Source organism: Homalodisca vitripennis, chromosome 8 (genome assembly GCF_021130785.1).
Source record: "Homalodisca vitripennis isolate AUS2020 chromosome 8, UT_GWSS_2.1, whole genome shotgun sequence".
Classification (NCBI taxonomy): domain Eukaryota; kingdom Metazoa; phylum Arthropoda; class Insecta; order Hemiptera; family Cicadellidae; genus Homalodisca; species Homalodisca vitripennis.
Window position 1 is genome coordinate 68,112,457 of NC_060214.1, and position 106,296 is coordinate 68,218,752.

The 106,296-nt window shown below is 32.8% G+C and overlaps 1 protein-coding gene across 3 annotated transcripts; it reads left to right on the plus strand.

Annotated features, from left to right (window-relative positions):
• The first annotated feature begins 409 nt into the window (after nucleotides 1-409).
• LOC124367681 (NADPH--cytochrome P450 reductase) lies at nucleotides 410-95,474 on the plus strand. 3 transcript variants are annotated; one of them, XM_046824700.1, is made up of 16 exons: nucleotides 410-1,057; nucleotides 51,677-51,851; nucleotides 56,618-56,816; nucleotides 63,230-63,379; nucleotides 69,822-69,946; nucleotides 71,325-71,513; nucleotides 73,875-74,002; nucleotides 77,676-77,783; nucleotides 80,572-80,580; nucleotides 82,407-82,540; nucleotides 84,222-84,419; nucleotides 86,277-86,443; nucleotides 88,492-88,595; nucleotides 88,790-88,896; nucleotides 90,349-90,470; nucleotides 93,267-95,474. In XM_046824700.1, the coding sequence occupies exons 1-16, from the start codon at nucleotides 1,021-1,023 to the stop codon at nucleotides 93,409-93,411; spliced, it is 2,097 nt and encodes a 698-aa protein (XP_046680656.1). In that variant the 5' UTR covers nucleotides 410-1,020; the 3' UTR covers nucleotides 93,412-95,474. The 3 variants fall into 3 exon arrangements, with proteins under 3 accessions (XP_046680656.1, XP_046680657.1, XP_046680658.1); XM_046824702.1 differs by lacking the exon at nucleotides 410-1,057 and adding an exon at nucleotides 45,488-45,616; XM_046824701.1 differs by lacking the exon at nucleotides 80,572-80,580.
• The last annotated feature ends 10,822 nt before the right edge of the window (nucleotides 95,475-106,296 follow it).

Below are 106,296 nucleotides of genomic sequence, written 5' to 3' on the forward strand. Positions count from 1 at the left end.
CGGAGTTGACACATGGACATAGGAATTTTGGAAACGCACCGTCCCGTGTGCCTGGCCTGAAACGAGTACAGTGTTGGTAAGTTTGCATTATTCTTTATACAAACATTTTACCGCTATTGTTTACCTCCCCAAAAGATATCTGTTTCGATTTGTAATAATCGCACAACACTCTAATGACAATTTGTATTTCTATTTTATTACATATAACTCTCAAAACAAGAAGTAGTTAAACATTGATTCAGTTGTAGTTATGTATACCTATATTTTTACTCTTTGGTGTATAATGTGATTTCTAAGTATGGGAAAATGAACTTATGGACTGTACCAGTCACGGTGAAAATAAATACAAGAAACAGCTGCTTGATTTTTTTTCTCCCCCCCTCTCTCTACCTTACTTTCCACTCCATCTGCATTTGCAACGACTGACATTTGTACGTAGTCTTGAGTAAAATCCATTCATTATCTCATCTCTGTGATACGAAGGTCAGCTACGGGAGTGAATTCCAAATTTTACTTGCCTTTGGTTCGTGATCGGTTACGTGAATATCGGAGTGAAGACTCTGATATTATTAGTTTAGTTATTAACGCTAATGTTGATATTATTTGATTATATTTGTGTTCGGATATTCACTGGTCAAGTTTGCTCTTCCTAACCTTCTTTAAATTGTGTCGTCCTTGATTAATTTTCCCGTTGAAGCCTGTGCTCATGGTCAATTCACTTTTGTAGCATATAATTCTCTTCTTTGAGCATCCCTTTTTAATTGACTGATAAACAATTACCAGTGTTGCTGTTATTTCATGATTGAATGTGAATTTTTACACAGAACCTAGTAAAAACATTTTCAAGTAAATATTTAGAACTCAACTAATTTTGAGGTGAATATAATTGATTAATGATTACAAATATTACTATTTATAATTAGGCTACTGAAGACTTATTGTGAAACCATAGTTCTTCATGTTCTGAGGAAGAATTGAAGATAATACTACTTTTACTGCAGTACTCTCAAACATCTCATTATGGCTGTGGGATCTTGTTTCGTTTGGACTTTAATGGGTAAGTTAGTCTTTACTTGATCAAACATAAGTAGGCCTAGATATCGTATTTACATAGGTCAAGCTACTTAGCTGGGCTGTGGTATAATAATCGCCACCAACACAATTGGATGATAATTATCGAATGATTCGAATCATTGATATTCATGACTATCCAAACGACTGGAAGTAAACTGTAAAAGACTAAAAACAAACTGTCGGACCAAATAACGTAATAGATATTTCAAAGAACAATATGGTTTTGCTAGTTTTCAATCTTAGCAATTAACGTATAAATATTAATATAATTTAGAAATTAAAATATAGTATATAAATAATATAATTACAACAAAACAATAACATTATTGTCGCCATTAGTTAATAGCGAAACACATGATTTTAATTTTAAATATATTTCTAAACACGATTTTACTTTGAATTAATTTTGAGCGAACTGAATTAAGTTTTATACTTTAAAAATCATATTATGGTGAAGCTATACTTTTAAGTATATATGTAAAATAAATGTATTTGTTTCAGATTGCATAAAATAATCTATACTAGCTGTTTCCCGCGGCTTCGCACGCGTCTCTTAAGCTTTGCCCGTATATTTCTTTGCCTTCAAATAGTGTTTGGATATTTTAATATACGTAACTACTGTGTTGTAATTGCAGTTTATAATGTGCAGGCGCTTTGATAACTTTTATATCTTGCAGTACAGCCTGGTGGTTAGTTACATCAATGGGCATTGCGTATAAACCTTCTACATAGAAAAATACAAATTTTCATAGTGATCGGTCCAATAGTTTCTGAGTCTATAAAGGACAAACACACAAACATTCATTTTTATATATTATGATTGCAGAAACAGTTTAAACAAAATTTGTCGTTTCTCTTAAGCTTACTCTATGCTTTAAAACTATAAGTGTAAAGAAATTTATATATAAATATATTTTTTGTCGCATTATATATGTTTACAAAGAACAGCTGATTAAAAATTTGAAAAGACTCTTTCACTTAATAACATATGTTTGCTGCAATGCATTTCTTATGGGTATTTCTGTAACCAGTGGGGCGGAATCCTGAATCGGGAAAGGGATAAAAAGTATCCTATAACCTTCTACAGATCAAGACGAACAAATTAAAAAAAAAATTAGGCGAATCCGTCCAGCCGTTTGTGAGTGATGCTGTTACACACGAACAGTTTCATTTTTATATATATAGATTTAAATGACGTTTGAGCAGTGTAGTACAAATTTACCATTACTTTAGCCAATCTGAAATGGCATTTACATGGCAGGTACTGATGCCGTCAAAAGTACATTCATTAATAACTAAAAGTCATAGTTTGTTTGATTTCAACTAAAATAGTGCATAATTTTTCATTTTATTCTTAATACCACATTTAGAATGTTCAAAAAAGTCTTCTCAAGATCGTTTTAGATAAGTCATGTTTGTTCTTACTTTTCTTGTGATTTTCACCTTTAAATCTAGTTTTCATCTCGTCAATACAAACTGGACAATTCGGATTAAAAGGAGCTAGATCATAATCTTGTAACAATTTAAAACATTGCTCAGTGTTTATAAAATTGTTTTGAACCAATATCTGCATATTCATCATCATTGTGCCTGTCGTCACTAGCCTTCTCCTCTCCTACATAAACAAAATAACACTAGCTGGTAATGACATCACTAGCAACAGTTGGCAATGATGTCACTAGTCTAAATAAAAAAAGCTGGCAATGATTATTTATGAATATGTATACGTTAAATGTCGTATTCGATAGTATTGGATATTTAAAATCGATAACCATAATCCAATTGTGTTGGTGGCCGCTTATTATATTGTAGCCCTTGGCTGCATTATAGTAAGAAGCCGTTCCCACAATCAAAACTGGGTACCAAATTTTCGATTAGAAATAGGCCTACATAGACATAATTTGAATAGAAAAACATTTTAATTACAGTTATTTACATTTTTATAGTTATTTATATTATTGCCAGTTCTTTTTAAAATATTGAATAACAATATTGTTCCAAATTAATCATAAGCAAAATTGTTGGTACCAGTGGGGTTAATGGCAGCAAGTACAATGGCGATGTAGCCTACATGTGTTATTTGTGTTACAAGCTGTCACACACGTGTTTATCCTTCAAAATACTAAATAGTAACTAAACAATGCACAGTTTTGTTTATGAGATTTTATAAATACATACACTAGATAGGTTTTTATTCATCTTTAAATTATTACTTTTTGAGGTATGAAAATAGCTGAACTAGGTCTATATTGCAATTTAAAATACCTATAATGTAATTCGGTTTGACTTCTTGATTTTGGTAGTTTAGTTAGGGTAATCAGGAATATTGATGATTTTGATTGAGATGTTTCTCACTTATTATACTGCAGCTGCTTAATGTATTGTGCAATATTTTATATTCTATTGTAAGGAATTATGGTTTCTTTGTGAATAGCAACTATGGAGGTGTATATATATTTGTATTTGTATATGTATTTGTGTGTATATATATATATACACACAAATACATATACAAATACATATATATATATATATATATATATATATATATATATATATATATATATATATATATATAAAACACATGCAAAAAGGGCAGGGAGTTTGACTGGGGAGAATAGGGGTACCAACTGTTTTTGAGGGAAGTTAAGTTTTTATCTTTACTTTCACCTGTTTTTTAATCCATCTGACCATCTCTAGTGTTTGAAGTGGTGTTTATCAAACAGTTGGTATTTGTAAAAAAGTCACGTCTAATTATTTGTTGTTGTATCTAAAGGAATAATCTTGACAAAGAAATGAAAAAAGCCAAAAAATCAATTACAAAGCTGGAAATCTGTATTGCTTATTTACACCCATTGATATAATGAACTGATGCTGCACTGTCACAAGCAGTCACCACCACAATCAACTCAACATTTTTGATTATTTAAATTAGGTATCAAAACCAAAATGTTAAATCTAATAAAGTTACAGGTGTTTGAGATTACAGTATAGTCCTTGTTGAGATTTTTTTATATTTAAACAAGTAATGATAAAAATCTATCTAGGCTAGGCTACATGTATTTTATTAAATGTTACAAGCGAAGCAGTATAAGATTTAGTTACATACTTTTTGCTATTTTGAAGAATAAAAGATGTCTAACAGTTGTGACACAAATAACACTTGTTTATCACTGTTGTACTTGTGGCTTGTACTTCCATTACTCAAATAGAAATGATTTAATTTTGTTTGAATTAATTTTGTACAATACTGTGATTTAATTCATTGAAATAGTTGGGAATAATTAATTGTAAATAACTCAAATTAAAATGTTTTTGTGTTTGCTAGTTTAGATATTTAGGCTATAATCGTTAATTTGGTTCCCTGATTCGATTGTGGTTGTGCCCGCTTACTAAACTGCAGCCTCTACCAACACTGATTAATTGATTTAAAAAAATATATATTATTAAATATATATATTCTATGTGTATTAAGATAGAATGTAACATGATCTTACAAAGTGTAAACACATTTTCAAATTTGAATCATAATATTATCTAATTTAAAAATTATTGAATCTAAAAAAATTGTTTAGTGCAGAAAACTAAATAAAATAACATTGAAAGATGAAAACGTGTTAGTTTTTGTTTTGTTTTGTTTTTAATAATATCTTTGTGATGCAATAGTATTTTTCTTATCACGTTTCTTAACTGTGTTTTATGGTTAATGGTAACTTTATTATTTACGAGATTATTTGTATTGGATTTGTAATTAAGATATCTACCTAAAATGTAATGTTAATGTAAATGTAATGCACCTGTGGGTTTTTTTATTGTATGTGGTTATTAAGATATTTACACTTAAAGATTTTAAGAAGCCGCCATTTTGAAAATAAAGCTTTTAAAAATTGAAATTTTTGTTGTAATTTAAGCCTTTAGTTTATAAAGGTGCATTGGGAGTGCCGATGGCCGAGTGGTCTAAGACGCTGGACTTTGAGTCTGAGTTAGAGATAGCGCAGGTTCGAATCCTGTCTGTGACCGTTGCACTTTTTATCAGTACCATCCACCTTGTACTGTATCGACTCTCCCCCTTATTCTGTTTGATAAGATCCTCGCACAGGCCAGTGGCCCATGAGGACGGGCAGAATAAGGCAAAAGTAAGTTGACAAGTTGTTCTCAAATTAAAAATAGTTTTAAGGGAAAAAAAAACAAAATTGTGGCTACTCGGCTAATTATTGAGTTTTAAAAGTTTTAATATTATATTTAGGTTTGTCTTTGTCTAAGAATAATAATACCTGAATATATTAGTAGAAAGTTCTCGGACACCCTGTTTATATATGCATATACATATTGACTTGTATTTGGCCTTCTGATTATGTGTTAGTTTGCTTATTTAAACACATATGTAACAGAAACGGTTAAATCCTAAATAACTGAATCATAAAAAGTAAGGGTTCTGTGGTGTATAGTAGTGGTGACATGCTTGCCTGGCAAGTGAGAGATCTGGGTTCGAGTCCCAGTGGAACTTATAATTACTTTTTGTGATTCAATGTTTATTGAAAATTATGTATATAAAACAGAGTAGTATACAAATAAATGCAATAAGAGGTCTTTTGTGATTTTCAAAAAATAATTTTTTTGATTTCGGGAAAACAAAATAAGTTTATTGTCACTATTGTGTACCAGTATGTCAAATTACAGGACTTTTAAAGCTGAACGTTGACACTAATGTGAACTTTCTTGGTCAATTAGCGTCTATGAAATTGCCGTTAAAAAGTACCAAAATATTGTTGAAATTATGCATGTATCATATATTTTTGGACCTTTATGTATTTTCTTATGATCACCTAAACCCTTGGGATGAATGATACAGAATTTTGTAAATACTCCCGGGCTATTATATAATGTTACGGAAAAATCTAGAGCAGTTAGTAACTAGGTCACACCACTCAATAATTACAGTTATCTCTCTCTCTTATCTTTAATTTATCATACAATTTGTAATGTACATCTGTAAGGTAATTGATAAATATAACGAAAAACACAAAACACTGCAATTTATTAATATCGCCTTGTCAGGATGTAGTCCAAGGCCTTATCAGTTTATCTAATCAACTGGACCCAAGCCACACAGCTTGAGGTTGTCATTGCTCTATTATCAGATCATCCATCCAGCCATGTTGCAGTCAAATTTATCACCTTGCATGTTGTACTTTCAATGTATCTGTTAGTATTTTGGAAGTAGATAGGTTTTTAATATCTACAAAATAATTTATGTGTGTAAAATAATTATATAGATATTTTCATCTTAAATGTTCGAGTTGATAACACTTCGTATATATCGACCAGAATTCAGAAAAGTATTGCAAAAGTAGTTAAGAAAACAGTTAATTTGTACCAAAATATTACACAAACGTTCTCGTATGTGTTAAAATTTTATTTTGTTGCTTGCACACAATCATGAAAAATTTGATGTTTACACCTTCTTAACCAAAAATCCAAGTGACAGGAGGTCGATGTACAGCTTAATTCACGAAGGCATTAGTGGCACCATTATTGGTTTCAAGTGATGTGTTATGTAATTCCACTTGAAGTTCACTTTAAAGAGGCACCAGTCAGGGTTGTTGAATCTTATTTGTCTCTCTTTGTTGATAAACCCTTCCTTGCGCTCAGCTTCCCAGTTGATTGAGAATGAGTATCTTCCCGAATTCAGTTGGAAGACATCCTGAGAAGGGGTTGTAATAAATACTTAGTTTCATACCCAACAAGTGCATTAGATTCGTGAACCTTCCTTTGAAAGAGTGGATGTTACTGAATCGATTTCATACAGTGTTGGGTACATGTAACGTTTGGAAATATGTGGGGAATATTAGAGGACTTGACATGTGATGTGATAGTGCGAGTCAAACTATGGAACACTAGTAAGGCTCAGACTATGGAAAACTGATAAATGATTGTTCTTTGCGGCTTTATCCGCACGGTTTGGCTGGATTTCATAAATTGAGTGATGCAGGGCTGAGGGTATTGAAGTTAACCTTTGAAGGAGATCAGAATTTTTAATCTTTAGACACAATGCAGGTACTTTGTATATACTGAAGTAATTTTAATATTAGCGTTTATTTAATTTTTGTACTGGTTTATAGACAAGTATGGTACTTGTCATAAAGCGATAAGATGTATATAGGGACCGAAGCTTGATTGGGGAAAAAGTTGAATAAAATGAAAATCATCATTGTACAACAATCTCAATGCTTTAAAATATTACCAATGAGCTTAATGTTATCTGAGAAAAGTTTTATTTGCACCGACTGATGACTGTGAAGTTGATCACAATAGGCAGCTTAATTGGAACTTTGTTAAAATACTGGTAACAACATACCTTATTTATTGAATACACACTAAACTCATAGGAAAATATATGATTTAGTCCGTACTTTAGAATAAAATATTTGCACACACACTTGAAAATAAATCATAGTTTGATATTGTTTGTGTCCATTAGATTTCATGAATGTAGGGTTACATCACTTTTAATAAATATCTACTCAACATCAGTTCAATCTCTCTTTTTTGTATAAATGATGCTGCCACCATTTATCCCATCTGTGTGGCCCATTGTTTCTTTTTTTTTTACTTACTCTTGAACAGTGAGATTATTGTTTGTTACAGTCAGAAAAGTTTGCCTGTAAAAATTTTATTTTTTGTTGCAATTGTAAGATACGATATGTCCCGTCCATTTTACTGGACTTCATGAAGGATACCACAGAACTAGTATAGGAGAAATATCGGCAAGTACTATTTTTTTCTATTTAGATGTGATTAAAATCCTCGAGTGGCGACGTAACGGTTAAGCCAAAGGATGATTGGAACTTACTGTATTGAAAATATAATTAATTTGTGCCAGTGTTACACAAATTTTCTGCTTTTACAAGTTAGATAGTGTGTGGATTAATTTTATTATTTACACAGTATCAACATTTCTTAAAGATCTAGATACTGGAATGGTTAGGTCTTTTTAGATACTTTTTGGGTAACTAAAAATGACAAATGTATATCTTCTTTAAGTGATTCCTTATTTTAAAGAGTTTTATGAATACAGATTAACTGTGGAATTTAGAAATGACTCTTCCCTAACCAAAATGATGACAAATCAAAGTTTCAAGAAAACCTCATATTCCCATTCTGTGAACAAACCAGGTTATTTATTGGTAGTAGAGAGTTGATAAATAAGTTAAAGCAATGTAAAACATTTCTCTTATGTAGAACATTGATAAGAGGTTTGTATTTGTTGTAAGTTATATAGTACTATAGGTATTTTCAATGTTGACTGTAAAGTCTTGTTATTGATGTTGGTTTCTTTATTGATTCAGTCATATCAGAATGTTGTTCATGCTTTTATGTAATACAACAAAAATATTTCTCATTTAAACGTAAACATTTATAAATGGTTTTAGACGGTTTCCCCTGAAAAGGTTTAGTACAGTCAATTAAAATCAATAATTAGATTCTAGTCAACACTAGGGTTTTCTGCTGTTAATTACTGCACAATCAATTATAACTCTTTATCTCTATCACGTGTATGATAAATATTTTAATCCATTTATCATCTTCTAATACAAATAAACAAGGCAAGAATATGTTACATCACATTTCATGCAAAACAGGTTTTATTGTGGTTGAATGCAAAATTCCAAACCTATAGCTCCTTTCATTTTTGATATGTCCTGTGGTCAGGTAGACAGACAGGTATCATACAGAAAATAAATTTTTACAGCCCCTGGCAAAAAAATAAAAAAATTGTGTCAGCGTAGTACTTCACTGATGCTCAGCCAAATTCATTGATTGGACATGTTCCATCATAGAACCTATACTTGTCTATATAGAAATGAAGTTGTAAAATTTGAAGTCTGCAAGAATAACTTGGACCCTGTCACCAATTTGAACATAGACTCACTCTCATTATTATATTTTCCTTTTACTGTATGAATAATTTACAATGGCGGTTTCATAAGTCAGTGACTTTTTGAATAAAACAAATTTTTTATGGCAAATAAACATTTTATTTTCAAAATAATCACCTTTTAGCTTGATACATTTAGTCAATTTTTTTTTATTCTCTCCAAATAATAGGTTTTCCCAAGGCTCTCAAAATAGGAGTTGTTTCAGTAATGACTTCTTCATTCAACCCAAATTTCCTACCATCGAGCATTTCTTTAGGTTTCGAAACAGGAAATAGTCACAGGGAGCTAGATCTGGAGAATATGCTGGATGGAGTAGCAGTTTGTAGCCCAATTCATGGATTTTTGTCATTGTGACTAGACAAGTGTGTACAAGAGCATTGACTTGATGGAGCAGCACTTTCCTCTTTCGTTTTTGCTTCAAATCAACATCGAGTCTGTCCAAAAACTCTGAATAATATTCGCCGGTGATCATTTTACCCTTCTCAAGGTAATCGATTTGAATGACACCCCGTGCATCCCAAAAAACTGTGGCCATGACCTTGTTGGCTGACAGACTCACCTTGGCCTTCTTTGGTCCACGTTCAGACCGAACAACCCACTGTTTTGATTGTTTCTTGGTCTTTGGCATGTTGTGATGGATCCATGTTTCGTCCACAGTTACAAAACGGTGCCAAAACTCACTCACTTACATTCTCCGACTGTCCAATATCTTTCCATGGATTTTATCCACGATTTATGGCGTGATCATTTCTTTTGGGCGATCTAAATGTTTGGTATCACTAGTGCTGGTACGATCACAATGGAATTCTGTAAACCACTACCTAATCATTGAAATTTAAGTTGCAGAATCCATGTAGTATTTATCAAGTTTTTCCTTAGTCTCATTGAAGGATTTTTTACATAAAAAGTAATGCTTAATCAGCACACAAAATGAACTTTTTTTCCAATTTTATGAAAATTCACGAGGTTATCTGCTTTGAACGGCTATCAAACACCAGCTGCACGACGCATATTGCTCAAAGTTACAAAGTTGTCCACTGATAGATTACACGGCAGCACTGTTGCATTTAAATTTACTGTGCGGGAAATTAAAAAAGTTACTGCCTTATCAAACCGCTCTCATACATGTATTACAATCTCTCATATGACCTCTGTTTGTTTACAAATTTATTTATTCTTCTATTTTCTTGTTGTCATTATGGTTACGCATAAGACTAATGAAAAATATTTAGTAACGTTGAGAGAAAGCAATTTCAAGATTTCACCATTTAATCAGCTGTTTTAAGGTATTAACTTTTAAAAATTGTGAATTCTGTGTAAAATTCCCTATTGTTAAGGGAAACGTGATTTAAACATTTTAAAATAATACGTCTCCTTACTAATTAATAGCGATACACTACTGACGAGTATTAGTTTATTTTCACATAAGTGAAGGTTATCATTTGCAAACTACAGTATAGACAGTACAAAATTATATTATAGCATAAACTATGATGAATACTCTATATATGAAAAAGTTCAGTAATCATGAAATGCAAAATGCCTTTATTAAAGAGGCGGAGTTAGGGCTGTCAAGCCCTCTTTACCAATCAAACTCAAAATCATATAATCCATCATCTTATATTTAGGAGTTATAATTAGAGCTAGTTATTAAACAATACTATGTATTAAAAGAAAAAGGTAAAGGTGTAAATATTTTACAACCAAAGGCTAGGCTTCCAGTATTGTTTATTGTCATATTAAAGCAGTTTGTACAAACAGTTTTATTGTTTAAAACTATTGGTGGAAAATTTGATAGGTTGACAGGATTGTGGAAATTTTCCATTATTATTTGTTATAACAGAAATACAACGCTTTGAGAAGTTGTACCGACCCTATTCTACAGGTGTACAAACATTATAACATAAAGTTAAACTTGCATAAAGTGTAAACGATTCAAGATATGGTGATCACACCGCTCTAAACATCATCATGTGAAGTGAGATGAAGCCAAAATAACATATAATAAAAAAGTTTCAGTAGAAAGTATGCTTAAAGCAATTGGAGTGCTCGTTTTGGTAGGGGTGGGTAAGAACGGATGGACTGCACACTTAGGAGTCGGCTGAAGTGAAACAACCTTCAGTTTCAACCCATAAGAACAATATAAGAAAAAACCTCAGAGACTTTCAAGCCCTTATTGTTTTCATAGAATTAGATCCAAATCCAAATACTTTTAGTTTTTCATCTAATGTACGTGCTTTTTGAGTATTTGAACGATGAAGTACAAAAAAGGTTTTTTTTCTGAGTAACCAATACAGTGACAGAAATATCTATTGTATTGGGATGCGTATTAAGTATGTCTTTAAAATGAATATATTTCATTTCTTTATAATCTATATATATAAAAAATGAATGTTTGTATGTTTGTCCTTTATGGAATCGTGAACTATTGGACCGATCATGATGAAAATTTGTACGTATATGTATTTTTCCACGGAGAAGGTTTATAAGCTATGCCCATCCCTTTCCCGATTCAGGATTCCGCCCCACTGGTTACAGAAATACCCATAAGAAATGCATTGCAGCAAACATATGTTAACGTCTTTTCAAATTTTTAATCAGCTGTTCTTTGTAAACATATATTACACTTATAGTTTTAAAGCATAGAGTAAGCTTAAGAGAAACGACAAATTTTGTTTAAACTGTTTTTGCAATCACTGTTAAACATAGACTTTACTATCCAGATAATACAATTCAAATTTGACGTAAAAATTCACCTTTAACTGCAATATTTATTTAATATAAACCATGCTCATGCTTGATCAGAAGAGTAATGCAGATATCATAATTACTATCTTACGTTGGCTACAAATATAAAGAATGTTATAAAATCAACCTTAGTTGTTTTTTTTGACAGAAGTATGGTTCTCAAAACTCCGTGTGTACATATTCTCTCGATCGAGACAACAAAGCAAGCTCAATCGTGGCATCGGAGATATAACTAATTTAATCTAAAATTTATTATAGTAAAAAAAAAATTTACTAAGTAATATAAGGACTTCGGTTCTTAAGATTTGCGTGCGAAGCCGTGGGTAACAGCTAGATAGAGGCAGGAATATGGTACATACCTTCATAATACGCCCAAGAGGCTCACGATGGAACGACTATCAATTATCTCAGCAATGTTTAGAATGTGATAGAAAAAGAATAAGTGAATATAGTGTACTGTTTTCAACGGGAAATTGCGTGCGAAGCCGCGGGCAACTTTTGCAAAAAATTATTGAAATGCGCAGCAAAGCGCGCCGGGCCCGCTAGTCAAGTATAAAAGAGTAAAAATATTTGAGGTTTATCATTGTTCTTATGGAGCTAAAATCAAGATGGTCACAAGTGCGGTCAATTCTTAACATTACACCACTTTACTATATTGATCCACATGGTACGAATACATAACACTGTACTCTCGTTCGGCAACTTTACCAAGATACTAACCCATTTAGATGCTGTGGCATTAAGCATTACTGTGGTACTCTTTATGGATCAAATAAGTAATTGCATATGAAGTATTTGATATGTAAAATTAAGTTTTAGAATTAAAAACAGTAATTCAGTAATATTTTTCTTATTATTTGCTCTTCTTTAACTTTTTCTGTTTCCTCCGGTAACACTGGCCTTGGTTATCAAAGAAACATTTGTGACTAGCCTCTAGAAAGACCAACCGTTCATGCAAGTTTTTTTGCAATACTGCTATATCTCCCTTTTAGATTCTCGAGAAAGGTGATTGGTGTAGGTTTTAATGGAAAAGGTGAAATCTGAAAGTATTCTGTGGCAACATAAATTTCAAGAAAGCTTGCACAAAAAGTTAATACCATTTTCTTATGAAGGTTTCAATGGAACAGTTGAAATACATGTGGCAATACATATTTTGAGAAAAATTGCACTGAAAGTTAATACCATTTGTTTGATGTAGGTTTCAATTGAAAGGGTAAAATCTAGAAATACTCTGTCACAATATATATTTCGAGAAAGTTTATGCAGAACATTATTACCATTTGTTTTATGTTGGGGTTTAAAATGGAAAAGGTGAAATCTGAAAGTATTCTGTGGTAATACATATTTTGAGAAAGTGCTGCACCAAAAGTTAATACCATTTGTTTTATGTGATTGTTTAAGGGTATATTCTAGCCAGTTACTGTAGAAATCATATTACAAATTTTTAAAGTTTGAGCTTATTAAAACTTAAGCTTGACAAATGTCCACAACAGTCCTGTTTTCTTCTTACAAGCAATTTTGTTTGTAAATTGGTTTCACAAGAAGCGTTTCGCTATAGTGCGAATTAAAAATGCTAATTATAAATGACCTATTGTTTTTTTCTTCAGGCACTGTTTTAAATACAGTTAATCAATTTAAATTGCAAACCACCAACAGTTACGTTTTAATGATGTCTGTGGTCAACGGTAAATCGCACACTTGCTTAGTTTACAATTCTTATTTTTAAACAAGCTGTAGAACTTCTTTTACTTTGAGTAAATTTTATATCGTCTCCAATTCCATGTGCCGGATAAATATTTACAATACTTTTTTAAGGTTTGTAAATATGTAGGCTACTGTCCTTGAAGCAGAAGAATAAAATTTCAAGTGATCAAGATTGAAAATAACACAACTCAGCCTATTCCTCTAGAACTACTCTAGCTGGTAAATCTACTTCCCTATTGGCATCTGTTACATGACAAACGCAGCAAAATGAATGAAAAGTCTTATTTAATGTTTGTAGATATACAGTGTGAGTTAAAAGTATGGATATAGTCTGTTTAGTTTTTGATGGATTAAGATGGAGATCAACAGATTTAAAATTCAAGCTTGAGAGGGCAGACAAAACTGTCCAGATGAGGTATGCTGAGGTTTAGATTGCTTATCCACGGAAAAACAATTGGTCTGGTGAGATCCTCCCCGAGTAAGTTTTGTAACTTCAGTATAAAAAAATACAGGTTTTAGTTCATTCAAGAGACTAGAAATTTTGTGTTTCATATCCTAATTCGCTTACACTCATTCTAAAATACAATGTCTTGCATCCAATGTATGTTTAAATAATTTCTAAATTATTTTATCTTAAGAGTTTTGATGATTATTATACAGGGTGTTTCCAAACTCTTACCAACCATTCCGGAAATTGTTCATAAAACCGTAAGTCATCATATAACCATAGGTTTATATAAATTCATTAAACATATCTCTGGCTGTATGTGATCTTTACAGTAGAATTAATAGTTTTAAAATAGCTTTTATTGTTGAAAAGAATCCTTGATGAAATACTATCTTTGTGAAGATTTTTTTTCAAGCTGTAACTACTTCTATTTAAAATAGCACCATTCAAAGGTTGTAATATTAAAATTACAATTGTAAAAACATTTTTGTAGACAATTTTATTACAAATCCATCATTGCTTCAATTTTTGAAATAGGATAAAAATACTTTGGTTTTAACCTTTTATGTGCACAGATGTATGTACCTTTTTTCTGTCTATGTTGGAATTAAAAAGTAAAATATTTGTATATTTCAGGATTATAGGTAATTCTCGTTTTTATTTAATTTTCAAGTATTTTAAGTATTAAAAAACCCTCTTTATTGCTTGGTTAAATAGTAAATTTTATATATTTATATTATGGAAAAAAATCACATGAGATAACTACCATTTTCACTACAATTTTTAAAATAATGCAATTTGATTATGTTAATTTCGATTTTTTTGCAGAAACTTGGAGCTGTAATGTCTTATTGTTTTTATTTTGGTATGCTACTAAAAATACATATAAGATTAATTCCTATTCAATTGATACTATTAAACAAGGGAGAGTCCAAATGTCCTAAGTAAAATTACCCTGAGATTTCAATTTTATATGTGACTATCATGTATACTGGTAAAGTTACATTATTATGTGAAATTCTTGTGAGGTTATAATCTAGTAAAATTACTCTGTTATTGATTCTAGTAAACTAAATCCTTAAGATAGGTTTATAAAACGAAATTAGTAGCAGTTTTGGTCCAGTTTTAAATGTTACTTAAATCACTTATAGATCTGCTAGTTGTAAAGTCCATTTCGAATATAAAGATCCTTGGATAAAGCTAAAGCTACCACAGTTTTTGGTTGCTCACCCAGTAAACAGTAAGTTAAGTCATCTGTTCGTGGGGATTCGCCAGTCGCATGATGAGACGATATGATTAGAGAGTGAAGGATGGTCATGTAAGCAGACAGGTTAGATCAGTTGGGTTATATCACGGTCGCCGCCGGCCGGTTCCTTCCTTGTTGGGCAAGTCCGCGCGGGGCCTTGGCCTGGAGGCGAACTGGCCACAATAGTTTCGTCTATTCGGTTACTGGTGCAGACCGGCTGGTCGTGGTGTAGGGCCAACACGGCCTTGGTGGATCCTAAACTGAAGTCGGATTGTTTTACCAAATAATTGCTATTTGTAGCTATGAGGTTGGTACTGTTGGTATTTCTATGCAGACATATAGTGTCCAGCGAGCAATTCTGGTGGTTCAAAAAAGGATTTGGAACGGAAGTGATGATATTAAACTACTTGATTTGCCTCTTCCGTATATCCGGACACGTAATCAATACATATAAATAAATTAGATTTCCTGCTGACGTAGCCCAAATTATAGATAATTACACTACGCTAATTAATTAGGGATCTGCCCGGCGATGTCCACCTGGCCTGAATCCTGATTTCTCCATAAACGCGTAAACTCGTTTAAATAATTAAGAACAATCGTCCAGCGAATACATCCTTCCAACGCTTCTCCTGCTTTCCCTAGTAATTAATTCATGTTATCTGTTAGCCTCGAAGAACTTTCATTAATTCCTTGTCTGTCACGGCTCTTTTCTAGAAGAAGTCAGTGGTCTGCACACCACTAGCGACACAATGCTACGAGACCCAAAGGTCGTCTCGAGACCAAAGGGTCTCGTTGCAAGTTGTCTTCCAGCGTTTTTTTTTTAAATTTCTTTCTGCAAGACGACGATTTCTTGCTACAAGACAACGATTTTTTGCTGCAAGACTACGAGTTCTTTTTGCAAGACTACGAGTTTTAGATACGCATTCTCGCCGTGCTTAAATTGAGGTCACAATGATAAGACCTAAGGAGATTGTGATAAACCCTGAACTTCCGGGGACCGACTCAACTACAAGATGTAAAAATCCTGCATCCTGCACCTATTGTCCAGAACTTATGTTGGTCCACTTTGGTCTCCCAGGAATCGTGCTACCAAGTTTCTAACAATAGGAAATGAAATATTGAAGTATGCGATCAATATATTCGAAAAGCTTTTAAACGTATTATAATTTGCTGAATCAGTTTGAAATGAAGGGAACAGGATTTTTCCAGACATTTTTCCAGGAAAATATCCGGAAAAGCATCCTGATTACTTCACAATCCTTGCATCGTCAAAAACAAACTTCAAACAAAGAACAGTTTGAAATACCTTTCCTTGTATTTTAGACGGAAGAGTTTTGTAATTATGTTTGTTGTTTTGGCTGAAGACCCTCAAAACCAACTGTCTGTAGTTGAGTTAGGATTTTAGTTAGGAAAAATAAGTTGTACTTAATGATCAGAAAGGCAAGAAATATCTGATTTTTAGAAGTGTACTAGTAAGTTAGTTATGACATGGATACCTTCTTACACGTCTGAAGGGGAGCAGGTCACATTAGATCATAGGCAACCACATCGTGCTCGTGTGCTTGGCACATCAACCAATCAACTGCATCGCTTCGGACAGTTACTGTCGCGTCGGCCAAGTCACGGTAAACAACTACCGTTATAAAATCAATAAATTCCAAACCAAACAGGTAATTCACGTGTGTGTATTATTAAAGGACACACTTTTGATTCAACGAGATGTTTCATACTGACAGATGTGATTGTGACGAAAATTTGTGTTACTAATGACTATCCGTGGTTTTGAAAAGGAATCATTTGCTTGTACGTTTTGGAGGTCGAACTGGTTGTTGAACTGGATTAGGTAGTGAGTATTAGTATTGATTGTAAAGAACGGAACGTACTTTCGAGGAATTCAATTAAACATAGCCTATACATAATGTACCTTTTCTGTGCTTAAGCACTTTCTACGGATGCGGCCATTGCTGTTACACTCATACTTGGCTGGCTCGCTACAATGAATGGGATGGCGACTTAATGTTCACATGTAATTTGGTGTTATAACGCATATAGTTGGCGGACGGCCAGAGTCAACTATGACGCTGTTGTAGCATTAATAGTTGGCGGCCGACCAAGGCCCGCTATGACGTCAAGAGTGACAGTTTAATGTCCACAAGTCAATATTGTGAGTGGATGCGGTTTTGCTATTATAACATTCATAGTTTACGGACGGCTACGACGCTATTGTAGCATTCATAGTTGGCGGCCGACCAAGGCCCGCTATGACGTCAGGAGTGACAGTTGAATGTCCACAAGTCAATATTGTGAGTGGATGCGGTTTTGCTATTATTACATTCATAGTTTACGGACGGCTACGACGCTATTGTAGCATTCATAGTTGGCAGATGGCTAAGGCCTGCCACAGTGACCGGACTGACACCTGATGTTCACACGTAAATATTGGGTCCGGATGTGGTGTTGCTGTTGTAACACGGTAAAACGGACTGTAGGTCCACATCATAAAACTGCCGGAAGCATTTCTTACCTACTTCTTAAGGGGTGGACAGTGGGTCCGGCGGGTCCCGGCCACTGGGACCCACTGTCCGACTCACGGGATTCTTTTGACGAGGGGTTGACAAAAGATCGTCGTACTCACACTGCAGCACTTGAATGGATGTTTCGAGATCTAAAACTTTATATCTGCTAAATAGTTTTCAGTACACTACATAAGACAGCTGCAAAAAGAATGAAACAAAATGATATACATAAAATAAAGTCAGGGTTAGTTACGCCATTTCTAACTTAAGAATGTCTGTAACGATTATAGTGGTCTTTGGTTTATTGAATATGTTTTCGCTCCGACTAGGAGAACAACGATTAAAATATCGTAAGAATGCACAGAAAAATCAGGTAAAGAGAACAAGACATTTATATAATAGTATAAGAGCCTGTTAACTTTAGTCAATTGTCCTGTTGTAAACATTGTTTTATAGTAGCACAATCATAAATTACCTTACATTTAGTCGTGAAAGCATAGAGTAAGCTTGATAATAACAACACTTCTTATTTAAACATTTTTTTGCGACCACTGTTGAGCACAAGTAAGACAAATATTTAGATAAGAAAACTAAAAGTTTTATTACAAATCTACTTTTAACTGTACAACTTTAGTAAATATTGAGTATGCATGTTGAGTACTGTATGCAGACATCAAAGGAATGTACTATATAACTGTTATATAGTTATAAAACGCATAGTTTATTTGACTTTTGACAGAAGTAGGCTTCTCAGAAGTTTGTTTGTACCTTGTTCGAGAAAATAAAGCAACATTAACTAGGGCTTTTTTTATTAACTAAACCCCAAATTTTAAAACCTTTTAACGCTTAACGGTTTTATTTTAAAGGAGAATAAAACTAATAGGGTTTAAGAATTAAATTTAAGAATTTGGTGCGTTCGAAGTTTCTTATAACTGCTAGTAATTAAACATGTTATCTCCTGTCGTTCCGGGATCACTATTTGAAATAACGTTAAATTTTTTCGCAGCGGGATATAGAGATGAATAGCAATTGGAAGTTTGAATGAAACTAGACACATTTTTTAGCCGTTCATCGAATTCCTGTTTGAGTGATATTTACAACGAATCGTTAGCGACATCAGGTCACTATTATGTAAGTTAGTATGTCTGTGTAGGAAGATGTTTTGTTTACTGTTTGGATTATATGCCAAGAGCCACTATTTAAGGTAATAAAATATTTTGTCTTCGTATCTATTTAACTTAATTTGGTACAATTTTAAAAATGATATATTAGATATGAACTAAATTGTTATTTTAACTATTAACAATGTTAATAAAACAATAAAACCATCCATTTCAATTAACGTGTACTACGAGTAACGTGTCTACTGGTTATATACAGTATTATACAAACGATGGTCCAATATAAGGAATAACTAATACACAAACTTACTGTAGATGTTTATGATTCATTAGGACAATGCCAAATTAATCAGAGAGTAATATAATGGAAATATGGATATTCGTTAAGATATAATCCCGTTAAGATATGTGGTAGCTTGAGTAAACTGTTGTTAATATTTACTGCTTTAGCAGTACGCTGTGCGAATGTAGTGGAAGCATCACACTGACCAGAATAAAGAATAAGTGCAGGTAGAAAAACTAATGCACGGCCAGGTCAGTTTTGAAAAGAAGGACAGCTAGTCCACAGGTATCAGCGTGGACTAACTGTCCTACCCTGCAGAAAAGTGACGTCAGCCACCCTCGTCAAACTAGGCGTGGACGTACAGTCCTAAAATCTGAAAATAAGGCGACATGTATATTATCTTTTATATTACATATTTCCATTGTACTTTGCACCTGCAGCTCCGCTCTTCCCTCCACGTTTTACTACATTTCAAGAGCCCGACAACCCTAAATATAATCAAAAACACACAAAGAGTAGTGGTGTTCTTAATAGATGTTTCTCTACATCTATTTAGGTGAAATTTCACATATAATTTGAAAAAATACCATTTTTAGAGCAAAACTAGATGCTCAAAGATGAATTTTTATAGTAATTTGTTTAAACAATGAATGAAAAAACCTAGATAAAGAATTTGATAAACATTGCAATTTTATAGTCTGAAAAACAAAATACCACATCGACCATATAAATGCATTCACTGTAGTTGTAATCCGAAGTCAAAACCCCCAGGCGTTCAACTATAAAGTCTGTTTGTGGAATGAAAGATTGAGAAATCAAGTTTGAGACAAGTCAAGTGCCTATTTTCCATTGAATTTTTTGCTCCATGTTAAATATAGAGCCTCGGAAGAGCAGGCAGCATCCACTAGCGTGTCCTCTTACATACGGGATGCTCGCATAATCAAGCAACATTAGATACCGCTAATAAAAATTACACAGAGTCGATAAAAAACCCTCAAAAACTAGCCTAATGACTGATCAATCCTCCGACTTGAGTAAAAGTTTAGACAAGTAGTAGTAATGGGGTTATAGAAGCGATGCGACAATATGCTTTTCGAGGCCACATCACGCCCAACTCCGAACTCAACACTAAAACTGTTGCCGTCTTCAAATTTCACATTCAGAGGGTTAACTACAAAGGTTATATTGTACTATATTCAATTTACCTAAGGTTTACGCTGACACTTTTAAGTAATGTTTGATATGATAAAAGGTTGAATTTTAAAGTGACACAAGCCTGTTTTATGTATTTTTTGGCTCGGTTTCTGTAAAGTAATTTATACACATTCTTGTAATTGTTTTCTTTTAGCCACCCCTTAAAAGCTGTCGTCCTCGGTAGCCGCCTAGTTTGCCTAATGGCCACGATTGATTCTCCTTCTGTACAGGTCCACTGCTTCACTGTCTAAGTCATACTGGACAATGATATAGAGTAAATGTAAAATAATGTACACAAATTTGAAGGTTTTAAAAATTTCATGGAAGACTTCTCGATAGTTGTTAAATAACCTTAAATACTAAAACACGAGCTATATGATTTGATAATATTTGATGTGTTGTGCAGTTTACACCTCGTCGAAACGATACTTAAATTCTTACAAATGTATCGGTTTTTATGTGGGGAACTATCTTTAAACAACAGATCTTAAACCGGAAAAATATTGTGGTGGAAGGTGCTTTCCACGGTTAGACCAAAACAGTTGGTTATGACACCGGCCGTGTAAACCGAAGACCTAATCCGTTTACCATCTTTTATTATGTAAATTACTGTAAAAGTAAACCACAGGGCTCAATGAAAACTTAATAAAATCATGTAAATGACTGCGACTTCATGTCACGGTCGATAGTTATCACTATTTCTCCTCAGCCATCACAGCGTACAAAGCTACAATGAAGACGCCAAAGAAAAACGTTTACTTCACATTAAAAACTATTAATAATTATAACAAGGTTTGTCACGGATACATCAATTCAAGTTTGCATGTTTCAACTTGGAAATAAACTGAAGAAGACCCCATCAAAAGAATAATGTTGAACTTATAGGAAATTAAAGCTCTAGTAGTACTGTACTTTCACAGTTGCATGTGAAATTTGAATTCTTTTTGCGACATCACTAATAAAATTATATTTCTAATATATTACCACAAATTACACTATTCTACTTATAACTAAGAGTCTAACAGGTGCATTACGTTTATAGATTATCTCATATAGAATACCCGGTATAGGATAATGTAATGCCTTCTCTCACATCCCATTAACAATCAACATTACTTCTTCAGAGGCTTCTATTTTAAAGTTGGCAACATATTCTCAATTAAGCTTTTAATGATTGATAGTTACCTCTAATATGTACTGTAAATGTAGTTTTATATCCATCTGAAGAAATGTACCAGATACACGAAAATGTTTAAATGCTTCAGAACATTATACATTGGCTTTTTTAAGAGAATTGGCCGGTTCTTTTACTTGTACATGTATATGTATATGATAAAAAATCGATACTAATGTAGTTTAAATAAACATTAAATCACGATTTTGCCGTTTATACAAATTTTATATAAACATATATTTGTTTAGTCACGTCAATGATGTAGAAGAAATTATAACTAAAATATACGTTTATATTAACCAATGTAATTTTTTCTTTACCGACAAAAATATTAAAAATGTACAAGTTACCTCATACCTGCATTTAATTAATATATAATTTATAATAACATTTATAGTTATATATTTATATTTTCATCAAATGTATTCACGCTCATAATGAAGATAAAATTCCAACAGTGCAGGAAGAGCGGCTGCCGTACCGCCTGCCCTTGTCCATAGTGGACTAATCGGTCAGTGGAGTAATCGACCCTTTTCATTTGAAATGCAATGTTTTATTTGATCGGGTCGTTGGGCCAACGACCCAGTGGGACTAATAGAACCTCTATAAATTATAAAACGGGTCGTTGGCCCAACGAACAGTGGTGCAATCGAACCTGCATTCTACAATTTAACTTGTTACTGCAATAGGGTCTGTTGGCCCAACGAACCATATACGTTATTAGTATTTGTAAGTAAATTTTGGATCGTTGGACCAACGAACCTTGATTGTAAATTTACTGTTTAAATTGTAAATACGGTTCGTTGGGCCAACGACCCATTTTTAGTTATGTTTTACTTTATGAAACAAATCAGTCCGATTACACCACTGATCGTTGGGCCAACAACCCTCTTATTTTAAACTAAAGTAATGTTTTTGGGTCGTTGGGCCAACGATCGGTGGAGTAATCGAACCGGACCCTTTACGAGACCTGCGGCTATCCTTACCTTTCCGGAAGACCTTTTGGTGCTGCTGGCATGCGCAAATGTTCGCATCGAGATGCTAATAGAGCAAGCACTCTTGTCTAGATTGTGGGTTTTATAGTCCGTAGACTGAGTCACTGTCGAATGGCTGATGTATTGTATGAGTCGAATCGCATGAGATTTTTAGGTTTTGATTAAGACTGCCCTGTGCAGACTTTGCTCATTCATCCAAGCGTCCACTTTCCAGCCAGTATACATAAGGGAATAACTCTAGATTGACTGCGATATTTCAATCAGAGTCAGCGTAGGAACTGACAATCGGGTTTGTCTCTCGGCCAACACAATCAGACCAAAATTTTACCAATCCCTGGCTTGTTAGAAGTTCAATTCAAATTTATGGTCCTTAAATTCTCTGACTACAGGGCTATTAATTTAATGATCCTCTGTAAACCTTATAAAGTATCAAGACTACACAGGTCACCTACACTCATTCAGGATTGACAAAGAATAAACAAATAGATGGTGCGATTGGCCTCAAATTCAAATGAAGGCGTGACACATTAAAGAATTAATTATAATTCATCCAACATTTCATTCACTTATGAATTGAAATGATAATCTTGAAAACTACGGTAATCTTGAGCTTTAGGCCTGTGAACAATTGTTTTCGATGTATCACTCCAAATTTGTTATTCATAATTTTAGCTATAACTCAATATTATTTATAAAGTTAGAAAAGTAATTTCCTGATTTTAGATGTCTTTATTTTTAGCACGAAAATACAAGTGATTACAGTGATCTAACATCGGGCGAAAGACACAGTTATTACTAAGTGTATGCTTTTAAAAATGCTTGGGCCGAATACAGTATAAGTGGACATCGACTTGGATTTTGGAACCAAGTGACCAGCGTCAGCGTCCTCGGTAGAAACTTCCAAATGGGACGAGCACAGTGTGGATGTCCTTCGACGAATTTATGTACCAAGTGACCAGCGCCCTCGGTAGAACTTGCAAATGGACGAGCACAGTTTGGATGTCCTTCGACGAATTTATGTACCAAGTGACCAGCGCCCTCGGTAGAACTTGGAAATGGGACGAGCAGTGTGGATGTACTTCGACAAATTTTTGTACCAAGTGACCAGCGTCCTCGGTAGAACTTGCAAATGGGACGAGCACAGTGTGGATGTCCTTCGACGAATTTTGGTACCAAGTGACCAGCGCCCTCTGTAGAACTTGCAAATGGGGACGAGCACAGTGTGGATGTCCTTCGACGAATTTTGGTACCAAGTGACCAGCGCCCTCAGTAGAACTTGCAAATGGGACGAGGAGTGTGGATGTACTTCGACAAATTTTGGTACCAAGTGACCAGCGTCCCTCAGGTAGAACTTGCAAATGGGACGAGCACAGTGTGGATGTCCTTCGACGAATTTATGTACCCAAGTGACCAGCGCCCTCGGTAGAACTTGCAAATGGGACGAGCACAGTGTGGATGTCCTTCGAACGAATTTTTGGTACCAAGTGACCAGCGCCCCTCAGTAGAACTTGCAAATGGGACGAGGAGTGTGGATGTACTTCGACAAATTTTTGGTACCAAGTGACCAGCGTCTCGGTAGAACTTGCAAATGGGACGAGCACAGTGTGGAATGTCCTTCGACGAATTTATGTACCAAGTTGACCAGCGCCCTCGGTAGAACTTGCAAATGGGACGAGCACAGTGTGGATGTCCTTCGACGAATTTATGTACCAAGTGACCAGCGCCCTCGGTAGAACTTGCAAATGGGACGAGCACAGTGTGGATGTCCTTCGACGAATTTATGTACCAAGTGACCAGCGCCCCTCGGTAGAACTTGGAAATGGGACGAGCACAGTGTGGATGTCCTTCGACGAATTTATGTACCAAGTGACCAGCGCCCTCGGTAGAACTTGCAAATGGAACGAGCACAGTGTGGATGTCCCTTCGACGAATTTATGTACCAAGTGACCAGCGCCCTCGGTAGAACTTGCAAATGGGACGAGCACAGTGTGGATGTCCTTCGACGAATTTATGTACCAAGTGACCAGCGCCCTCGGTAGACCTTGGAAATGGGACAAGCAGTGTGGATGTACTTCGACAAATTTTTGTACCAAGTGACCAGCGCCCTCGGTAGAACTTGCAAATGGGACGAGCACAGTGTGGATGTCCTTCGACGAATTTTGGTACCAAGTGACCAGCGCCCTCGGTAGAACTTGCAAATGGGACGAGCACAGTGTGGATGTCCTTCGACGAATTTAGGTACCAAGTGTGACCAGCGCCCTCGGTAGAACTAGCAAATGGACGAGCACAGTGTGGATGTCCTTCGACGAATTTTTGGTACCAAGTGACCAGCGCCCTCGGTAGAACTTGGAAATGGGACGAGCAGTGTGGATGTACTTCGACAAATGTTGGTACCCAAGTGACCAGCGTCCTCGGTAGAAACTTAGTGTAAACGGCCATTAAATCTACGTGACATACCTCTGTGTCTTCCAGTCCACGAGTGTTGTGTTGATTTTCATGATCTCTGTATTGTGGTAATTTAGTCACTCTCTTAGTGTTCTTCAGCAGGTGTTGGTAAAGTTCTTACTAGTATTTTCTTAGTCACAGTTCACCCATTTTTTGTACATCGGAGTTGATTTGGGAAAGGTATATTTAAATAAATTTTATGACATTTATAAACGTGTTTAATTTTCTATAACTTATGAATACTTTATTCATTTATTTCCATGGTTACACTGCTGTCTGTTGGAAATTGTGGCCATATTGTTTTTATTAATGATTGTTGGTAGTTATAAAGCACTAAATACTTTTTAATCAATACGCGCTAGTGGATACAGACGACATTTCAGCAACATGTTAAATACAAAAACAACCAATGTGTTTCTTAAGTTAGAAAATAAGTAAATTAAATGTGTCTAGCCAAAGAGAGAAAATATCAAACCACGTTGTTAATTAATATTTCTGAGAAATTTTCAGAAAGCCGGTTAAAATAGTAGATATAAATTCACTAACGATTCGATTTTGTGCAGCTCTGTTTTGTTTCCTATAGTGCAATTAATTAGGAATCCTAAAAATCTTCAAATTGTTTTAAACCGAAATACTTTAAATCCCGTAACATATGGTTTGGTCTCCTTTGCAGGCTAGGCAGTCAAACTATGTATTAAAAAAGACACATCGAGTGTAATTTAAATTTATGTTCCTTTCCATTTGCATTACATAAAAGTGAACAGTTGAATATACAATTTAGCCTACGTGCAATCCGGTTGTATGCCAAAAACTCGTTTAGGTTATCAAATACTGACGATAAAAAGCTTTTTAGGCGAATGTCAAGTGACTTGTGGAATTTCTACCAATTTGGTAACCTGATAAAATGAACACCTGCCTGTGAGAGCAAGTGTTCATACACCTATACCTCCTATTCCGCACAGGAAGTTCTCTGCCTCCAGACGTATACCAATGTATATCTCGACCACTATTAGGAAGTTCAGACATTTGATGCAAAGTTGATCCCAAAATGTAAAGGCCTGGTAAAGTCCAGCAACTGTGGCTAACGACTTTAAATCATAAAAGCCAGAGGCTAAAAATAAGCAAACGTGATTCCATGCCAAACCTCGATCGAGGTGTATTCCAACGAATTTTGAATTATTGACTTCTTCCAGTATGGAGTCTGCTAACAATGCCATACTACGGTCTCTTCGACCCGAGAGGATTACTCATTAAAGCCTTAGTTACAATTGACCGTCGGCACAGACGTTCATCAATTTTTCAATTTATGGACAGTTAAAAAAAAAAACAATACAGTAAATGAATATTTGAATTATTATCAAATTTCTTTCTGGTTTCTAACAAAAAAAATGATATTATTCAGCATTTAGCAGATATTAAAAAAAAATATCCGTAAAATATACTGCGCAAAGACAAAAAACCATGGAATCATTCTGGGAGTTTCTTATTATCAGTTGGAGGGTTAAAGGGCCGGTAAAACGGACTGTAGGTCCACGTCATAACACTGCCGGAAGCATTTCATACCTACTTCTTAAGGGGGTGGACAGTAGGTCCACGGTACCGGCCTTGGGACTCACTGTCTCCGACTCACGGGTTTCTTTTGACGAGGGGTTGATAAGGGATCGTCGTACTCACACTGCAGCACTTGAATGGATGTTTCGAAATCTAAACTCTATATCTGCTAAATAATTTTCAGTACACTACATAAGACAGCAGCAAAAAAAATGAAACGAAATTATATACATAAAATTAAAGTCAGGTTAGTTACGCCATTTCTAACTTAAGAATGTCTAACCATTATAGTGTCTACTGGTAATAGACAGTATTATACAAACGATGGTCCAATATAAGGAATAACTAATACAAACTTACTGTAGATGTTTTATGATTCATTAGGACAATGCCAACCAAATTAATCAGATAGTAATATAATGCTACCGGTATATGGAATTCGTTAAGATATATTCCCTATTAGTAATCCCACTTCATATGTGATAGCTTGAGTTAAACTATTGTTAATATTTGCTGCTTTAGCAGTACGCTGTGCGAATGTAGTGGAAGCATCACTGACCAGAGTAAAGAATAAGTACAGGTAGAAAAACTAATGCACTGCCAGATCAGTTTTGAAAAGTAGGACAGTTAGTCCCAACGCCGACACCTGTGGACTAACTGTCCTACCCTGCAGAAAAGTGACGTCAGCCACCCTCGTCAAACTAGGGCGTGGACCTACAGTCCTACAATCTTGTAACACACTTAGTTGGCAGATGGCCAAGGCCTGCCACAGTAACCGGACTGACACCTGATGTTCACACGTAAATATTGGGTCCGGATGTGGTGTTGCTGTTGTAACACACTTAGTTGGCAGATGGCTAAGGCCTGCCACAGTAACCGGACTGACACCTGATGTTCACACGTAAATATTGGGTCCGGATGTGGTGTTGCTGTTGTAACACACTTAGTTGGCAGATGGCCAAGGCCTGCTACAGTAACCGGACTGACACCTCATGTTCACACGTAAATATTGGGTCCGGATGTGGTGTTGCTGTTGTAACACACTTAGTTGGCAGATGGCTAAGGCCTGCTACAGTAACCGGACTGACACCTCATGTTCACACGTAAATATTGGGTCCGGATGTGGTGTTGCTGTTGTAACACACTTAGTTGGCAGATGGCCAAGGCCTGCCACAGTAACCGGAGTGACACCTCATGTTCACACGTAAATATTGGGTCCGGATGTGGTGTTGCTGTTGTAACACACTTAGTTGGCAGATGGCTAAGGCCTGCTACAGTAACCGGAATGACACCTCATGTTCACACGTAAATATTGGATCCGGATGTGGTGTTGCTGTTGTAACACACTTAGTTGGCAGATGGCCAAGGCCTGCTACAGTAACCGGAATGACACCTCATGTTCACACGTAAATATTGGGTCCGGATGCTGTGTTGCTATTGTAACACACATAGTTGGCAGATGGCCAAGGCCCGCTACAAGTAACCGGAGTGACACCTCATGTTCACACGTAAATATTGGGTCCGGATGCGGTGTTGCTATTATAACACACATAGTTGTTGGCAGATGGCCAAGGCCCGCTACGACGCTATTTAACATTCATAGTTTGCGTGCTTCAGTGCCCGTAGTGCCGACCACACTTGTGTTTATGACAGCACATTCTTAGGGACCTGCACAGACTGGTTCTGTAAGGATTAATGTTCAGAAAATGTTAATTATGTATGAGTAAAGAATGTATATCAATAGAATGTTTGTAAACAAATATCACTGCAAACGTTTATTCAACCCCTCAACGGGGGCATAAAAATCCAATTTTGTTATGTCTGTCGGTGTCGACTATTTTTAAGATGGGTTTTGGTGAGATTTTTTATTTTAAGAGTACTTGCAACTCATTTCCCCTCAATTTTCCAAAATGCCCAAATATATTATTATGCATGTGTTTAATTCAACGTTTACTTTTGCGGCTAAAAATCAACAAAGTAAAAGACCCCAGTTTGCTCCTAGGGTAGTTATGGTTTTGGTTCCATTTCCAACGATGTATACAAGTTCGGTGTTTTTGGGGCTCCTTCGGTGAATTCTCTTAAAATTTTTAAATATCAAAAACATTTTTTTGCTGACGACTGTTTTTAAGTATTACTTTCCTCCATGCAGCTGTCAAAAATGTAGCACTTTTGCTGTAGACTGTTATCCCTTTAATAAGTATTGCATATGTATAAACAACCTGTATGACGTTAAATGCATTTTATACAGATTGTATTTCTGGCACCACGATTGCGATTGTGTCCAATCGTGTGAACTTTGCGCTCATAAAAAATGATTAAGGCATCAGGTGCATGTCCGTCATCTCTTGAAAATAATACGTTTTCCATAACACTACCAATTGCAAACTGATCTTATAAACAAGTTATTTTGGTTATGTTTACATTTATTACATGTTTAAAGTTCAATAGTCAGTTTAATTGTTGCATTTTAATTACAGTTACAGCTGATTACATTTATTACATGTTTAAAGTTCAATAGTCAGTTTAATTGTTGCATTTTAATTACAGTTACAGCTGATTTCAATGTTTAAATACTGTCAAATTATGGACCATTTAGTTTGTGTGTGTAATACGAATCCTTCGTTAAAATGGTCATTTATTAACATATTTTCATAAATGAGGTGTCTTTGTAAACAAAAAAATATTAAAACATGTTTTGCGTCTCATAAAATCTTAACCAAAACAGTGATTTATTATCTATTTCATAAAACAAAACTGAAATATTAAAACTTGTTTTAAAATATCTTTTTCTAAAATATTACCTTCTGACATGGACCTTTTTACCAAATTTTGTAAAAGTTGTAAAAATAAAAACTAACATAAAATTGTTTTACTAAAACAATTTTTTATATAATAATTAGTATAAATGCTTATATTTCGAATATATATTATTAATCACTGTTTAAACAGGCTTAAACATTTATATTTTGGGAGATTTATTATCCCTATCTTCAGGAAATTTTAAGTAAACAAATGGATGCATTATAATTTATAGAATAAATAATAAAGAAGGAAGCACTACATGTAAACACAATACATGACATTTTACAAAATCCAGGTGACATTGAATTTTTAAACAGAATCTTTGTGGAGTTGATTTTAAGTAAGTAAATAATTAACTTATAGGAATGAGAATTTTGAACGAAAGCAACACTTAAATATCGACTGAAAGTTGAATCGTTTGGTGAAAAATTGTGTAAAAACAGTGAAAACATTAATTCAATTTCCACTTTTTTACTAGGTTTGCATTACATCGTTTGCCTAGGAACGCTGTGAATGTTGGAAGTGAAAGTGGAGCATTCCTACCTATCACATTATAAGCTCTTTTCAGCAATCAACTTATATATCACTGACTCAGCTTTACTTGCAAAATGTGCATACCTACCAGTTGTTCTTCGAACTACCAAGAGAATGCGTTAACATAGTCAATAGTCAATCGTCAAGTATTTATTGCAGAAACAAAAAGTACATTTGTATATCAAACATTAAGTAGCCTATCTAATAATTTTGACACAAATGCCACATCTAACTCTCATTTATACATACATTTTGACACTCTACTCCATTCATCGCCAATTTTTTCCCCACCTCAATTCGAGAGTAAGTCTTCTGATTGTGCGGTCTCCCAGTCATACGCCATAAACTCGCTCACGCTATAAAACGCTTTCGACTCTTAAAAACGTTTCAAACGAGTTTTAAATGCTTTGTGTGTAGGCGAATTTTTAGCTTCATTTGGCAAGCTGTTGATGAGATGAACTCCTGCCTGTGAGGGCAAACGTTCATGAACTATCTTCCTGTGTCTCCTGGTTCGGTAGTTTTCTCTGTCTCTTGTCTCGTACGAGTGAACATCCCGTCCGTTGGTCAAGGTGCATTTAAGCATACAATATGACATTGTTTCTAAAATGTGGAGACCTAGCAGAGTGAACGGTTGTAGTCTAATGAAAACTGGCCTGCACGACTCTCTTAATTTTAATTTTGCAACGATGCGTATCGTTCGTTTTTGAAGTTTGAATGCTCTTAAAAATTGGTTACTTGCACATGCACCCCACAGCACTAGTCCATAGGTGAAATGTAGATAGATCAAGCCATAATAAGCCGTCACCATAACCTAAATAGGGCAGTATTTAGCTGGAGACCTCAACACATAAATGCCTGAGGCTAATTTGGAGCAAACGTAATCAATATGAACATTACATATCAAACACTGATCAAGGTAAATTCCAAGGAATTTCGAGGAACAAACCTCTTCTAATATAGCCTCATCCAACACGATGACCGGGCTTTATTCGCAGTCTGTTGAGCGCAAAGGAAAATTTGGAACATTGGATTTTGAAGAACTTGGTTTTAAATTGAGGCTTTGAAAATGTTGAACAGAACTTTTTACTGCAACAAAGGTTTTTTGTTCTAAAACTGATTTTGTCGTTTCATTAAAACAAAGAGTCGTATCATCCGCATACTGCACGATTCTTCCGTGTGTTAGTGATGATTGTATGTCATTGACATAGATCACGAAGAGAATAGGGCTGAGAATTGATCCTTGAGGGATTCATAAATAATTTTCATTGAATTAGAAACATGGTTTGAAACTTAAGACAACTTGAGATCTGTGACTTAAAAATGAGTTAAGCCACAAGAGAGGCACGCCTCGGATGCCATGGGACCCAAATTTGTCAAGCAGCGTAAAATGGTCAACACAATCGAATGCTTAGGATAAATCGAGAAACACACTTAATGTGTGATTTCGACTTTGTAGCTCCTCCACAATCATCTCATCAAGAATCACAACTGCGTCTATCGTAGATTTGCCATTTCTGAATCCAAATTGTTCGTTTGAGAGCTGATTGTATTTGTTAAGAAACTGAATCATTCGTAATAAAAAAAAGCTTTTCGAATATTTTGATTATTACTGGCAAAATTGAGAGAGATCGATAACTATTGATGAGTGTGGGGTCGTCTTTTTGAAAATTGGGATTATTTTTGAGATTAGGGATAGGAGCAAGGGGAAAGTATTTTAAGTTAAAATACTATATTTTCAAAAATCTTTAACGTACTTTTCTGTTTGAGATATGGTCTAACAACCAATAAGTTTGTTATAGTATTTTAAGTTAACATACTATATTTTCTAAAATTATTATCGTACTTTTCTGTGTGAAACTACTTACCTTTGTACATACTACAATACACTCAAGGTTCTCTGCATTTATTATATTAGTCTTCATTTTTGAAACACCGAATCAACACAAATTACTGAGATAACTATCAATTAGTAAATTTATATTTGATTGAATTGAAACACCATACTTGTAATTAGTATCAGTTCAGGAAAATGTAATTGAGGAAAAGTGTACTACTGCATTTACTAGTTCAAATAAAAAGACATTTTTTGATAAGAGTTAATTACAGTGTCACTGTATTTACCTGTTCATATAGTACAAGGACATGCTATGGATACAGTTAATTATAAAGCATACTTTATAGATCTTAAAGATATCCATGTACTAAACAATTAAATTAATTGGTATAAAAAGAAAACTTAAAACCTTGGTAAATATTTATTATATTGTAAAGACACCAACTTAAAGGATAACCCTACATTGTGGAATTAATAATAAAACACTACATAATATTATCGGTAGTGCTGTATTATAGGTTTGTACTAAACACATTATTTATGTATGACTGGGCATTTGTAGGAGATGCGTGGTGGTGATTGTTTGTCCAAATTTTATTTTAGCGCTGTCGGGGCGGAAATAATGTGTGACCTTGAAAGGATCTAACCGACAACAGAGTGCGGTGTGGAGCGTGTGTTTAATGACGAGTGCGTCAAACCAAGGTCAGTGAGCCTAATCACGGTGTCGGGAATGGCGAAGTGGTCACCAATTACGGAGTGGCTGCTGTGCGGGGAAACCCAGCTGATCGTTCAGTATGCAAGAGCATGGCGTGTGTGAATATTTTAATTTATATCGGTTACGGGGACTTCTATCAGTAAGAGTGCTTTTACATCAGGCAATTGTGGGGGCCTTGCCTTCAAACTACTATTTCTGTCTCCTAAACCTGTAGACTACTTAATATTCATAGTTTGCTGATCGGAAGAAACAAGTGATTAGGATATTTGGGGTTGTAAAAGATTCTCATGGAATATCTGTGAATATCCTTGATCTGGAACAGTATTAAGCTAAAACGAGGGTGACAGCTTCTTGGATGGAGATGACTACTGACTGATCATTTTCTGTTCATCTGCCCGCCCATTGGTGGTGGTTCAGATTTAAGAACAATGCTAAACCTATAGCTATCTTAGTATTTTTTTACTGTTGACTTCAGCAAGATGCGTCATTTTATAAGAACGAAATGTTTATGGATAACCATGTGTGGTTGGTTGCCTTTTAATTCGTCCAGGGGGTTGGTTTAACTCTTTACTTTTAGCTAGCTCACTTAGTATTATATACTATGTAAAACTAGTGATGTTGACTAGGAATATTCCCAGTGGGAAGGAACTTGTGAAGTAGGAATATTGCCAGGATTATTTCTTTAGCCTGGAAAGATTCCCAAAAATTGAGAACACTTAAACTAACAGTTAAAGAACCTTAAAACTAGGTTAACTAAGTAAATTCGTGTATTTAAACCCAACAATTATCATTCCATGCATTTAATTTCCTGTATAGAACTAAATTGATTTCAATTACTAAACCATTATTAAAAACTCTATCATTTAAGAATTTTTAACAAGTAATTTCTCATTGTAACTCATGTTCAAACAGCCTAGGCCTGAATATTCAAAAATTACATATTTTTATAGTCACCGTTTCTTTATGCTTTTCAGCTGTACAATTTTTAATGGTTTGGCCAATAATTGGCAACATTGTTATATACTATTTGATAAATTAATTATGTAATAAACAATAATGAATTAAAACTTACTATAATATTTACTTAATTGTCTGATCTTTAAAACGTTGAAAAAAGTAGGTTATTTATTTATAACGGAGGTTAAGTCCAGATCCAAAAACCTAAATATTTTGTTATAATTTAAAATAGAAAGTAGGAATGCTCAAATAAAAATGGTTATTAATATTAAATTTGTAATACTAATAATAAACATACTAATTCATTTGATCATAAACCATAATTTAGATCTTAAGGGTTATTTAATTACAATGAACTTTAATGAGGAAATTATAAATTCCCAGGACTTTTATTTAATTATTATTTTATTTTAAAAATATATTTCAGTTTTTGAGTTTGATTTAACTATAATAACTGCTTTTACCTGTTAATTTACAGTTTTTGAGCTATCTTGCTAATTAATCATAAATTCCCAGGAATTTATGAATTTTGGGAATATTTCCTCGATTTTAAATTCCTGGGAATTTTACTTCACTAGTGAACATTGTTTGTTCAAAAATGTTTAGCACAGCTGACTGTACACTTCAGCTCCGGCTTGAAGCAAACTATTTCTTTATCCCTGTCATTTAAAACAATGGGTTTACATATCGATCTATACTTCATTTGCAAACGAATTCAATCACTGAGGATCCTAAAAGAAAAACGAAATAGGTGCCATAGAGATAGTTTTAAAATTGTAATGTGTTTGGTTTATCTGACAAGTTAATAAAAGAGTAATCCACGATGGTGGCTTGGTTTTGAAACACGTTTTGTTATATTGACTGTTATTTTACCCATACAGGTTAAGTGCATAAGATAAAATAGACACAAACAATCAAGGTCGTTATAATATTTACCATTGTAAAAATTACAAAACACACCCTAATTGAATTGATAATTGTTTGGACCTAAGTAAATGAACACAGTTTGCATTTTTACGTAACAAAAATTCGTAACAGTAGAACAGTTAAAAGTTTCTTCATAATAGCTTGTTATACAACTTTAAATAACATGGTTTCACCTTGAAAAGACGAATCTGAAACACGGTATCTACTGGCAGATTAGATTGGTGACAACTTGTTCCTTCACCTTGTTTTTAAACACACACAGATAACATTTAGAGATAGACAATTTTGTTTTAAATCTGGTCTGTGAAGTGTCTTGTTTGAAACAACAAAAATTGTAAACAAACAAAGTACAGCATTTTTACAAATTGCAATAGTAGGCCTACTGCTATACTCGTATATAGGGCATTTCTGAGCCAATGTACGAGTAGTAGTGCATTCCTGGTGTAAAAATGAGATTTTAATTTTTTTTAAAGACATCGAATGTCAAGTCATGCACGTTCACGTGAGATGAATGTTGGTAGAATGAGTGTGTCTGTGTCCTGTGTAGTAACTGTATAAGCTCAACTGGTTCTTAGAAAGGGAGAAATTAATTAAGAGTCCAGTGACCAGAGAAATATAATTGAGGTATTTATAGATGAGTGTTCTAGCTTCAAGCACTGGAGGATTGGTCAGGTTGATAAAGCTGATTGATGTTCTTTAGCTGATTAATGTTCTGTATGATCAAAGCTCGTTTGATATCTCCCAGTTAATCTGGACATATCAGGATTCTCTAGTAGGGCTTTCTAAGCTGCTGGGGGGGGGGGGAGGGTGAGGGGGTTTTCAGCTATAAAAATGCCATAATAATATTTTATATCCAAATATCTTATACAACCCAGCCATAAAATAGTCGGATTATATACGTAAAGTGCTAGCCTACGAAGATGTATTTTAAAATGTTCACCATTTGCCTCCAAAATTATCTGATAAATCGGAATATTAAAGGACCTGATAGATCATAGAGTTATAACACAGATGGGTTATCAGCCCTATGACCTTTCGACTCCAAAATCCATAGAGTTCTTCCTTATAACAAAATTAAACCTGTGTACCAAATTTAAAATCTATATGACCTTTCTATCAAGATTTACTGAACAGATGGACAGACAGACGGTTTCACTGTCTTCTAACCCCAAAGTCAATACAATTTTATTCCTGACAATTACCAAGTTTCAAGTATCTTAAGACCTTTCTATTAAGAGTCATCGTACAGAGAGATAGATAGACGTACAACGACATGGTTTTAACCAGTTTTAGTTAAACGATTAAATGTTTACTCCATAAGAACGATATTAAACTGAAACACTTTTACATCTTTATGTTCGATCATAGAGTTATGGGACATATCGTAATTTTAAGATGTGATGATTCATACACATTCAAACGTTTTTTTTATAAAGTAATGAGGCATCTATAATTTTATGATTAAAAAGTAGATTTGTAAAAGTTTTTGTAGTTAAACATTGCTCTTATAACGCTAAAATAAAAATGACCACCACTACAACTAACTCTTAATTTTAGTATAACAATTATTGTTATGTTCCATCTACCACAACTTCAAAGAGGGAATTTTGAATTTCAAAATTAGTATTCCTTTAAAAATATTTTCCTTCAGCACAAAAATCAAGGATCCTAATGTGTTTATTTTTCACCCTCTCTATAAATATTTAAGTACAATTGGAATTAAAAGATTGACTCATCAAATTGAACAACAACCCCTTATTTTAACACATTGACTGCGGCAGACACCGTAGGACATGCTGACTATTAAAGAGTACTCAAGATCACTCAGTATTGTACTGAGCGGGTGGGGAGAGCTTTCCTGATGATTTTGGAAAACCATTGTAACTATGCTGTATACAATGATAGTTTATGATTTAATTTGCAAAATTTATTTGAGCATATTTTTACGTTGAGTATATAAATTGAAATAGCCGTCTCTTTTAGAATTTGTTGCCTACAAATGTGCAGTGTGTATAATAGGAAATAGATTTCACGCATATAAGAGTTGATGAAGTAAATGAGGTTGATCGTATCTCACCTGCATGGTTGGAATGTTTTGGCCTTGGGCAGTTTTGCAGCTTTCAAGGATGATAGGTTTTTGTTGACATTAATGTTGATCATCTGGATTAACTCAACCTTCAGTGGTGGAGTCACTAGCAGCCAGTGCTGAAATGGATGTTGTTAGGAAGTGCTTTAAATTGATGATGGATGGAATGGATCCTTATTGCGGAAACATTTATTTTGCACATACGATCAAGCGGGATTATTGCAACAAGGAGAATGCCGATCGTGCTCAGCAGAAGGAAACACGCTGAAACAGACTATTGGTGAGGTGTCAGCAGAGATGTGCAAAAAGTTCATACCAAAGTACAGGGAGCTGTACACTAATAAATTAATCTTAGCCTTCAGAGCAACACCCTGATGTTATACTTACGTCTCGACTGGGATAAACACCATTGACTGACTTTCAAACTCATATGCCGTGTCTAAGAAGATATATTCGTAATGTTCTAATCCAGAACACTTCCATTCTGACATCACAAACTTTCTCAGTAATTTTCGTATTAAAAATACTTTCATTTAACTGGACGACCACAAATCTTGGTTCCACAAAACTTACGACCACGAAATTGATAACCACGAAATCCTCGACCACAAAGTGTTGCTACCACGAACACGCGGACAGAGTTCGTGGTTTTTTGCCTTTGTGGCTGTGGCAGGCCAATTTGTCTTTCGTAAATGAACCACACTTGTACTGGAAGTGGGTAAAGACATCAGAGGTGTCCAGTTATGCTTGTTTTATTATAATTTTATTCTATATTATAATTTATTATATACTGTATAGTACAGAGCCCCAATGAAGGTGTTTATCACCTTAAAAATGTGTTAGAGATTTCATATTGTAGGATCTAATTTTTCATAAAAACCACTTGATACCAAAATGTTCTATTCCCATTTTAATTTTGCCACTGTTGTGAAAATCTATTTTTTGTAATCAACATTAGGATAGAATAGTACCACGAAAGATTACTTTTATTTAACTTATTTTTACTTTATTTAAAATTAAATTTATTTTTGTGGCTTTACTTGTGTTTACAATCGTGACCAATATTTTTGTTTTTGCCATGCGCATTAATTTACCAACTCATTTTAAAATTACGTTATTATAGTGTCATTACATAGCTTAAGTGTGAAATTTGGGATTAAATTCCCAATCTGAAAGTAACTTTAAAAATGAAACAAAAGTTTTTTACTTTTCTCAGGAGTGTCAAGGTAACATAGTATGGTTAAAAAGAGTTTTAAATATGTATGTACGTATGGAGCATCTTCCCTGTCCTTTGGAAAAACTAGGAAGGGTCAGAAGTCATTGGAAAAACAAGTTAAAAAAATGTGACAAAATTATTTGTTGTCAGTTTTTTTCACGCACTGTTTCGTTTAGTACGTATGGAGCATCTTCCCTGTCCTTTGGAAAAACTAGGAAGGGTCAGAAGTCATTGGAAAAACAAGTTTAAAAAATGTGACAAAATTATTTGTTGTCAGTTTTTTTCACGCACTGTTCCGTTTAGTACAGGCGAATGCAGATAATCTCCCCAATTAATTTTAAATTTAAATTGAGATGCAGCGGATTTTCTCCTGCAGCTTTTTATCTCGGTGTTCACTGTTATTATGGTGAAAGCTGTAACTTCTGCCCTGCACAATTCAGTATCAACCAACTAATATGGTAGTCACAGTTTTAATCGTTAGCAACCATAATAATAGTTATTGCAGGTCTGAAATAGTGTTACTGCCAGGTTAGCTAATGATTTGCATACAAATAGTCAACAAACTTTTTATAAATTCAAAATGTCTTTATTCACAATGTTGTTAATGAATAGTGTCAGACAATTTATCAAGTGTATAGAAACATTAATTTTTTTTCCGGAAAACGTTCCTAATTACTAACAGATTTATTATGGTTTTTAATGAACGACATGTTAAGTGCTTGTAATAAATTAATGATATGAAATTGATCTATAATTCTAAACCCTATGATATAATGAGAGTTTTTATATCCTCATTGTTCTTTGTAAGTGAATAATTTGCGTATTATTTCCAATGAGCGACATCGAAGCTAAAGTGAAATTTAATAACGGTATGAGCATTAGCGCTCTGAATAATGGTTTCTGCAGTCTTTAAATTTTACTGACAGGTGTGTTAGCAAACACATTCCCCCATGTGGGATATGTGTTGTATATGGATATCACGCAACTTATTAGTTCATTCAAAACTGGGAAAAAAAATCAACAGCACGGTCTCGGTCGAGTAGATCAGTTATCACAACAAAACTACAACTTGAATTAATTGATAAATTTTCATTCGCTTTTTGGGTGAAACTCCCAATTAGCTACTAATAAAGCGGTTTTTCTAGCGTTGTACTTTAGATAAAGAGGTAAAAAAAATTCCCTGAACTTTGACCAGACACTTAGACGACAGCCTAAAAAGAAGAGATACGGTACATGTGCTGTTCACTAGGCCTACGATAAGTTTATCTGTTTTCAGCAACCTTGTGCTGCATTTCTGGAGTGAGTTTTATAAGAATGTTATGTAAGTTAGTTAATGATTGAAAGTGTATTATGTTCAAAGTTTCCTATTTAACACACTGCTTCATTAAAAAAAGGAAAATAATTTTACTTCATTTTATTAATTAATTTACAACCCATAATTGTTTAAACCCACATAATTGCTTCTTGATCTTACAAGGATTCCTATTAGAACGTGTTATTACTTTTTTAACGCTTGTATTTAACCCTCTTAGTGCCAGACAGTTTTTCAAGGTTTTTACGAAAAATGTAAGGCTGTTTTTTTAAAAGGACGTGCGAAGAATGCTAGGCCAATTTTACCGCATTGAACAGCTTAAAAAATATTCGTAACTTTTTTTTATTTATTATTATATAGTTTTATGTTAATGGCCATTGATGTCTTGTTTTTGACTAACAATGTAGTTGTTTAAAAATAATAATTTGGTATTTTTCAATAACTTGTAATTTTTGTATATGTTAAAAAAAACTAAAAACAAAACATGAGATTGAGGCTATATAATTGCTTTCTAGAAAGCATACGTAAAACACTAGGATTTTAGGCGTATTCTAAATTTAATTAGAAGTACACAATTTTAACACTTATGTTAAACCTTTTAAACAAATTTAAACCTTTCAATACCGCATCATTGGAAAAGGTTGCAGTTGCTAAGGTGGTTTGTAGCTTGGGTATATATTAAATTTTGAATAACTTTAACTGGCTTCTAAATGTTGTGTTGTGCTCCAAGTTACCATTATATCGTTATTTTGTTCAGGTTTAGTTTGTTTCCAATGGTATTCATGATTGTTTTTGGATTTGGAGTTATTACTGTCTGCTTGGACTCAATGTTTTACTTACGAGTTCTGAAGAAGTACAGAGTATGGGTATTCTTGATTCATTTAATTGCATTAAATGTTTTTATGTGTATAATAAATTGCTGCGTTGGGGTATTGAAGGACATGGGAAAACTTAACTAAAAAATGTATTATCTCATAGATGAACAGACAAATGGAGGATGGATTACTGTTTTACCTAAAAAAAATATATTTCATCCTTAGACCAAGGGGAACGAATATACCAAATTTAAAGTCTGTTGGGCCTTTGTATCATCGCTGATGGCAGACTGACATACTAACAGGCGGATGGACAACATGAATTTAATTAGGCCCTGTTGACTCCTTAATAATGTTACAGGAAAATCATCTTATTAAAATTTGTTACGAAGTAACTCTTATTTCTTGTCACAATATTTTATTGTCAAAATGGAATGAAATAAAAATGTAATCTCAATAATTCCTTTACTTTATGTTCTTTATTATTATTTTTTATATATATTTAAGTATTGAATTAAAAAAAATGGTTGTAATTATAGACGATTGCTGTTTACTCAATACATTAGTTTATCAATGCTAACACAATTATGTGCAATTTTACGTATGATAGCGATTTTAACTGGTTTTTATAAATTTGAAGTTTTTGCATAATGTTATATATATATATATATATATATATATATATATATATATATATATATATATCATGAGTTTTGTAGACTTATATGTTTATGTACTTCAAAAATTGCTCACAATATCTAGTAAAACTCATTAAGTGAAGTAGTGTTTCATAGAGAAAATATTCTTATTTATTGTATGAATTACTGGAACTTCTACTATTACATTTTTTATTCCATTCTCTAATTTATATATCTAAGAAAAGCAACACTTTCAGTAATATTAACTTAAAATAGTTTTTCAGGAACATTTGTAAACACATGGCATTTCATGCTTATTAGCCTAACACTTAAAACACTGAATACAAAAGGAAATTTACAAAACTTGCTTACTTTGATTCATTTTTTCATTGTTGATGAATTTACTTCCAGTACTTAAGAAATTCACCCAAAGAAATGGTATTTATTATTAAAATGCTTAATATTTTTATTCTGTTGAGCCTGATGGTACTCACGTGATTTTAGTTTAAAATAGTAAATGTATAATTTACTAATCACTGTGTTAAATAGAAGAAAACAAAATAACTATTTTTCACTTCTATATTTCGGGGGATTTAATACCCCCGTCTTCAGGAAGTTTTAAATAAAAATGAATACAGAACTATAACATGTAAACAAAAATTAATAAAACATAAATGTAAACACAGTGCATAACATTTGACAAAGTCCAGCTGACGTGAAATTTTTCTAATTCAATCTTGTTGGAACAGTTGATTTTTATAAAGGGTGGAATGCAACTTGTAATTTATGGCGAATTTCGAATGTTTTAAAATTATTTAAAAAGTTACCTTAAATTTATACCAAATGGATTTTTTGTCTTCAACATAATTTGATGAGCTTGCTCCATGTGCTTTAATTTTAATCTGTTGTAGTTTTCATCAGGGCATTGTGGTAGTTGGTGTATTCCTTTTAATTTAAAACACTCTTCAATTTTGTCTTGTTTGTGTTCTAGACAATGTCTTGCCAATGGTTTATCTTCATCTTTATGGAATATGTCAAACCTATGCCCTGTCATACGGATTCTCAAATGGTTCGATGTTTGGCCAATATATTGTTTGGAGCAAAACTTACAATTAATTTGGTATATTACATTTTTTGAATTACAGTCAATTTTGCCAATTATAGGATAGGTCATTCCGGTACTGCTGCTATTGAATTCTCTTGAAGAAGTCATAATTTTACATGTTCCACATCGTGATTTTTTACATGGATCACATCCATTTCTTGTATAGTTGATAGATTTTGGAACTAGTGTGTTAACAAGCTTGTTTTTCAAATTTGGAGGTCTTCTAAAAATTACTCGAGGTGCTTTTGAAATAAAATTTGAAGTGTCAGGGGAACTTTGAAGTAAATTAAATCCAATTTTTATAATAGAATTAATTTTGTGTAGACCAGGGAAGAATTGAGTAATAAATTTAGGTTCTTTTGAATAATCATATGAATTTTTTGGACATTTCGGTTTATTAATTTGATTTTTGACAATTTTTTCGGGGTAATCCAAATCTTTGAAAGTTTTACCCAATTTTTCAATGTAGTTTAAGAAATCAGATTGGCTGCTGCATAGTTTCTTTGCTCTTACTGACAAACTTTTTGGAATGGATTTTTTGACGTACATTGGGTGACAGCTGGAGAAATGTAGGTAATTCATGGTGTTAGTCTCTTTTATGTGTAATTTAGTTTGGAGAAATCCAGATTCAATAAAAACATCTAAATCTAGAAACGTGACTTTAGATTTAGAATATATCCATGAAAATTTTAAAGAAGAGAAATCTTGAAGATCATTAAGAAATTGTGTCAATGAATCGACTCCATGATCCCAGATGAAAAAAACATCGTCTATATAACGTAGCCATTTCAAAGGTATTAAGCGTTGTGTATCTAAAAATTCTTTTTCAAATAAGCCCATAAATAGACTTGCGTAAGATGGGGCCATTCTAGTTCCCATTGCAGTACCAGAAGTTTGTATATAATTTTGGTTATTGAATTTAAAATTGTTCATTGTAAGTATCATTCTGATTAACGTGATAATAAATTGTGTTGTAGGTTTAGTATTATTTGGTCGTGAATTTAAAAAATATTCTGCTGCTTTTACTCCATCTTCATGTGGGATGTTAGTGTAAAGGGAATTAACATCCACTGTTACCAAAATAGAGTCATCAGGTAATGGTTGGTTGATAGAGGAAATTTGATCGATGAAATGCAATGAATTTTTTACATATGATGGAAGAGATTTTACATGTGGTTGCAACTGATCATCAACAAAAGAGGATATCCTTTCAGTCGGTGACCCGTAACTGGATACAATGGGTCTCCCAGGGGGATTTTGGATACTCTTATGAATTTTGGGGAGTGTATAAAAAATGGGGGTGCGAGGTTTTATTGGTGAAAGTAATGCTATGTTTTTTGAAGATATATCTTGTTCTGGACCATTTTCCTCCAAATATTTTTTGATTTTATCATTAAATTTAACGGTTGGGTCTTCATCTAAAGTTTGATATGTATCATGGTCTGACAATTGCTTTTGTGCTTCTTTAATATAATCTTCTAAATTTTGAATAACAATTTTGTTCCCTTTATCGGCAGGTAGAATGATGATGTCTGTGTTATTTTTTAATGACTTTATTGCTTTAAATTGGTGTGGACTGAGGTTTTCCTTTGTATTTAATGACTTTTTAAATTCAGGGTTGGATAAATTAAACAGAACTAGGTTGATAAACTGTTCAACAGGGTGATCCGGAGGTAGTGGAGGAGGTTCCCAACTTGATTTTGTTTTGAATTTTTCTAAACATGGAATAATATCAGAGTTTAATGTGTGTTGCTGTTTACTGAAGAAGTATTTTATTCTTACATCTCTAGCAAATGCTAGAGCATCATTCAATAAATTAATTTGATTAAATTGAGGGGTCGGACAAAAAGTAAGACCCTTTGAAAGAACTTCCAGTTCTGCCTTTTTTGGAACATAACTTGAAAGGTTTACAATTAATTGAGATTTTTGTACATTCGCTTGCTGCTCATCGTTGAGATTAGATGACTTAATTTGTGGTTGTTCGTAGTTAAAAGATTCCGATTCAGTTTGTGACATTTCATTATTTAAATCAAATTGTGACATATATTTCCATTTTGTTGGTATTTCATTTCCTAATTCTATGTTTTCTTTACAGATACGTAAAAGTTTACATTTGAGTTTTTCTGTTTTGTTTGTCATAAAACTTTGTAGTTTTTTTATTATGTTATTTATATCGGTTTTAAGTTCTTCACTATTGTAAAGAGACAATAATAAATCATAGATATTCTTCAATGAATTACCGTGTTCTTTAGCTAATTTTTTATATGAAATAAGTACTAGATTTGACAGGTCAAAGCTAGTTTTTACTGCAAGAATTTCAACATCTTCATGCATAGATGGTGGTAGTCCAGAGAAAGGAAACTTCGGACTTAATCCACGAGGTGTCAAACCAAAAGACAAAAGTACACTAAGAAACATAATGTGACAATTTACGTTAACAATTTTAAAAGAATGGTATTTAAATTGTTTCATCAAATGTTTTCTGCTAGGCTGTGAAATCATTTTAAGGAAAAAAGAAAAAAAGAAAGAGAACAAAAATATAAAGAGTATAAAGAAGAGTTACCAGCAGGCTTTTGTTGGTCGATTTTCGTATCTGCCAAATGGCTTACTTACTAATCACTGTGTTAAATAGAAGAAAACAAAATAACTATTTTTCGCGCTGCTTGCTCTTTTAGAAAAAAAAATTAACTCGAGCTTGCCCAGGTCAAGCGGCGCGCGTTTATTACTGATAAGATAAGACGAGTGGAAAACGCACCTTATATAGGTAGGAGGTGGCCAAACTCGTGATTCGTCGATTAAAAGTGACCAACCAGAGTTTCAGGATTTCCCGCTTTTCAATTGACAATGAATTAACCGCTTTAATTACGATCTTTGTGAATGCGGGGACATATTAGAAAAGACCCCAAATTGCATATCCCTATCTTCTGCTGTTTGTCTGTGGACCTGGTTGCAAGATACCACTAAATATTTTTTTGAAAGTCTAATTCCTTATGAAACAACCAAATTTTTGTATTTTAGCGTGTCTCTTGTTTTTAGCCAACCAATCATCCATTGCAATGCCTACTGTAATAAAATAACTAGATTTCCCATTTTAAAGCCAAGTCAGATTTCTTCCTTGTTCAATGAAAAGCATGGTGAATTAAATGAATGGGGTTCCACCTTTTCATTTAAAAGGAATCAGAAGTTACTTGTTTATGATGTAGGCTGTCATCGGTTATTGACCACTTGAAGGATTAATCTTAAACTTTCCCATTTTTAATTTAAGATTTTCACTTCCCAATACCAGTACGGAAGCAGTCAAACTGTGACCATCCTTTTTGTCAAAGGGTCTATCACATTCTTCCATTGGGCTCATTATCTTGTAGTTGTTTGTTTTGCTATGAATGAAATCTCAAATATTTGTTCAGCAAGAAAAATATTGAGATTTGTGGAAAGAACCAACATTTAATCTCTGGGATGCTCTCATCATGGGGTTATCCAAACAGAGACCTAGAGAGATTAGGAGTTTGTTTTGTTTTCATTTTCACATTTCTTAGGCAATGATATTTCATACCAAATTAAAGCGTAAGGTCATTTTAAACTGAAAACAAAAGAAAAATTGATTAGGATTGTTTGTAAGATTGGCATGGCATAACACAATTACTATGGCTCTGCATGTATATAACAGAGATTCTGGTCTTGGTGATTTTGGTACACTGCTAGAATTTGGATTTCATTACTGAATTCTGTTACTTCTTGCCTCAGGTCAGGTCAGGTTAAATGTTTCACGGTTGTGGGTATCTCAGGACAAGGAAGTATATCTATTCTGTACTTCACTTGAACGGGACACGTTTACAAAGATCTTTGTCATTCAAGAAGTCAGGGCAGGTGTTCATTTTTTCTCATGATTTTTAAAATTATTTCAGTTCTACTTCACAGTATGGTGTAGTAATAAATTCACACTTTTGTTTTGCACATATGGCGGCTAACTGATATAACCCATTATCTATAATGTACCTCTTATCACTCTTATCAGCATTTGTTTGTTTTCTTTAGTAAGTGTGTGGGTTGATTTTCTACTAGTTGAGTGTAGTACGTATACATACATACATACATATGCTCGTGATTACAAGTTTGCGTTATACTGAGTAAAACCTCTAACCGTATGTTTGTGTTAATGGATCTGCTCATAGATGCAAATTTAAACATAACACTAAAATCTCATAACACGTTGCACACAAGATATTGACTTTGGTAAGGTAAAATAATTAATAATGCAAATTTATTTGTGTTTCTCCATTCATTTCTGCAATACCATGAAGTTCTAGGAAATCCTCATTGGAACATTATTTGGATACGGTTTGTTCCAGTTGCATTTTTTAATGAAATCCCTTTAACTAATAAATATTAAACATTTAAAATTGTAGTACATATGAGGGTTATGCCTCTTGTAATAAATGTTACACTACATGGTGAAAATTTAATCAAAATTATTATAGAATTTAAAGAAAGTATCTTTTTATAAAAAAATTAATGTTTTAAGTAAAATTGTAATTTATTTGATAAAAAATAAATATTTCTTAGATACATATATTACTTAAATTGAGTAATTGGAAATGGTAATGGTGTTATCAAAACCAGACAATGTTTATGGTTTCTTATCACAGGTTTTTAATTGCATTCTAACCATATTTTAAAAATTAATCTGCTTTTAATGGGAATTTTTATAAGAAATTAAGTGTGAGCTGTCTTTTTTAGTTATCTAGTGGGTAAGTGAACACCCAAATCAAAATTATCAGTGCTTTTACACTTTTAATAAAAAAAACCGAGCTAAAAGATATTTAAGAATAAAAAGAACATATAATATAATAATATAGCAGCGTATTTACAACTGCACCTCCATGTAAAATTAGTCAAAACTATGAATTAGAATAAATTCTGTTTCAATATATACATACACCTAATATTCATTTTTGAAAACAAAAAATTGTTTTGGCTCAGATAATACTAAAAGAAGTAGTTACTGAAAACCAAATATAAAAGTTTTTGAACCATTGCGATCCTTTTTTTTTTATAATAGTCTATGTGAGGGTGAAAAATCTAAGATCTTTGATTTTTTTCCTTCTATTGCTGCGCGCTTCAAGTTTTTTTCATCTCTTGTTCACCACTCCAACCTGTTTATTCTTCAGACTTTTGATTTGAAATTCAATAAAATGAATTCATGAATGTCAAGATTACTGAAGCCCTATTCAATTTCTCAGTGTGTTAGGAGTTCTCTCTGTGCTTGTTTACTTGGAATTTGATCTAGTCTTGTTTGTTCGTTTGAAACAACTGGAAGTAGAACACTCTAGAAGAAAAAGTGTTTACTGATAACCAACTGTTTTTGTTTTAACTCTTCAATTGTGGCAATATTATTTTTATTCATGCATATAGTGTACAGATTGGAACACTATAATACTTTGCTATCGAAAGGCCTCACAAAAATAAAAGTTTTAAGTATTGGTTTATGTGTTTTAAATGTAATTAAGTTAGTAGCCAATACAAGCTCCATCTCCAACAAACAAACTAATACTTATGAGTAATATTTTGAGATTTTATTAATAAATAATTGTTTTTCTTTTCACTCTTTTTTATAAGTGTATTATTACTGTAACTATTGTGTAAGTGTCATTCAATTCAATCCAAAATATCTTTATATACAAAACGTTGCATAGAAATAGGGTCTTACAACTAACTTACATACATCAAATATGGTCAATTAAATTAATTAAAGTTATACCATTTCTCAATTCAGTAACAAGGAAACTTCATTAAATGTATATTACAATGTTTTTGAAATGTAATAAGGTTTCTTTTCATATTTTACAGAATTGGATAATAATTGAAGGAACTTTTGTCCAGTATAAAATTTTTTATTAGTATAAAATTCCAAATTATGTTTATCAACTTCAAATTTAAATCAAGCGTTGTAATTATGGCTATTCTTAGTTATAAAAGATCCAGTTAGTCGCTTAGCATATTCTGTACATAAATAGGTACAAACTATACAGAGTTAAGGTTTTCATTTCTGAGAAAATATGTTTGACTAAATCTGTCTGTTTACTTTTTTTATAATTCTCATTACTCTTTTTTTTGCAGCAGAAGTATTTTGTCAACATTTTTGTCGTAGTAGCACCATATGTCCTTAATGTATCTCATTAGTGAGTGAATTAGGGTGTAGTAAATGGTTTTGAGATATTAAATATTACACAATTTTGACATTTGTGCTATTGAAATATTTGTTTCAAAGATTTACTGATTTTGAATTCTAGGTGCTTTGATCACTCCTTAAAAATATTCACCAGCTTGTGCAATCAAGCCAACTAAAGCAGTTACTGCAAGTCTTAATATGGTGCAATAAGTCCTTGGTTGAGATAGTTAAAACCATTTAGAAACACATTTTTAGATTTTTGCACCATTTAACAAATTTATGATGGTATTTGATGGCATTTATGATGGTATTTGAGTGCATCTTTCAAACAGAACTACAGACAAAAAGCAGCTGCTGATAAGGATATGCAATTTTTAAAGCATGTATATGAAAGATATAAATTAATGGGTTATATTTTTGGTGTAAAAAAATAAAATTTGTCTTATCAAAAAACCATGTCATTTTCTGAAAAACATTTAACACGTTGAAGTATGTTCTGTGCTATTGTTCAATTACCCTACTGCTGCTGAAGTTTGTGTAAGTATTAAATATATGTACAGTGTACACAAGTATATTTAATACTTCTGTACATATATTTGGATATTAAAATTAGGAGTATACAATAGCTAGATTTCCCATTTTAAAGCCAAAGTCAGATTTCTTCTTTATTCAATGCAAAGCATTATGAATTAAATGAATGAGGTTCCACAATTTTATTTAAAAGGAATCAGAAGTCACTTGTATTCAAAGAAAAAAAGACTGTTTCTTTGAATACAAAATTGTATATTAATTTAAACAAACTGTCCAATAATATAAGTCTTAATATTTGTGAGGCCTTGTCCTCATTGAGTACGAAAGACCTCACAAAAATTAAAACTTATATTATTGGAGAGTTTGTTTAAATTAATATATAATTTCCAATAAGAAATCAGAAATTCTTTATTGATAATCTTTAAGATTACAAGTAGCGTCAATTAACAAGAAGTTTACATAGTTATAAAATATAAAAGTTCATGTTTGTCTCTGTCAAGTTGTCAGTCTCCATAAGTAAAATTCCTCCACTGTGTAGATGGTTCTTTGCAAGAGCCAGTTCTTTATTGCAGTCTTCATGTTAATGTGATTGTTTCCTATTTTCTTAATTTCTTCTGGCAGAGCATTAAAAAGTTTTTTCCCAGCATAGGTTGGTTTTTTCTCAAATACAGTTGTTCTGTGAAGAGGTAGTGGAAAGTCTTGACCATGTCTTGTGTAATGTTCATGAAGATTACTATTTCGAGGAAAGTCTTTTAATAAGCAGTACAATATCGTTTCCAGAATATATAGAGAAGTCACTGTCAGTATATTCAATTCTTTAAAAGTAGCTCTGCAGCTTTCTCTAGGTCCTAGCTTTAACCGGATTGCTTTCTTCTGAATTTTGAGGACTTTTAGTAGGTTAAATTGAGTTGTGCCCCCCCATGCTGCTATCCCATACCTGAGATGACTTTCAAATAGGGCATAGTACGCTATTTTGGTAGATTCAAGAGTGCTTGTTGCATGGGTCCTTCGCAAAGCATAGAGTGATGAATTTAGCTTCAGGCATAAGTTGTCAATGTGATTTGTCCATGTCAATGTATTATTTAGTGTTATTCCTAAATAATTCATGTCCTCTGTTTCTTGAATACCAGGGATTTCGGACACATAGTTTTTATTAGTTCCTAGAGTGAGTTGTTTAGTTTTCAAGCTGTTTAAGACCAGATCATTGTATTTGCAATATTGTTGGGCCATATTGAATGAGATGTAGGAGTTTATTTCTAGCTGTTCAACATCCTTCTGGGCTGAGAGTAGTACGGTATCGTCTGCGTACATGATGGAATTTGTGTAGTTTTCCAAGAATATTGGCAGGTCATTGGTGAATAAAATATATAACACTGGTCCTAAGACGGAGCCTTGGGGAACCCCTCGAGTCATAGGTAGTTTTTCAGATTTAACAGTACAGGTCTGTCCCATTCTTCTCTGTTTAACCTCTACAACTTGGTATCTTTCGTTCAAATAACTCTCAAACCATTTTAATGCTGACTGTTGGACGCCAAGAGTTTGTAGTTTGGCTAGGATGAGCTTATGGCCAAGACAATCGAAAGCTTTGCTCAAGTCTAAAAAGATACTAGTGATGGTGTTGCCCTCTTCCAGGTTATCTGTAATATATTCAACAAGGTCTATTATTGCAGTTGATGTAGATCTTTCTTTTCTGAAGACATGTTGATTATTGGATAGGAGGTTATTGTCTTAAAGGTGAGTGAGTAGTCTAGAAAGAGTGATCTTCTCTATTATTTTTGATACAGTTGGTAGTAGTGAAATGGGACGGTAGTTTGTTGCTTCATCTTTGTTTCCTTGTTTATATTTAGGGTATACTTTGGCCTGTTTTAAGTTTTTTGGAAATATGCTCTGTATAAAGGATATGTTAGTGATGTGAAGGATTGGTTTCAGAAGTTCAGCTTCGCAAAATTTTATGATTTTTGATGAAATATCGTCCAAACCCGAGGAGGTTTTACTTTTCAGTGAACGGATTGTTTGTTTAATTTCTTTGGCTGTGGTTGGGGTCATTTCTGTCATTGTGGTATCTATATTGTAGCATGGACTATACAGTAAGTTGTCATTCGATATTTGGTGTTGCTTTAGCGTGTTTTCTGCTATATTTACAAAGAAGGTGTTAAGGTGGTCAGCGATTTTCTTTGGGTCCATTTCTTTTATTCCGTCGATTGTTAAATGATTCAAGTCTGATGTTGATTGGTTCTTAGCAGCTCTTTCTCTATTTATGAGTTTCCAGACTGCTTTTGTTTTGTTATTAGCGTGATATATGTGGTCTGCATTAGCTTCCTTCCTAAGTCGCCTGAGTTTCAGATCATAGGCCTTCTTCTTCTGGTTTGCCTCAGATTTATCTTCAGTTCTTCCTGTGACATTAAACTTATCCTGCGCATTGATAAATTCCTTTCGTAATCTTAAGGTTTCTTCATCATAGACTGTGTTCTTTCTAGAGTGGCTTTGTTTCTTGGTCTTGAGTGGGCAGGCAAGAGCTTCAAGAATTACAAAATTGTATTCAAGTGCAGTTTTTGTTTGTTTATTGACTTCCACGAGTGATATTCAAGTCTGGATCATAATAAAAGTTGGTTTGTTCCAAAAGTATCCTCTGGAAGCTATAACATCGTCCAGTGTTCGCAAAATTTGAGGCTTAGGTAAAATAGGTGATAAATTGAATCTAATGATACGGTTTGCCAGGGAGTTTATATAGATAGGACAGTATGGTTTGTTTTTTCAATTTTTTCTGTCTGTTGCGTAATAAAAGCTACAGTAATTTGTAGAAGTTCCATCTTTTACGCATGGGTACATCTTTTTGTACAAATAATTCTTAAATACTGTACAATTGCCCAGATTTTTCTCACATTTTGGCGTAACCATTATAGATACGAGAAAAAGTGACTGAAACTATTTTGTTAGAAAATTCAATTCTAGTAGACATATATGAAGTCAGATTTGAGCTAGGAGCTCAAAAGAAAAGAATGCACTAGTCTGGTATTTTGAATTTTTGGAGGATTTTGAAATGAAAAATTTCTAAATCTTGGAAGTTCTTCAGGTCTTGTTGAACAGGGAATATTTTAAATAGTGTTAAAATTTCCCAGGTTTTGCAAAAAAAGTAATTGTTCATTGACATTTAGTACTACTTGTAGTTAGAGTTGATTGTAAATTCGTCCATTGGTACTGTAACACATATCTGTAATATGTTCAATGGACTATGTTGTTTTTATATTTTAACAATTGTATATGATTATATAAATATAATATGATAAGTTTCACTGATTATAAAGGTATTTGCAGGGGTGAAAATAGTTTTTTTGTATAATACAGTAATTTTTTAAACATTTTATTTTACATATAACAACTTAGTTAATAAAATAAGAGTTGTTTTTAATTTCAAAGAAACATGGGTTTTGGACTAAAAAAATTATAGTACAGTACAATATCTCTGTTTAACAGGAATTTTAGCAGGTCTGTTGGAAAGGATGGAGTTACTATGGCAATATCTGTGAAGTTAGATCACAAGTTCATTGTGTTTGCCAATGTTCTGAGTCTAATATACCAACCCTATGTTCCAGGAATGTTGGCAGTTCTTTGTGAGGCCACAGAGGAAACTGTGGCAGCTCCTGTGAAGGATGAACCCATGTTCGGTGTGTTGGATATTGTGCTGATCGTTGCTCTTCTGGGTATCGCTGGCTGGTGGCTATTCAAACGTAAGGATGACTCGAGCTCGAAGCCTGTGTACACGATACAGTAAGTGAAATATTGTAAACAATTTAAAATATGATATATTGTAAGGTAGTATAGGGTTATGAAAGTCTGTTTTATGCTCTACTGGAAACAGATGATCTAAAGGTGACCTCAGAATCTATGACGTAGTATATCCATGAACAGGACATCTAGCGGTATGGTAACCTATCCTTTTTAGGTGGAAATACAGTAATAATGTTTTACAACGAATGCTTTAGCTTTTAGTGTAATTCTTGGTTGATGAATAAAGACTGAACAAGTAACTAAAATTCCAATACGCAACCTTATGCTTTTATTTTGTAACCCTATGCCTACCTATGTACATATTGACATCTGAAAGCTGTTCTTATATCGCCATCTGATAATGTACGAGGTCTATCTAAAAAGTAGGTTACGTTTTGCTTTGTAGCTAGTGGCTGGGCTATCGCGACCATTTGGATGTCCGGGCATTTCTTTGTTCAGTGGCTAATCAGCCATGCTAGTGATATTATTGGAGCTCCTCGTTGTTTTACAATAGCAGTTTAAAATGTGTGACGCAATAGAAATTGCTGAGAGTTGTGATGAGCGGTGTGTAATATGGTTCTGTTAGCTAAGCACAATAAGCCAATTAAGATTTATGGTGCCTCTGTGAAGTTTACGGAAACAATGTGGTCACTGAAGGTGAAGTGCGTCAGTGGTTAATTAGGTTTCAAAATGGCTGAAATAATGTGCATAATGATGAATAAAGGCCAAGCATTGTGACCGATGAAATTATCTCTAAAGTCGATGAGAAGATTAAAGCCGCTGATTCACAATACTTAGTTTTCCTCAAATTTCAGTGAGTTTGTTACATGAAATTGTTACGCAGAAGTTAGGTTGCCATAAATTTTGTGCAAGAAGCGTACCGAAAATCTCAACAGAAACCCATAACAATCAGCTTATGGCTGCTTTATTAACATTTTTGGACACTTATGAAAAATATAATGACTCGCTCCTTGATAAAATCATTACAGGAGACGAGAATTGGTAAAACTCGTGAATTGTGACTCAGCGCTTTATGACGACGTGGTCACTATGGTGTGACTACCTGGCAAAACACTGGAATAAAAACTAGTTCTCCGTTATGATAAGTACCTACGTTCGCATGGTGACTAAGTTAAAAAATAGTATTTTAGTGTCACTTTCTAATGTATATAACATGATTTTTTTCATTTACTTTGTTTTTGTTTGTCAAAACATAATCTACTTTCGTAGAAAATCTAATTACATTTTCTCCTAAGGTTAGTTTATAATTTATAAATTTAAAGATAGAAGATCTTTATTGCACAAAAATTTGACAGGTATACAATGTAAATCAATTTAATGCATTGTCAAAATATAAAATACTAATACTGTAATCAAAACTAATATTAGTCGATACTAGAATATGAAATAATGATTTATTTCAAATTATTTTTTACATAGTTGTATACATACATAAATCATCTGGAAATTTCCTGGCCACTTTTGCTAGTATTGTGGCCAGGTGAAAAAAAAACAAATTTGTAATTTAAATAGAAATTTAAAATGAAAATTATGAGTCTAGCATTAACATTATAGTTGAAAAAAATGTCGTTTTCTGCAGCATCTGATAAAATTCTAAACTAAAAGAACAAATAGACTTAATTTTTTTCCAAAGCTTAAAGACAAACAGTTGTTATGACTATATAACAATACAATTTAAATACTATTACTAACAATGTATGCTTACCTAACAATATAACTATAAAATTTGTCACATTAACAAACTTAATATACATTTATAGAAAACACACTACTTTAACTAAGAATACTATTTAAAAAACTTAGCTAGGGTACTAGCTTAGGGATAACTAGCTTAGGGTATCAGTTGGCAAGTTAGTAACAGATAGATTTATGAGGAATTCAGTCGGGAATGGATCATGTTCATTGTTATCATCAGATAAAACTTTGTCAACATTGAAGTACTCTTTTGAAATGCTACGTGACATGTTCAAAATACTATAATTGACTGCTATATCGTCTTCATTTCTATGAGCTAATCTTGTTATCTCTGATGTGCCCAGAATTTTAAGAAGGTTATCATAAATAATGTTATTAATTACTGACCTAGAACCCATCAACATCTTGGGTTTTTGACTTACATCTGTACTCAGGCATTCTTCTAAATTTAAAATATAATTTCCAATTCATTAAAGAAACTGAGAAAACTCGTTCGATTCGCCAACGCTTTCTTATATCTGGTCCAAATTAATTGCATCATATATCTATATGATTTTAGACAAAGTTCAATTATCGCAGCTGAACCAGCATAGTGTTATTGGAAGTGTTTAATGAAAATAAGACAACTTCTTCGCCACATATATAGCATCTATATTTTCCTGACCTAAAAAGTCACTGGGTAATAAACCGATATAAGGAAGTATCAAATGATCTAACAGAACAAGAATTCCCCCTTTAGGGGGCTATTTTATATGGTTCAAGTAATCTATTGATAAAACATGAGTTATCGCACAGACTGCCATTTGACCCTGAAATCGATAGAGTTCTTCCTTGTACCAAGTTTCAATTTCTATAAAGAATTATTGCACAGACAGAGCGACAGACAATGACTTGATTTTAGTAAAGACCTGTTGGGTCTTAAAAATATTGAAGACAGAAACAGTGTGTATAGAAATCTCATTAATAATAATAATTGAGGAGAATTCTTTTAATTCTACTGCTGAGTTGTTCAGCTTCATTCTAGAACATTGAACATTGAATGTTTCAAAAGTGGTAAAGTTAGTTTAAGAGCGTTGTTAATAGTTTGACCTTCATTCAAGACACTATCAGTTATTGTACTGAATAATCATGAATTGAATTGTAATTTTTTTTAAACAATCTTACATTTGCTCAGGATATACCCAGTAGAGGGAATTCGAGGAACAGCGCAGTATGACAACTGATGCGCAGTAAGAGATATTTGTTTTTGACCAGGTTTGCAACTCTGAAATGTGACGCAAGACAGAAAAGTTTTCAGTGGAATTACCAAAACAGGTTCATAACACAAGGAATGCCAGAACTAAACTTTAGCAGACAGACAGACATTAGAGAGTGACCTTGTTCATCTGAGGTCTGTTCTAGTCGGTAGGCCTCATTAGACAGCCAGCCGCAGAAGGCAGTAATCATCTTCCTCAGTTCACATGCAGAAACCTTCAAGCATGCGATGACGTAGATATTGTTTCCTGGTTTTTGTCCATGTACTCTTGTTACTGGGAATATCCTGTTAAGATATGTAACCAACTTTCCCTTGTCACAAAAAAACATGTTGTGTTTATATTATACAGTATGTAAATAAAGCATGTATGTCCTTCCTCTAATGTTTTACTACGTTAATATAAGCAGTTATTCTTTGTATGGTGGTTTCAATCGACTTCTCATTTTAAAGAGCTTGAAAAGCATAGACAGTGGTGAATTTGAAATAGCTATAGTTTTTCTAACCAAAATTGTGGAATATCAAATTTAAAATTAAGTTTAAAGCCACTTGCCTTTTCTTAGTCCACATTTTCTTATTCAGTGGATAAACTTGATTATTCTTTTGTAGTGGAGAGTTTGTATGTGGCTTAAATTAATGGAAAAACACATATTAAATAGGAGATTTGTTTTATATTATCTTAGTACTGTGGGGTTTCCCTGTGTTGAGTTCCAAAATCTTTTTATTGATGCCTCTGTCTTTACTGTTCAAGCTTACAAAGAATTTTTCTTTAACTTTGTTTAGTCAGGAAAGAGTTAACTTTCAATTGCACTGAAAGTATGAACTATTCTTGTAAGGTTGAAGCAATTAAGAGACTATCATCATTATTAAGACCCGAGTCAACAATAGGAAATTCTGTAGTAATAAGGTCACATATGCCTAAGTCAAGTAAATTACTTATCTGTACTTTATTCAATTCATGATCAGTATTACTCAAATGTGAGACTGAGACCTCGAGATATATGCCATGGGACAATTTAGTCTGGTACATACAATACATGAACAGATTCTAGACAAAATGAGATGGGGACCCTATAAAGTATATGAAGTTTAAATTAATATAACCATAAATATAACAAAAATAAAATACTTAACCCTTCCAATTTATGATTGTGACATTTTAAATAATTTGAAAGATGATGAAATACAGTTGGACAGGAAGATATCCTTTAAGACCATGGTTAAAAAGGTCAGGATTAGAAATTGAAATGTAAATTAATGAAAATAAATATTTATCTCAGAAAATGTCTCGACAGCTGGAAATGTAGAGACATGAAAGTGAATATAGGGTGTCAAAGGGTGGTGTCACTAATTTCTTTAACTTTCTTCAGTATACAATCTTTTTTAACTGAAATTTAAAGACATCTCCCAACTTCTAAATTTATTTTCTACACACTATGATATCTAATTCTTCAGATCTTGATATAGCTTGTCTTTCTATCTCATGTTCACTCTTCTCTTTCCTTTTAGACTTCACTTACAAGGGTAACACTGTCAGTCCAGTATCTCATTCCCCTCCCCTTTATATTTTGGAATATGCTTAGTTGCTTTTTCGTCAATCTACATTTTCAAGAACGGAACCATCTCTCATTCTGTATTTATTTTTTTCTGTTTATTAACTTTATAACTCATTCACCTTTCAATTTTTCTTCAACCATTCCGGTATTGCACAAGCTGATTTTATCATGTAGAGCTTCCTTGCTGTTGTACATTTTCTACCTGTCACACTATTCCTTGTTGATGAGCGTATGGCTTACAGACCGACAACGCTGGGGGCACCCTCTCAGCAGACAGGAGAGAACTCGTTCATCAAGAAGCTCAAGTCATCGGGCCGTTCGCTTGTGGCGTTCTATGGCAGCCAGACTGGCACGGGAGAAGAGTTTGCCGGCCGTATTGCCAAGGAGGGTATACGATATCACCTTAAGGGCATGGTGGCCGATCCTGAGGAGTACGAAATGGTAAGTGCAACTTCATCCTTATAGTATAATGTGTAAGATTTGGATGTAGATCACTCAATCACTTCTGTATGGTAGGTTAATTAGGTTTAGTTTTATCGTAGTAATTTTTCTTACTTATGTGATTACCAACTAAGGTGGTCACCATTAGGATCTCAGAAAGTATTTATTTTACAGTAAACTTTAAGTTGGGAAATTTACCTTATTTTTATGTTTACTACTATTACATAGTTAACATTTAAAAAATCGGTTGTCATTTTCCGATATGGTGGTCAATTTTGAAATTTTTTATAGAAACCTCTATTACTTTCTGAGATCTGAATGGAGACCACCTTGAATTGATCACCCTGTATATGACTATTCTTGTACACTCTGAACACATTTTTAATGAAGATATATTCAGTTCAGTTCAATTCTAAAATAAGGAAGACAAATTAATTCAGTGATTAAATAAAAAAATATAAATCAGGGTTAAAAATAAATATAAAATAGGACATAATCTATGAAGAAAAAGTGTTTAAATGTATTTAATTACAAACACATTATATAATTCATTTGTTCAAGATACTGAATTGAAACTTGAATAAGAATATTTAATAGCAGTGTTGTCTTTGTTTTCATGCAAATTTTCAAAAGTTATAGTTTTATGTGTCTTCAATTACAGAGCTATATGTTCACATAAATCTCAGATTTATAGATTTCAGATTTGTTATTTAAAAAAATATTGACTTGCATTTTATAACTTATATATTAGTACCGTATAAGCAAAAAAGTCAAAACATAATTTTGTATTTGTAAAGTAAAAGCATTATTTATAAAGTTGAGATATAGAATCAAATTGTTAAATAATTATTTTACGTATTACAATAACTATGTTACTGTTGTGTTTTACAAAATTTATGATACTTTCTACCTAACTCCATATGTCAGTTTCTGTAAAGTACAATAATGTATTTAATTTAGCTTCATATAGGTGTTTTACACTATTCGTTTGTGATGAATTTCAAAAGAATATTGAAATATGCATTTTATATTTAAAAAATATCTCAGCTTTTACAAGACATGCAGAGTCATTGTAGTGGTAGAATGTAGTGACTTGCAGACTGTGACGGAGGGGTCGGCCGGCTGATCGTTTGTTCAATGATAATCATTGGCCTCGATATTGCGTCAGCCTCACATTGACTTGCCACTTGTAACTCTTGGTGCTCTATCTGTCCACTCTTGTACTAGTTTTGTTACCTGAAACACTTTTACTTTTATATGATCATAATCTTGTACAAAGAGACATAAATTGCAGTATTACGTCAGCCTCACATTGACTTCCTCTTGTAACTCTTGGTGCTCTATCTGTCCACTCTTATACTAGTTTTGTTACCTGAAACACTTTTACTTTTATATGATCATAATCTTGTACAGGGTAAAAACTAAGTCCTTTGTTATTTAGTTTTTTCATTGATATATTGCAACAGCCTCCCCTTGACTTGGTGTTGTATCTGGCTACTCTTATCCCAGTTTTGTTACCTGATACACTTTTACTTTTATATGATCACAATCTTGTACTATGAGTCATACGTTGCAATATTGTCTAAACCTCATATTGACTTCCACAATAATATTGCTTGCCACTATTGGTGCTCTATCTGCTGTTTTGTTGCCAGAGATACTGTTACTTTTATATGATGACAGTCATGTACAGGGAGACTTAAATTGCAATATTGTATCAGCCTCACATTGACTTCCTCTTGTAACTTTTGGTGCTCTATCTGCTGTTTTGTTATCTGAAACACTTATACTTTTATATGATGACAGTCTTGTCCAGTGAAACCTGAATTGCAATATAGCATCAGCCTCACATTGACTTTCTCTTGTAACTATTGGTGCTCTTTCTGCTGTTTTGTTACCAGAGACACTTTTACTTTTATATGATGACAGTCTTGTCCAGTGAAACCTGAATTGCAATATTGCGTCAGCCTCACATTGACTTTCTCTTGTAACTATTGGTGCTCTACCTGCTGTTTTGTTACCAGAGACACTTTTACTTTTATATGATGACAGACAGTCTTGTCCAGTGAAACCTAAATTGCAATATTGTGTCAGCCTCACATTGACTTTCTCTTGTAACTATTGGTGCTCTTTCTGCTGTTTTGTTACCAGAGACACTTTTACTTTTATATGATGACAGTCATGTCCCGGAGAAACCTTAATTGCAATATTGTGTCAGCCTCACATTGACTTTCTCTTGTAACTTTTAGTGCTCTTTCTGCTGTTTTGTTACCTTAGACACTTTTACTTTTATATGATGACAGTCTTGTACAGGGAGACTTAAATTGCAATATTGCGTCAGCCTCACATTGATTTTCGCTTGTAACTTTTAGTGCTTTATTTGCTGTTTTGTTACCTTAGACACTTTTACTTTTATATGATGACAGTCTTCATCCAGTAAAACCCAAATTGCAATATTGCGTCAGCCTCACATTGACTTTCTCTTGTAACTATTGGTGCTCTACCTGCTGTTTTGTTACCAGAGACACTTTTACTTTTATATGATGACAGTCTTGTACAGTGAGACTTAAATTACAATATTGTGTCAGCCTCACATTGACTTTCTCTTGTAACTTTTGGTGCTCTTTCTGCTGTTTTGTTACCTTAGACACTTTTACTTTTATATGATGACAGTCTTGTCCAGTGAAATCAAATTGCAATATTGTGTCAGCCTCACATTGACTTTCTCTTGTAACTTTTGGTGCTCTATCTGCTGTTTTGTTACCTGAGACACTTTTACTTTTATATGATGACAGTCTTGTCCAGTGAAACCTGAATTGCAATATTGCATCAGCCTCACATTGACTTTCTCTTGTAACTATTGGTGCTCTTTCTGCTGTTTTGTTACCAGAGACACTTTTACTTTTATATGATGACAGTCTTGTCCAGTGAAACCTGAATTGCAATATTGCGTCAGCCTCACATTGACTTTCTCTTGTAACTATTGGTGCTCTACCTGCTGTTTTGTTACCAGAGACACTTTTACTTTTATATGATGACAGTCTTGTCCAGGGAAATCTAAATTGCAATATTGCGTCAGCCTCACATTGACTTTCTCTTGTAACTTTTGGTGCTCTATCTGCTGTTTTGTTACCTGAGACACTTTTACTTTTATATGATGACAGTCTTGTACAGTGAAACCTGAATTGCAATATTGCATCAGCCTCACATTGACTTTCTCTTGTAACTATTGGTGCTCTTTCTGCTGTTTTGTTACCAGAGACACTTTTACTTTTATATGATGACAATCTTGTCCAGTGAAACCTGAATTGCAATATTGCATCAGCCTCACATTGACTTTCTCTTGTAACTATTGGTGCTCTTTCTGCTGTTTTGTTACCAGAGACACTTTTACTTTTATATGATGACAGTCTTGTACAGTGAGACTTAAATTGCAATATTGCGTCAGCCTCACATTGACTTTCTCTTGTAACTTTTGGTGCTCTATTTGCTGTTTTGTTACCTTAGACACTTTTACTTTTATATGATGACAGTCTCATCCAGTAAAACCCAAATTGCAATATTGCGTCAGCCCCACATTGACTTTCTCTTGTAACTGTTAGTGCTCTACCTGCTGTTTTGTTACCAGAGACACTTTTACTTTTATTTGATGACAGTCTTGTACAGAGAGACTTAAATTACAATATTGTGTCAGCCTCACATTGACTTTCTCTTGTAACTTTTGGTGCTCTATCTCCTGTTTTGTTACCTTAGACACTTTTACTTTTATATGATGACAGTCTTGTACAGTGAGACTTAAATTGCAATATTGTGTCAGCCTCACATTGACTTTCTCTTGTAACTTCTGGTGCTCTATCTCCTGTTTTGTTACCTTAGACACTTTTACTTTTATATGATGACAGTCTCATCCAGTAAAACCAAATTGCAATATTGTGTCAGCCTCACATTGACTTTCTCTTGTAACTTTTGGTGCTCTATCTCCTGTTTTGTTACCAGAGACACTTTTACTTTTATATGATGACAGTCTTGTCCAGTGAAATCTAAATTGCAATATTGCGTCAGCCTCACATTGACTTTCTCTTGTAACTTTTGGTGCTCTACCTGCTGTTTTGTTACCAGAGACACTTTTACTTTTATATGATGACAGTCTTGTCCAGTGAAACCTGAATTGCAATATTGCGTCAGCCTCACATTGACTTTCTCTTGTAACTATTGGTGCTCTACCTGCTGTTTTGTTACCAGAGACACTTTTACTTTTATATGATGACAGTCTTGTACAGGGAGACTTAAATTACAATATTTGTGTCAGCCTCACATTGACTTTCTCTTGTAACTTTTGTGCTCTACCTGCTGTTTTGTTAGCTGAAACACTTATACTTTTATATGATGACAGTCTTGTCCAGTGAAACCTGAATTGCAATATTGCGTCAGCCTCACATTGACTTTCTCTTGTAACTATCTGGTGCTCTATCTGCTGTTTTGTTACCAGAGACACTTTTACTTTTATATGATGACAGACAGTCATGTACAGGGAGACTTAAATTGCAATATTGTGTCAGCCTCACATTGTGTCTCGTTCAGTAAAACCCAAATTGCAATTTTGCATCAGCCTCACATTGACTTTCTCTTTTATCTTTTCGTGTTCTATCTGCTGTTTTGTTACCAGAGACACTTTTAATTTTATATGATGACAGTCTTCTACAGTGAGACATACATTTCAATATTGCATCAGTCTCCATTGACTTCCTATTAAATAAATTGGTGCTCTACCTTTTCACTCTTATACCAGTTTTATTACCTGAGACATTTTTAGTTTTGTATGATCACAATCTGGTACAGGGAGACAAACACTGGAATATTACGTTACCGTCACATTGATTTGTCTCTGTAAGTCTTGGTGCTCTATCTGTCCTCTCTTATGCCTGTTTAGTTACGTGAGACACTTTTAATTGATGACAGTCTTGTACAGTGAGACATACATTGCAATATTGCGTCAGACTCACCTTGACATGGTGCTTTATCTGTCCACTCTTGTTACCAGTTTTGTTACCTAATACAGTTTTAGTTTTGTATGATCACAATCTGGTACAGGGAGACATACACTGCAATATTACGTCAGCATCACATTGATTTACCTCTGTAGTTCTTGGTGCCCTACCTGTCCTCTCTTATGCCTGTTTAGTTACATGAGACACTTTTAATTGATGACAGTCTTCTACAGTGAGACATACATTGCAATATTGCATCAGTCTCCATTGACTTCCTATTAAATAAATTGGTGCTTTATCTGTTCACTCTTATACCAGTTTTGTTACCTGAGAAACTTTTACTTTTATAAATTTGGAATAGAGATATATACCAATTAAAATTAAAATTAAAAATGAATTGCATTATCAATGAGATGTCTGTCTATAAATGTAGAGTTAAATGAATATAAACCAATCTAACCATCAGAAAATTGTTTTACATAACTATATAATAGTAGATAGATTTCTCTAGAGACGTCTAGGGAAATCTGGATCCTCATTTTGGATTCATTTACATTCTTATATGAATACAATAATTTCTTTCTTAAAAGAAAATGTATAACCTGATGAGGTTTATTTAATTTGAAATATAATTTTAGAAAAAAAGAAAAAAATTGTTTTGTATTTTTAACCTATTTGATAATATCTTCCAATTTTAAACTGTACCAAAACTAGTATGGTTGTCAATCGATTTTACATTCTCAGGATAAATTCCTCCGTCGATTTCAAGAAAAAGCATGTTGTGTTTTATTCAGTGCAAATTTAATTTCAGCTCCTGGACTATAAGACCATCCATAATAATAATACATGCTTATTATTTAGTTTTAATTGCATTTACACAATATTCATTCCATATTTTGACTAAAAATTTTTAGTAAAGTGCAGTTGGTACCATTTTGTTAAGTGTCTAATAAATAATTAGTGAAAACGTACTGTAAACAAGTTTTTCAAGGCATTTTCCCATTAAACCATAGCTTTCAGTAAGACATGAAAATCGTATCTGGAATGTTTAATTGCATGCCGAATTTCTTCAAAATCTGCCTGTGCCTTTTTTTGGCTGTAACAAATTTTTAAACAGCTGAAGCCAGAACCCAAATGGAATCCAGTACAAAATATGATACAAGGAATGACATTTTCATAAAATCCACTGGTTTTATTTGTGGGTTTAAAAAGTGCAGTGGAACTGAATATAAAATTTTAATTTTGCAATCTGTCGTTTTGTTTTATAATTTTTATACTACCAATTTTGTGATTGATAAGGTAAAATTCTTACTTTTCCGATTTTATGTTTCTCAGTAAAATGTTGAAATTAGACCCTTTTTTTTTAGTTTTTATTTGAGTCATTAAGAAAGCAATTGCATTTAACAAACACTCATCTGTGTCTAGGGCGAGCTAATCAACATGAAGGACATCCCCAACTCACTGGCAGTGTTTTGTCTAGCTACATATGGAGAGGGCGACCCGACAGATAATGCTATGGACTTCTACGAGTGGCTGCAAAACGGTGAAGCTGACCTCACTGGCCTCAATTACGCTGTAAGTATCTCATCACAAGTTGTACAGTTCAAGTACAATATCTTCAAATCAGTGGCAGTGTTCTATTTGGTCATGTATGGAGAGTACAACCCAGTGGACAATGGTATGGACCTCTGTGAGTAGCCGCATAAAGAGTGAGGTATGAATATAACCAGTGTAGTTATGAAACATTTAAAAGATACCAACTATTTTGCAATTTTTATAACAATTGCAACGGTACTTTTTTCAATGAAATCTGTCAATGCATAAACGAGTATGACCACTTTTGATGTACGCTTGCACAAGCCGGGAGCAACAAACATGTCACAGTTGGGGAGGTATTTGAATATAGTTGGTATCTTGTAAATGTTTTATAACTAAACTCTTTTTTAGGTGTTATTTTCTTCTTCTATGGGGCGGCCTACTGAGGTAATATTTTACTTTAAAAACCCATTTAGTGCCAACATACGTTCATGCGGACGTTACGAAATTCTCGAAAAATGCAGACGTTCTTATATACAGACTTTTTTAGTAAAAATTCTACCGCGATAATTTTTTATGTACTATAATTTTTTTGTTTATAAACATTCAGAATTAATAAAATTACAAGAAAAAATATTTATAGCAATTTTGCAAGATTATGTAGATTTTTAGTTTAAATGCAGTGTAAAACAACCAATACATTAAAATGTTACTTTCTATAAAACAACATAACTTTTATAGTTTGTAAATTATTAATCAAAGTTTTTATGTTTGCATTTAATTTAAACTTCTCTTTCAGTTGATATGTTTTATAATGGAATAATTGTCCGAAGTACTATTTCTCATGTAAAATTTTTTAACTTAAAAATTACATTTAAATATCAGATTTGTTTTATAGTTTTTATGATGAAAAACTTTTTTTCTGCTAACTTATTCTTAATGAAGTTTCACTTATTCAGAACTCAGTGATAGCCTGTGTATTTTATACTGTGTTTGGATGTCATGAGTTTAGATTAGGCCTACAACAAAAAGTGAAAACGTAGGTTTGCACAAAAAGTAGTGTTATCTTTACAGTTCTGTGGATATTAAAATAATTTTTGGTGAATGGGTACAATTTTAGTTCTTTTACATAGTAGTATCAGTTGTTTCGAGGAAATATTTTATTTCAAGTGTTATTTTGCAAACAAAACTAGAAAAATTTTCAAAAATATTTTGATAAGAACTACCTATTTGTGTATTTTTTAAATATAATAAATTAGTAGTATATACATGTGTTATGTGTTTTTAGTTAAAAACTGTATCTGTAAAGAAAATAATATAAAAATTAAGAGCTTATTTAAAACCGTTTTGATAAAATGGATGTTTTAGTAACATTTTACAAAATCACTGAAATAGGCCTGGAATTTTTCAGCAGTATCTTGAGAGAAAGAAATCTCTGGTATTTTTGGAGCAGACTTTTTTGTCATGCTTTGGGACTAAAATGGTTAAACATGTTCAACAGACACCTTATTTTAAAAGCGAAATTACACAATTATTTTTTGTTTTCCTCTTATTTGTTATAACGCATGTGCAAAGTATGATGGTATATGTAGCTTTAAAAATAAAGTTACTTTACATGTATTTCATTATAAACAATGATTCATTTGAACATAACAACTGTCCATAGATAAAAATTCAAATGTGTTTCACTTTGTAGTTTTTGGCAGTAAAGTAAACTTTAAAACATTTTTTCATAGAGGGTATTTTCAAAATAAGCCAATAGCTTGCCAATAAACTGATTCAATACATTGCACGCATTCTTGTGGTGAATTGTGTTAGCAATAATATCCCGATAGATGTTACAGAGTAAGCAGAATCCACAAAGATACGACTTACATAATAGTTCAGTTGAAAATGCCAATGACAAAACTGCAGAATCCACGTTATTCCGAAGTTATGTCATTCCGTAAAATGGCTACGGAAGCCACGCTGAAATCCATCGTGTAGGATATAGCTCATTAATGACCAATGAGATAAACCACTAACATTCATTCAAGAGTGTCAAAAATATGTTAAATTGTATAATATTTACATTGACAGGTTATTATTTCAAATAAACCAACATTATTTTCTTATTACAAAGTTCCTTGAATATTAATATTTATTATTTCATTGAAATACTCCAAAATGGAATTCATCAAATAAATTTTGGGTTTGTTAAGCTTTACAATCTTGAACCAAATAGTTTAATCACCAATTGAAGTTGAATATTATCCATTGAATTTAATTAAATTCATTATAACGGATTTTTCCACGATTTACCCCACTCATGTTTTATATTCTTTTACTCCCTCGCAGGCCAGAGTTCTTCAGTAGTTATAACGCTTTGAAAGTGAGCACTTAAGGGCATCTTGTCTTCTCCTGAAATACTCGTTGACAGATTTAACGAGGGATAAACTGTGTAATTAACAAGAAGAATGGATCAATTTAAGCTGTTCTCAGCACTTTACTAAATCACCTCATACAAGGTCTTGAGTTTAATCGTTTTACCAATCATCGTCATAGTATCAGTTAACTATGTTTTAAAAATACGAAACTTAACCTTTACTGTTTTTAAAATTTAGTTACAAAAATTAAAAAAATAGTATGACACACATTATTTAAGACAACTGGGCGTATGGAATAAAACTACAAAAGTAACCTTATATTAATTGTAGTATTTTGTAGTGTTAAAAAATATCAATGAACTTATATAATTAGTTATACAGGGTGTTTGAAAAGTATGGGTACGGCTTAATATTTTAAAAACCATAGGAGATAACATCTATAAAATTTGCACAGTGTCATATGACTATGTAAATTATTTTTTCTTGCTATTACCATGACATGCCAACCATGGGGGGACGGCCCACAGAGGAAAACATGGAAATCTTAAATTGAAGCATGGGTCGAGTGATACCTCATTTGAAAGAGCTCACTTAGTAGAGTTGAATGCCGCAAACCGCATCTCAAAAGGTTTATCCAATCAGAAATGGCGGGTTGTTTTAGGTACACATTGTGAAGTACATTATGCGCTGCCATTTTTGACTGGATCCTCGTATTCTGATGCAGTAGGCGGCGTTTCACTCTACTAAGTGAGCTCTTTCAAATGAGGTATCACTCGACCCATGCTTCAATTTAAGATTTCCATGTTTTCCTCTGTGGGCCGTCCCCCCATGGTTGCCATGTCATGGTAATAGCAAGGAAAAATAGTTTACATAGCCATATAACACTGTGCAAAGTTTATAGATGTTATCTCCTATGGTTTTTAAAATATTAAGCCGTACCCATACTTTTCAAACACCCTGTATAACAACTATTTTCATTACTATTAAAATGTTGTTTATTTAAGATTTTGTGGAATATAATTTAATTTGCTATCTATATGTATGAAGTACATCACAAATAACATTACATTTTTTGTGAAGTAGAAATGGATGTAAAAAGTGTCTTTTCTTTTGTAAATAGTGATGAGTATCCATTTTTAAAAACATCAATCAGCATTACAAGGCAATGATAAAATATTTGATTAGTCATGTTTCGTGTTATTGGTGAGAGAATGTCAAGTCGATATTTCCTGACGAATGAATGATAACAGATTTGAAATTTTAAGTGAAGTTATATAATTATACATTGCCAGATATAGTTTGGTCTTGTCACTTCTCTTGTGTATTGTTCTAGACCAGTGATTAATTACCGGATACAATTGTAGATAATCATGTAAAAATAAAACGAGTACTTACTTGTTAAGTAGGTGATTAAGTAGGTGTTAAGTGCATGTGATGTAATTAAATATTTTACAATTCAGATTATTGAAAGTAAATCAATTGCAAATTTATTTTTGTCTCCAGTTTGTTTGTTGGATAGTAGTAAATTAAATAGGCATGTATATAATAAATTTATATAATATTCTTACCACTATCTTGCTTTTTCCGTCTGTCTGTCTGTATGAGCTTTTTACAGAAACTTGTTTCCTCAGAAGCTTTGAACTGAAAACTACAGCTTTGTGGCCTTACGATTTAAATTAGATTTAAATTACACGGATGTTTTAACTGTAATTATTTGTTTCAAAATGGTGGCTAGTGTGTTCACAGTTTGTTAATGAAATAACTTGTCAGTTATGCCAAAATATAATAACATAAATATAGTCTTTTACTATTAGACAGTATTGGGTTTCCAATACCATTCCACATCAAATCATCGAGAAAATTTTGAATTTGTCACCCACCATCTCAGGTTTTGATGAAACACTAAATTTTTAATCCTGATTTAATATAGATAAGGAATTATACAAAATTTTACATTTCTACCTCAACTCTTTTTTTCTATAGGCAGTTAAAGTTCGGGTAAAATTAGCGTCTTTTTTGACATGGCCTGGATGACTTGATGTGGAATGACCCTATTATAAATATTTTAATATTGGGATATAACTAGTGTTTTCTCTGATATAAAAATTAAATTATCATTAGGGCAATTAAAGTCATTAGGCTGACTAATTATGTAAAGAGGTATGATTTTTAAATTTAATAAATTACCACAAATATTATGTTCTAGTCAGCTAATTGTAGTGCCTGATTTGTAGTTGTGTACTAATGACCACAAATTTTTCTATGATTTATTTTTGTAATTGTTATGTAAAAAAAAATTATTTGTGTAGACTCCCAAGCATATGATTAGTACAAGTTACTTTTATTAATCTGGTTTTTGTATATTATTTTTGGTTATATGAAAACCTACTTTGATAGATCTCTATTTGTTGTGTAGCAATAAATAGTTATTTATAAAAAAGACTATAGTTTATCAGCTATTATTGTAATTTGTTAGAACAACTAATTGTCTATTGCTGGTTAAATTTTGGACATTTTTAAGTGGTCACGATTTTGAAGTAAAAATTATAATTTAAATTTTGTTCTGAATTGTTAGTAAGCCTAACAAAGCTATTGCAGAGTTTCAATTTGATATCTAAAAGCCGTATTTGGAAAAACTTTGAGTACAAAATACATAGAGACAGAGTGACGTAAAACTGAGCAAAGATGGATTATACAATAACAGAGTAAACTTGTTGCATAAACAAATTTGTGCATGTAAGTAATGCTAGCCAGAGAGATCTCCGATGAGTGGAGGTCGTTTGTCAAGGTCATACTCAGCTCTCAGATCAAATAACTGGTTGAGCCAGACTGAATACAGAACCTGACGTGTAGAATGTGATTGCAAATGTAATACTGAGAAAAATCGTGTCAAGGTTGTTACACTCGTTTTTATTTCCTGTCCTGTTTTCATTTTCCTGTTTTTTTATAATTAAGATTGTTTGAAAAGACTTTCCTTTTTCTTACTGAGTGCATATATTCTGATATGAGTATATAAGTTTTTATTAAGATAATTAAGTTATGAGTTAATGAGAAAAAATTGACTAATCAAGTGCAGAAGAATGAAGGTTACTAAACCATGTACACGTGTGTGTGGGGTCAACACAGTAACACTTTAGCATACACACACATACATACTTTAACATTTTTTTTAGATTGAAATGACCTTAAAAAAATCATTTTAATTTCCCTGTCATGCAAGAAAGTTAGTCAAACTCTTTTTCTAAAAACTCATTTCATTCTTAACATACTAGTTTTCAAGCTATTTTGATATCTTTATAACCCACATCGCAATTACATTTTCAGGAAACCCTGTTTTTCATTAAATTTTCCAAATCACCTTTTTAAAAATAGCTGCCAAATTAAAACTATGGCTCACAAAAATCATGCAAAAGAACACAAAAGAAACCCACCAACTAATATGTAATGACTTTGACTCATAGAGTATCAACTATTTTTATCAGTCTTTATGTTGTCTGGATACAGTATGCAAAGTTTGATTGCATTTGGTCATAAATTATAATCACACTATAATAAAAACCTGGAGTGCATGGTGACTCACTTAGGGTAACCGAATTCCGGGCATTCATGGCACTTGTCAGCACCAGGAAGGAGGGTTAAGTCTTATTCTGCCTCATACACCACTGGCCTGTGTGAGGATCTTATTAAACAGTATAAGGGAAGAGTCGATACAGTACGAGGTCAGTGGTACTGATAAAAAGTGCTTCGGTTACAGACTGGATTTAAACCTGCACTATCTCTAGTCTGGTTCAAAATCTGATGCTCTAGACCACCCGGCAATTGGCTCTCCCAATTATAATGTTGAATCTAGAATCTATAGCAAATTATGATCCGTATTTTCGGGAATTTCCTTCCATCATGATAGTTTTTAGGAGCTGGATGACAAATTATTTCTAAACTCACAAAACTTTTGTGCAAGTAGACAATATTCAAAGAATCCATTGGTGGATTATTTTAAGAAATTTGAAAAAGTAATTTCAATTCATGGCAGGAGTGTCTTTTAAGTACTCTATGTTTATTGTCTAAATATTTGTAGTAATGTAATTGTTCATTGACAAAATCACATTTTGTGACAGGTGTTTGGGCTGGGCAACAAGACATATGAACACTACAACGCTGTTGCCATCTACGTAGACAAGCGGCTGGAGGAACTGGGAGCTACCAGAGTATTCCAACTGGGTCTGGGCGATGATGATGCTAAGTGAGTTAATGTGTTCTAGTTTTAATCTATTTAAGAAGGTGATTAAAATAATAATTTTTAAGATACTGGTCAAACTCATTGCTGTGTATGGGTACAGGGTATTTTGATCTTTTATAGGCCTTCTTTGTAGGATTTTATGGTTTTAATTTACTGATTTGTCTGTGTAGGTATCATTTTTTTATCACATTGTTGCCAACCTCACAGTACTTTTCTAGTTACCAGTAAACTGAGTGTTTCTGAATGTAGCGTACACTCACCCACTCCCTGGAGCAGGGGATGTAATGGTGTAAAAGTTGTAGGTTATGCTTGAGTCATCTAATGTGTTCCTGCTGTTGCATACTGTAAGCAGATTGTGAAACGCTGTGATCAAGAGCAAGGAGGTGTGCTCTCCAAGAAATTGTGTCTTTTGTGCTGACTATGTTTCAAGCAAATCAAGCTCTGACCAAGAAAGACTGTAGTTTGATTAGGAATTTCACATTGTTCATCCAATCTTTAGTAACAAAACTTTTGGATTGGTTATATGACACCCATAGATGATGTTTTTTTATCCTTTTGACTTGATTGTTCAGCGTGCAAGGTTACCCCTATGGCAGGAATGTTTGAACACAACAGGTGCAAAAACATAGAGGTTACATAAAGACTCGGTATCATATGCAGTTTTTGTTAGATCTTGATTTTTTTCAATATGTGCTAAAAATGAGACTCACTATAAGTCCATAGTAATATATTTATTGTATAATCATCTTTGTATGCCTTCAATTGTTTATTATCATCAGGCAACGAAGAAAAATTTTGTATTGTTGTCCTGAGCTGTAATTTTTACAACTTATTATAGCTTTAAGATAACAAAAAGCAAATTTGAAACTCTAAAAAAGCAAATAATTTGACTAATGTAAAAAATAAATTATTAATTATGCTCTGTTAAATGAGTATCACGGCTTGTTTACTTAATCTATTAATAACTGCAATCAGCTGACAGAAACCTGGTGAACATTTTCAACATTTAGCAAAATGAAACAGTTGATACAAAAAAAAAAAAATACAAGATACAAAAAAAAAATACAAAAATATGAACATGTGTTTTTAGTTTTGTTCTTTATTGGTTACTTAATTGAAATAATTCAGGAATTGGCTGCAAGATGACCCACATGATGGGCTCGTGACATGCACAATTTGTATGTCAAATCGCATAATGAGGTCGTAAGTCAGTGTGTTCATATAACGTAAAACTATTTTAGAAGTTAATGTCATCTACATTTCAATAGTAAAAGTGCCAGGCAAATTAAGAAACTGTAAGAAATTTCCAATTTTGAATAGTAACTAAAAAAGGTTATTGTAAAAATCTGTAATATAATTAATTTGAATTTTTGATTCACAGCATTGAAGATGACTTCATCACGTGGAAAGACAAGTTTTGGCCAGCCGTGTGTGAACACTTTGGCATGGAGGCGACAGGTGAGGAGGTGAGCGTGCGACAGTACCAGCTGACCGAGCATCCGGAAATCAACCCCGAGCGTGTCTATACAGGCGAGGTGGCTAGGCTGCACTCACTTACCAACCAACGCCCGTAAGTACTCGCCGATACTTTGCTCCAAAGTTGCTGCCATCAGAACCAATTAGAAAACTAAATAATGATAAGTTCTCTGATGTTTTGTCAAAGTCCTTATGTGTTGAATACTGTAGGAAAGGATTCTTATAAAGTTGATGTTGCCCATCCTTATGGGATAAAGATCCTTGTAAGGATCTTGTCAAACAATAGGAGGGACAATAGAGGGTGAAGTGTAAGGTTGGTAGTATGATAAATGTAGAATCCTCAGGAGTGTTCACATCTGGCTGGTTTATATTTTGACGTTTACTTATAAAGTAAGTAAAGGTTATGTTACCATTTTAAACAGGCCATTTCCAAAAACATTGCTAATCAACAAAAATATAAAATTTAATTGGTTGTCAAAAGAAAAAAAACAAGAACTAATACAACTACCTAAGGAGTGTAGGCAGAATACAGATTTAGGATTAAAGGAGATATTAAAAGGTAACAAATTTGGAGTTAAAGAACATATAAACATACCTAAAATAGATTTTTTTAAACAAAATAAATAAATCATAAAATGATGAAAAACCTGTGTAGAATATAATAAACTCAGGAATATAAAAGGAAAGTAAAACCATAAATAACTTAGTTTAACCCTGGAACAGACGTATTAAAACGCCCGATATCGGGCGTTTTAGTCGCATCCTAGATGGCAGCGCCCGATATCGGGCGTTTGTTATTTCTCAATATTACGTACTTAAAACACGATCAAAGAGTATCTGTATTGATACCAATCGAAAGAGGAAGGTTCAATTTATGTAAATAATACACTAATAAATAATTTTATCGTTTCGTTACAAGTCCATACGTCTTATAATCTCTGAACTGTTTGTTTACATTCTCCCGCGTACCACGCTAGTTGCGCGCGCAGTGATGAGTCAACTGGTTCATTCGGCTATTGTTATTTCATCAGCTGTATGGTGTTCTGTCTGGTTTATTGTTTGTTTGAGTTCGTTGTAATGATGGTTGTGTATATTACACTATAATAGTAATTTTTTGTGTGTTTACGTAATGGATCGTAATTTCCGCGATCGTTCAAGTGACATTCGAGAACTAGTTGTACATTGATACCAATCTAAAGAGGAAGGTTCAATTTATGTAAATAATACACTAATAAATAATTTTATCGTTTCGTTACACGTCCATACGTTTTATAATCTCTAAACTGTTTGTTTACATTCTCCCGCGTACCGCGCTAGTTGCGCGCGCAGCGGTGAGTCATCTGGTTCATTCGCCTATTGTTATTTCGTCAGCTGTATGGTGTTTTGTCTGGTTTATTATTTGTTTGAGGTCGTTGTAATGATGGTTGTGTATATGACACAATAATAGTAAGTTTTTTTGTGCGTGTTTACGTAATGGATCGTAATTTCCGCGATCGTTCAAGTGACATTCGAGAACTAGTTGTACATGAAATAAGCAATGATGAGGATTCCGATTTAGACATTCAATCAGAACATAATTAACAAAATATATAATAAAAAATACAAAAATAGAAAATTAATATAAACTAATAGTTACCGTACAAGATTGTAGAAATCCAAGTGAGCTTTGAAGCTCTTACTTTTGTTGATAAGTAGCACTTTCGAATGTCAGTGTATGAATTTTGTATCGTTTACCACATGTAAAAATAAATATCTTATAAACTATGTGTTGTTTTATTTTTACTCAGAATTAAATGCTCTTCCTTTTTTATATTTTGGATTTTGCGTATCACTAACAACAACAATTTTACAAATCAAAAACTTTGAAGTAACTTTTCTTTTTTATAAAAAAATTGTTTTTCCTGAAGAGGTAGAGTAAGGGTATTTTTTTTTGTTTTAATTATATTATGTGAAAAATGTTCCTTGAACAATGCTGAATAAATAAATATATAATATGACATAGGTACTTTATAGTAAACATGTAATAATAAAATAAATATAAGGCAATGTATGAAGTACTAAAAATACTCTGCCACTGAGAGAAATATGACCGCCAGTTCCAGGGTTAAAATGATGGCTTTGAATGATATAACTAACCCTGCAGACATTGCAAACACATTAAATAGATATTTTATAAATTTTGTTAAAGATATAATTATCACTTAGTAATACCAATCACCTAACTTTAAGAAATGAATTAAATTAGGACCAGTATTTTAAAATTTTAGACTATATCCTGTAAATGAACACGAGATGGAAAAACCACTGGGCGCATGACGCGCTGTACGAAAACCTGGGATTCACCCGTTTGGGTACACGTTGTCGTGAGTGTTAAAAAAATTAGTGAAAAGAATGTTATTAATGTTCCTCAAGTGCTTCACGTAAAGGTTGCAATCACTGCCGAACTATGTTGCAGGCCTTATGATATGAAGAACCCTTTCTTAGCTCCAGTCAGAGTCAACAGAGAGTTACACAAGTCTGGAGATCGCTCTTGTATGCACATCGAGTTCGACATCAATGGCTCAAAGATGAGATACGACACTGGTAAACTTATGTTTAGATTTATTAAATGAAATAAAAAATAATTTTACTTACTTAGATTATACCATTTAAATTTTGAAATAAAGAGAAAACACTAAACTTGTACGCTTACTTGCTAGCATTCCTGGACAAAATCGACGGTTTTTTTAATCTCTATTTTTCTATCTTTAGTTAAAAAAAGCCTGGAAAACCACTGGACATTCCATAAAAGTAACTTTAATGCTATTAATAACTCTGCAGCTTGTAGCGGTTGGTAATAGCTTATCTCTGAGTCAATGAAAACATAAATTTAAAATATTATCACAAAGTGTGAGGAGTCAAATTCCTTATGAACTGTAAAATCTTATAAATTTACTCCAATTTAACACTTTTGCTCCTTATTTTTTTAACTTATTTAACATTATAAACAAAAGTGATAAGCCTTATACCTAATCTAATGTTTTTTAAATAGCTTGTCTGTTTCAGTTGAAAAAAGTAGGTATACACACTTGGAAACTATCCGAGATACAAAAGAATGTTTAAAACAAGAAGTTTAGGAAGTGTTATAAGCATGTCAGTACAGTTTTAGTTTTTTCTCTATGTTCATAAATCAAGAACTTCTGATTTAAAAAAGTTTAAATGGCGAACATATTGAAACGAAATGGCTTATCAGGCCGGCCTACGAACTTAGCTTAGACATTTATAAGATCTATTTTAGTACCAAGTTTCAACTAGTTTGGGCTTTTTTTTTGGGACAGTTATCATTTCCACAAGCCGCATTATTAGCATAGATTTCACATGTGGCCATCATTTATAAAGGTGAAACTGAAGATAAATTATTGGTTTTTTATGTTTAACCCTTCAATGTGGGGATTTCCTGGAGCCCACCAACTGCCTGCTGTGGTAGTTTTATGTGCTAATGATCATAGATTGCTATATTTTAGTTATAATTACATTATGTACGTCTTGTAAATATTGTAACAAATTTTATTTTATTAATTTATCTTACATCTAATAAAAACAGCTGTTTAGGTTACAATATTAATTAACATTGAATATTATTCATATCAAGATGAAAAATTACCAGTCAAAAATTTGATTTGGTGTGATAGTTCTTGAAGCAGGTTCCCACACACATTGCAGCCTGGCAATCAAGGCACCAAAATCTTGTTTCTTTCCTTTTTCCTTGTTTGGAACATACCACACAAACTCAGTATGGCTTGGATTTCTTTTCTGTAGGTGGTATATTTTCGATGAAATGCCTCTCAACTAGGCGTTTTGGTTTAGGCTCAATGGAAGGGCGCCCATATACTGGCCTCTTGACTTCTGAGCCATACTTTTCAATAAGACCCTTGATTTGTTCTAGTCTTACAGAAATATTTAGGTTATATATTTAGGAAATATTTAGAAAAAATTTAGGTCTTGGTTGCCCAGTAAAAACTTCTATTTCAGGAATGTAACCCTCCATGGTTTCCCAAATCATTGAGGGACCTTTTTTTGATTTTTAGGCCTAGGAGGCAAGATTTCATTTTCTGGTGTACTTTCCCCAACCAGCAACATTTGATCATCATTTAAATTATCTTCAATACAATCTAACTGTGTATAATCCAAATCTTCCACACCAGGGCTAAAGTCTATCTCACTGCCACAGTCTGACAATTGGTCATTTAGCCAGTCGGCTATTTGGTCACTGCCATTTGACATTGTGATATCTTTACGTTTTATAAACAATAAAGAAATGTCTAAAAGTTATAAATTATAAAAACACTTACCCTAAATTGTTCAAATTATCCATAAAAACAACTAACTTCCACAGATAGGCCTAGGCCTACATCACTCACAAACACCCATTCACTAAATTACTACCATTATTATTTGCTTTTACTGAAGAATGTAATAGTATTATTTAGGCTCAAAATAATAACCTATACGTCTAGTACCTACTATGAACTTAATATAAAACAATTAATATTATACAAGATAATAATATTAAAACACAGTTTAAACACAAGCCGGTCAGCAATAAACAACAACAGACACGATGTATTGGAATATCGTAAGACAGCTGACTGAGTCATCTGTTTGGTTTAGGTTTAGAACAGCTGAATAATATAAAATATTCTGTGAATACGAAAATCAAGAATGGAATGTCCTCTTTCTAACGATATAAAACATCGCTTGAAGTAGTTCAAAGTGTCGCTGCTAGATCGCTTAGGCGTACAGTCTGGCGTTCACGTGAAACCACCGCAACGGGCTTCGTTAGTCAGCCGTGAATGTCACGTGGAACCACGTTGAAGGGTTAATTTGCACAACACCGATTGGAAAATAACTGTCAAGGTTGGTAGTTATATAATTGTAACACTTTCAAACAGAAACTTTATAATCTAACAAAAAAAAAACCTTAAAAGACAAAATTTGTTACAAGCATAACCTTGAAATCTTAGAAGACAGAATTTGTTATAAGCATAAAAATTTCTTTGCAAAAATGTGGACTTGATTTAGTTACAATTTATTTTAAATTTGAAATAGACACAAACATATTCACTTATGGTACAATGGTTCAATTGTATACTTCTATAACTTGAAACGCCCACCATCTTGAATCCTTAAAATCAGTCAAAAAATAAGAAAGAATAGATTGTGCTTGAAATTGCTTTGATTTATGTCATGGGATAAAAATTTTGCCCAAGTACTAATGACCGCCATCTTGAAATGTTTTACTGCTAAGACTGGCTAACAAACTCATCTAAGCTGTGTGTAAGTACTGCCTTTGTACCAAGTTTAGTCTGATTCTATTAAAATACTGTGATTGCTATCACGTTTACATGCTTGCGTTACATTGTATACATACATACACTTTACATACATATATACATATATTTATAACATTTCGGATTATGGTAGTTATGGATTGTGTAGGTCATGATTGGAGAAAATGCTAAAAGTCCCTCGGAAATTTCATCATGAGGCCGATTACAATAGGCATATTTGTATAAAAATCTACCAAATAAGTCAAATATAGCTTGGATAAATGTTTAAACTTCAAGTTTATATAAATTAAGAGAAACCTTTTTGATGCTGGCAAGACAATGTTTATTTAAAGAGGAAAAAATTCAACACTAACTGATTTAGAACATCAAATGGTGCTAAATCAGTGGTGAACCATGGGGTTCCAATGTTTTTTCTATGACACACATTCATATTAGACCAGTAGCTGTTTCACTTAGTGGACAATAGTTGGTATCATTATTCCAATATTCTCTGTGTTGTTTATACCTCTTAATTTTTATATTAGAAAACATTAGTAAAGAAATGTACAATCAAAACATAAGTTATACACACGTTTCCTTTTTATTCAATATCCATGTTTTACCCTCTGGATCGCATTAACTATTTAAATAGGATCTTATATACCTTTAATCTTAAAAAGTAAGTAGTACTAAAATTTTAAAATGGTTCAGCACTGGACGTCATCATAAATTAAAAACACTAACATGGACACATACACGAATACGGACATGGATACAGATTTAAATATTTTGTAAATAAGAACGTTTGGTAAACCCTCTGGTACATTTTGGTAGTGTACAGGTACAAAACTTTTTATTTGTGAAAATTAAAGTCTTATTGTTCTATAATTCTTCAGTAACAATTCAATGCAACTTTTATGAAATAACTTCAGTCAAACTTTGCACAGGTGATCACGTTGCCGTCTATCCAGAGAATGATGCAACATTAGTGGCCAGACTCGGCAAACTTTTGGATGCAGACTTGGACACGATCTTCACTCTCACCAATACGGACGGTAAGCATTGTCAGGCAACATAATGTTTGTATAAAGTCAGTTTATATTTACATTTATTTATTTAATAGCAAATTCCACACACTGAACAGAATCGTAATAACAGCATCTACAGTAAATATAAACACTTAGTTGATCCACGTTGCAAGTGCCATTTGAACAAGATCAAAACAATAAATTCTGCATTCAGTTGTCACTGTTATATAAATATCTGATCTGAACTAACAAAAGTTGACGTTAACGAAAAATCCATCACTACTTCTGCAGACTTTCCTTGGTGTAAATATTTATTACTTAATATTTATAAGTCGGTGATCAATGTAATATATGAAATGTAAAAAGTAAGTATAACATTAATAGAAACTGTACAACTTTTTTTATTTTGAAGGATTGAGTGTCTCATATTATTTTAAAATAAAAAACCATTTAATAATTAGTACAAGTCTTTTTGAAGATATACGAGGGGGTACCCAAAAAAAAACCGGAATTATTTTATAAAAATTATATATTATCAAATTTTTTACAATACAACCTTATCTCCTTCAAAATAATCTCCATTACAACTAATACACTTGTCCCAACGGTATTTCCATTGATCAAAACATTTTTTGTAGTCATCTTTAGAAATGGCTGCATGCTCGAGCTTCGTTTTTTTATTAACCTCTTCAACGCTGTCAAATCGTTGACCTTTCAAGCCTCTTTTCATGTGTGGAAATAAAAAAAAGTTGCATGGAGCGAGGTCAGGTGAGTAAGGTGCGTGGGGCAGTGGAACCATGCCGTTTTTGGCTAAAAACTGCCTAACTGAGATGGCTGTGTGTGCCGGTGCGTTGTCATGGTGGAAGAACCAGTCTCCAGTCTGCCACAAATCGGGTCTTTTCTGGCGAACACTGTTGCGCAATCTTCTTAAAATCTCCAAATAAAATGTTTGGTTGACAGTCTGACCTGGAGGAACAAACTCAGAATGAACAATGCCTTTAGCATCAAAAAAGCAAATCAACATGGTTTTGATGTTTGATTTGACTTGCCGACATTTTTTGGACGAGTTGAAGATGGCGACTTCCATTGGCTTGACTGTTGCTTCGTTTCTGGGTCATAACCATAGCACCATGACTCATCACCAGTAATTACCTTTTCCAGAAAATCGGGATCATTTTCGAGATGTTCTTTCAGAAGGCGGCAAGTTTCAAATCGATGTGCCTTTTGATGGTCAGTCAGAAGTCGAGGAACAAATTTGGCAGCAACCCTTTTCAGTCCTAAATCTCCTGTTAAAATTCGCTGAACCGAGCTCCAAGTTAACCCACTACTCTCTGATAGTTCCTCAATTGTCTGTCGATGGTCGGTGAGCACAAGTTAACGAATTTTCTCAACATTTTCGTCCGTTCGAGAGGTTGATGGACGTCCAGAACGAGGTTTGTCTTCAATCGACATGTCACCATTTTTAAATCGAGCGAACCACTCGTAGACCTGAGTTTTTCCCATAGCATCATCTTTGTAAGCTGTATTCAACATTAAAATAGTTTCTGCAGCATTTTTACCAAGTAAAAAACAAAATTTCACAGCTGCACGTTGTTCACTTAAACTTGCCATGACAAAAAACGAAACAAGAACAAAACAGGGTTAGCGAAAACAGTCACTACGAACGAACAGAATGCACTAGGACAACGGAACTGGGGTCACTGAGCTCGCAATGGGTTGCGCGACACACGCCTAGCGGCAGGAATGTGTAATACACGCTGCCGGCTGCCAGCAATACAATTCCGGTTACTTTTGGGTACCCCCTCGTACATTCACAGTCCGTTATAAGAAGTTGCACTTCTGTTGGTCAGTCCTGTCTGCCTTTTCATTTTTTTTTACTGTGACTGCTTGGACAGTCGTCTGTATGTGGCACATTAGGCACAATCTATTCATGACTCCCCTTTAATGTATTTACAATATATAAAGTCCATAATATTTACATTATAAGCATATAAAAGCACAAAACAGCAAAAAATAATATAGTAGAAAAATAATATTGACAGCCTGGTCAGCCACCAGTTGCTAGAAATGTGAACTGAGGGAACAGAAAGGTAGTTAACTTCATCTAGAACATGTTTGAAAAGTTTCAGACATCTGCCGTAAGATTCCACTATGTATTAGAGCGAAAAACAGAGCTTTGTGTTTTGATACCATTGGCTGGCCGGACAGTCAGCCACAGTGAACATGTCCAGAACTACAGAACTTTTGGACAATTTTTTCCAAATTTCGCAGAGTTTGGCACATGAAATTGTGGTATGAAAAAGCTATTAATTACAAACGTTGTGCTAGGTGAAGTCTGAAAATCTTAACAAAAGACTAAATATACAGACTGTCTGCACCACTTTCCTCCCTTGAAAATTAAAAAAAAAAATGGTCATGAAGTTAATGACTGTATTGTAACTGGGTATGAAGAGTGTGGGTGAAGCTGACATAGTTGTGAAACGAAAGGCAGTAGATGGAATGGGACACATATCCCAATCCTGAGCGTACTGATGTAAACCAACCAGTGTTTGAAATCGCAGGCGGCAGTATCGCAAGCGTTTGTCACGGTGTGATATGTATCGTAATTTGAGTGGTGTGGTTAGCAATACATATTTATTTTCATACAAAATTCCATAGTTTTTTTTATTTCAAAATATCTGTTAATTCTGGAATGCCCACATTGCTCAATTAGTGCACAGTCTGAATTTGAATGAAAACTCTTTGATCAAATTTTTACTTTATAGAACCATTTTATGAAAATGTATGTTTTCCTGATTTTATATTGTTTTTGCAGAGACAGCGAGTGAGTTTTCTCAAGTAAGATGCATTGTTTTTCAATTTTAGAGATTGTTTCTGGTTTATACTCTGTTATTTTGTTTTTCTGTTCGTATATTTTTATTGAAGTTGTTGCACGGTTTTTGTTTGTTCTTGTTAATTCATTATTATGTTACATAATTAATTTTATTTTTTGGTTGTTTATTATCATATCATTAGTTTGTTCTTGGATTGTTTTGAAATAGTTTTTTCTTAGTAATTAGTTGTTTGATTTTCTAAAATTTTGTTAACAAATGTAGTTTTAAAATGTGCTTTTGATTTGATTAAAAATGTTGAATTATTGGTGGAAAGTAACAGAATTTTGTATTTTTAAGTACAAATTGTAAACATTTTACTAGCACTACTTTTTGTTACATTCACTTCCAATTGATTAGATGTGAATTTAACTCATATAAAGGGTGTTTAGTTAAAAACATTCTAGTATCTACATTTACCTCAGCATATCTGTTTTCTATGATATTGTAATATTCAAAATATTTTCTACAAAAAGTGTAAAGATCTGCACTTTAATACTTAACCCATTGAGGTAGTAGTTATACAAGCCTCTGCAGGCCTAGTAGCAGCAATTAACTTTGGTGAAAATGTAAAAATGTAAGTGTTTAGTTATACTGTAATAACTATTTTGGTTTATGGTACAACAATGGAATTTGAAACATTGTTTAAAATAATTGTTCCTATAGATTGTTATATAACATTTAAAGAAACAAATGCTTTGTTTTGTAAGTTACATAAAAAAAATTTCAATGTGCTTAGGCCAAGTCATTTTCTTTGTTTTTTCCCCTGATGTAGGATACTCACTATTTTTTCTTTTACTTTTGCTTGAACAAATTGATCCTTTCTTTGCCCAAATTCGATTGGAAGTGCTAAGAATGTTATCAACTATTATGGGCCTATCAAAAAAAGAATCTTTGGGACCACAGTTAACTAGGCCTACATCTAATGCAGTATGTCTAGGTCTACAAAAGTCAAATGTACGTTCCTGTAGCGCATCCTCATAATCTGAAGGAAGGATAATATCTCTAGATCAGGGTACAATGCAATCTTCAAAGCATTTATCACTATCACTGGCACTTGAATTATAGTCACAATCACTGTACAACACTTTATCAACTTTAGAATCACGTGTTAGAATACACATAATGTAAACAAACAGTCAGAGAACACATTGTACAAGATGAGCCGATTAGAAGCGAAACAGACACAGAATATTTTGAAAATCAAGTTAGCCACAATATGTAAACGAAATTATTTGTTTGGTTGTGGCATCTAAACACTTAGTAAGAGACATACTAAGTGGAAATACGGTGAACTACGTGAATAGTACCTATTATACCTATACCTATTACCAAATATACAAATAGGTATTTAGGCAAATAGGTATTTGTAGTGTAATGAGAAATGCTGACCATATAACCAGCACATGACTCTGCGTTTGGTCCCGGCCGAGTGTCACATAACCAGCGCATATGTATACCTCAATAGGTTAAAATTCATATATTTAATGTTTTGAATTTTAACAAACTTCTGCAACTTGCTTAAAGAATATGTAAAATGTTTTGTAAAATAATGCCTAATTTGAGTTTAATAATTTGATTGAATATTATACCATATAATTAAAAATGTTACATCTACATAAAAAAAACTTTACCATTTATGTTTATTGAACATCGAGTACCAATTTTCATAGTGCATCTGCAAGACTATATGCATCATTACTAAAATGCCTCGCAAAAGGTATAGTAAAATCTTTTTGTTCCGATCAAAAGATGTACAGCAAACATTATTCTGTTGCAGAGGATTCCAGCAAGAAACATCCGTTCCCCTGCCCAACCTCCTACAGAACTGCTCTCACGTACTACATCGACATCACGTCAAACCCTCGCACTCACATCCTCAAGGAGCTGTCAGAGTACGCACAGGACCCTAAGGTAAATCTTTCTTTCGTTGTTCGTGTGACATCATTAAATATTGAAAACTAACGGCATCCACTAAATTTAATATACCTAACAGCGTAAGCACTTGGTTGGGTGCTGCCAGGCCATGGAAACGGGCATTCATGAAAACGAAAAAGCAGATATCCTTGCCAAAATAGATGTAGAATCCCTTAATGTAAAATCTGTGCCAGTCTGTGGAGTAGCTTTATCCTACAGCAAAGCTCTCATAACAGGTTGGGAAAAAAAGGATTAGATCCTTAGACTGGATTAAACAATCTAAAATGTTTTTCTCTCCTTATGCTAAAGGATGGGCAGCTCTCCTAGACCAAATTAAGAAAGATGTAAGATTGATATTAGGGATGTTGACAGGACATGGTCCCCTTATGAAACATCTTATGAAGGTGGGTCTTAGTCAGACTGATGAATGCAGACTCTGTGGAGAAGCAGAAGAATTAGCGGAACACACATGGCTAAACTGTCCTGTCATATCTAAAAATAAGGAATTAATTCCTACGGGCGTATCTTCTCAGTCCCAAGGACATCAGAGAACATGAGCTCTCAAATTTGATACGTTTCTGTAAAAGTCTCAGATTCTGAGGGTAAAAACATAAGGAAGGAGGTGCAAGGGTCTTTTTAGAACTGTGTGGGAACAACCACATCTCTTTCCCTCGAGGGGAAAAAACAGTAATGTTCAAGAGGTAAAAGCCATGTTAGTTTGCATTGGTATATGTGTATATATATTTGGTATATAACATATATAACAGGAATGACTTTAATATTTTATGACTTTGACTTTATGATGGTAATAACAGGAAGAAACAAAAGGCTTAGTGCTTTCCTCAACGATGCTACCAATTGCATATAAACAAGTTTTCCCTTTCAGTGTATTGCTGCTTAAATATAGGTAACATTTCTGGGAATCTTTTAACTGTTTTCTAGTAAATAGTGATGAATATTTATCTCAAGATGAATATTCATCTTGTACATGGCAAAATTGCATTGTGTTTTGTGATTATATTTTATTCTTGAACATTATTTCTTTACTAGTTCGTATTTTTTTATGATGTTAGCCATTTTAACATTAATGGAGTGGGTGTAGTAAAAATCCTTTGAATGAGATAAATGATATTTAACTAGACTTATCCTGGTAATTTGTATAATCCCTATGTATCTGCAGACTATAAATTTTAGAGAGTCTAATTTTATTGTTCCACCAACATTAAATAACATTTATAAAAACATATTATTCATATTTTAATTTTTTCTAAGTTTATAATAAATAGTTTTGTAAATTTGTAAGAATTATATTTACTAACTGATATTTGTTTTTGAAATACACTGTTTTGCAGGGTAAGTAAGTAAATTCCAAGTGGTAATAAAAATTGGAACTTCTGTTTATTATATCACTTCTTTTATTACTTCTGTTTGTTCTGTTGTTGTTGATTATCTTATTTTAGATATTATTCTTATAAATAAAACATGGTAGTCATCCAATAATAATCGTACATTTAGATCTGTAATATGTTAGGTTACTATGATGAGTTCCACTAAATGTGTAAAATTATTTCCAATTATAAACATAGATTGTGTTACTAATAAATTATGTACGGCAGAAAGTTCTATTTTTGAAACATTCAACTGAACATGTGATTTAACTTTTTTGTGTATGTTGCAGGAGAAGGAACAGCTGAGACTTATGGCGAGTACTAGCCCTGAGGGTAAACAGCTGTACAACCAGTGGATCATCCAGGATAACCGCAACATCCTGCACATCCTGGAGGACATGCCGTCAGTCAAGCCAGAGATAGACCACTTGTGCGAGTTGCTCCCCAGGCTGCAGTGTCGTTATTACTCGATATCGTCGTCTTCTAAGGTGAGCAAAGAAGACTCTGAAAGCCTTTCAGTAGGGCCAGAGCTGGGCTGTGGAGTAGTCTTCTCCTACAATAAAGCTATTGTAAATGCCCGAGAAAAGAGGATCAGATCTAAGACACGAAGAAAGGCCTCAAGAAATATTTTGGTAATAGTTTCCTTATTTAACCATTAGAGTTCAGGAGCAATTCTACTGTTGAGTTCATTTAGCTTAAGCAAAATTGTTAGGGTTCCGAGTTTATAATCAATTCAGTTCAAAATTTTTTATTCATTTTTATGTAGATGTGTATAATTTAAATAGTGTCAAATTTCTATACACTACTAAATTAAAAATAATTACATTTTAAGTTAGTATTTTCAATATTTACAACCTTAATTCATAAAATACAATAATTTAAAATTAGAAAGAGGATAGTTTCTCAATAGAGTAAAGTGCTTTATTGAGTAAATAAACTTTGAGCATTTTTTTTTAAACTTTAGGCCATTTTCAGTTTTTTATCACATAACCAGGCAGCTTAAAAACAGAAGTGGGTTCACACGTTTACTGTTAACTTAAAAAGGTGAGAGGTTAGACAAGAATGTATTGAAATATTATAATTAAGAATAGAATCAATGCTTTTTTGACTAAAGGAATCATTGATTTAATTTAAAAACATATATTTTTTCTAGAAAACATTACATATATAATTGTAATGAATTTTGATAGTTTAATCAGTGGTAGACTTCATGAACAAGTAGAAAAAACTAAATATTTTAGGCTTATGATGTATGAACATTTGACATTGGGAATATGCATAGATCACACTGTTAATAAAATGTCTATTGGTCTGTATTTTAACCCTAGATTTGTGATACGGGACTAGTTAGTTCCACATGTCGATGGATGTGTAATCCAGATCCATAGCATATATTTCAAGTGCTGATGAAGATTATTTGCAAACTGAGATCTCATTCTCTTGGATGCATTTAGAACAACCGTAGTAAAACGAAATAACAGATTTTTTATAATCAGATTTTGCTTTGTTTTGATCAAGTTTTTGTTTTGTTATGTGGGGTTTAAGCGATTAGCCAGTATTACCAGCAGAATATTAAACTTTTTCTCTTTCTTTTACTGCTGACATATTTATGATAACCTAAATTTATGTAATAATAATATTATGGTCAAAAATTTGCCAAATATATAAAAAACCCATATATTACATGAACATTTTCGGATCTTTTGATATACAAGAAAAAAATTTATCTTCTGGAATGACTTCACTGATATAATTTTCAACATTTGTACCTCATTAACACTAAAAGTAACTTTTGTCTGGATACAATTAATATTAGAGAATTTTTTTAAAACCTGGTTTTGCCAAAGTTTAATTTATTTTCTGTTCTTGGAAAAATAAATAGTAAACAAAAACACATTTTTTAAAACAGCTCTAAGGTACCAGTACTGGTAGTCGCGTTCTACATGTGGTGTATGTGTAGAGATTCCATACATGTATATCGGCATGTCACACCACACACTGTCAGATGAAATGACGTTAAAAGAGTAACAATTGTTAATGATTTATTATTTGTGCATCATGCGTTTCAGTTTGCTTCCCAATAGTCGTCAATCAATACATTTACACGTTCCTACACATTTGTGGTACTTTCCTAACTTATACTGTATACAATAAATTAAAATTAGACAGTATGGACATTACCATATCATGTGATTCTGATTGCATGGACCTATTTGTTGAAAATCACCTTTGAATAAGAATTCAATTAGTGTTTCTAAATTCCAATTTGCACCAAATCTAATTTACAACTCTGGCCTTCTATAACTCTGGTAGTGCGGAGTAAAATGTCTGCTGACCTGTTACAGCTGTACCCCACGACGGTACACATCACCGCAGTCAAGGTAGAGTACACCACTCCCACCAACCGACTCAACAAGGGAGTGGCAACCTGCTGGCTGAGCAACAAGATACCACCTGTAGACGACGGCAGCCCTCCAATGGTTCCTATCTTCATTCGGAAGTCACAGTTCAAGTGAGTGAGTGGTAGGGGGAAGTAGTTACGATGTTTTTGAAACTAGACATGATCAAAAGTGTCAGGTAATTTGTCAAGAAAGAGAGGGTCTTGTAAAAAAATGGAGGTAAAAGAACATATTTTTTCCTTAGTTATCAAAATCCTTGGTTGATTGTTAAGAAATAGAAATTTTTCAATGTATGAATTTTTAGGTACTTATTAAAAACTAATATCCATTGTAGGTATGGAACAATTTGGAAATTCTACAAAAAAACATGTAGTACAAATTTTTGTTGGTAATTTTGGCTCAATATGGTATATAAAAACTGTGCCACAAGAGAAAACGTTACTCTATACTAATAAAATCACTGAAGAGATGGGACTGACTTGACAGAGCATGACTTGACAAAAGCTGCACAACAAAAAACATAATTCAACATGATGTTTAAAATTTTAATATGAAGGCAGACCTAAAAAGTACAGTGACTATGGTACAAGAAAATACGTAACTTGATTTTAACTCGGTAAGAACAATAGCAATACAATGACGTAACGTAGGACAAATTACACAAGTAAATAAAAATAAAACATGATTATAGTATTAACTATTTTCGTACTAATAAATAACTTGACAGAGCACAAAAAAGTTTATAACTTGACATGATATGAAGTCATGATTCAAAGAGACAACTGACAAAAGCACACATACATGTTGCAAGAGACTTAATTTTGCAGTATGAAAAATCATAATAATTAACGATCATAACATGATTACATTTCCACTACTCTAGAGAGCTGTTTATTATTTTATAAATATTATTTTAATAACATACTTCTTAGTGTAGTAGTGCACTGAGATGGAATTGAGAAATTGTGATGTAAAAATAAATATAATTTTATATTAGCATTAAATTTACAAATAATTAAAGATACATTACTTTTTTCATTATATATATATATATATATATATATATATATATATATATATATATATATATAAAGCTTATTACTGAATGTGCTGTGCAAGTTAGGATATTGATCCAGGAAATAATAATAGAAAGTAATTCATTTTTTTTACAAACTCTAAACTAAACTGTAATGATCTTCATGTAAATTTATTTTTTGATTTTATGGGTACGGTACTGTTTATATTATTTTTAGCTAAACCTTGTCTACTACTTCTATTTACTTTACCTATATTGTTATTAATAATTTCAAAACAGTTTTTAAATTTAAAAAAGTACATTTAAAATTCTTTTTTACTTTCTAGCCCTCATGTTGATCAAGAAATTTATCTTAAAACGATTCACCTTTAAAATAGTGTCTAATTTTATATTTAAATAGTAATCACGCCTTAAAACGTTAGAAGATAGTGAACCTTAAAGAATTAATCCTCCTTAAGCAGTTTTCATATTTAACTTTTAGCTATTATTTTTAACCTCTCTTTTACTAATTAAGGGTACAGTATTAATTTTGTTTTGATCATTACACCCTTATTTGAAAGAAATGGACATAAAAGAATCGATAGTTGTTTACACTTCTGTTAGTCTACACTCAGCAACACAATGTGGCTTATTTTTATGTAATAATAACAATCATGTTCTATAATAAACATTTTATTTTAATAACACATCTATAACATTACAAGCTTTTCTAACCACGCCTTATGTATGTATTGATGTCATATAACACAACAACGAATAATCCTAATTGTTGATTGGACAAACTTTTGGAGATTAAAAACACATTTTGATAGTCGAATAGCCATAATAAAATAATGATTTTATAAAAATAAGATTGCAAGAGTTTACTTACATTAATTACTTTAAATGCCTACAATACCTTGTGGAATTTTAAACATTTTTTTCTTGTCTTTAGCAAATGTATATGTATAACAGTTGATATATTTTTTAATTAACCTAAATTAACACAAATTGTACTACTTTAATTTCTATCTTTCCATGACTCATTTAAGTCCTACCTCCCTCCCCCTTCCCACTCTGAATCACTATATCTTGCCCTGTATGACTCATTATAAGCTTCTTCCCTGACTGACGTGTATGTTGCAGGCTTCCTACTCGTATGCAGACTCCAATCCTGATGATAGGACCAGGAACCGGTTTGGCTCCATTCCGAGGGTTCATCCAAGAGAGGGATCTTGCTAGACGAGATGGTAAAATAGCACTTTCCTTACATTCTTCTTCTTCTTTTAATAACAAATTCTTACATTACTCAAGGAGTAGATTAGGCACACCTTGTTATCACTTTAAAATATCAAAATAAGTTGTCTATTAGTTATACTAGTAAGTGGAAATTACTTGTCCACTTTGAATTGGACAAACCTAGTAATCTAAGTGTTGCCTACAGGTAAACCTGTTGGAAACACCATTCTGTACTTCGGCTGTCGTAAGAAGGCTGAGGATTTCCTGTACCAGGAGGAGCTGGAAGGCTATGAGAAAACAGGCCTGTTGACGGTAAGTAATTTCAAATTTCAAGAATGTTGGGAATGGTTTTGAGGCTTATTTCACCTCCATTTTGTGACTATGTCTCATGTTTTACAATATTACAAAAAATAGAACAATGTAAAAGTCAGTTTATCCAACTTTTTGTATGTTATTAGTGGGATGTTTTTCAGCCCTAACCTCCATAAGCAATCTTTTACCTTTATTACAAACATGCGACAAATAAAATTAATACAGATATATTTATTAGCACAAATAAATCAATTGCCGCATTCTAATAAATATCTTTTACAGTCATAAAGAAACATTCTCTATATTAATTGGAATTTGTATGGTGCCAATAGTTGAATGTTTGAATAAAAACAAGGACATCTAAAGTTTTTATTAATATTGCTTTACTATTTGTTTGATAACAACATTGCGACTTGAGATTTTTTGTTACAAAATCACGGTTTTGTCTGGCTTTTTGGAAACGGCTGTAAGAACACTGAATACACTCTTTTTAGTGTGCCTATTATCGTTCTGGTGAACATTTATTTATAATAATTATATACAGGTGGACCACGTTAATCTAAATAATTGTTGCTCAAGCTGTTCGGAAACACTAATATAACATCAGAAACACGCTAAAATTAATTTTACTTTACTCAGTGGCTCACACAGACTTTTAGGTTTATCTAAAAATATAAGTTCAAAAATAATGACTGCAGCTGAAGGGTGTTCAGAGTAACGTAGCAATCAGATTAATGTCTGTAAATTATTAAAAAAAACATAGCCAATGATGACGGTAGTTTTTTACAACCATTGGGCGGAAGTATCAGTTCTACATTTTTCATTAGCAGTAAAACGGGCCATAGTAGTAGCAGTAGGAGTAATCCATACAATGTTATGTGTGCTATAATGTCACATAGTTTTTATACAATCAATTTGTATATTTGGTGAGTTTTATTTTAATTTTCTTATTTTTTTACATGGTATTCTATAAAATAAGAAATGTCCCCACAGGCACTCAAGCAATGCTGGGTATTCTGGTTTTTTTAATTACATATTCCTAACATCAACGTAGAATACAAAAATTGTTCTAAATGGCCAACTGCTCTAGCCATACAGGAAGAGAAAGAAATCGTTAGTAACAGCTGGCTGAACACACGACCTCAGGGGACAAAGCAAATGACTAGATATGACTGGGTAAAGGCATAGCAGGTAGCGTAATAGTAGTGCTGACCATCTGAGTGGAAAGGACAATAATATTTCCAAAGTCATGCAAATTGACTGAAAAACTACTTTGACCTATGTGTATATAATATTTGGAAATGACCGTGACACTCAGAGCTAACTTTAACAGTTTATTTATTATTTGTGTTTAATGTAGTTCTCTAATAACACTGTAAGTTGTCAAATTTATTTGTTTACTTTATTATATTTTAATGCTCAAGAACTAATACTGTATTATTACTTTTTCAGATGCATGTAGCATTCTCACGAGACCAGGGTGAGAAGGTGTATGTAACTCATTTACTGAATCAAAATAAGGATGAGGTTTGGACAGTCATTGGGGAAAACAACGGCCACTTGTATGTCTGTGGGTGAGTACGACATTCTAGATTGAAAAAAATAAATATTTATGCTGTAAATCATGTAATGCTAAATTTTTTCACTTTTTATATTGTCAGATATCCTTGTAAAGAGTTGTTTAAGAGTCTTCCTTTCACCCGGATGTGGCATCATCAATTCGTAGGATATCCCAAAGTATCGCTAATGTCGAATATTTCACTGCGTTAGAAGCTTATATCCACTACCAAATTATTTTTAGTGTAAAATTAAAAATGTTTTGATCCACATATTTAGCACAAATATATACCATAGGTATAAGCAGAGTCTTGTTATGCTCATGTAAATCTCTCATACCATCCTACATTTTATAACATTTTGGTAGTATAACACAGGATCTGTCGACAAACTAACAGTGGTGTACTGAAGCTGAGTCACAGAACTAACAAGGGAATCATTCCCACCATGTGTGTTTCCCCTCTACAGAGTCTCAGCTCACTCTGAAGTGAAGTATTTAAGTAGAGGACCGTAATGTTATTAAGGAACGCTTACGTACGTTGTGCAGTGAACGTGCATTCACATTTAAGAAGACACCTGTCATCTGCACTTGCTCTTTGGGTAACACATGGGACCATGGGTAAATTTTAAGAATCAATAATAGAAGTAAAACTGTCACAAAATGGCTCATAAGAGTTGACAACGCTTTGGTAAATTCGATAACTAAGCGTCGTCTCTTGGGAAGTGTTCAAATTGTCACAAAAGATCTTTGGTAATTATCTTCTAAATCATAATCTTAATTTTATAAACGTTCTGAAATATTTTGTTTGAAGTGATTTAATGTATTTCTTAATTATGCCTGTTTTTAACGTTTGGTGTGTTATAGGAAATTCTTTAATGTTTGCTGTATTTATTTTAGATCATTTGAAGGGATTACTTTTTTGCCAGTTGTTTTTGATGTCTTTATGGCGTGAAACAATTACTGTTAAACTGGGATAATCTGAACATTTTGGATAGTTTGAACTTTTCTCAATCCTTCGAAATTTCTGTACAATAATAATAAAAGTCTGCATAATTCAATGTTTGGGTATTTAAAATATTTTGTTAGGCTCTTTAGTTTGAACTATTTAAGTTCCACTGTATCAGATCTGCCAGTTTGTATTTTTTTTTTTTTTTTGTAGTTTGTATTCCTGATTGTATTTTTGCCAGTCCCTTCAGTATATGGTGATAGTTTATTACAAGCATCAATAGAGTTATAAACTCTAGGTTCTCTTAATCCCTTTTAATTATGGGGCATGTCTCACTACAGGGGGAGTTGATGTCTCCTCACTTAAATACCACCACTTATCATTCTATAGGACTAGATTACTTTTTCTTCAACACTTAGTAATCTGGGAGCAATAGGGCTGGAACATGTACTGAAAACCCGACACAATTTTTTCTTGACTATGATTCAGTTAATTATCATGCAACATTGTATCGTCACCCCCTCCATTTGAAGGAAGAGAGAACTTAAAAGGGACAAAATCTACTCTTTTCTTTATAGTGTGCAGGGAAAAATACATGCCTGGTTGGCACCTAAAATTTTAAATTGTGTAGAAACCTCATAGTACTTTTCATTATTATTTTGATGAAAAGACTTTTATTCCTCTTATCTTTTGGCCCAAATTTCTTCCCTATACATCTGATGAATGGGGTTCTTGTGACAAGCACAGAGAAGGAGCTTATGTCCCACTCTTCATGTACAGTCGCTTGAAGTGGGTCTCCAACGGCAGGTGAATAGTTCCATTTGATTCTCCTACAAGGTCATATTCTCTTTAAAAGGGCCTCTTTAGTCTCGAGGCTCCCTGAATACTTTTATGGTCTTCAACAAATTTCCATGTTTGATCAAGTGTGGTCCATCCTGGTTTAATTTCATCAGTATCAATCCAGTGGGCTCACCCAGCAGGGATCACTTCTGGCTGGTTTATACCTACCAGTTGAACCCACCACTGGGCACAGCAAAAACCGATGTGCCACTTCAATCTGGGCAACCTTATGGATGTCCAGTAGTGGTACATCACTAACCGCAAATGTTGAGATTCTGGGGTTCATGGGCAATTCGATAGGTCTAGTCTACTGTGGAAGATGACTGTTGGAGTTGGTGGGGTTTGTTCCCTTACCTCAGAGGCTCTTGTTAACCTCAACAAGGGTGTGCCACCCCCTGCCTACTTTGACTGGAGAGGCTGGTTCAGAGCTGGCCTCCCCTTCTTCCGAGATGACTTTGAGATGTAGTGCCTCCGGAAGCAGCGCAAAGGTTCTTACAGGACTAAGTGCAATTTATAAGATTCTTGTCCTAAGAGAACAAAAAAAAATAAAATAAAATAAAATCCAGTGGGCTTTCCCATCCGCCATCGAATGAAAGTCTAACACTTCACATGATATTTAAGTAGGTTACTCTACACAGTCTGAAGCAAGTTACGTTTCAGACTTCTGATTCTTGAAAGAAGACGCAATTACTATTCCCGTGACCCAGATATGGGCCAGTTTAGTCGAAACATTACTATTTACAACTCATAATTGATGAGTCATGGGATGTTTTTGCCGAGTGATTGGAAGCTTGCATAATAAAGGCTCTCCCACAACTGACTGCTTCTTCACACCAAATTCATCCTTATCTGGTCCCATTCATACTCTCGTTGTCCATGCTATGCGGTATAGCCTGACAACTCGGAGCTATGGAAAATCAGTATTGTACTAGCACATTTTCTATTCTTTAAAATACTTTTCCCTGTTTAAAAAACAAAATTTAAAACACTACAAACTGAATCCTCACATCACATTCAATGTTCCAGTGATGCAAGAACAATGGCAAGAGATGTGCACGATATTGTTGTCCAAGTGGTCCAAGAGAAAGGTAACATGACGCAGGAGCAAGCACTGGCCTATGTCAAAAAGATGGAGGCGCAGAAGAGATACTCCGCAGATGTCTGGAGCTGAACATGTCTATGCACGCCTACTCTTGACAATCTGCCTCAGCTCATTTTAGTTATGGAGAACTAATCAATCTTGTTAATAGTTGAATTTTAAGAAATCACTAATTGCCTTCTTATAGGGATAGACAGTTGAGTAACCTTTAGAAGCTAGTCTTCTGTTAGAAAATTATAATTTTAAGTTTTATTTATTTTTTACACAGAACAAGGTAGTAATGTTAATTAATGTATATCTAAGGGATTTGTTCGATTTGTGAATAGCATCAACACAAGTTAAAAGAAATCAGAAATATTTGACAGTTTAGTCTTTGCAAAAATCTACATTGGATTTTTGGTTCAAATTTCTATGTTTTAATAAGTTTCCAAACAGAACAAGTTGTGTGACAAAATTGTTCTCAAAAAATTCTTGAAACGTGTTTGACAGATCAATTGACGTTTATATGATTAAGGATGTGTATGCTAACACACATGTGACTTTAAAGCTTTTTAATGCCTTTCATATTGAGAGGTTGAACAAATGTAGTGTCTTTTTCAAAACCCAAAATGGACTGTTCTTAAGCTAGTCCAATTCATTGTCAAATTGTATGCTGCCTGAATGTGTCAGTGAATTGCCATCCACCAGTTTACTGACATCCCTTGTTTATTTTTACACAATTTTTTAAATAATTTAAAAAAATGTGCCAAGAGCGATGCCCCTTCCTCACCTTAATCTTAAATGTTTTAATCGGGGATTTCACAAACACGCCTTTTAAGACAAAATCGATATTTTCATTATATAGACTCTTGGATGTTGTAACATGTGGGCTGGTAATACGTTATATCCATAATTCATTAGTTTTTTCATAGTGTACATTTCAATATCCTTCAGCATGGACTGAAAAGCTAGATTATGTGAGAACACATAACACTTTCCTATCTCTTTCTAACAGGCTCAACAATTTTTCAGTGCTGCGTCTTTTCTAATGTGATGTTTAATTATGCTATTTGTGATAAATACTAATAGTTTAGTTAGAAGTAACAATCCAAATATATTTGTATAGTTTAGAGTTTGAAAAATTCTTTTTAATTAACAGTAAGTTTTTATTCCTGTCTTAAAAGTATTTATGCCCATCTGAAAATAACATATTTTTTAATTCATTTTACATGACAGGGTGGTAAATGCTCCACCAACCTATTTCAATTTGTTTTAATGTATTAATTTTAAGGTACAATCCAAAAACATTATTATCTGTGCTGTAACAATCTGGTATTAATTTATTTTGCAATTGCTACTATATTTTAAATTGTGTATAAGATGGACCATTAAGATCTCGGTTTACTATCTGGTCTTAAACAATAAAATGGGCCCAAAAAAACAAATATCACAGGGTAAAAATTGCTTTATAAGGCATAAAAATTAACTAACTATACATTGATTGTTGTTTTAGATCTTGAAGCTAAAGCAACTTGTATTAATATTGAGAAATGACTTTAACTTTTGCCTATGAATGTTCATTAGGCATGCTTGAGTCAAATTTATAATTGAAAAGAAAACAAAAATGGACAACAAATATTAAATCAAATCACGTTTTTCTTTTTATAAATATTAATAGTTTTAGTAATTATAAAATATTCTTTTAAGATATCATCAAACTTTGAATAGGATTGCACTGTTATTAAATAATCCCAAAATATTAAATCATAAATAACTTTTACTTTAAATCATGGAACTCATTTTACCATCTTTCATATCAAGTTCACAAAAAAGTATAAATAAAAAATAAACTATAGAGTATTTTTATGTAGAATATTTTTATAAAAATAAATGTTATTGCATAGTTTTTAAGAGATTTATACTGTATATATGGTAGGATTAACAACTGTCTTGCTCCGTAAATTAATTGCCGTGATTGTATATATTTAAGTTGTTAATGTTCATTTTTGTTATGCATATAAATAAATATATTGAAATTTATATAGTTATTACTTAAATTATGTTTATTGTTATGAACAATACTTTTGTTTGATAGTGTTTAAAATTTATAAAGCACTTTTGTCTTTGGTGAAATAAAAGTTTTAATATTATTCGGATTGCATGTCTTTTTATTTATATTACCAGGAAAATATTGTGTAACCAGGTTTCAGTAAAATAGTAACATTTAAAATCTTTATGTGAAGTATTAAAAAAAATTATAGATTACTCAGGAAGAAAATACTTTTAAACATTTAAATTGTATTTAACCTTTTGTGTGTCACACTAACAGGCTTTAATCTCCAATTGTATATGAGAGAAATGCCACGTGATGAATCTTTGTCACAACCTATTTGAACCCTTCGAGGTTCAATGACAAAATATCAACCATGGTATTAATATTTGCAAAAAGACTGTATGGACAATACATTATCCGATTGTGTTTTTGTTACAAATAAGTAGATTTACTTGAACATGTAAATTTCGTGGCCTTGGAAACATTGTTTACGTTGCCAGATTACTGATTTTTTTTATACCATGAAATGGGAACATATAAGGTTGTTTATTATGAGTTTGTCAGCTGATAACAGCAATGGTTGCTGACTGCCAGAAGTTAACTACTCTCCCTGTTGGTTACTCACAATGTTTCATGGTTACATGATTTGTATGCTCTAAATACAATACCAAGAAGATTGCTATGTAAGGTGTTTTGCTAAGCACACTCGTAAGAAGGATTCTAGCTACCTTTTATTCTATTATTTTATAAAAGAAAACACAATGATCACCCACAAAACTGTGAGTTTTCTTTTATAAAATAATAGAAAATAGTTTTTCCAATAAGAAGAGCTCCTCCTTCAATGAAATTCTAGCTACCTAATATTCACACAAACAATATATTAGTCAAAGATGAGCTGTTCCTCAATTACGGAATCCCTCAATGCTACTGGAATTGAAAATTCTCAGTGGATCAGTTCTTACTTGATCCTGACGTTTCCGATTGTGAAAAATATTATACACAATGATTGGTTTTCTGTTTCAACAGTTTAAGTGTAGGAAATATTTAAGTACCAAATATGTGTCAGCATTAGAGGGGCCCACAAAGTGAAAATTTGTCCCAGACCTCTGGGTATCCACTAATTTTGTCACTACAGCCAATAGTAGAAATTGCCAAAATTTCAATGCCTTGGGTATCAAAGAAGCAGTACTCAGCATCTTAGAAGTTTTAAAAACTCCGTTATTTTCTTCATAAAAAATCAATTTGTAATGATGTCTTCTTTTCTTTATGCTGTTTATTTTAACAAATATAATGAAAACAGTGTATGTTAGTGTTAACACTGTTAACCTGTTGATTAGTAGCACCGCAGCATCTGCGGCGCAGTGCGCCAAAGTATAGGTTAGTAACAACGCAATTGTTGCGGTTTGAACAGTTTTACTAGTTAGTTTCACCGCAATATTTGCGACTCGTAAGGACATTGATTTCTAAACATCTAGCAGCTGTGGTAAGTACTACGGAACATCACTGGCCCAAGTAGTTCTCAGAGTATCTGCTAGATCGTAGGAGCGTTCAGTTTTGTTTCGTTCTTTAACAAAGCCCTACAAGTGGCTTCACGGGAACCAGTAGTTTACCTCTTGCCGTGACATTGAAACCCGTGTTAGAGGTTATGTTTTTATTTTTCCCATGTGATTAGTCTGATTTATTACAAACCTAAATTAGTTTTGTTGCCAATGGCTGGCCATAGCTATCCAAATGATTATGAAATACGCGAGTTCTTTTTGGATTCGGGTAGTGAAGACGAAGAATTGGATAGTGATCTAACAGTGTGAACGCCAAATGTTAGCCTAGACGCAGATGTAAGCCTACCTACAAAATAAAATACTCAAAAATAAAAAAAACTCACTAATCAACAGGTTAATAGTTTAGGGCCGTTTTTATCAAAAGATATCGTTTTATACTTTTTGTGAAAATATACTTTCAAAATGTCAAGCGGACATTGTATTTTTCATAAATACCAAAAGCCTACTATCAATATCTAAATATAATAAATTATCAGTCTTTTTCTTGGATTAAATTTTTTCCTACGTTGAAAAACATTGTGACAAATTAAATTAAAATCACTACAGATGAATCAATATCAGTCTGGCAAAAGCTGATATGCAGATAAAACTTACAAAAAATTGTATTGAAAAATATACTGTGGTGGCTTCTGATAAAAATTAAGTAATACTATCTAATGTCAAATACAAATGTGAAACATTATATTATGAACAGCTTGGTCAGATACTTGACATATTTCATGATGAAGCTTTACTACTTGGATAGAAGATGAATACAGAGATCAATAGATATAAAGAAATATTGCTATATCCTCAAAAGGCTTTTAAATTTGTTAAAGGATATAAAAAGAACAGAGTTCTGAGAAAGGTAAAGGACAAAGTTCCTTGTCCATACAATGCCAAGAAATTGACACTGTAAAATTCTTTAAAATATCATCTTGGCACCTGCCAGACAAACTAGTTGAGTATCCAGTTAGTAGTCAATAAGGTGAAGTGTGAGCCCATAGACTAGAGTGGAATTATTAAATTTAAATTGTACCACAGCTGATACTTGACTTTTAAAAACAAAATCTCAGGAATAAAAAAAAATATCTTTTGTACTTATAGATTGCACAGTTATTCTGAAATGAATTTGTTGTTCAATTAGGTAATAAGTTAGAACCATTCCTAACAGGGATGTTGACATTAATTATAATTGATAAAATGCCTAGTTCATAGTTATTTAAACATGTTAAACAGTACTCGTTTAGATTAGTTAATAGACTCCCAAATAGAATAACACTACTAATTCCCAAACTTGTATAGATCACATTTTTATTAGACATGGTAATACTGCCATGTTTAAGAGTACAATTTTTGATGTAGGTTTGACAGAGATCATGGTATGTTAGACAATTTCTTTATTAACATATTCTTTGAGAACAGTTACACGTCAAATGGTCAATAAATAAAATTATAATAAATTTCAGCAATTCACTGGAGCAAGTCCATAAACTCATCCTCTGAGTAGAACGGCTGTTCCAGAAGCCATGCTGTGAGTTGTTTCTTGAAGGTTTTTGGCTGTTCTCTCTTGAGGTGCTCTGGAAGGTTGTTGTAATATAGGGGACCTTTGTAATAAGATGGTTTTTGCTCGAAAAGGCTCAGGCGATGCCGTGGAATGGTGAAGTTTGCTGCATGTCTGGTGTTGTGCTGGTGTTAGGCTTAAAATAGAATTCCTAACATTACAAAATCAGTCTAGAAATAATTGCAATATCCAGGACAAAACTAGTGTTGCTGTCATTGCAAATTTTGAAAAGGTATTGTTAAAACTAAGTTCTATAAATTGAGTGTATGCTTTGCACCAGATAGTGTTAGTGAAAATTTCAATTGCTTTATGAGTATTTTAAGTAATATAATTGCAAAAAAGTGTTAAAACTTGAGGGATAGTAACTTCAGAAAGCTAGGTTAATCAGTCCTTGGATTACTAGATAAAATTAAAAGAAAACACAAATTGTACTAAATTAATATAAATATACCATATGATAGCTTTTCTGTTTTTTACAATAGATATTATAGTAGCTTAAGAATGGAAATTAGCTAGACGAAAAATAATTATTTTCTAAAAAAATTAATCAAGCAAAAGGAGATTCAACTCTTAAATGGAAAATTGTAAATAATCTGAATGAGTCAAATTTTAAGAAATATGTAGACAAAATCGAACTAGATAACAAATGAAATAATCTTATCATATCTGTGTATTAGCAGACACAATCAACAATTACCTTATTGAAATACAGACAATTCAATTGTCAAATGTGGTCAATAAACTAAAATTAACACCAAGGCTTTCTTCCTTTTTTATTTTTCCAACGTACGAAAATGATGTGAAAATAATCATTAAAAACTAAATAAAAATAAGATAATAATAAAAAAAGAAAGTCATATCAGGTTTTGAAAATAATAGTGTAGAATTGATCAAAAACATTACTCACTTCTTATCTGTTCTTGTAAACCTTACACATTTTAGCTTTTCTACAGATGAATTTCTAAAACAATTAAAGTCAAGCATAGTAGTTGTACCTATTAAAAAAATATATTTATCAAATTGGACAATTTACACCCAATTAGTTTGCTCTCAGTATTTTCCAAAATATCCGAAAAATTAATGAAAATAGGATTACTCAGTTATTTAAATAGTATACAGTTTTTTTTAGTAAGAATCAGTATAGCTTCTGAGAGTGTAGATTATCTGAATATGCCCTTATTAATATTACAGATATGATTTGTTCTAGCCTAAAATGACAGTAAAAAATGTACTGGTCTATTCATAGACGTTATACAGGATATAAAATATATTTGATTTGGTACATCACAGAATTTTATTACTAAAACTAGAGGTGGTTGGAGTGCGGGTCGTAGCCTTGAGCTGGTTCCGTAGGGTGGGAACTTCATCACTGGGTGGGAACAGCAAATGTGGGTTGGCCAATCTGTCAGCGCACCGCTGCTCGTCGAAACAGGTGTGCCGTAAGACAGTGTCATCTGCTACTCTGTTTATGATTTTTATTAACGATTTATTAGAGAAAAATTGTAATGGGGAGGTTAGTGCTTTCACTGACGACATAGCTGTTTTCTATTCTCAAACAAATGCACAAACCATCTGGAACCAAAATAATCAAGATCTTTTTATTTTGAGAGGATGGTGTGAATTGCACAAAATGTACATTAACGTTAATAATACACATATGTGAATTTTGATTTTTAAAGGTCACATATTCTATGTAACAATAGAATAAAATTTTAAATATCTTGGGAGTAACTTTTGATTAAAAATTTACATGAGGAAAGCATATAACTATCTTGCATAACAAATTTTAATCAACTACAAGAAAATTTTATTTTTGCGATGAAAGTTTGTTAACTCTGTACTTTGCTCTAGTAGGTTCAAGACTTCAGTATGGGGTGGGATTTTTAAATATTTAATAGAGAGGTCAAGAGTGATGCAAAATCATTTTACAAGAATAATTATACACACAAAAGAATACGAGAAAGCTTATTTCCTATTTTCTTCCAGTTAAAAGTATTACCATTACAATCTTTTTACTTTTAAAGTCCTCAGGCTTTTTTATACTAAAAGTGGTAGTTTAGGCACAATGTATCTAAATTACAGTACTAGAAGCATAGGCCGGCGAGTGTTTAGAACTCCAAAGATTAACAAGTCCATAATGAGGCAATCATTTCTTTTTAATGGTCTATTTTTTTTCAACAAGTTACCTTATAAAATTAAAATTTCCGTTACAATTACTAAGTTTTGTAGCTATTTCAAAACTTTTGTAATATTAAATGAAAATTGTAACTTATTCTACAATTAAAAAGACTGTTTTCTTTGTGTATTTGTGTTTTATAGTTGTATAATAATGGTACTATGTATTTTGGGTTTACTTTGGTAAACTTTTGTATTAGTTTTAATGAGTAATTGTAAATATTTTTTCTGAGCTGAAATTTTTAGGTTTGTTATATTATACAATAAGAATGAAATGTATCAATTCTGAATTGCAGTGAGGGTAGTCTTGCTCAGCAGGCCTTATCATGTAGAAGGCTGATAACAACTTCTTGCTCTAATCTGGACTCTCATAAATGCCTGTTATATATTGTGTCTTATACTGACCACACTACTCCTGAAAGTGATCAGTCAATTCCAGGTTTCCTTATTATAACCATGTTCTGATTACGCTGGAATATATTAATTTATTTAATAAGACTTTGACTAAAACAGTTTTATATGTAATTAAATTGATTTAATAAATACAATTTTACTTTGAGGCCAATTCAATTTTGTACTAAAAGAAATTTAATGACCTAGTGACACACATAAACAGGGTGTATCTGAAATACATAGACAAACTTCAGGAGGCAAAACAAACTCACTAATCAACAGGTTAAGAAAAATGCCACAACTTTTTTCTCTTGAACGATTTCAATAAATGAGGTACCGTTTGTTTAAGAAATTCATCATCAAAGATCTTTAAAAGTCGCTGTTTTAAATTTTGTTGACTAAAAATTTTTGATTTAAAAAATGTATGATCTTTATTAGATTAGCATATGTAGAAAATTTTAACTAGGACATACATTTATAAGAACTTTTTGGTTTGTTTTGACCCCAGGAACAACCTCCTGATATTTGTTGGTGTATTTCAATAACGTTGTACAACCTAGTGACCCACATATTTGACTTATATGTTTGAAGTTTAGCAAATTGAATGTTACATACAAACTTGGGCTTGAATAATGAGTTGAATCTCATTATTTACCATTGAACCCCATCACTTTGCTATTACCAATGTGGAATGTAAATTTATTTACATTTAAAAGAGAACCATTAACATTTGGCATTCGAAAACCTAGGGCTACATCATGTAACTGGAACTTTTTCATTTGACATCATCAAAGTGTAAACTTTCCTTTTTGGCGCCAACGTGGGGTACTCAGTAACATGAACCTTTTCACCTCTTTTAACTCCTTCACAGTTTTTGGTTAGTATTACTTCATAGAGATTGCATAAGAAAACGTATGTTATTTGCACAATATTATGCATCATTATATTGTCTGTTTGTTAATATTGCACAAGAATTTATGTGACAACTGTGTTGTGCATGCAATTCTGGCGTTTTCTACTACATGTCAATACTTCCTTGTTTGCATGTCAGCCATCCTGGAGTGTATAAATGTTTTATCTAGTGTTTATTATACTATGGAAATATCTGACACACAAATGGACAATTGACTTTGTTTGTGTGATTATGACATGGATAGTGAAAATTACAGTAAAAGATATATACAAATAATGAAAATTAAAAAAGAGACAATTAAGATGGCTTTTTTACATAAAAAAGTAAAACTCTACAAACTTGTCTCTGTAAACGTACTTTAAGGCACAGAAAGTAAACTGTTAGGGGATTAACTAAACAAGCTATTTTCACTAATTTGATTCAAAAATAATTTTAGATGTTTGATAAGTTTAAAATAAATGCAAGGTTTTTGATTACACATCCACATTTGCATTTGAAAACAGTGTCCAGTTTGAAGCACATGTTTTGCCATGGCGGATTATTCTTCTTGTTGGTATTTTAAACATGCTCTATATTCCTTAACTCTCTTATTTAGCTTTTTTTTTGTTTGGCCAATGTATTTTAAATCATAATTGTTACAACTAATTTGATAAATTTCGTATTTTTCTTCCTCATTTAGTTTATTCTTGGGATTATATCTAAAACCAACACAGTGTACAAAGGAGCTTATGCTAGATTTAAAAAAATTCTATAGGTATGAAATTAGAATTGCAAAGTTGAGAGCCAATGATAATTTTATAACTACTTCTGACAACAAGTGTAAGGCAGCTTGGAAGGTCATAAATTCAGAAATGGGGAGGGAGAGCAGCAACAAAAATCATAGTTTTTCTTTCTCAGCTGAAAATTTTAACGATTACTTTGTAAATATTTGTAATGATATTATACCAAATTCAAACCCAGCCAATATTGTAAATGTAGACAAAATGCTAGAAACAACACATGTTAACATTTTAAATAATTTTAAATGGAATGATGTAACTGTACTTGATGTAGAAAGATGTATTAAAAAACTCAGTAGTACAAAGTTCGAAGATTTTTATGGTTTATCAAATTATGTATTAAAGCAATGTTACAGTGTTTTGCTATGTCCTGTGGCCTATTTGATAAACTGGATGTTTTTTGAGGGTATCTATCCTAAGTATCTGAAACTTACCATTACAATACCTGTTTTTAAGAAAGGAGATATTTACTCTCAAAGTAATTATCGTCCAATATCACTAGTACCAGTTATGTATCCTTAATTCTACTTAGGTATCCTTAGGTATACCTGTTAGGTATCCTTAATTCTACTTATTGTAACTTGACAAATTACTGTTCTTAATGTTCATGTAATAAATAAATAAATGTCAAAAGTTGTAGAAGCTATAATTAAGGAACAACTCAATAAGTACTTTGAAATAAATAGATTTCTATCATCAAGTCAATATGGTTTTAGGAAAGGTCTTTCTACCACCAATGCTATAGAAAATATAGTGTCCTATGTATTTCAAGGATTTGAAGAAAAAAATTATACTCATGCAACCTTGTTGGACCTAAGTAAAGAGTTTGACATTGTGTCTCACGATATTCTTATGACAAAACTTGAATTTTACGGTATTGTGCAAAATGAGCTAAATCTATTAAGGCCGTACTTGATGGATAGATATCAAATGGTTAAAACTGGTGAACAACAATCAAGCCTGCAAAAAGTATTAAACGGGGTTCCCCAGGGCTCAGTACTTGGGCCATTTCTTTTTATTATTTTTACTAATGACCTCCCAAGTTTCTTATCCAGTAATTGTGCTTTATATGCTGATGACACAACATTGTTAAATGCAGTAAAAGATCTTAATATATTACTCGAAGACAGTGAAACCACATTTAAAAAGTCTTGCATATGGCTTGAAAATAATAAATTATTACTTAATAAAAATAAGACTGAAAGAATTGTTTTTGGGCTTAAAAACACTGAAAATAGATCTGTTAAACTCCTAGGAATAAATCTAGATTGCAAGCTTAGTTGGAATTAACATACAAATCAATTGTAAAAAATTGGCTAAAGTTCTTTTCTTATTAAGGAAACTAAAAACATGTACCAGTAGGGAACTTATTTTAAATGCTTACTACTCTTTTTTTCACTGTCACCTATTATACGGTACAACTCTTTGGGGAAACTCCTCTGGGGCTCAACAGGTTTTTATATGGCAAAAGAAGGCGATTAGATGTATAGTGGGAATTGGGGACACTGAATCATATAGACCGCATTTTATTGATCTGAGTATTCTAACGTTACCCTGTGTGTTCATGTTTCAATCAATTATGTATGTTAAAGACCATTATGCAGAATTTAATTTACAAAGCAGTAAACATGTATATTACACCAGAAATAAAAATCTTATTGATGAAAAATTTGTACGTCTAAGTAAGACGAAAAGTAATTTCATACATATTGGCATAAAGCTTTAAACCAATTACCTCTAAATGTAAAGTCTTTGTCTGTAAATAGTTTTAAATTAGTTCTTAAGAAATGGTTTTTAAAAAAGCTTTTTATAGTTTAGACGAATTCTACAATGTTTCATTAGATGACATAATATTTTAGGTGTAATATTTTATATATCATAATTTATTCTCATATTTTGTAATTTTTTATTATTTGTTGTATTTATTGATTATTAATTGTTATGTTTGTTAATTGTTATATTTGTTCATTGTTATGTATTGTTATATTTAGATTAAGACGCATTGATAAACAACAAGCTATCTTACATCAAATTTGCACTGAAGTCAAATGTCTACTATTTTATTTATATCATTGTGCTACCATTTAATTGACTAATGTGACAAAGCCTATTGTATCATATGTTATTTAACGGCAATAAACGAATTGAATTGAATTGAATTTCCTAATACATTCTTTAGTTTAATTTTCGAATTTGTAGATACATTGATATTGGCATGTTTAAAAATACTTTTAGCACTATCTGTGGTTAAATTGTTATAGGAAATATGTACCATTTGTCAGGTTCTTTACATTTGAATTGATAGAGAGTCATTCTAGAATTTATTTAAATAATTTTACTTTTCTTGTGTATCATATTGTCATCATGTCAGTTTTGTAGCCATTAAATAATGTAATTTCTTTTATTTTCTTACTTTTTTTTAAATAGTTTTCTGTTGATAGGAGTATGTAAAAGCCTATGGATTAAATTGTGAAAAGACGCTCTTTTTGTGAAGTGGGGTGAAATGAATCAATGGGATGAATCCGTTGTTTTGTGTTGGTTTTCTGTATATATCAAATTTGAAGTGGGAAGTAAAATTTTTCATAATTAATAAATACAGAAATGGGAGTTGATTGTTTATTTTCTGTTTCACAAGTAAATTTTATAGAAGGGTAAACTGAGTTGAGAGAGTTAATAAAATGTTGAAGATTTTGTTTCTTGTCAAAAACAACAAAATCACAACCATCACATATCACTTACAGATTCTAGGAAAATAATCCATCGTTTCTTTTGCATGACTTTCAAATTTACTGAGAAATATTTTTGCGATAAAACACGAAAGTGGATTTGCCATGGCAGTATTATCAAACTGTTCGTAATATTTGCCTAGAAATAGAAACACATTTTGGGACATACTAAGATTTACTAAAGTAATGTATTCGGTAACAATAATTTTTTCTAAATTTAAGGAAATCAGGCAGTCCTTGATGATTTTGACAATATTTTTAACAGGTACATTTGGATAAAGAGATTCAACATAAAATGATAAAAGATATTAATTTTATTCGATCTTTAAATCTGTTGTGGAGTTTTTATGCAAGAAACTATGGGCCTCATTTTATTACCAGGTTTATTTTTTTATTTTTATTTCAAAGATTTTTTTAGAAGATAGTACAATCTTGAGGTAATTGGATTTGATACTGTGAGTGATTAAAGAATTTCTTTCGATATGATTGTGTTTTAGAGAAGCTTTAAATAATGCAATACATTGATCTTGTTGAATTCTACATAAGGGCCATCCTTAAGCATGTTTTGTACTCTTGAACAATATTCGCTATTATCTAATATAACAATTGTATTAGGTACTTTTATCTGCTTTTAGGTAGGAAACTTCTTTAATTTTTTAACGATTTTACTGTATTATTTTTATTTCTAAACACTTCATGAGATAATTTTGAAATAATTTTTGTACATTGTTTCATATTAACTTTAAGAAGAGCTGAATTTACGTCATTTCTAATTGCATTTCCTAGGTAATTGTTTAAGAATTTTATGTTTCATTCAACATCAATAAATACATCTTT

What these genes read in the sequence shown, in the direction of transcription:
- LOC124367681 (XM_046824700.1), top strand. Translation starts at nt 1,021, where the DNA reads ATGGCTGTGGGATCTTGTTTCGTTTGGACTTTAATGG. An exon ending in TCACTGGCCTCAATTACGCT is followed by an intron (nt 63,380 to 69,821) that starts GTAAGTATCTCA and finishes ATTTTGTGACAG; the next exon opens with GTGTTTGGGCTGGGCAACAA. An exon ending in AAAGATGAGATACGACACTG is followed by an intron (nt 74,003 to 77,675) that starts GTAAACTTATGT and finishes AACTTTGCACAG; the next exon opens with GTGATCACGTTGCCGTCTAT.